General features: G+C 32.8%; 10 protein-coding genes, 1 non-coding gene and 3 pseudogenes across 16 annotated transcripts; 8 read left to right on the forward strand and 6 right to left on the reverse strand.

The window, feature by feature from the left end:
• Positions 1 to 5,506: 5,506 nt before the first annotated feature.
• LOC123920748 (protein TAPETUM DETERMINANT 1-like) lies at positions 5,507 to 6,699 on the forward strand. The gene is made up of 2 exons (XM_045973054.1): positions 5,507 to 5,582; positions 6,374 to 6,699. The coding sequence occupies exons 1-2, from the start codon at positions 5,507 to 5,509 to the stop codon at positions 6,697 to 6,699; spliced, it is 402 nt and encodes a 133-aa protein (XP_045829010.1).
• A 3,906-nt stretch (positions 6,700 to 10,605) lies between these two features.
• On the forward strand, positions 10,606 to 10,677 carry TRNAG-UCC. The gene has a single exon. It is a non-coding gene; the product is annotated as a tRNA-Gly (tRNA).
• Positions 10,678 to 12,142: 1,465 nt separating this feature from the next.
• On the forward strand, positions 12,143 to 25,120 carry LOC123881855 (oligopeptide transporter 1-like). 3 transcript variants are annotated; one of them, XM_045930603.1, is made up of 12 exons: positions 12,143 to 12,407; positions 14,060 to 14,141; positions 14,568 to 14,626; positions 14,733 to 14,945; positions 15,621 to 15,642; positions 15,728 to 15,787; positions 21,142 to 21,502; positions 22,011 to 22,462; positions 22,584 to 22,681; positions 23,015 to 23,587; positions 23,688 to 23,955; positions 24,060 to 25,120. In XM_045930603.1, the coding sequence occupies exons 7-12, from the start codon at positions 21,430 to 21,432 to the stop codon at positions 24,861 to 24,863; spliced, it is 2,268 nt and encodes a 755-aa protein (XP_045786559.1). In that variant the 5' UTR covers positions 12,143 to 12,407; positions 14,060 to 14,141; positions 14,568 to 14,626; positions 14,733 to 14,945; positions 15,621 to 15,642; positions 15,728 to 15,787; positions 21,142 to 21,429; the 3' UTR covers positions 24,864 to 25,120. The 3 variants fall into 3 exon arrangements, with proteins under 3 accessions (XP_045786559.1, XP_045786556.1, XP_045786557.1); XM_045930600.1 differs by having other exon boundaries at positions 12,143 to 12,349; XM_045930601.1 differs by lacking the exons at positions 12,143 to 12,407; positions 14,060 to 14,141; positions 14,568 to 14,626; ... (1 more) ...; positions 15,621 to 15,642; positions 15,728 to 15,787 and having other exon boundaries at positions 20,706 to 21,502.
• Positions 25,121 to 29,507: 4,387 nt separating this feature from the next.
• On the forward strand, positions 29,508 to 33,493 carry LOC123881858 (oligopeptide transporter 1-like). Of its 2 annotated transcripts, none has more exons than XM_045930607.1 (6): positions 29,508 to 29,612; positions 30,512 to 30,963; positions 31,079 to 31,176; positions 31,410 to 31,982; positions 32,081 to 32,348; positions 32,450 to 33,493. In XM_045930607.1, exons 2-6 carry the CDS (start codon positions 30,586 to 30,588, stop codon positions 33,251 to 33,253), a joined length of 2,121 nt encoding a protein of 706 aa, XP_045786563.1. In that variant the 5' UTR covers positions 29,508 to 29,612; positions 30,512 to 30,585; the 3' UTR covers positions 33,254 to 33,493. The 2 variants fall into 2 exon arrangements, with proteins under 2 accessions (XP_045786563.1, XP_045786562.1); XM_045930606.1 differs by lacking the exon at positions 29,508 to 29,612 and adding an exon at positions 30,233 to 30,390.
• A 2,064-nt stretch (positions 33,494 to 35,557) lies between these two features.
• LOC123881857 (oligopeptide transporter 1-like) lies at positions 35,558 to 62,955 on the forward strand. Of its 2 annotated transcripts, none has more exons than XM_045930604.1 (6): positions 35,558 to 35,899; positions 38,025 to 38,476; positions 38,562 to 38,659; positions 39,232 to 39,804; positions 39,911 to 40,178; positions 40,301 to 41,380. In XM_045930604.1, the coding sequence occupies exons 1-6, from the start codon at positions 35,863 to 35,865 to the stop codon at positions 41,102 to 41,104; spliced, it is 2,232 nt and encodes a 743-aa protein (XP_045786560.1). In that variant the 5' UTR covers positions 35,558 to 35,862; the 3' UTR covers positions 41,105 to 41,380. The 2 variants fall into 2 exon arrangements, with proteins under 2 accessions (XP_045786560.1, XP_045786561.1); XM_045930605.1 differs by lacking the exons at positions 35,558 to 35,899; positions 38,025 to 38,476; positions 38,562 to 38,659; ... (1 more) ...; positions 39,911 to 40,178; positions 40,301 to 41,380 and adding exons at positions 59,252 to 59,324; positions 60,090 to 60,541; positions 60,656 to 60,753; ... (1 more) ...; positions 61,707 to 61,974; positions 62,087 to 62,955.
• Positions 51,423 to 55,423, forward strand: LOC123881856 (annotated as a pseudogene).
• Positions 62,956 to 68,276: 5,321 nt separating the features above from the next.
• LOC123920752 (oligopeptide transporter 1-like) lies at positions 68,277 to 71,992 on the forward strand. The gene is made up of 6 exons (XM_045973059.1): positions 68,277 to 68,352; positions 69,131 to 69,582; positions 69,686 to 69,783; positions 70,161 to 70,733; positions 70,832 to 71,099; positions 71,186 to 71,992. The coding sequence occupies exons 1-6, from the start codon at positions 68,277 to 68,279 to the stop codon at positions 71,990 to 71,992; spliced, it is 2,274 nt and encodes a 757-aa protein (XP_045829015.1).
• A 1,435-nt stretch (positions 71,993 to 73,427) lies between these two features.
• Positions 73,428 to 75,866, reverse strand: LOC123881859 (ER membrane protein complex subunit 8/9 homolog). 2 transcript variants are annotated; one of them, XM_045930608.1, is made up of 5 exons: positions 75,495 to 75,866; positions 75,071 to 75,217; positions 74,923 to 74,982; positions 73,928 to 74,094; positions 73,428 to 73,838 (listed from the first exon to the last, which is right to left on the reverse strand). In XM_045930608.1, the coding sequence occupies exons 1-5, from the start codon at positions 75,696 to 75,698 to the stop codon at positions 73,808 to 73,810; spliced, it is 609 nt and encodes a 202-aa protein (XP_045786564.1). In that variant the 5' UTR covers positions 75,699 to 75,866; the 3' UTR covers positions 73,428 to 73,807. The 2 variants fall into 2 exon arrangements, with proteins under 2 accessions (XP_045786564.1, XP_045786565.1); XM_045930609.1 differs by lacking the exon at positions 73,428 to 73,838 and having other exon boundaries at positions 73,934 to 74,083; positions 75,495 to 75,826.
• Positions 75,867 to 80,880: 5,014 nt separating this feature from the next.
• LOC123921377 (GBF-interacting protein 1-like) lies at positions 80,881 to 88,373 on the forward strand. The gene is made up of 9 exons (XM_045973893.1): positions 80,881 to 81,921; positions 82,798 to 82,841; positions 83,471 to 83,570; positions 83,972 to 84,101; positions 84,463 to 85,043; positions 85,552 to 85,801; positions 86,549 to 86,846; positions 86,974 to 87,414; positions 87,644 to 88,373. Exons 1-9 carry the CDS (start codon positions 81,750 to 81,752, stop codon positions 87,932 to 87,934), a joined length of 2,307 nt encoding a protein of 768 aa, XP_045829849.1. The 5' UTR covers positions 80,881 to 81,749; the 3' UTR covers positions 87,935 to 88,373.
• Positions 88,374 to 89,075: 702 nt separating this feature from the next.
• On the reverse strand, positions 89,076 to 91,720 carry LOC123921378 (nucleotide-sugar uncharacterized transporter 2). The gene is made up of 6 exons (XM_045973894.1): positions 91,346 to 91,720; positions 90,449 to 90,809; positions 90,272 to 90,365; positions 89,979 to 90,145; positions 89,722 to 89,892; positions 89,076 to 89,578 (listed from the first exon to the last, which is right to left on the reverse strand). The coding sequence occupies exons 1-6, from the start codon at positions 91,419 to 91,421 to the stop codon at positions 89,263 to 89,265; spliced, it is 1,185 nt and encodes a 394-aa protein (XP_045829850.1). The 5' UTR covers positions 91,422 to 91,720; the 3' UTR covers positions 89,076 to 89,262.
• A 410-nt stretch (positions 91,721 to 92,130) lies between these two features.
• On the reverse strand, positions 92,131 to 95,360 carry LOC123921374 (annotated as a pseudogene).
• Positions 95,361 to 105,728: 10,368 nt separating this feature from the next.
• Positions 105,729 to 122,063, reverse strand: LOC123921373 (receptor like protein 22-like). The gene is made up of 2 exons (XM_045973889.1): positions 119,570 to 122,063; positions 105,729 to 106,623 (listed from the first exon to the last, which is right to left on the reverse strand). Exons 1-2 carry the CDS (start codon positions 121,979 to 121,981, stop codon positions 105,877 to 105,879), a joined length of 3,159 nt encoding a protein of 1,052 aa, XP_045829845.1. The 5' UTR covers positions 121,982 to 122,063; the 3' UTR covers positions 105,729 to 105,876.
• On the reverse strand, positions 117,170 to 117,723 carry LOC123921379 (annotated as a pseudogene).
• Positions 122,064 to 131,288: 9,225 nt separating the features above from the next.
• On the reverse strand, positions 131,289 to 134,577 carry LOC123921376 (receptor-like protein 7). Its single transcript, XM_045973892.1, has one exon. It carries the CDS (start codon positions 134,538 to 134,540, stop codon positions 131,496 to 131,498), a length of 3,045 nt encoding a protein of 1,014 aa, XP_045829848.1. The 5' UTR covers positions 134,541 to 134,577; the 3' UTR covers positions 131,289 to 131,495.
• Between the last annotated feature and the right edge of the window lie 4,377 nt (positions 134,578 to 138,954).

Raw genomic sequence — 138,954 nt, forward strand, 5'->3', positions numbered from 1 at the left:
TAAGTTTTAGTTATGCCAAAGTCACAGAAACACAACTCTTTTAAAGTGCAAACTTTTATTTACAAAATTACAATTCCAAATAAACTTACATTTTAAACAGTAAAATACTCTTTGATGGCATCCAGAATCTGTTTTGCTGCTTCTGGACCAAACAACCTTGGAAAGCTTGAACCAAGATCAACCTCAATAGTCTTGTTTCTAATAACACCATCTCTTTTTCTCAGATAAGCTTTATCTTCCTCTCCTACATCTCTCTCGGCAAAGGTGCAATCATCCGACCATATCACCAACACTTGCTTTGAAATCGGATTAATATGGTCTTTGATGATCTCATCTATCCGCTCACCTCCATTTTCGGTCTGAATGCGAACAAATATAGCGGGTGGAGATGCATAACATAGTCTAAGTGTATCAAATACAAACTCTTGATTTTTCGAGTTAACTTTGGGTCTTAAAGTGAATTTTGGAAGAGTTGCTTGATAGGTGTTAATGTACCACCTCTCTTTATGAATATGGCTTGCAATTTTCTCAATTGTAAGCAAGGTTTGGTTCCTTTCTCTTACTTAGGCCTTCCGGTGGGGGTGAATCCTCGTAGAAGTTCCATTTGGGTTCCTTTGCTTGACCAACTTAGAAGAAGATTTTGCTCGTGGAGACACCGTTATGTGAGTCTTGGAGGACGGATTGTGTTAATTATCCGATTACAAAGAGAATTTTTGTGCGGAGGTGTGAAAGGGGGGAGGAAGATAAGTCGGGTGTCTTGGAAGGAGGTGTGTAGGCCAAGAAGCCAAGGAGGATTAGGGGTGAGGGACATTGGTTTGGCAAATCTTAGTCTCCTCATCAAATGGAGATGGCGACTTCTACACAAGGAGAATGCTTTTTGGAAAGCGGTTTTGGTTGCAAAATATGGCCAAAATGTGCGTTATATGGTGCATTGGATTGGTCATGGGCTGCCTAGCCGAGCTTCCATATGGTGGAAAGATTTGTGTGGTTTAGATATAAAGGAAGCGATTAGTTGGTTTGCAACAAATTAAATTCACTATTTTAACTACCATATTTTGAAAATTTTAAAATTTAAAATGTGTAGAAGATCTTGACCAAAAAATAAATGTAGAGAAGAAGATCAATGACATGTGAGAGTAGAAACATAGAGTGAATAAGAATAGGTATTGGCATAAACAAAAGTAAGAACTTTCCCAAAAAGTGATTGTAGTCATATTGTCTATTATTTTCGAACTTTCGTAAATTCAAAACGTATAAAACATGAAGGATCTCATTTACAAACTACCATCGCGTTAGAAACAGAGAGCTGATAAGGAAATGTATTAGCATACTTAAAGGAAATAACAGCTCCTCCAGATAAAGGTTGTCCATTATTAACTAGACAATCATTGTATTCGAGACGCTTAAACGTTGTTGGGTTGATAAGTATCGCAGAACTGAACTTGCCACATGCAACATGAATATTAGAGATGACACAATCACTCACACATGTATTTGCAATCACAACGCTGTGTTCTGGAATACCACCAATTAGGCCAGTCATATTTTGGCTTATTTCAATACTTAACTTGCTGCACTTGTCACCAACAACATTTACTGAAAAGATATGTAGGAAAATGTTTATGAGTAAGTTTAATCAAATTATATCAACAAATATTTAAATGAAAAAACATTGCATTAGAGTAGGAAAATTAGAAATGAAAAAAATATGAAATTCATCTCTATCTTTGTACCCAATTTTAGAGACACAAACTTTGATTATTATTTTTTTCGTCTCTAAATATTGAACGTTATTTATTTCTATTAAAATATATCAATATCTCTCTATATTTAGTATATTCATATTTGTATTTTTTTACTTATATATTCATATTTGTATAGGAAACACAATTATGTGTATTGATTAGTTTCCTAATATATGTATAAACAATTTTTTTTGTTTACCATGAACTGAGAATCAAACTCAAGACCTACGGCGTATTACCCGAATCCCTCGTCATCGGAACAAACAACAAATAATATCAATGAAAATGCAAGAGATTGAATTCTTACATGGGAGAAAATATGTATTAAAAATGAAATCAATTTTTTTGTTAGGTAGCTTAGTGTCTAAAAATTCCACTATTAAGATGGATAAATAGAGTATATGAGGTTCAAACTCCGATCCCTACCTATAAAATATTGTGATATTGCTATTTTATAGTTATATACGACTAAAGTTCAACTATCTTATTTTATTTCGTATATATAATGTATAATACTATATTTTTTGCCATTAAAAAAATGAGTAAAGTTAAGAGAGCTAATTAAATTAGAATATACACCTTGCCAAAATTTAAATTAGATTAGAATATATATATACAATAAGATAATATATGCAAACAGACCTGTTTTATCAGATATTGAAGAGGTCTCATGCAAATTCATTGATGCTACTCCGTTTGTGGAGATCAAAACAACCATGGCCAAGAGGCCCAAGACCACTAAGTTCATGTCAAAAACCATTTTTCTCTCAATTAATCTCAAATGATAGTTAAATGGAGTACAAGTTTTGTGATGACAGAAATATATAAAATTACCGATGGTGGTTAACTTTATATATAAGATTGAAAGATGAGGAGTCGATATACATACTTACCATAAAAAGTGAGTATTATTTTTGACTTTTTTAATCTCATTAATTTTGATTGACTATGTAAAACGGAATAATTCAAAATATACAATTTTATTCTATTTTTATCAATTTTTCGGTTCCCTCATGTTTTTTATAACAATTTTATACCATAATGTTTTTATTAATAAAATCCTTAATTAATAATTATTTTTATTGCACTAGTTAGAAAGACATATTCATACATATTTAATTGAATAATTGAACAATGTTTTATTTTAGGCTCTATTCGGATTGATCAAATATAATAAGATGAAGTAGAGCGGAATAGAGCAAAATGAAATTGAGTGGAATGGAATAATTCTTCAATTTTATTGTTTGGATATTTTAGAATAGAGATGAACAAATTTTGCATTCCATCCCTTACCTCCGAAATTTGAGGGAACAAAATTGAAGATAAGTAGTGGTATGTGATGGCAATTTATTCCATTCGATGTTGTGGGTAGTAAAAGTTATATTTTTTGCTTACCCAGAGATTTGTCGTGGGTACTAAAAAGTACATTTGGCGCCCAACAATTCTTTGCGTGGGAACTATGTTTTCATGAAAAAAATTGAGAGGGAAGCAATAATTTCCTTATTTTTACTTTACCCGTGGCTTAGCGATGGGTATTGTACCGGGCCATGAACCAGGGGGTGATTTATTAAGGCCCAATACGAAAAAGCCCAATGGGAGCATCTAAAGGAGAAGCGTGAAAACAATCATGAAAAACACATGATAGGCATGATCCACCATGACTTGGAGAAGAAGGAAGAAACTTGGAGAAGAAGGAAGAAGCTTGGAGAAGAAGGAAAAGTAACCGCCCACTACCCATGAATTCCTCTCCAAGCAAGGCGGTTATCAAGCAACAAGAAGAAGATATTTTGTCTATAAATAGGATCTTCTTCAAGAGAATAAAAGGACTCTCATTCTAAAAAACCACCATTCTTTCATTATTGTAAAGTTTATCAATTTCTTCTCTAAGGAGAGCTTTGTATTTCTATCATTATCAAATAATACAAACCCCCTTGAATGTTCACCAGAACAGGTATTACCCATGAAAAAAAGCCCTCGGAAAAGTGCCATGGGCATGGACAACTTTTCTTGTAGTGAAAGAAGATACATCAATTAACATAATTAAATTATTGCATGATTGAACTCACAACCTCTTTTTGTTTCGAACCGTAGAGTGTATATAGACGAAGTGCCAAATACTATTATAGCTCATATACATAACCAAGAAGTTCTAATTTCAAATTGGATGAAGATGTCAAACTTAACTATATAACCACATTATCAATTTATGACTTATGGAACATCTTTATTTTATTAAAAAAAATAATTCTAAACAACAGTATTTTCGGTGCACTTGTTAAGCATACAAAAAAAGAAAAATAAAGATAAAATAATAATTTTTTTATACTTTTAATGTATTTTGAATGCACAAATTTTAAGGTAAAATTTTCTTACAAATATGTTTAACTAGTGCTAGTGAGTTATTGTTTAGCATTTCTAAAAAAAATAAAAAATATTCTAACCCATAAGAGCATTGTGTTGAGGAGTCTGAAAAATTTAAGGAAAAATATTTCAGGACCATAAGAGAGAGGCGTGAGTTATTATGCATAGGGAATAAACTTATGCATGGTGCATAAACAAATCTCCACCATCAAATTGAATCTAACAAATCTCCAAACGCACAATTTCACACCCCCAAATCAACAACAGCAACCCCTAAACGTCATCAGATTACTTCGTAGTTTGTTTTAAACTAAAATCATGCCAAAATCATTTTTGTTGTGGAATGGTTTCACATTAGATGTACTTAATCATGCCAAAACAATTTTTACTGTGGATTGGTTTCACAGGGTTGTAATCCAAAACCATTTTTTGTTGAATGATTTTGTGTGTTATTTATGCATGATGCATAAGGAATTTACATATGCACCATAACCGCTCTCCAAGAGAGACGCTACATCTCCACTTAAAATATTAAAATATTAGTTAAATGAATCACCTTTTTTATAAATTTAACATTTTTTCCCTTATTGGACCTTATTAGAGCTGTCAATTAAAATGAATCATTTAAAATGTTAATAATCAATGTAAATGTGAGATTTAATCGCTCATAATTAAAATTCAACCGACAAGTACAATGATTTATGTACTGGGATTTATTAGAGTTGTCAAATGAGCCGACTCAGCCCGGTCTAGCCCGGTGGGCCAAACTAATATATGGGTCAGATTGCCCTGGCCCAATTATTATTGGGTACACATTAACGGGTCCGACCCTACCCAATATGGCCATGGGCTAATGGGCCAACCCATCACATTTTAATTATTATTTTTTGTTTATTCAATTTTTTATGTCACTTTGATGTATTATTTTCTCATAATTATAAATTTTATTAAGATATAATTGTATGAAAGTATAAATAATTTTTACATCAACACTAATTATTAAACTTAAACATTTAACTATATTTTTTTATAAGAATTTCTACATTTTAATAGTAGCGTAACAGTATCAGTATCAGGCTATAAACTACGTAAAAAAATCTACATCAGTAGAATTGATAAAAATAGAATAAAATTGTATATTTTGAATTATACCCTTTTACATAGTCAATCAAAATTAATGAGATTAAAAAAGTCCAAAATAATACTCACTTTTTATGGTAAGTATGTATATAGTTCTATCGACTCCTCATCTTTCATTCTTATATATAAAGTTCACCACCATCGGTAATTTTATATATTTCTGTCATCACAAAACTTGTACTCCATTTAACTATCATTTGAGATTAATTGAGAGAAAAATGGTTTTTAACATGAACTTAGTGGTCTTGGGCCTCTTGGCCATGGTTGTTTTGATCTCCACAAACGGAGTAGCATCAATGAATTTGCATGAGACCTCTTCAATATCTGATAAAACAGGTCTGTTTGCATATATTATCTTATTGTATATATTCTAATCTAATTTAAATTTTGGTAAGGTGTATATTCTAATTTAATTAGCTCTCTTAACTTTAGTCATTTTTTTAATGGCAAAAAATATAGTATTACACATTATATATACGAAATAAAATAAGATAGTTGAACTTTAGTCATATATAACTATAAAATAGGGATATCACAATATTTTATAGGTAGAGATCGGAGTTCGAACCTCAGATACTCTGCTTATCCACCTTAGTAGTGAAATTTCTAGCCACTAAGCTACCTAACAAAAAAATTGATTACATTTATAATACATATTCTGATACCATGTAAGAATTCAATGTCTTGCATTTTCATTGATATTATTTGTTGTTTGTTCCGATGACGAGGGATTCGGGTAATACGCCGTAGGTCATGAGTTTGATTCTCAGCTCATTGTAAACAAAAAAAAATTTTGTTTATATATATATTAGGAAACTAATCAATACACAAAATTGTGTTTCCTATACAAATATGAATATATAAGTAAAAAAATACAAATATGAATATACTAAATATAGAGAGATATTGATATATTTTAATAGAAATAAATAACGTTCAATATTTAGAGACGAAAAAAATAATAATCAAAGTTTGTGTCTCTAAAATTCGGTACAAAGATAGAGATTAATTTCATATTTTTTTCATTTCAAATTTTCCTACTCTAATGCAATGTTTTTTCATTTAAATATTTGTTGATATAATTTGATTAAACTTACTCATAAACATTTTCCTACATATCTTTTCAGTAAATGTTGTTGGTGACAAGTGCAGCAAGTTAAGTATTGAAATAAGCCAAAATATGACTGGCCTAATTGGTGGTATTCCAGAACACAGCGTTGTGATTGCAAATACATGTGTGAGTGATTGTGTCATCTCTAATATTCATGTTGCATGTGGCAAGTTCAGTTCTGCGATACTTATCAACCCAACAACGTTTAAGCGTCTCGAATACAATGATTGTCTTGTTAATAATGGACAACCTTTATCTGGAGGAGCTGTTATTTCCTTTAAGTATGCTAATACATTTCCTTATGAGCTCTCTGTTTCTAACGCAATGGTAGTTTGTAAATGAGATATATCCTTCATGTTTAATACGTTTTGAATTTACGAAAGTTCGAAAATAATAGACAATATGACTACAATCACTTTTTGGGAAAGTTCTTACTTTTGTTTATGCCAATACCTATTCTTATTCACTCTATGTTTCTACTCTCACATGTCATTCATCTTCTCTACATTTATTTTTTGGTCAAGATCTTCTCCACGTTTTAAATTTTAAAATTTTCAATTTATGGTAGTTAAAATATTGAATTTAATTTATTGGTGTGGTGAACTAAAGTTCAAATTTTAGCTCAAAGATGTGTTCACATTTAATATTGAATTTTCTTTTAGATAGAATTATATTATTTTCTCCATGTAAAAAATTTACAAGTAACAAAGAATAAAAATGCACGATTATTCTTGTATAACAAAAAATTAACAATTACATACTATATATGATAACAAACATGAGGGCCGATCTAACATATTAGGAGGAGGTTTTTTAAAGTTTATAAACGTATTTTTTTAAAATGATTATTGTGAGCTTAGTTTAGTTGGTGATAATATCGCTTCGCACTATATATGAAGAGAGAATTATCTCATTTCTCTATTTCCAAAGCCTCCAAATAGCAGCGTGCCAAATCAACGCGAACCCTTTTCGAATTTGCTTATTGGTTGCAGCCCCTGTTAAACAATCAAACAACAAAAAATGTTTGGAGGAATAACAATCACCAAGCCGAGCCAACAGAAAATAGCGTTCCAAATCTGACTCGCAAAATCGCAAAAAAGGAACAAATGGAGCCCAGACTCCTCTTTCCCATTACCGTGCACACAATCGAGTGACCCTCCATCAGATTGAATACCTCAAATAGCCAAATTACATTTCGTCTGCACTCGATTACGCAGCAGCTTCCACGAAAAAGCAATAACTTTAGACGGTGCCAGACTTTTCCAAATATTCTTAAACACCCGTAGCTCTTGAACATTGAACTCCGGTACCGAAGAATAAGCCATCCCAAGGTACTCATAAATCGAGCTAACTGAAAACAGCCCGTCATCTTCTAATCGCCAGCGCCACACATCATCCGAGTCCGAGAACTCCGTAACCAACGGAAGCTCTTCCTTTAAACTAAGAAGGAGCTCTTCCTCCCACACAAACAATCTCCGCCTCATCTCAACTCCAGCGCCAACTCTACGCCTCTCTCCACCCATACATCACTTACCAAGTTACCATCGAATCTTGTTGCGTGAAAATAGAAAACCGCGTCGAGTTCCCATTACCCAATCTTCTACTCAAATTTGTTGCAAACCAACTAACCGCTTCCTTTATATCTAAACCACACAAATCTTTCCACCATATGGAAGCTCGGCTAGGCAGCCCCTGACCAATCCAATGCACCATATAACGCACATTTTGGCCATATTTTGCAACCAAAACCTCTTTCCAAAAAGCATTCTCCTTGTGTAGAAGTCTCCATCTCTATTTGATGAGGAGACTAAGATTTGCCAAACCAATGTCCCTCACCCCTAATCCTCCTTGGCTTCTTGGCCTACACACCTCCTTCCAAGACACCCAACTTCCTTCCCCCTTTCACACCTCCCCACAAGAATTCTCTTTGCAATCGGATAATTAACACAATCCGTCCTCCAAGACTCACATAACGGTGTCTCCACAAGTGAAATTTTCTTCTAAGTTGGTCAAGCAAAGGAACCCAAGTGGAGCTTCTACGAGAATTCGCCCCCACCGGAAGGCCTAAGTAAGAGAAAGGAACCACACCTTGCTTACAATTGAGAAAATTGCAACCCATATTCATAAAGAGAGGTGGTACATTAACACCTATCAAGCAACTCTTCCAAAAATTCACTTTAAGACCCGAAGTTAACTCAAACCCTCTCAACAAAGCTTTTAACGTCCATAAGTTTTCCATAGAAGCCTCCCCAATGCACTGCGGAGCTAGCCTAAAATGTTGGGGCGGGCCGCAACGGTGTTTGGAAAAAAAAATCTATGGAAAGCTAAAGATGCATAAATAGTTTTTTTTTGAACAAGCCAAAATGAGATGTATATATATAAAAATAGTCTTTTAGCACAAGACGTACCAATAAGACTAACCAAGGTTACAAATACAGTCAAAAATACATGAACCAAAAGAAACTATATAAGGCCCAAACAAAGCAAAGGACTAGATGCATAAATAGTTAATTTTGGTGAGTTTCGATAACATATACTCCCCCCGTCTCAAAAAGATTGTCTTTTAAGATTGTTTCACACATATTATGAAATGTAATTATGTTGTTAGAAGAAATAATATTTTTACTAAATTTCGAAATGCGTGCATTCAATGCCTCAAAAATACAAAAAGTTGTTTTTTCAATATAAATTTTATTTTTTATTTCCTTTTTAGGTATTTAACAAGTGCACCGGGGACACTGTTTAGCATGACCTTTATCTTTATTAGTTATAAGTTTGTTTCCTTGGTAATAATGAATATAGTAATTATTATTGGTACAATTGAAAAATTTTACATTAAAAAGTGAGAATGTGACAATTATTTTGTGACAATATCTCTTATTCATAAAATGACAATTATTTTAGGACGGATGAAATATCAAATAAAGAAGAAACTAAAACAAGATAGTCTTTTAAGTTCACACATTTATTCAAAATCAAAAGAAACTCAACAAATTATAAAGATAAGTTTTTGGGGTGGTTTCTTCTCTGTTTACATCTTTTTCTCTTTCAATTTCCATCATTTTCTTCTTCTTCTTTCAATTTTATGTCATGATGATGAGAGCTCTGCTTTGCTTCAGTTCAAGTCCTCCTTCACTATAGTTACTTACTCTTATTATTGCGATAAACCTGCTTCAAATTATTGTCATGATTTTCCTTTGAAAACAGCAACTTGGAAAAATGGGAGTGACTGTTGTTCATGGAATCGTGTCACATGTGACACCATCTCTGGTCACGTCATTGGTCTCAACCTTGGCTGTGAAGGCCTTGCAGGTGAATTACATTCAAACAGTACCCTTAACAACTTGACTGGTCTAGTTGATTTTCAAAACTTTTCCAAACTTCAAAATCTGGTTTCCCTATCCCTTTCATATAATAGCCCATTATCACTCAAATTTGAATCCAATGTCAATTACAATTTTTCTCAACTAAAGGTATTAGATTTGTCTTCTTTGAGTTTGACTGAATTTCCTTAGATTATCAGGAAACCTTTCAAGTTTGGATTTTCTTGATTTGTCCAATAACAAACTTAGTGGAAGTGTGCCCAATTGGTTACTTGAAACAGTGGATTCATTAACTTTTTTGAACCTCTCTCAAAACTTGTTCACGTCGATAAACCAATTCTCAAGGAATAAATACAAGCTTTGTGTTCTTGATCTTAGTTTTAACCTATTGGAAGGTGACCTCCCTGTGTCAATTTGCAATATGATTTCACTTCAAGTACTCAAGCTGAGTACTGCAATATGTTTGTAGTTAGATAATGTTTGTATGTAGCTTGAATTCACTTTTTATCCTAAACAGACAACTCATTTAAAGTGCAAACTTTTATTTACAATTCCAAATAAACTTCACATTTCAAACAGTAAAATACTCTTTGATAGCTTCCAGAATCTGTTTTGATGCTTCAGGACCAAGCAACCTTGGAAAGCTTGAACCAAGATCAACATCAATAGTCTTGTTTCTAATAACACCATCTCTTTTTCTCAGATAAGCTTTATCTTCCTCTCCTACATCTCTCTCAGCAAAGGTGCAATCATCCGACCATATCACTAACACTTGAAATCGGATCGATATGGTCTCTGATGATCTCATCTATCCGCTCACCTCCATTTTCGGTCTGGATGCGAACAAATATAGCGGGTGGAGATGCATAACACAGTCTAAGTGTATCAAATACAAACTCTTGATTTTGTTAACATTTGCTAGCAAGCGTTTGTAGTCCAACGGTTAGGATAATTGCCTTCCAAGCAATAGACCCGGGTTCGACTCCCGGCAAACGCAATTAATTGTCATTATAAAAATATAAATTTAATTTTGGAAAAATATTTTATTATAAAGAACATTAAAATAATCTTATGATGACTATAATTTTTTAGGGAAGACCATTTTTAGTCCTTAAAAATATTAGCCCGAATTCAGTCCTCACAAAAATAAAGTTCATGTTAGTCTTCTGCATTTTAAAATTAGGGAGAAATTAGTTTCTCTATTGTAACGAGTTAGAGACTAATTTGTCCTCGGTATAGAAGTGTCAGAAACTAGTTCGTAGGTGGTCTCTCTACAACAACTCCAACGGAATCTTTCTAAAAACCCCGTTTAAACTCTGGGAACAATCCTCATCCTCCGCCACCACCGTCGCCGGCGATTATACCGTTGGAAAACTCATTTCCTTCAACCCCTTTTAGTTTCATAAATAATTTCAGGCACAATATGTCTCATGGTTCTTCTATAGAATTAACAAAAGAGAAAATGGACAATAAGAAAACTCATTTCCTTCAACCCCTCCTAGCTAGTTGCATCTATTGCCCAGTAAAATCTGTGTTGTGGGTTTGGGGGTTGGTTGATTTTGATTTCTTGATTGATTTTATGGGTTTAGGTGATGCAGAAGAGTAAGTTTCTTTCTTTGGGTAATGGAGGAAGAATTAAAAGAAGATGAATATTTCGTTCTCTAACTTTGTGGAAGTTTATGTTGTTTCTGGGATGAAGGTTTGATGGTTGTTCATGGTGGACATTCATTGTACCATCTATATTTTTTTTATATAAAAAATTTAATTTATTTAAAATCAAAATGATGAATCAAATAAATTTTTTTGGATTTAGTCCTCGCATGACAACATGACACTTGGCCATCACTCGAAACATCACAATGTTCCATGTGTACCTCTGTTTGACACGTCATTTTTTTTAACGGACATTGACGCTAGAGACCAAAATCAACACGATTTGCATATTCGAGAACTTTTTAAAACAAAAAATGATACAGGACTAAAATCAAAAACTCGCGTACATACAAGGACGAATGTGTTATTTAAGCCCTTTTCTGCATTTTTTTTTTACGGTCAATATTATTTTTCTAAAGTGATAATGCATAGAGCTATAAAAACTCAGTCGGACTAATTGGCTCGCCTATTAGCTTACGAATTTGGATGGATTGTGCCTTAACCCAATTACAATTGGATCTTTCCCTTAAAATTTTCCGGTAACAAATGTAAACTGTAACAGTTGGAAAAGTGTTCTGAAAAATCAATAACATTTAATATAATTAAATTTGATAACTTTTACTTGTAAAAAAATTTGTTGGATTTTGATTATAAAATACGCCGCTACAGCACATTTGAACTTTTGCAACACTTTGTCAAAAAAAAAAAAACTTTTGCAACACTTTATCGGTTTTGGAAAAATGTTACAAATATCGGTAAAAAAAAATTTGATTTTCACTCTCTCTCTCTCTCTCTCTCTCGACTTCATCGACTCTCCGCCACCAATCTCTCTCCGTCACCGATATCTCTCCGTAACTGATATATCTCCGTTATCGATCAGCGTTTGATTCACAAGAGCTGAAATGGCGATTCCTGAACGAAGAAGAGTCGGAAGGTGGGCGCATTTGTATTCTCAAGAGCGCAATTGGAGATTCCTATTTCTCTTCCTTTTGTCCCTAAAGTCGCAGAAACCCTAGGTCTCTGAACTGTTCTCCTTCACCCTATATCCTCTAAGGTTTTCATCGATAATTGCTGGTCTTCGTCAAAGCACCCTAATATTTTGTTGAATGAGTTGATTTCATCGACGAATTAGAGTATATTTGTGGAAACTGAAAACACACTATGTGTTTTTATAATTTCTTCTTTAGTTTTTATAGTTTTGATTATTGTTTTCAGTGATTTTGGTTTCATAAATGTAATTGATTATTGTTTTCAGTGATTTTGGTTTCATATATGAAATGCATATATATCTAGTGATTTCATCTTCCATTAGTAGTTGATCGATTGAGTGACATGTTTTAATTTTTCCCTAATTGTATTGTATTTGATGATTATTATTGGAAAATTGAATTTTCTTCAATTGTTATTTGTTTTCACTTTTCAGTTGATAAGAACAGAGTTCTTAATTTGAGATAAGATTATAGACCTACAACACTGAGGTATATAAAGAAGGCCTATAGATCAATGTAGAAATGGATTTGTCACAAGAAACTTAGAAATTAATTTATCGTAGAGTTGGTGACATAGTTATGAAGAACTATGCAATTTCAGGCCTCTTTAGGTAGTGCTAGATTGCTAGTTTATTAGCATTATGTTGTTATTTAGGGAATGTTGCTTTAGCAATGACAAGGTCAGAGCTGGTGACTGATTTAGAGAATTTTTTGTTGATAGGGTTCTTCCATGTGAAGAGCTTGATGCAGAGAAAAACCCTAGAAATAGGAAGAAGACAGAGTAAAAGAGGAATTTTCTGGAGGCAGAGCATAAGAAGTTATAAATGAAAAGTTACAATGAGAAGATAATACTTGGTGGCTTAAGAAATGTTACTAGAATCAATGTAAAATGAGAAGAATCAGTAACATTTTTAAAGGGGTGTTGCATTCTAAATGTTACTGAAAGGTATATGTGTAGTAGTGTGAGAAAATGTTGCTAGTCACTTGCAAGTTGCAGGTATATGATTTGTACGTATGAATAGCTTAGGTGATACTATACCTCAAAAGTTCCTGACTGATATATTTAGAGATTGTATAATAGGAAACTAGTGTCATCTTTTGAAACTGTCATAGGTGAGAATGATATATGAACAAGTACATAAGTAGTTTTTTTGGCTGTTGCAGCAAGTAGGATTGAACAAGTACATAAGTATTGGTGAGAATGATATATGATGTACATACATAGTTTTTTGGCTGTTGCAGCAAGTACTTGTAATGATTGAACATTTTGTCATGAGTTGATTAAACAAATTCAATGAGGTTTTGATTGATTTCTCTGTTTTTATCTTAAACTATATTATGGCATTTAGATTAGGTTATAATCAATTTTGTTCAATTAATTTGTTTAGATTAGGGATTTCAATTCCATAATGTAATGAGATAACTTCAATTGTAGATAGAGTCTCATGCACGACTTATTTGATTTTTGAATGTGAAGCATGAATGAATCTTTGTCTGATTTGTAAAAATCTGTGGTCGATTCTAGATTCATTTGTCCCTGATGAGCAAGGGAAGCTCTTTTCTACCAAAAAAGTAGTCATAGATGCAAACCATTTTTTACCAAGAAATGGTTGTTTAGTTTCAGGGTCTCTTCAATAAGAACCTTGACTTCCTAGTTTAATTTTCTTTTTATAATTGCGAATTACCAGTATTATCGTAAAAATTCTTGTATCTTGACCATCAAAATTGGATTTACAGAACACCTGACATGTCTGCCATGCATCATGACTCATCTGCCGATCTCAATGTGGTCAAAAGCAAACTGAAGGACATTTTGGAGGTACATGAAATTGTATATTTTGTTTGAATCAATATTTTCCAAAAAGGCTTTATATAGTGTCTTTATAATGACATTGAATAGAGGTTATGTGCTAATAATTAGAGTCCACAGATTTCAAACATCTTCAATATTTTAGTTCTATCTATAAATTAGAGTCCTAAGACCTAACTACACAGATTTTAAACACGGAAACTATTTGGTAACTATTTGAGTAATCTTGAGACGATATGTGCTTTTTTCATCGTTAGCTTACCAAGTGCTAGAACTATAGAAGTGACGGTGTTTGCATATAGGTCTCTTTAGCAACGTAGACAGTATTTTAAAGATAGAGGAGTACCAAATATTCAGATTTTTGCTCAAATTTCACATATTTCATGCTTTGAAATTGATATAATTGATTTTTGCATGGATTTTTGCTTTGTTCAGGTAGATTGTATGTTTGAAACATCAATTGACTAATGGAGATAGCATCACTCATGTATCAAGTAGGTTTGTAGGTGTATCAACTAGCTCAATTTATGTTTATTAAATTTCTACATTTTGATTTGAGTGATTAATTTTGTGTCTTACCTCAATTATCTTAATGGACAGATCAAATGTAAGACATTTTTGCATAAGGAATTGCGTTTTAAGTGAAGCAGAGTGTCTGATCGGCGCTGGTAACTTCTTATTACCTGCTTTGTAAATTTTTCTCTCACTGTGTGGTTTTGATCACAAACTAAAACTTATATGTAAGATTCGATGAAAGGTACTGAAATGATTCAGTTGGAAATTCCAGAGCTTATGGAAGATGATGTTCAACTTGTAAGTGGCATTGTAAATTATCATATGTTACCTATTTAGTTATCCAGTATTTAATTGGCTTGCACATATGAATGATCCTATAGTTACCTATTTGTAGATGATGATGTGATAATTTCTTGTGATAGTTTCTTATAGTGAGGTTTTGCAAATCTAATATTTTCCTTTTTTGGTTGGATTCAGCCATGGAATTAAGTTTTGTCTTTGTAGAAATTAGTAAATGAGAAACTTCTGAATTTTCATATTGTAATTCCCTCGTCTCTATTTTTGGGCATAATTATTTTCTTAAGAAATGATACACTGCGTAAATAATTGTGTACGCGATAAAATCTATTGTCCGATGTGTGAGGAGGAATTCATGCTGATGTGAGTGAGCATGGTGTTTGTTTTAGTGATGTACTGTTGTTATAATCTTTGATACTGTGTAGGAGGTGATGAATTAGTTTCTGGTATGTGAAATCATATGTTGCATGTGTGTTGACTTTTGAGAGCTTTGACTTATTATTGATTAGGGATTCTAAAACTGAATGACTATTTCTTTAAATTAAAGAATTTTAAAACTGAATGACCATTTGTTTATGTCCTTACATATACAACAAAATTACTATGTTCCATGTTCTGTATGTTAAAATTAAGCCAATCATTAGAATTTACTAACCTGTTTCGTATGCGCTGCAGCTTCACATTGAGCACACTCTAGGTGAATTACTTTCAGCTCTGTCTATGCCTTTATTTTATATCATTTTGAATTATTTCTCAGTAACATCCTTCTTGTGAAAATACAGTTTACCACCTCATGAACTTGCTGTTGAAAGAATGGAAGGGCTGTGATTCATTTATGACAGGTATGTTCTTTGGTGATAAGTAAATTCTAGATCATTTTAATATGGTGCTTCTTATATTATATCTTTTGTAACATTTGATGACATACAACACTTTTTTTTTTTGGTAACATTTGATGACAACACTTTTTTATAGAGCTAACTATAGTTTAGATTGGCTACTCTTTCTATTTCATCTAGTAAGGTGCACTGATGCATGGGTGTCTAGCTACTCATTCTGCAACACCCATCCTGCAACACCTTCTTAATCCAAGTTAACTATGAATTAGCTAGGAAAATATTTCATAGCCAATTTGTCCCTTAATCGATAAATAACTCTTAGCTAAACTTATTTGCTATGAATTAGCTACGATTAGCTACTAAGTAGGTAACATTTTTTGAATGTTACTAATGATACTCTAAGATGTTTACTAAAACCCTTCAGTAACATAGGCTTTATGTAAACTTTTTTAAAATGTTACTAATCTAAATAGTAACATTTTTTTGGTTGTAGTGAGCCTAACAACATTAATAGAAAACTTACGTAAAAAAAAAAATAGAAAATTACCAATTGTTAGTTGGTTCAATGATGATTGATGCTGATCAGAATTTGTTAGGAGGATCACGGTTCGATTCTTCACAACTGCAATCGGGAGGGGGGAACCACTTGATGACAAAACTGACCCCGAACCAAATTAAACTGATAGTGAAAGCAAAAGAAGTTGAATTTCGAACGGGAAAATCCGCTTAACAAAAAATCTACATGATTTAAAAAGACACATCATAAAACTATACCAAAAATATTGGTAATTAAATACTCCCTCTGATCCTATATATAAGAGAAAATTTATTTTTTAGATTCATTAAGAATTTAATGTATCTGATCCATAATATGGTCTAGATACATTAAATTGATACATTAAATTCTTAATGAATCTAAAAAGTAAACTGTCTCTTATATATAGGACCGAAGGAAGTATCTACTATGGTTTAGAGTCTGGACTTATAAGATTCGGAGAAATGTCTTGCCCTAAAAGATATATAATATAGGTAAATTTTAATATGAACCACTTCATCAATTGGTTCATGATAGATCAGTCATGAATAACATAACGAATACAAATTTTACAAAATTTACAGTTTGATCGAAACTTTATATCATATAGATCATCCATAGAAAAATTTAGAAAAATTAAAAATCATTTGATATGTTATTGAGACTCATATATAAACTTTCAATCTAACGGTAAATTTTGTAAAATTCGTATTTGATAGATCACTTGTCCACGATGAACCAGTTGTGAAGGTTGTCCACATTAGCGTATAATATAATATAACTCCATAAACAATCACAGAATACTGATTTTTAAAAGAAGTATTTTGAACGTGATACAGGGTCCACACAATAAAACAATGTACATATACTAATAAGTCAATAGTCATGCATATTGGCTTAATTCTTCTGTACTAAAAAAATTTGGTTAGAATAAAGATTAGTCACCGGTTATGAAAAATTAATTTGTAACAAAAATATTTGTAATTTACCGATGGTTAGTTGATTCAGTGATAATTGACGTTAGATTTGGTAAGGAGTACCGCAGTTCGATTCCCACAACTACGATCGAAGTGGTTGAAACCACTTGATCGCAGAATTGACCCCAAAATCAGATTAGGCGATTCAGTAGGCTGAATATCAGTGGTGAAACAAAGAATTATTTGTAATTCATATCAAGGCCCAAATTTCACTTAGAAAAAGATAAAATTCAAGGGCCAATAAAGGCCAAGTTCTTTGTGCTAGCTGATGAATCAAAGGATGCATTTGGATCTTAGTCCTACTATGATACTATATGCATTTTTTTATTTTTAAAAAAAAATCAGAGCATCTTGCACCTAGCAAGTGGGTAAATAGAATGTGAGGTATGAATGTGGTTATGAATGACAAACATGTCTCCTATACTTTAATTAAGAGGTATGAATATGATCTCTGACTCTTCTATACTAAGTTTATTTTGGTTGGGAGGATGCACATGCAGTTTTTAATGCTATCGCAAGAGGACCTACTAGTGGAATTTATAATCCAGTTTATCTATCTGTCATGCTTCCTTGACTTTGATAGTTTTTTTATTTAGTAAATTTTTTAAAATCCTTCAAGTTATCAATATTAACTTAACGGTGATAAAATAGACCGAGTCCGGTGGGCCGACGCGTTTAATCTTTCATTTTTGGTAGGTCGAACCGAAGTTTTTGACTCGGTACATTAAATTGGCCGACCCCACCTAACTCGCTTTAAAAAGGGACGGAGTGAGTGTTAACTCATTGACATACATAAGTTATTTAACATTCACTCAATATGAGATATATAACTCATATTTGATACGACAACGGTTTTTAATTTGTTTGTAAGTTTCACAAAATGTTTTCTTCACTTTGTTTGCATAAAAAAATACGTTACGAAAATAATTAGTCCCCCTACCTTTTATTTTTTTAGTAGTATAGTGGTCGGAATTACAAACGCGTACCCTAAAAAATTAGAGATTCAAATTTCAACCTCTCCAATAATTTCTTAGTAAACAACCAAGTTACAAAATTTCATCCCCAAACCTTTATCAAATAAAAAGAGAATCTTAACATCTACACTTTCACACATGGTTAGGGCCACATCAAGGATTCATTTTCTATAATAGATGATCAAATGAGAAATCCACAAGCATACACACTCACTCAAATCCACTAGGCCAACCGTATTATACCCGGTGGGTGCAATTCTCTCTTGGTTATTTTCCAAAGTCAATATTGGCAACAAAACGTTACAAATTAAAAACAATATTAGTGGTACTCCTTTGCTCCAAGAAAAAAACGAGGAGAAATTAATGCATGTGTCAACTGAAATGTGACAAGTCTTAGAAATGTGGGGGTTTCCAAATGGGAGGGATAGGACCATGTTTGTATGGGTATGGGTATGAAATGAGAGAAGTGCAGAAATTCAAACGACAAAGAAATGCAATGATGATAATCACAATGATAATGATGATAATAATGATAATTATATTGATCAACAACTCAAGCCTGTCTATGTTTGGGACATAGAAATTTGGTTTGTCGGAGTGCGAATTCAAACTCAAATTTTTTTTCTTCCTTTCATTAATGTCTAATGGTATTTTTCTAGGAAAAAAGATCAAAAATCTTAGCTCCTAATAATTTAGCTCAACATACATATAATGTATATCTAAAAATTAGGTTAAAAAATACTTTCAACCTTTAATTTTAATTAACTTATAAGTTCAAGTCTCACATCAATATATATTTAAAGCCTATAAATTTGTTGGACCGGCTCAACAATAACTACGTCTATGAGGAATCACAAAAGTTGAAAATAGTAGTGAAAGATGTCATTCTCAAAGCTCCGACACTATATCATTAGTTTTGTCGCATAGTAAAAACAACTCGAAAAAGTTACTGTGTCTAACTAAATAACTCTATAATATCATGCATGATGTACTGTACATAACTATATTTATATCTAATAGACTAGATTAGATTAGATTTGACATTGTAAACATCCTCAACTACTTGATACAAATCAAGTTCAAATATGACATTATATAAGTAGATATGAAGCAAATTTCAAACATTATATTCAACATTTTGGACATTCAAATGATACAAATCCGTTCTAACCATGACAAAAACAAGTTGAAAGGTGTGGCTTCAATTCCCATTTCAATTCCCAAGTTGAAAGGTGTGGCTTCATCAACATTTATACTTTTGTGAACACTTGCCAAAAAAAATGAGCAAGTCCATAACTCTTATGATGACACTTCCACCAAATTCTTATCACAATTGAGTCGTCAAAATTTATAATAATTAAAAAAAATATTTTTTATTGTGGAATTGACTATTAATTAATTTATTTTAATTGTCAAAAAAATTTATTTTAATTGAATAAAAATTAATGATAATAACCACTTCAATGAATGAAAGGTTAAAAACTTAATGTTTTTTCTACCTACAATACCTACAATTGGATTGTGAATGAATATATAAAAGTTAAAAACCGTAAGTAACGTGCAGTATAACACAAGAACAATCAATTATAACACCTATATATGTTGCAGTTTTTTATACTACTACTTTGATAGTAACAACTAACAACAGAGGAAAAAAAAACCGAAATATAGAAAGAATATACGATAGAGAAAAAACCGGAAGAAAAAAAATGAAGAGAGAAAAGGTAACACAAACAGTAGTATGTGAGATTATTTTTTGATAATAGTAGTAACTAGTACTAGATTTATTTAAGATCGAATCAATTTATCAATGTAGTTTGAGGTGTGAGGTTCGATTCTCTCTGGTGCCAATTTGGGAGGACTAATTTAGCTTCTTCAAAAAAAAAATATTAATGTAGTTGGTTAGAGAGAGTTTTTTTTTTCTTTACCGACAATAAATTGGTCAAAGTAGTAAAAATCTTGGTCCCCTTAAGCATGTGGTCAGGAGTTCGATTTATGATTTATGCTTATGGAGAAAATTTGTTTGGAATGAGAGAACTCACCTCATGTGTCCCACAAGTTTCTCGACAAAAATTGGAAATTAAAAATGAGAGTTTTTTTTTGTGTGAATATGACATGTCACCTATTTATTATTATTTTAAGGAATTGTGTGTGAAGCATTAGAACAAATCTCAGTATGTATTTTTTCTATGCTATAATATCTATTTTTAATATGATAGCTGGAATGTTATATGTGTGCATTTAGGTATCGAGTTGAGATGATATCCATTTTCTATTCTTTTCATTTCTAAGGTATATAAATACCTCCGTAAGAAAAAAGGTATATAAATTGGAATTCTAAGGGATCATGTTAACAGTTTTCATATGTTACTTTCAACACAAAAAGTCAATAACTAGATTTAACCCTTCCATAATCACATGCAGCAAAGAATCTTAAATTCGTCACTATAATCATAATTATTCGCTCCGGTCTCTAATATAAGAAAAAATTCTTTTTTTAGTTACATTAAAAAATTGATCTATCTAGACAATATCATAGATTAGATATATCAATCTTTCATTGCATTTAAAAAGTTAACTCTTTTTTATATTTTTTTTTTTGGCTTTCACCACCAGTTGAATCTGGTTCGGGGGTCAGTTCTGGCATCAAGTGGTTTCAGCCCCCTCCCGATCGCAGTTGCGGGGATCGAACTGCGGTCCTCCCTACCAAGTTCAGCACCAATCACCACTGAACCAACTAACTATTGGTTCTTTTTTATATTTAGGACTAGAGAGACTATTAACAAGTTTTTCTTAAATATAGTTTTGTTACCTTAAAAATAGCCAGGATTTCATTGCCTCTTACTTATCTCTTACTTCTCACATTGCCAGGATTTCATGTCACATTCAACGTTACTTAAAAATCAAAGTGAATGCTCTTGGTGTGTTTGTAACAAAAAAAACACACTCTTGGTGTGTAAAAGTGACGTATTGCTCTTATCTCTATAAAAGGTTGAGACAAACAACCAAGTTGTCTTACTATAATAACACTGAAAGTCATAGTACCTTAACCTCTTGGAGTAATGACAATGAACCTCCACTTCAAAATAAATTAGAAAGAACTTTGCAAACTACCTTTAATTTGGTTTGAGTTTCTCCAAAGACATCTCTGACTCTATAATGGCAGGGGTTGTCCAAGATACATTCCATATTCAAACTAAGGAGGACCATGAATCTAAACTTGCCATTGCAGGTAACCTTTTTCTTTTTTCATTAGTTAATTCTTGTAAAGATACATTCCATATTCAAACTAAGGAGGACCATGGAATATGTGTTCATGTTTTATGCTTTGCAGGTGTATTTTATTAATAAAATCTTTTTGCTGTCTTAAAAAAGAAAAAAAGTGAAGCAGCTATAATTTCATTATTACTTTATCAATCGTGTGAAATTGTTAATGATTAGATATTTGAATGTACAATAAGTTTGACAAAATTATGGCTCTAAAATGTAGTTTTTGTTGTGATTGCGCCTATTTCACTGCAATTCGAATGTAAGTATGTGGTCAGATTTTTTATATCACTTATTATCACCTCTGCCCCCTGCATCCATCCCTCAAATAGATATGGTATCTCGAGAGATTAGTCTCTACATATTATTCAATTTTTTCAAATTATTATCGGTTTCAAGTTTTGTCTGATGCTAATATTTGTGTTATTGCTTCATAATTGTTTTTTGACATAGCTAGAGGTTGTTTGATGCAGAGGAGGACGACAAAGAAGTGGATGATTCTCCTATAGAGCAAGTCAGACTAACAGTGCCAATAACAGACGATCCTACACAACCGGTACTGACGTTTAGGACATGGACTATTGGTTTGGGATGTTGCATTATCCTTTCCTTTGTGAACCAATTCTTTGGGTTCAGAACAAACCCTCTGTCTATCTCTTCTATTGCAGCACAAATCGTTTCTCTCCCACTTGGGAAAGTAATGGCTGCAACACTTCCAACCACAATATATAAAGTCCCTTTAACTCCTTGGTCTTTCACATTGAATCCTGGACCATTCAATTTGAAGGAACATGCCCTTATAACCATCTTTGCTAGTGCTGGATCTAGTAGTGTTTATGCCATTAACATAATCACTATTGTTAAGGCTTTCTACCACAGGAGTATCAATCCAACTGCTGCTTTTTTGTTAGCACTGTCAACCCAGGTGAACAATTGTTTCCTTAAATGTTAAACATTTGCATTTGTATTTATTCATTTTAGTATAACAAACCAAAAGAAATGATAGTAAAAAATGTGACTTTTTTTTTTGTCGTTGAATATTTTAGATGCTTGGTTATGGATGGGCTGGTATATTCAGAAAGGTCCTTGTGGACTCACCCTACATGTGGTGGCCTTCAAATCTTGTTCAAGTGTCTCTATTCAGGTATTTTATTATCATTATTTTTGTGTGTGCAAATTCTTTCACATGAATAGCAGCTAATTAACTACTATTTAGTTCCTATGACTCTCGATCTTGAAATTTTTTGGGTCCCTTTTCATAAGATTTCCTTCAAATTTACACCTCACTGTTCTGACACCGATCCATGTGGTTACATTTCAATATAAATTTCTTCAGTTATTAGTTATTATGAGTTTCAATGTGTCAGTGTTTATGCAGAATGTATATGTGTTAGTGTTTCACATATTTACTATTTAGGATTATGATGTTCATTTTTCTTTTCTTTTCTCATTGGTAAATGAATCTTGAATGACACAGGGCGTTTCATGAAAAAGAAAAGAGGCCTAAAGGAGGAAACACTAGGTTGCAATTCTTTTTTCTGGTCTTTGTGGCTAGCTTTGCTTATTACATTATTCCAGGCTACCTTTTCCAAGCAATATCAACCATCTCTGTTGTTTGCTTAATATGGAAAAACTCTGTCACTGCTCAACAAATTGGTTCAGGAATGAGGGGTCTTGGTATTGGTTCAGTTACCCTCGATTGGAACACTGTTGCTGGTTTCTTAGGAAGTCCTATGGCTTATCCTGGTTTTGCCATTATCAACATATTGGCTGGATTTGTGTTATTTATCTATGTTGTGATTCCAGTTTCCTATTGGAGCAATATTTATGATGCCAAAAAGTTTCCCCTCATCAGTTCTCACACATTTGATTCCACTGGTAAAACATATAATGTTTCTAGGATTCTTAATGACGCAACATTTGACATTGATATGGATGCTTATAACAATTACAGTAAGCTCTATCTTAGTATCACATTTGCATTTGATTATGGATTGAGCTTCGCAACTCTCACTGCCACCGTCTCACATGTTTTCCTCTTCCATGGAAAGTATGTTCTTTTGATTCCACAATATTTAATTTTATATTATTGATGCATTTTTTTTTGTAAACGATCTAACTATATATTCTGGTGAATGTGAATTTGAAAGAACGATTAATCAGATGTGGAGAAAGACAACAGCTGCGCTAAAAGAACAGGCTGGAGACGTGCATACAAGAATCATGAAGAGAAACTATAAACAAGTTCCGGAGTGGTGGTTCGTAAGCATATTATTTCTTATGACTATTATGGCCTTGCTATGTTGCGAAGGCTTTGGCAAGCAGCTCCAACTTCCATGGTGGGGAGTCTTGCTTTCTCTAACAATTGCGTTGGTTTTCACTTTGCCAATTGGTGTCATTCAAGCAACAACAAACCAGGTAATATTTTGATTGTCCAACACAGGTAGGGAAAAAAAAAACTAAAACATGTTGTGCCTTGTGATGTTGTGTATCATGACATAAAGTTACTGCTTGTTTTGCAGCAAGCTGGACTAAATGTGATCACAGAGTTGATTATTGGTTACCTTTATCCTGGAAAGCCTCTTGCTAATGTAGCCTTCAAGACTTATGGATACATTAGTATGGCACAAGCACTTAGTTTCCTCCAAGACTTCAAATTAGGCCACTACATGAAAATTCCTCCGAAATCTATGTTCCTAGTACAGTTGGTGGGAACTTTGGTTGCTTCAAGTGTACAGTTTATCACAGCATGGTGGCTTCTAACAACTATTCCAAACATATGTGATGAATCAATGTTGCCAGAGGGTAGTCCATGGACTTGTCCTGGAGATGATGTGTTTTACAATGCTTCAATTATATGGGGAATAGTAGGACCAAAACGGATGTTCACAAAGGATGGAATTTACCCCGGAATGAATTGGTTTTTCCTCATTGGTCTACTTGCGCCTGTTCCAGTATGGCTGCTAGCTCGCAAATATCCGAATCACAAATGGATTGAACTCATCAACATGCCACTTATAATTGCAGGTGCCAATGGAATACCACCCGTTAGATCAATAAATTTTATTTCATGGGGAGTTGTTGGAATCTTCTTCAATTTCTATGTTTACAAACATTTCAAGTCATGGTGGGCTCGACACACTTACATTCTCTCGGCAGCTTTGGATTCTGGCATTGCTTTCATGGGTGTGTTGCTCTATTTTTCACTTCAAACATATAATATCTTTGGTCCAACATGGTGGGGTCTTGAAGGAGATGATCACTGTCCCTTGGCTAAATGCCCTACAGCTCCTGGTATTGTTACCAAGGGATGTCCTGTCTTTTGAACTCCATATTTGCATTCTATCATATCCTCATTGGTCATGAAAAGATACACAAAATCTGATGATTATTTAAAGTCTGCTACGCTACAATGCTATAACTTCACTATAGCATTTGCTTGACAACACTTTGTATTAAATAGTGTATCGTTGAATATAGTTATATTCGTCATTTGACAACATTGTAATTAACAAGGTTTCTACTTTGTACTTTTTATATATTTGCCAATTGTATAAACTGTTATGAAGTATAAAACTGTACAGATTGCAGAACTTTTTCCAGTATACCATTTCTATGATTCTATCTAATCCATTGAAATTTGCAACCATTCTTTTTAGTGCAGCAAATGAAATCCAATAAAAAAAAGTTTTTTGTTCAAAATATGAAATCCAAGGTTATGCAACTTTGCACAAAACCAAGTGAAGTGTTACTTTCCAAAATTACACTATAGTAGAAATTCTAATTGAAATTCTTGCTCCCAAAATGGTGGCTTGTCTCACTTTACCTTACCCTTATGCTGTTTTTTATATTGCCATAGCCAAGAAAGTGAGAATAGGGTGTATAGAGTTTCATTAGTTTGTGAAAATGGAGATAAAGTGGAAGCTATGGCGGTTTGTCACTTGGATACCTAATCATGTTTCATGTCAAGTTCTTGGGGTTAGGAAGCTCTTATGTGTGCCACTTTTTCCCAGCTGATAATTTCATCTGAGCCCCTAAATTCAAATCACAAGCTTCTGACATTTTGGTGTTATTTCAGTGATAAAGTTTTGTCTTTAAATCTCAAGATGTCGAGTTTGAATCCTGTCAGAGACAATTGTATAGTAATTATCATTAGGATGACTTGAATTAATAAAAAAAATCACAAGCTTTTTCTAACATGATTTTTTTTCTAGCAGCGAGACAAGTAAATTTTGGTCAAAAAATTGTTTTATCCAGAAATCGAACTCGGGTTCTAAAGAATGAACCCTTTGTTTTTGACAAAACAAGACTTTGTTGCATTTTATTTATAATAATGTGTTCAATATAAAAGACTACGTCAATAACTACGACTATGCACAAAGTTAAAAATAGTAGTGAAAAATGTCATTCTCAAATCCCTGACACTAGTAAAAACAACTCGAAAAAGTTACCGTAGTCTGTGTATAACGCAATAACTCTATTTTATTTTATTTTTTGAAAATTTGGTTTCCGAATCTAGGACCGACTAATTTAAGGGACCAATCCCACCGTCTACTTGCGGAGATGAATAACTCTATATAATCATGCATGACGTACATAACTACAGAGTATATTTATATCTATTAGATTAAATTAGATTTGACACTGTATATTTTTTGTGTGTGTGAATATGAAATGTCACCTAATTATTATTATTTTAAGGAGTTGTGTGTGATGTATTAGAACAAATCTTAGTATGAAGTCATTACATTTGGTCTAGTGGTAAGGAGTTTGAGTAGTATATTATAAGTCATGTCCTGATTCGATTCCCAGCTTATTGGAAACAAAAAAAAGAACAAATCTTAGTATGTATATTTTCTATGATATAATACCTATTTTTAATATGATAGTTGGAATGTTATGTGTGCATTTAGGTATCAAGGTATATAATTAAATAGGAATTTTATATTTTTTTTACCAAAATAAAAATTTTATATTAAATAAAATAATACAAAAAAATGTTTAAAAAGAAGAAAACATAAATTTTTAAGAGAATTGAGAGTTTTCTTCTTCTTGTTTCAAAAATGGGTAGTTTTGAGTGGTTCTTTGACCCGGAATAATCTCTGTGCATTTGTTTTCCTCTGCTTTAATCTAAATAAGTGGTTTTCACACAGATTAGAGTTTTCTTGTTTTATTTTGTGATTTCTTTGCCTTAGTGCGTCCCGTTTTCGTGTAGTGTTTGTTTGCTTTCTTGTTTTTTACGGTGTTCGTTTGGTTCAGATTGACAGATCTACTTTGATCAACTACAGATTCAATCAATGACAAAGTCATCAACGATGAAGATCCGAATACATGAATATTTCGGTAACTTTTTTTTGTCACATTATTTGTAGGCTTGAGTATGCCGTTTTACGCTATTAACTTGGATATTGTGTGTGTTTGTTCGCAAATTTATTCTTTTCGTTTTTAGCGCTATTGAATTTGTGCTTGTATCTGATGTATCTATCTATTTGAATGAATGTTATGTGTTACTAGTGTTAGTAAAAAAAAAAAAAGAATTATACTATATTTGACTTTTTAAAAAAAAAAAAATGCACTCTATAAAGGTTGTTAAAATAAAATGTATTCTAACGGGTCATGTTAACGGTTTTCATAAGTTACTTTCAACACAAAAAGTCAATAACTAGATTTAACCCCTCCCTAATCACATGCAGCAGCAAAGAATCTTAAATTCGTAATTAATCAATACAAGTCATATATATACATAATCATAATCATAATTATTAACAAGTTTTTCTTAAATATAGTTGTTACCTTAAAAATCGCCTTACTTCTCACATTGCTTTACTTATCTCTCTCACATTGTCAGGATTTTGTGTCACATTCAACGTTACTTAAAAAACAAAGTGAATGCTTGACCAAAAAAACAAACTGAATATCCATTTTTATCGTTTTCAATTTTCTATGATTTAATTCAGTTATTAATAAAAATAAAATTCAATTTTTTTTTTTACTAAAATAAAAGTTTTTGCTAAAATAAAAGATACTCATTATTTATTGAAATTTGTAGAGTACATCGTGTTCAAATACAAATTCAATATCGCTAAAAACAAAAAAGATGGTGTGAGTTTGTCAAAAAAAAAATGGTGTGAGTGTAACAAAAAAATAAATGATGTGTGAGTTTGTTCGCAGATTCAAATTATTTTTCTCAGATATTATTATAACAAATTAAGACTAATTTGTCTCGACTCGAATATAAAATACTAGTGATTAATTTGAATTTTATTTTGTCGGATTAAATTGACTGTTATATGAGCGCGAGAGTGCCTAAACTAACTAGTTAAAAACACTCTCTTTTTCAACAAACTTTCCACAATTGATGTGATTTTTCACTTTAAAAATATGTCCCACAGATATATATAAATTTCACCAAATTTTAGCAACTCTGGTGTGTTTGTAACAAAAAAAAAATCACTCTTGGTGTGTTAAAGTGACGCACTGCTCTTATATCTCTATAAAAGGTTGACACAAATAACCAAATTGTCTTACTATAATAACACTTGAAACCTAGAGTCACATTAACTTATAAGATTAGAAAGAACACTTTGCAAAATACCTTAATTTAGTTTCAGTTTCTTTAAAGACATCGATCGGTCTCTCTATAATGGCAGGGGTTGTCAATGATACATTGCATATTCAAATTAATGAGAATCATGAATCTAAACTAGTCATTGCAGGTAACTTTTTTTTTTTCTCTCATTAACCCTTTTCTTCTCTCATTAATTAATTCAAGTAAAGTTTTGTTTTTGTTGTCATTCTATATGGAATATGATTAATAAATGTATTTTTATATCATATGTTCAATTGCTCATATATTGATCTTATAATTTTTTAAGGATTAAATGAAATTTAATTAACGCTAATATGTAAGATATTATATGTTATGTATTGTCTAAAAAGGTCACAAATAGTCTCAAATATGATAGTTGAGTTATCGATATTTCTTAGATTTGGTGTGTCTCGGATGTGTTGGGGACGACATAATATTAATACTGACGTATATAATTATATTATTTTTAAAAATTATTATCAGGATCGATGTGTGTCTTCTATCATGCTTCATAGTTGTTAGGTGGTCTAGATATTGATATATATTTTTTTTTTTTTTACGATAATTGATATTTTTGTATCTTAGTGGTTGTATTGGTTGGGAAGCTGATATTCTGCAGAGTTTTTGGTTGTATATCTTGTACTTGAAAGTATGTTTTATGTTTTGCTTTTTCAAAAAAGAAAAAAGTGAAGCAACATTCATTTTATTACTTTTATCAATGGTGTGAAATTGTGCATATTTCACTGCCATTAAAATATAAGTTTGTGGTCAGATTATTTATTTATTTATTTTTGGATAAAGTAGTTAATTTTTTTGTATCAGTCATTATAGTTAGTTTGGTTCAACAAGAAAGGGAAGAGGGGATATATTTTAATAGATGAGAGGAAAAGGTTACGGAAAGAGGGGAAAGATTTTAGGCTTAAAAATAGTTTGATTTTGGGCTCCTCAAATTTTAAAATTGTTTGATTTTAGCCTTCAATATTTCATTTGTTTGATTTTGCCACCAAGTTTACTCCATTTTCCATTTGTTAATCTCTGTTGAGTTTTTGAGTAAAAATTGTTTATGTAGCATTTTAAAGTAAAATAAAGTATTTTTAAAAAATAAAAACATTTTTTTTAAACAGTAGTTTTTTATTTTATAAACAATTTTTTTTTCGAACAAAAAAAACAATTTTTAGTCGAAAATTCAACATGGATTAACGAACGCATAAGGGGAGTAAACTTTACACTTCGCCATAAAAAATCAGCAATTAAATAGGGTCTATTGGATCAAGATTTCAAAGGATTTTAAAATACTTTTTATGATAAAACAATCTTGTGATATTCAATTAAGACTTTGTCAAAATCTTAACCATCACATCTTTCTTCCCCTTTGTTTCCCACCGAATCCCTCCAATTTGAGGAAGCAAAAAATGGGTCTAAGAAGAATTGTACTCCCATCCTTCCCCCTTCCTAAGAATTGAACCAAACATATATATTATTAAAAGTATTCTTTCCTCTTCCTAAGAATTGAACCAAACATATATATTATTAAAAGCAAGGTTATCAAAACCGGACCGAACCGGCTGGTCGAACCGGTCGGACAGTGAACCGGTCATGAAAACGGTTCGGTTTTGAGCAAAAAACGGATAGGAAACCGACCGGCAAAAAAACGCGTGAACCGGGGTTGGACCGGGTCGAACCGGCGAATCGGCCGAGCGGTTCAAGCGGTTTTGCAGTTTTTTTAAAAAATAAAAAATAAAATAGGGCAAAACGACGTCGTTTTAATTTAAAAAAAATAAAATAAAATCTGAAACAAAACAACGACGTCGTAAGAATAGGAAATAATTTTGTTTTTCATCTATTTTTCATTTGGTTTGAATTATAAATTTTATTTTATTTTGACTTGTGATATTTTATCTTTTTAATATGTGAAATTATGAAATATTGAGCAATTATTCATATATATATTTATTTATATATTAATTAAAATATATATTTAATTAAAAATGGTTTGACCCCGATTGAACCCGGTCCGACCAATTGAACCAGGTCCGACCAATTGAACCTTGAACCGGTGAGCTTGCCGGTTCGATGACCGGTCCGGTTCTGACAACCTTGATTAAAAGTAATCTCTGACCTTTCCTCACCTTCATCGATCTCTCAAACAGATATAAGTATCTCGAGAGATTAGTCTCTACATGTTATCAACCTAGATATCTAAATTCACCTAACAATGAACACTTCAGATTAAAGATATATTCGGTATCCAGACGCCACATATGGTTGCACTTAATTATTCAATTTTCTCAAATTATTATTGGTTTCAAGATTTGTTTGATGTTTATATTTGTGTCATTGCTTCATAGTTGTTTTTTTGACATAGCTAGAGGTTGTTTGATGCAGATAAGGATGACAAAGAAGTGGATGATTCTCCTATAGAGCAAGTCAGACTAACAGTGCCAATAACAGATGATCCTATGCAACCAGCACTGACATTTAGGACATGGACTATTGGTTTGGGATGTTGCATTATCCTTTCCTTTGTGAACGAATTCTTTGGGTTCAGAACAAACCCTCTATCTATCTCTTCTATTGCAGCACAAATAGTTTCTCTCCCACTTGGGAAAGTAATGGCTGCAACACTTCCGACCACAATATATAAAGTCCCCTTCACTCCTTGGTCTTTCACATTGAATCCGGGACCATTCAATTTGAAGGAACATGCCCTAATAACCATCTTTGCTAGTGCTGGAGCTAGTGGTGTTTATGCCATTAACATAATTACTATTGTTAAGGCTTTCTACCACAGAAATATCAATCCAACTGCTGCTTTTTTACTAGCACTGTCAACCCAGGTGAACAATTTTGTTTTCTTAAATGTTAAACATTTTGCATTTATTCATTTTAATACAACCAACCAAAAGAAATGATAGTTAAAAATGTGACTTTTTTTGTCCTTGAATATTTTAGATGCTTGGTTATGGATGGGCTGGTATATTCAGAAAGGTCCTTGTGGACTCACCCTACATGTGGTGGCCTTCAAATCTTGTCCAGGTGTCTCTATTCAGGTATTTCTTTCTTTTCTTTTACATGAATAGAATGAATGTAGAAGAACCTACACTTCAGATTGAATGTGTGGCAATCCGTCACTGTTCTGACACCGACCCATGTGATTACATTCAATATAAACTTTCTTGAGTTATTACGAGTTTCAATTTGTTAGTGCTTCACATGTTTACTATTTAGGATTATGATGTTCATTTTTATTTTCCCATTAGTAAATGAATCTTGAATGACACAGGGCATTTCATGAAAAAGAAAAGAGGCCTAAAGGAGGAAACACAAGGTTGCAATTCTTTTTCCTGGTCTTTGTGGCTAGCTTTGCTTATTACATTATTCCAGGCTACTTTTTCCAAGCAATATCAACCATCTCTGTTGTTTGCTTAATATGGAAAAACTCTGTCACTGCTCAACAGATTGGTTCAGGAATGAGGGGTCTTGGTATTGGTTCATTTACCCTCGATTGGAACACTGTTGCTGGTTTCTTAGGAAGTCCTATGGCTTATCCTGGTTTTGCCATCATCAACACATTGGCTGGATTTGTGTTATTCATCTATGTTGTGATTCCAGTTTCCTATTGGAGCAATATTTACGATGCCAAAAAATTTCCCCTCATCAGTTCTCACACATTTGATTCCACTGGTTCAATATATAATGTTTCTAGGATTCTTAATGACACAACATTTGACATTGATATGGATGCTTATAACAATTACAGTAAACTCTATCTTAGTATCACATTTGCATTGGATTATGGATTGAGCTTCGCAACTCTAACTGCCACCATCTCACATGTTTTCCTCTTCCATGGAAAGTATGTTCTTTTGATTCCACAATATTTAATTTTATATTATTGATGCATTTTTTTATAAACGTTCTAACTATATATTCTGGTGATTGTGAATTTGAAAGAACGATTAATCAGATGTGGAGAAAGACAACAACTGCGCTAAAAGAACAGGCCGGAGACGTGCATACAAGAATCATGAAGAGAAACTATGAACAAGTTCCAGAGTGGTGGTTCGTAAGCATATTGTTTCTTATGACTATTATGGCCTTGCTATGTTGCGAAGGCTTTGGCAAGCAGCTCCAACTTCCATGGTGGGGAGTCTTGCTTTCTCTAACAATTGCATTGGTTTTCACTTTGCCAATTGGTGTCATTCAAGCAACAACAAACCAGGTAATATTTTGACAGTCCAACACAAGTAGTTAAAAAAACAAAAACATGTTGTACCTTGTGATGTTGTGTACCATAACATAAATTTACTGCTTGTTTTGCAGCAAGCTGGACTCAATGTGATCACAGAGTTGATTATTGGTTACCTTTATCCCGGAAAGCCTCTTGCTAATGTAACCTTCAAGACTTATGGATACATCAGCATGTCACAAGCACTTGGTTTCCTTCAAGACTTCAAATTAGGCCACTACATGAAAATTCCTCCTAAATCTATGTTCATAGTACAATTGGTAGGAACTTTGGTTTCTTCAAGTGTATGCTTCATCACAGCATGGTGGCTTCTAACAACTATTCCAAACATATGTGATGAATCAATGTTACCAGAGGGTAGTCCATGGACTTGTCCTGGAGATGATGTGTTTTACAATGCTTCAATTATATGGGGAATAGTAGGACCAAAACGGATGTTCACGAAGGATGGAATTTACCCCGGAATGAATTGGTTTTTCCTTATTGGTCTACTCGCACCTGTTCCAGTGTGGCTGCTAGCTCGCAAATATCCGAATCACAAATGGATTGAACTCATCAACATGCCACTTATAATTGCAGGTGCCAATGGAATACCACCGGTTAGATCAATAAATTATATTTCATGGGGAGTTGTTGGAATCTTCTTCAATTTCTATGTTTACAAACGTTTCAAGTCATGGTGGGCTAGACACACTTACATTCTCTCGGCAGCTTTGGATTCTGGCATTGCTTTCATGGGTGTGTTGCTCTATTTTTCACTTCAAACTTATAATATCTTTGGTCCAACTTGGTGGGGTCTTGAAGGAGATGATCACTGTCCCTTGGCTAAATGCCCTACAGCTCCTGGCATTGTTACCAAGGGATGTCCTGTCTTTTGAACTCCATATTTGCATTCTATCATATCCTCATTGGTCATGAAAAGATACACAAAATGTGATGATTATTCAAAGTTTGCTACGCTACAATGCTATAACGTCACTGCAGAAGTTGCTTGACAACACTTTGTATTAAATAGTGTATCGTTGAATATGGTTATATTCGTCATTTGACAACATTGTAATTAACATGGTTTCTTTATTGAACATGCAATTAACATGGTTTCTTTTTTGAACATGCAATTAACATGGTTTCTACTTTGTCCTTTTTATATCTTTGTCAATTGTATATACTGTTATCAAGTATAAAACTGTACAGATTGCAGAATTTTTTCCAGTATACCATTTCTTTGATTCTAGTGCAGCATGCATTCTGTTTGAACCAATTCACAATGGCCACAAGCATAATGGGTGGAAGCTGAAAATAGTGAATGGCACATTCTCATAAAATTCAAAGAGTTGTCGATTCTTACACAAATCTATCTGTCATGATTTTTCCTAAGAGAGACCTATCAACATAATGGTCCAAAGAAAGAGCTGAATCACTTCCTTTAGAGAATGTGAGAGTAAACCCATCAAAGGAGAAGTCAAGTTCTGTGTTACATCATTAGAACCTATGTTTGAGTCTAATTCAAACAATCAAACACCAATGAACCCAATTGGCGTACCCAAATTAGCGGTGATAATAAACCAAAGCTTAACCAATATGAATTGCTCAATTAGGTGCAAACGACTCTGTTTTTTGCAAGAACAAAATTATCATTCTCATCTCTAATACATATTCCATTTTTCGTTCTATTACTATGAGGCAAAAAAGAGGCGTCAATGTTACGAACCTAAGGTCTTAAAGAGGAGCACACTCCCAGGTTCCAAGCCAATACCACCAGATCAACCCTAGTGGGTTTCAATTACCTTTTATCTCAATCTCTCTCAACAATAAACCATAGCCATTATGTTTGATCTAGTTTTTTTGAAGCAAATGTTTAATCTAGTTGAGGAAAATAAAAACACAACTATTATAAAAAAGCACCGTAACAAAATACTCAAAAATTAGTCTCTTTTGTTACAAATTACAATAAGTTAGAGATTGGATACGTCCCTTTGTGAAAATGTCATGACTAAATTAGTGTCTCTGCCAACTTGATGTATTTTTGCTTCATTTTCGTTTTAACTATTATTTAGATCTTATGTTTCATATATTTTTATTTATTTAAATAAGCGATATTCATTGAAATTGATAGAGTATGTATATAATATAATACAAATTTAAAATCGCTAAAAACAAAAATGATGAATCTGCGAACAAACTAACAATATCCATTTTAATAGCATAAAACAACAAATTTTCTTGTGAATTACTTGTTGTATAGGACGTAGCATGGATTGAGTGGCAAATTTTCTAGCAAATTATTTCCTAGCTAATTTGCAACTAATATAAAGTTAATCCTATCTAGTTCCCATTTAATACCTAGTTAAATTTTTTTAAGAACAAAATCGTCATTCTCATATCTAATACATACTTTCAAATTTCCATTCTATTGTTATGAGGCAAAAAGTGGAGTCAATGTTACATTTAATTAAAAGTATCCACCTTAAATTTTTTTTACCTTAACTGTATCGTAGAATCGACTATTAACTTATTTTAATATAATAAAAATTAGAATCATGCTAACATGTGCCTTAAGGACAATGTTAAAAAGTTACTTCAAGTAGTAATTTTGTTTTGGAAAAATAAATCTTTGAACTCTAAATTTATAAAGTACACAAGTTTCAATACAAAATTTCTATTAATAGTACACACTAACAAGTGCTCGAAGAGCGGATGTTAGCTTTTTCCTAAAAATTAATGATAATAACCACTTCAATGAATGAAAAGTTAAAAACTTATTGTTTTTTCTACATACAAATTGGATTGTGAATGAATATATAAAAGTAAAATACTACTGTCAAAAAATATATATATATAAAAGTAAAATACTGTAATAAAAATTAAAACATTACAACAACAAAAATAAAGAAGATTTAAAATTAAAACATTAAATGAAAGCTTTGATAATAATGTTTGATTATTATCATTACCTACATTAAGTTTTTAACTTTTCATTCATTGAAGTGGTTATTATCATTAATTTTTATTATATTAAAATAAGTTAATAGTCAATTCTACAATAAAATATATATTTTCTAATTATTATAAATTTTGACGTCTCAATTGTGATAAGAATTCGGTGGAAGTGACATCGATCATAATAATTTTTTTTGAAGGAGCACACTCTCATTTAACCATAATTATTATCAAGTTATTCTTAAATATAGTTCTTAAGTATAGCTATGAAGATATGTTCGACATAAAATAGTGAGACCTAGATAAATTTCACCAAAAAATTACTAAAGTTTTAGTAACGCCCTTGGTGTGTTTGTAACAAAAAAGCAAACACTTGGTGTGTAAAAGTAAAAGTGACGTATTGCTCTTATCTCTATAAAGGTTGAAACCAAATTGTTTGACTATAATAACACTGAAAGCCAGAGTCATAGTAAAAAAAATTATACAGAACTTTGCAAAATACCTTTAATTTGGTTTCAATATCTTCAAAGACATTCCTGTCTTTGTAATGACAGGGGTTGTCAGTGATACATTCCATATTGAAGGTAACCCTTTTCTTCTCTCATTAGTTAATTCTTGTAAAGTTTTGTTTTGTTGTCATACTATATAGAATATGATTCATTAATGTATTATGATATCATATATATGTTCAATTGTTCATACATTGTCTTATTATTTTTTGAAGGATTAAATGAAAGTTAATGCTATTATGTAAGATATTATATATTATGTAAAAAAAAATTATCTCTTGATATCTAGATGCTCTAAATTTATAAAAAAGAAAAATGTTATGTAAAAAATTGTCTTTAAGAGGTCACAAGGAAGACAGTTTAAGACATTGATAGGTGAGATATTGATATTTGTGGGGCTGGGAGTAGTGTTAGGGATATGAAGCCCATACAATATACTACTGCTTTTAGATTAGGCATCTCGTTAAATATGTGTTGGACATCGACACAATATTGACATATATTTTTTTATTTTTACCACTAATATCCGGTCCATTTGACCTTCTAATTTTGTTTGGAGTCAATTATGTGTGGGGATTGAACTATGGTTCTCCCAGCGTCAATCACCACTAGACTAACTAACAATTGATTACAATATTAATATATATGATTATATTTTTTTTTTTTAATTATTATCTGTATGAATGTGTGTCTGGTATCTATGCTTCATTTTTCTTTTTTTTGACTAAAGGTATGTATCTATGCTTCATAGGTATTGATATTTGTAAATTTTTTACAGTAATTTATTTGTATCCTGCGGTTGTATCAGTTGTGACTTGTGAGGCTAATATTCTGCAAGATAGAGTTTTTGGTTGTGTATCTTGTACCTTCAAAGCATGTTTTTTTGCTTTGCAGGTGTATGTTATTAGTAAAATCTTTTTGCTTTTTCAAAAAAGAAAAAGTGAAAAAAGAATACTTTATCAATGGTGTGAAATTGTTGATGATTAGATATTTGAATGGACATGTAAGTTTAACAAAATTACGGTTCTAAAATGTAGTTTTTGTTGTGATTGTGCCTATTTCACTGCAATTCAAATATAAGTATGTGGTCAAATTTTTTATATATGTGATTATTGTCTTTTTGGTTCATCAAGGAAGAGAAGAGGGAAAGAATTTTAATAGAGAGGAGAATGGATAATAAAATTTAATTTTATATACATATACATACATACATATATATATATATATATATATATATATATATATATATATAGAGAGAGAGAGAGAGAGAGAGAGGAAGAAAGATATTTGAATTACACATATATATTTTGTTCACGAGAGGATGAAGCATTTTATAACTATTGTTTTACAATAATTTATATTTTTTTTTTGATAATACAATAATTTATATTTTCATTCTTATAATTTTATTTTATATATTTGTTTTAAAAACATTTTTTATTTATTTTTAAAACAGTTAAAAAGATTTACAAACATTTTATTTTATTATAAATTGTCCCATAAAATTTTTCAAGTCAATAATTCAACAGAGATCAAAAAATCCATAAGGGGGTAAGTAAACTTAAAGACAAAAATCGAGTAATTGAAATTTAAAGGGTCAAAATTGAACAATTGTGAAACATAAGAGTTACAATCGAGCAATTAAAATTTAGTGGATCAAAATCAAACAAATTATAAAATTTAGATGATCAAAATTGTATATAAGTCTAATTTTGTGAATAGGAAGCTTGACTAGGCCGCAAATAAAAGAGAAGCAAAGACAATTTGACAAAGATAATTTTAATTTTAAAACAAAGTTGAGGTTCATTGGGTGAATATAATAAAATCTTCAAATACAGAACTTTATATTCCCCTATGTTTCCCTCCCAATTTGGTAGAACCAAAAAATGGGTCTATAAAAAATTTTGCTCACATCTTCCTCTTAATTAAAAATACTCTTTCACCTCCTCTTCCTTCCATCTATCGCTCAAATAGATATTAGTATATCGAGATATTAGTCTCTACATATTATCGTCCTAGAAACCTAAATTCACCTAACAATGAACCCTTCAGATTAAAGACATGTTTGGGATCTGAACGCCGCACATGGTTGCACTCACTTTTCCTAAATTATTATCGGTTTAAAGTTTTGTCTGATATATGTATTTGTGTCATTTCTTCATAGTTGTTTCTTGACATAGCTAAAGGTTGTTTGATGCAGATGACAACGATAAAGAAGTGGATGATTCTCCTATAGAGCAAGTCCGACTTACAGTGCCAATAACAGACGATCCTACACAACCAGCACTGACATTTAGGACATGGACTATTGGTTTGGGATGTTGCATTATCCTTTCCTTTGTGAACCAATTCTTTGGGTTCAGAACCAACCCTTTATTTATCTCTTCCATCGCAGCACAAATAGTTTCTCTCCCACTTGGGAAACTAATGGCTGCAACACTTCCAACCACAATATATAAAGTCTCTTTCACTCATTGGTCTTTCACATTGAATCCTGGACCATTCAATTTGAAGGAACATGCCCTTATAACTATTTTTGCTAGTGCTGGAGCTAGTGGTGTCTATGCCATTAACATAATCACTATTGTTAAGGCTTTCTACCACAGGAATATCAATCCAACTGCTGCTTTTTTGCTAGCACTGTCAACCCAGGTGAACAATTTTGTTTTCTTAATATAACCAACCAAAATAAATGATTGTTAAAAATGTGACTTTTTTGTCCTTGAATATATTTTAGATGCTTGGTTATGGATGGGCTGGTATATTCAGAAAGGTCCTTGTGGACTCACCCTACATGTGGTGGCCTGCAAATCTTGTTCAGGTGTCCCTATTCAGGTATTTCATTATTTTATTATCATGGTTTTTGTGTGTGCAAAATCTTTCTTTTCTTTCGCATGAATATAGCAGCTAATTAACTACTATATATTTTGTTTGTATGACTCAATCTTGAATGTTTCCGGTGTCCCTTTTTATAAGATTTTAATCAAATTTCCACGTGTATTAATTATTTATTTACCAATGCTAAGAAGTCCAAAATCATTGCATTAATATATGTTTATAAGTAAGGACAATCCTCACCTTACAAGCAGATTTTGTAGGGTCTGGTTAAGCCAAACTCTCAATTTTAAAAACCAATTATGAAAAGAAATTTCTAATTGAGAATGAACGAATGTTTTTTATGTGTAGAACATACACTTCAGATTGAATGTGTGGCGACACGTCACTATTCTGACTTCGACCCATGTGATTATATTCAATATAAACTTTCTTGAGTTTTTTCGAGTTTCATTGTGTTAGTGTTAATGCAGAATGTAATTGTGTTAGTGCATCACATATTTACTATTTAGGATTATGATGTTCATTTTTCTTTTCTTTTCTCATTGGTAAATGAATCTTGAATGACACAGGGCATTTCATGAAAAAGAAAAGAGGCCTAAAGGAGGAAACACAAGGTTGCAATTCTTTTTCCTGGTCTTTGTAGCTAGCTTTGCTTATTACATTATTCCAGGCTACTTTTTCCAAGCAATATCAACCATCTCTGTTGTTTGCTTAATATGGAAAAACTCTGTCACGGCTCAACAGATTGGTTCAGGAATGAGGGGTCTTGGTATTGGTTCATTTACACTCGATTGGAACACTGTTGCTGGTTTCTTAGGAAGTCCTTTGGCTTATCCTGGTTTTGCCATCATCAACATGTTGGTTGGATTTGTGTTGTATATCTATGTTGTGATTCCCATTTCCTATTGGAGCAATTTTTATGACGCCAAAAAGTTTCCCCTCATCAGTTCTCACACATTTGATTCCACTGGTACACCATATAATGTTTCTAGGATTCTTAATGATGCAACCTTTGACATTGATATGGATGCTTATAACAATTACAGTAAGCTCTATCTTAGTATCACATTTGCATTTGATTATGGATTGTGCTTCGCAACTCTCACAGCCACCATCTCTCATGTTTTCCTCTTCCACGGAAAGTATGTTTTTGTTGATCCTACAATCGTATATTATGTATTATTGACGCATTTTTTTATGATAAACCATCTAACTATATATATACTCTGGTGACTGTGAATTTGAAAGAACGATTAATCAGATGTGGAGAAAGACAACAGATGCACTAAAAGAACAAGCTGGAGACGTACATACAAGAATCATGAAGAGAAACTATGAACAAGTCCCTGTGTGGTGGTCCATAACCATTTTGTTTCTTATGACTATTATGGCCTTGATATGTTGCGAAGGCTTTGACAAGCAGCTCCAGCTTCCATGGTGGGGGGTCTTGCTTTCTCTAACAATTGCATTGGTTTTCACTTTGCCAATTGGTGTCATTCAAGCAACAACAAACCAGGTAATATTTCATCTTAACCCTACGTTTCCTAGGGGGGAGGGCCTCTACTAACCAGAAGGTTTTGATTGTCCAACACAAGTAGAAAAAAAAAATCTAAAACATGTTGTGCCTTTGTTTTGCAGCAAGCTGGACTGAATGTGATCACAGAGTTGATTATTGGGTACCTGTATCCTGGAAAGCCCCTTGCTAATGTAGCCTTCAAGACTTATGGATACATCAGCATGTCACAAGCACTTGGTTTCCTTCAAGACTTCAAATTAGGTCACTACATGAAAATTCCTCCTAAATCTATGTTCATAGTACAATTGGTAGCAACTTTGGTTTCTTCAAGTGTATACTTCATGACAGCATGGTGGCTTCTAACAACTATTCCAAACATATGTGATGAATCAATGTTGCCAGAGGGTAGTCCATGGACTTGTCCTGGTGATGATGTGTTTTACAATGCTTCAATTATATGGGGAATAGTAGGTCCAAAACGGATGTTCACCGAGGATGGAATTTACCCCGGAATGAATTGGTTTTTCCTCATAGGTCTACTTGCGCCTGTTCCAGTGTGGCTGCTAGCTCGCAAATATCCCAATCACAAATGGATTGAACTCATCAACATGCCACTTATAATTGCTGCTGCCAGTGGAATACCACCGGTTAGATCAATAAATTATATTTCATGGGGAGTTGTTGGAATCTTCTTCAATTTCTATGTTTACAAACGTTTCAAGTCATGGTGGGCTAGACACACTTACATTCTCTCGGCAGCTTTGGATTCTGGCATTGCTTTCATGGGTGTGTTGCTCTATTTTTCACTTCAAACTTATAATATCTTTGGTCCAACATGGTGGGGTCTTGAAGGAGATGATCACTGTCCCTTGGCTAAATGCCCTACAGCTCCTGGTATTGTTACCAAGGGATGTCCTATCTTTTGAACTCCATATTTGCACTCATTGGTCATGAAAATATACACAAATCTGATGATGATTCTAAGTCTGCTACGATGCAATGCTATAACATCACTATAGCAGTTGCTTGACAACACTTTGTATTAAATAGTGTATCGTTGAATATCCGTCATTTGACAACATTGTAATTAACATGTTTTCTACTTTGTACTTTCCATATCTTTGCCAATTGTATAAACTGTTACGAAGTATAAAACTGTACAGATTGCAGAATTGTTTCAGTATACCATTTCTTTGATTCTATCTAATCCATTGAAATTTGCAACCATTTGCAATCTGTTTGAACCAATTCACAATGGCCACAAGCATAATGGTTGGAAGTTGAAAATAGTGAATGACACATTCTCATAACTTCAAAGAGTTGTTGATTCTTACCCAAATCTATGTAAAAATTATATTCAAGGTACTGAATAGCAACTAGCAAGGATCTACTACTGGAAATTATCATCAGTGTGTATCTATCTGTCATGATTTTTCCAAGGTTATACAACTTTGCACAAAACCAATAGAAGTGTTACTTTCCAAAATTACGCTATAGTAGAAATTCTAATTGAAATTCTTGCTCCCAAAATGGTGGCTTGTCACACTTTACCTTACACTTATGCTGTTTTTTGTTGTCATAGCCAAGAAAGTGAGAATAGGGTGTATATAGAGTTTCATTAGTTTGTGAAAATGGATATAAAGTGGAAGCTATGGCGGTTTGTCACTTGGATACATCACAATGGGCACCTAGTCATGTTTCATTTCAAGTTCTTGGGGTTACACCAAGAAGCTCTTTTGTGTGCCACTTTTTCCCAGCTGATAATTTCATTTGGGTCCCTTAAATTCAAATTCTGAGTTCTGTCACTTGAGGTGTTAGTTCAGTGATAAAGTTTTCTCTTAAAATCTTAAGATGTCGAGTTTGAATCATGTTATAGAGATAGTTGTAAAATTGTCGTTAGTATCACTTGAATTAATAAAAAAAATAAATCACAAGTTTTTTCTAGGATGTGACTTGTAGTAGTATATTACTAATGTGCTTGTAATTTGTGTTTATGTGCCTTCATGCTGTTCAAAAGAAGTAATTGTGTTGTAATGTGAAATAAATTTCTTATCGGTATATATGTAAGTCTCTGCTTTTATAATTTTGTTTGAATCCTGATGTTATGCTTGTTAATGTGTAATTCAAATGGCTTATGTTTGTTACAGTAGTTAGTTAGTTAGTTTACAAGTAGTAACTATAGTTAGTTAGTTTACAGTTTGTTAGCTATAGTTAGTTGGGCTTGATGCACTTACTTGTTATCCAAGTAACAAGTATATAAGTCTCGTAAAAACAAAATTTTATCAATTGAATGCATTTACTTTTTTCTTCTATCTTCATTCTTTGATTTCACAATCCTAATTTCACAAATCATCTCCAACAAATTGGTATCCAGAGCAATCTGGTTTGATCTTGCTGCGTGTGGTGTTGATTAGTTCATGATGAATACGAACATTCAAACACAGTTACCAGAATTGAAGGGTGATAATTGGGATCGATGGACTATTTAGATGCAAGCAATCTTTGGTTTTCAAGAAGTGTTAGATGTGATTCAGAATGGCTATGCAGTCATTGGTAATGAAGGAACTGAAGCACAAAGAACAACATATAGAGCTAACTAGAAGAAAGATTGCAAGGCGATTTATTTCATTCATCAAGGTGTTGATGAGATAAATTTTGACAATATTTCAACCTGTACAACTGCAAAAGAGGCTTGGGACACATTAGAGAGGTGTCCCACGGGTGGACAAAAAGTGAAGAAAGTGAAGCTTCAAGCCTTAAGAAGACGATATGAGCATGTGGAGATGGAAGATCAAAAGAAAATTGAAGAGTTCTTCAACAGAGTTAGAGTGATTACAAATTCTATGGCACAAAATGGTGAGGTAATTTATGACCAACAATTCTGTGAAAATATTCTAAGATCTTTGCCCCCGAGATTTGATTACATAGTTTGCACAGTAGAAGAGACAAAAGATATAGCAACTATGACACCTTGAACAATAGGGCGGAGTGGGGCGGGGATGAGTTTTGTTACTTTTTTATTAAAAAATGAGGTAAGAGTCGAAAATTATTTTGTTTCGACAATATGATTTTTTAACAAACGCGCATAAGAACCAAAACAGAGCTTCAGAGCTTCAGAACTTATATCAGCTTCAGAAGTTGTGAGGTTCAGAGGTTATATTGCTTCAGAGGCTGAAGCGCTGGTTCAGAGGTTATATTTTTCAGACTAAATATTCAAATTAGTTCTCGATAATTTCAGCTCGACTTACTTTTATACTAACAAATACAATACTCAAATTAGTTCATGAGAATTATATAATGGTTGTGATGCAGGTTTAACAATATGTTGGGAGAATGGTTACAAAAAGATTATTTCTTTATCAGATTCGTTTCAGGTAGTTAATCTAATCTACAGTGGGGTTTCTCCTCATCACTGCTTTGTTAGTGAGATTTTGAGCATTCGACAGCTTATCACTCGTGACTGGAAGGTGGTTCTCTCTCATACCCTTCGGGAAGGAAATTCGTGTGCGGATGAGCTAGCTAAAATGGAGGTTGTTGTGAATACTCCATTGGTTATGACTTCAACGCCTCCAAGAACTTTGGCTAAGCAACTTTTTGAAGATGCTAATTGTGTAATTTTTATTGGGGAGTAGTCTCTCGTGGTGTTTTTTCTTTTTTCCTTTTCTGTTTCTCTTCATGTAATCAAAATAAAAAATTGATAAACATAGAATAAAATTATATATTGAAAATTATTACCTTTTCCATAGTCATGGTAAAAATTAATGAGATTAAAAAAAGTCAAAAATAATAATTATTTTCTTTAAAAAAAATAATGCTCATACTACTTTTTATGTTAAGGTAGTGTTTGGCCTGACTTATTTTCAACTTTTTTCCCTACAAAAGTAGAAGTAGGGCCAAACACATTTTTATAAAAGCCCTTAATATAAAAAGTAGCTTAAATTTTGTTCACAAAAACTATAAACAAGTCACTTCTATAGTTACTTTCATCAACTTTTGTGGCAACGCGTAGCTTCTAGTCACAGTGCTCCTTTCGAATCTTGTCCACAACAAAATATATCACTTTTATTTTTATTTTTATTTTTTCTTTGCTTGCCCATTTTTCTTTTTACTGGAAAAACTATCCCATTATATTATTTATTTATGCCGTAATGATATTCAAATTAATTTTTGTATACAAAGTACAAACTTCGTTTCTTACATTGAAATATTTACTTCATATATTTTTTTTACTATAATATTTTCTGATCAATTTATTTTATATGTAAATAATTTATTTATTTTATAAAAAAATCATATAATTTATTCTCATAAAAAATAACAATATAATTTAATTTGAGCTCTTGACCTCTACATACTATAATGTTTCTACCAGTTAAGTCGAACTCAGAGTGATGAACATGCGTCAATTCTATTATATTAAAAATTAATTTGATACTAGTATTAATATTTTATTGATCAATTATTGATCTGACTTTCCTGACATCCTAATAAAACTTCAAATTACCAACATTCCCTTTTCTAAGAACTGAGAATTAATACCAAAAAAATAATTTATTTTTCTTATCTACAATTCTTTTAACGTTTCGTAAATATTAAAAAAATAAAAAACTTTTTTTAAACAAAAAAAAAATATAAAAAAAATTAAAAATAACTTTATATCTCACTTATTGTATGTATTGTATATAAACACTTTAATAAAATAATAGTTTTTTAGAAATATTTTGTCAAAGTCAAACAATTGTTTTGAAAGTAACTTTTATGTTACAAATTTTTTTAGAAATCCAAACAACTTTAACTTTATCTTTAAAGTTCCATTTTGTAACTTTAAATTGAAAGTAACTTATAAGTAGAAAAAAAGTCTTGCCAAATGCAACCTAAGTATTTAATATAGTTCTATCCATCCTCATCTTTCAATCTTATATATAAAGTTCACCACCATCGGTAATTTTATATCTTTTATCATCACAAAAGTTTGTAGTTAACTATCATTTGAGATTAATTGAGGGAAAAATTGTTTTTAACATGAACTTAGTGGTCTTGGGCCTCTTGGCCATGGTTGTTTTGATCTCCACAAATGGGGTAGCAGCAATGAACTTGCATGAGATCTCTTCAATAAATGATACAACAGGTCTGTTTGCATATATTATCTTATTGTATGTATAATGTATATTCTAATTTAATGAGCTCTCTTAACTTTATTTGATTGAACATAGTTATAAAATTTGTATTTATATTCTACCAAAAAAAAAAATATTTATAGACTAGTTACGTTCTCTCCGATCTTTTTATAAAAAAAATTCAATTTTTTAAGTTAATTGCATATTTAATTATCTGATAATTTTGTTTTTCTTTTCCAGGAATTGTTGATGACAAGTGTAGCAGGTTAAGTATTCAAATAAATCAATCTCCATCTCAGCCTCTTCCAAGTGGTATTCCAACATACACAGTTGAGATTGCGAATACATGTGTTAGTGGTTGCAACATCTATAACATTCGTGTTGCATGTGGCATGTTTAGTTCTGCATTATTTATCGACCATAGAAAGTTTAGGCGTCTCGGACGTAGTACTACTTGTCTAGTTAATGAAGGAAAAACTTTTCCTAATGGAGCTGTTATTTCATTTAGATATGCTAATAAATTTTCTTATCCACTCTCTGTTTCCCATGTAATGTGCGGTTGATTATCCATATTTTGATTAAATGTTACCAGTATGAATTTACAAAATCTATATGGATTTATTCGTCCACAAATTTTAGCTCAATTCACAGGAATATGGATTTGTCAATAATTTGTCTGTGTGAGTTTTCTATAACTTGTCATTTCGTCGGTTAAAAAAAATATATGAAAAGTACAATTTGGCCCAACCTTTTTTAGGTATAGAAGCTAATTTTTTTTTTTTGTTTTCATCCTCCGGTTCTTAGGGAAAGGGGGCCCTAGTAGTCTAGAGTTCGGGGCGAGTTATGGCATCAAGTGATTCCAGTCCCTTCCCAAATGTAGTTGCGGGGGATCGAACCGTGATCCTCCCTACCAAGTTCAGCATCAATCACCACTGAACCAATTAACATTTGGTGGTGTAGAAGTTATTTTAATCATAAAGCTGGAAGTAAAATTTTTGTTTTTATAAGAAAAAAATTTAAGGATTATTAAATATATTTTTTTTTTTGCTTTCACCACCAGTTTAATTTGGTTCGGGATCAGTTCTGGCATGAAGTAGTTTCAGCCCGCTCCCGATCGCAGTTGTGGGGGATCGAACCGTGATCCTCCCTACCAAGTTCAGCGTCAATCACCACTGAACCAACTTTTTTTACGGCTGCAAGACAAGTAAAATTTGATTAAAAAATTATTTCATCTAAAAATCGAACTCGAGTTCTCCCAAATGAACCCTTTATTTTTTGACGAAAAAGAGTTTATAGCATTTTATTTATAATAATATGTTCAATATAAATGAGTATGTCAATCATCATACTGAAAACTAGTTTGAGATATGGTGTTTTAAAAAATTCTAAACAATGTAAATTGTTTGTCTCCAAGCAAACTTAACACAGATTTATAAAAACAGGGGGAAAATACATACAACTATGGATTATAATCTCTTAATTCATTAACATTTTTACGTACTGATTGACCCAACTTTTTTTATGTGTATAAGTTCATAAAGCTAGAAATAATAGTTTTTTAATTAAAAATTAAAATTGTTTGGTAAATTATTATTTTTATAAAAAAAGTTAAAAGTTGTTTTTTTTTTATTATAATAGGGTTAAAATATATGTTTGATAAAAGTGTTTTTTTATTATAAAAAAAATGTTGATTTTTTATGAGTAATCAAAGTGTTTTTTTACTGTAGCTTTTAAAAATTGTTATTTGGTCTAGCTTCTTATTTTTAAGGAATATTTTTAAAGAATAAAAGAGAAAAAAAAGTTAGGTCAAACGGTACTAAAGTAACGGAACAGAAACATCAACAACAAGTTTTGAGTCCAATTCAAACACCACCAAGCCCAATTGGCGTACCGACTACCTAGTTAGCGCCTATAATAAACCAAAGCTTCACAAATATGAATTGTTCAATTAAGTACAAACGACTCTGTTTTTTTTCAAGAACAAAATTGTCATTCTCATCTCTAATACACATTCCATTTTTTGGTCTATTACTATGAGGCAAAAAGAAGGCGCCAATGTTACATTTAAAAGTTTCCCTCAAGTTTTTTCCACCTTAACTCTGTAGTTCCACACGAGTACACAACTCACGAGAAGCTGATGTTCGGTTTTTTATGAAATTGGATCTTTCAATTACTTCATCCGTCCCACAATGAGTGACCCATTTTAAAAATGTAAATTATTCATATATTTTGGTTTGACTATATTTTTTTACTAATAAATAAAAATAAATATTAATACATAAGATGTTGTTGGATTCTTCTCGATGAGTATTTTCAAAATATCAAATTTTTATAATTTTTATTATTATACAATTAAAATATTAATCGTCAAAATTATGCATCGACATACGTAAAAGTCTAGTTTTCCTCGTTGGATCTTGCAATGACATCCTTTGTGTTGTAGGCGAAGGTGTAGACTTTGTTCTCATTCAATTGTGGAACCCTTCCATTAGAAAATTTAAAGAATTGCCCACTATTAGTCATCCAGAAAATTACCATGTGTGGTTCTATGGATTACAAGGTAGTCATCCAAAGAATTGCTAACATATATAAGGGATATGAGACCGGAGCATATTACTTACAATCATAAAAATGACACTTCAAAGTTTATTAAGTTCGATAACACCGCAAAAGTCTGCGTTGAGAGTTTGATATCACCTTGTTTTTAATTCTAGGATGTAGATGCGGTGTTATGTCACTTTAGCATTAGATTTAAAATAAAACCTATATGGTTGATTTCTGTTTATGATATTTATTTTGCACTTATTCTTTTGATTATTGGTTACTTCATAAATCACTCTTAATTATTGATCATTTGAATATGCAGCGTGAAAAATTATAGTTATTTTCATTTATTTATTTGTTTGAAGTTTTTATTTTATAGTCATGCATTTCATTTTATATAGTTTACAGTCATACAGTCATGTGTTCCTTTAGATTGTTTGAGGTTAGAATTGATAAGATCACAAATAAGACTTAGATGTTATACCAAGTGATCACTTTGTTTGTTGAAATGTATGCTTTGAACTTTACGAATTTTGTAATGTATACTTCAGATCTTAAACAATACATTATGAAGTGAACAAATCAAATGTCATCATGCCCCTGGTTCTTTGAGAAGGTTACGAGAGCAAAAGAATCACTCAAGGCAGGTACAGACTTTTTCTGCTTAAGTTTTGCTTCCATTGATATGAATGTTTTAAACCTTAAAATGGTATGTTGCAAATGTTTCAAATGAAGGTTCATGCTTTGGGTGCCGATTCATGGAAAAGCATTTCGGTGTTTCCTTTTGCTGGTGGTGTCTATGTTCAGCCATCAGGGCAATATGTGAGTGGCGCAATTAATTGGTTGGTTTTTACGGATACCGTGCAAAGTCAAAGTTTTATCGCTTCTTTTGATTTGGGCAATGAGTTTTATCAAGAGGTTTTGCTACCCGATGATTTTTGTGAGGCAGATTCAAAAACATTTTTGAGTGTTTGCAGGGATTGCTTGTGCATGATTTCTGGTGAAGATGTTTGGATTATGAAGGAATATGGAAATAAAGAGTCTTGGACCATTATCCTCAATAAAACATTAACAACAATTGTGCCCTTAAGGCACATGTTAAGGAAGCAAAAATAGAAATTATTAAATGCTAATTTGTATATTTTGACTTTTGAATCATTAAATTTCTTGTATCATTAAATGTTGAATTTCTATTTTGGTATATCTTAACATGTGCCCTTAGGGCACATGTTAACAAGACCCTATAAATTAAGCTAACAACAACTTAAATTAAGTTCTTAAGAAAACAAATTAAATTAAGTGTGCAGTTAATTGTAGTTAATATATTAGAGGATGCTCTTTTCATTTTTTTTTTTTTGCAAACCAATGATTTTTTTTGTTGAAACATCATTTTTTTTTGTTACATAAGAGAAAAAATAAAGAAAAAGTCAACAAGGATCACTCCCTAATAAACTCTACATCCCAAACATCATCTCAGAGTGGCTTAACCAGATCTTTACGAGGAGTAGGAACATTCACCAATGGCGAGTCAAAATTAGCACCTAATTTAGCCAACACATCAGCACACGCATTTCCCTCACGAAGAGTATGCGTAAGAATCACTTCCATCATGATACTATTATTTATTTATTTTTGAACATCTACACTTTTATCAAATAAAAAGAGAATCTCAACATCTACACTTTCACAAATGGGTAAGGCCACAGCAAGGATTCATTTTCTATAATAAGGTCAAATGAGAGGAGTGCAGCTTTGCTCCTTTTCCATAGGGTCCTTTTATTCCTTTCCCTTGCATAGATGATTGACATGTGGCACATAAATATTCAATGGTTGTGATTAAAAACCTCACAACAGTGTTATGCTGGTATCCAACTTACGCTGGTAAAAAAAAAAACTATCCCTGTTGAACCGACGCTCCCACCACCGTCATGTCCACCGCTCCGGCACAGTGCCTCCAGCACAACTGCGTTCTTGTTCAGTTGTTCTCCTCTCTCTCTCTCTCTCTCAAGGAACAGATCGAAAAAGACAAGATTTTCAGGACTACAATATTTGTTCTTAGTCCTCTTCTTTGTTCTTGATTTAATTTTCTTCCAATCCTTTTTGAAGAACTTTGAAATGATTATTTGAAAATTTAATTTGAGAACGGCTTCCCAATTTTAGTTAGTCACGCAGACACACACAATCGTACAATACCAAACAATACACTCTACTCCACAAATCTATTTTGTATGAAAAAGAACAACATAAACACCACTTCAATTCACTAATGTTAAATTCCATGACCAGATTTTTTATTCTGCATCCTTCAACAATTGATTACATCTACCATATGTTGAGTCCTACAATTGAAAAAGAGGGGCGCGAGATGAAGAGAGACGAAGGTTGAGAGAGAGCAATACGATTTTCAGAGATTAATTTTGTCTCGCGTAATTTGTAGATGACGGCGAGACACGGCGGTGACGAGAATCTGCGACGAAGATACGCTACGACGGCGGCCGGTGCATCGAGAGAAAGTGGAGAGGCGTCGAGGAGAAAGAAGAAGATGGAGCGTGTTTTTGCCCAGTTCCCAATTTCTGTAGTTTTGCTTTTCTGTAGTTTTGATTCTTGTTATCTTTTGATCTCAGCCATTTGATATATTTTTGCCATATGTCAATGATCTGCGTAGTGAAAAGGAATAAAAGGAGCTTCAAGAAAAGGAGCAAAGCTGCACTCCTCACTGACATTACTAGGCCAACCTCAACAACTATCTTCCAAAGTCAATAGGCAACATAGACGTCATGTCACTGTTCTGAAGTAACCGTGTGGAAAAGTGGCCCAGTCCGCCTCATTTAGGTCTGACCTGTTTAAACCCGCCAAAAAATAGGGTGGGACAGGCCAACTTAGATATCCGAACTCAAAATTCAAATCTGCCCTATTTATTAGCAGGTTGGCGGACCGACCCTTCAAACACTTTTTTTTTTATTATTTTTACAGATTGATTTATTACATAATTTACAAAATTATTAATCTTGCTAAAATCAAATATTTTGATTTTTCTGATATTCTATATTAAGGTACAAATACTTTACATTTTTTAAAAATATAGTTTTACATACCGGTATCTACACAGTACCAAATACTGAACTCCTACATATATATCTTAATATAAAAAAGAGTTAACTTTTAAATATATTCAATAATTAATACTATATTTGCTATATTAAAGACCAAAGAAAATACTTTCTTCGGTCCTCTATATAAAAAGAAGTTTATTTTCTATATTCATTGTAAAGTTGATGTATTTGGACTATAATATTGTCTAGATACATCAAGTTTACAAAGAATCTAAAAAACAAATTTTTTTATATATATATATATATATATATATATATATATATATATATATATATATATATATATATATATATAATCGGAGAGAGTATTAAAAAAGAGTCGTGCCTCATAGGAATTAATCAGCATTTTCCATGGAAAATAAATTTTGTGGTACAAGTTTGCGCCAAGATAAAAACGAGCAGAAATTAATGCATGTGGGACAACTGACATGTGACAAGTCTTAGAAATGTTTGGATTTTCCAAATGGGAAGGATAGAAAAATGTTTGTACTATTGTAGAGCAATGCTACAGTGAGTCACTCTGACATTAACATTATCTCTATAAAAGGTTGAAATTAAGGAGACAGCATTCTCATGAGAGAAATTATAGAGGGAAGAGAAATATCTAACACACATTTGGTCTGAGTTTCTTCAAGGACATCCCTGTCTCTGCAATGGCAGCGGTTATCCAAGATACATTCCATATTCTAACTAAGGAGGACTATGAATCCAAACTTGCCATTGCATGTAAGCCTTTTCTTCTCTCATTAATTTAGTTAATTCTTGTAAAGTTTTGTTTTGTTTTCAAGTAGTCTAGTGGCTAGAAATTTCATCCTTAAAAGTGAATAAATGGAATATTCGGGGTTCGAATTTTGGTTGCATATAAAATGTGGACCAATTGAGCTAAGTTCACGAGGACAATAAAGTTTTGTTTTTATCAATGGTATGAAATTGTAGATGATTAGATGTTTGAATGGGCGGTGAGTTTAGTAAAATCACAGTACCAAGTGTGTAGCTTTTGTCAAAATCGCATTCTCTTGTAACTGTGTTTATTTCACCACAAATACAAACATAAGTATGTGGTTAGATTATCTATACCAGCCATTAGTTTGTAAGAACACATCAGATTAAAGACATGTTTGCTATCGAAGCGGCACATATGATTGAGTTCAATTATTCGAATTAATATTATCAATTTTAAGTCTTGTCTGGTGTGTGTGTGTGCGCGTCTATGTATATGTCAATGCTTCGTAGTTGTTATTGTTATATGTGTATGAATCTAAAGCTAGAGATTCTTTGATGAAGATGATGACGACAAAGAAGTGGATGATTCTCCTATAGAGCAAGTCAGACTAACAGTACCAATAACAGATGATCCTACACAACCAGCACTTACATTTAGGACATGGACTATTGGTTTGGGATGTTGCGTTATCCTTTCCTTTGTGAACCAATTCTTCGGGTTCAGAACAAACCCTCTATCTATCTCTTCTATCGCAGCACAGATAGTTTCTCTCCCACTCGGCAAACTAATGGCTGCAACACTTCCAACAACAATATATAAAGTCCCTTTCACTCCTTGGTCTTTCACATTGAATTCTGGACCATTCAATTTGAAGGAACATGCTCTGATAACCATCTTTGCTAGTGCTGGATCTAGTGGTGTTTATGCCATTGACATTGTCACTATTGTTAAGGCTTTCTACCGCAGGAGTATCAATCCAATTGCTGCTTTTTTGCTAGCATTGTCAACTCAGGTGAACAATTTTAACCATTTGCATTTATTCAGTTTAATATATCCAACAAAAGAAAAATATTAGTTAAAAATGTGATTGCTTTTTGTCATATTGAATTTTTTAGATGCTCGGTTATGGATGGGCCGGTATATTCAGAAAGGTTCTCGTGGACTCTCCCTACATGTGGTGGCCTTCAAATCTTGTCCAGGTGTCTCTATTCAGGTATTTCTTTATTTTTTCAATCATAGTTTTTATGTGTGCAAATTCTTGTTTTTCTTTTATGTGAATGGAAAATGTGTAAGGTTAATTAACTACAACTTCATGGCTAAATATATGACTCTCGAGTTTTTTCTTTGTTCCTTTTTATAATAACATAAATTTCAAAGGAAGAGTGAATGAAGGTTTTATTTATAGAACATACATTTCAGATATTGAAAGTGTGTGACAAAGAACCGATACAAACACATGTGGTACATTCAATATCATTTTTCTTGAGTTATTACTAGTTTCAAGCCGGTGTTTGCATGAACTGTATCTGTGTCGGTGCTTCATATATTTACTATTTAGGGTTATGATGTTGATTTTTTTCTTCATTGGTAAATGAATCTTGAATGACACAGAGCATTTCATGAAAAAGAAAAGAGGCCTAAAGGAGGAAACACTAGGCTGCAATTCTTTTTCCTGGTCTTTGTGGCTAGCTTTGCTTATTACATTATTCCAGGCTACTTTTTCCAAGCAATATCAACAATCTCTGTTGTTTGCTTAATATGGAAAAACTCCATCACTGCTCAACAGATTGGTTCAGGAATGAAGGGTCTTGGTATTGGTTCATTTGCCCTCGATTGGAACACTGTTGCTGGTTTCTTAGGAAGTCCTTTGGCTTATCCTGGTTTTGCCATCATCAACATGTTGGTTGGATTTGTGTTGTATATCTATGTTGTGATTCCCATTTCCTATTGGAGCAATTTTTATGACGCCAAAAAGTTTCCCCTCATCAGTCCTCACACATTTGATTTCACTGGTGCACCATATAATGTTTCTAGGATTCTTAATCAGGCAACATTTGACATTGATATGGATGCTTATAACAATTACAGCAAGCTTCATATTAGTATCATATTTGCATTCGATTATGGATTGAGCTTCGCAATTCTCACTGCCACCGTCTCACATGTTTTCCTCTTCCATGGAAAGTATGTTTCCTTAGATTCCACAATCTTATATTATGTATTTTTTATGCAATTTTCATGATAAACTATCTAGGATCTAACTATATATTTTGGTGACTATGAATTTGAAAGAACGATTAATCAGATGTGGAGGAAGACAACAGTTGCGCTAAAAGAACAAGCTGGAGACGTGCATACCAGAATCATGAAGAGAAACTATGAACAAGTCCCCGAGTGGTGGTTCATGAGCATTTTGTTTCTTATGGCTATTATGGCCTTGATATGTTGTGAAGGTTTTGGCAAGCAGCTCCAACTTCCATGGTGGGGAGTATTGTTTTCTCTAACAATTGCGTTGGTTTTCACTTTGCCAATTGGTGTAATTCAAGCAACAACAAATCAGGTTAACTTTTTTGCCTAAACCCTCCGTTTGTGAGGTTGTATATCATAACAAAAAGTTACTTCTTGTTGTGCAGCAAACTGGACTCAATGTGATCACAGAGCTAATCATTGGGTACCTTTATCCTGGGAAGCCCCTTGCTAATGTAGCCTTCAAGACTTATGGATACACCAGCATGTCACAAGCACTTAGTTTCCTCGAAGACTTCAAATTAGGCCACTACATGAAAATTCCTCCAAAATCTATGTTCATAGTACAGTTGGTAGGAACTTTGGTTTCTTCAAGTGTATACTTCATCACAGCATGGTGGCTTCTAACAACTATTCCACACATATGTGATCCATCAAATTTGCCAGAGGGTAGTCCCTGGACTTGTCCTGGTGATGATGTGTTTTACAATGCTTCAATCATATGGGGAATAGTAGGACCACAAAGGATGGAATTTACCCTGGATTGAATTGGTTTTTCCTCATTGGTCTACTTGCGCCTGTTCCGGTGTGGCTGCTTGCTCGCAAATACCCGAACCACGGGTGGATTAAACTCATCAATGTGCCACTTATCATTGGTGGCGCCAGTGGAATGCCGCCGGTTAGATCAATAAATTATATTTCGTGGGGAGTTGTTGGAATCTTCTTCAATTTCTATGTTTACAAACATTTCAAGTCATGGTGGGCTAGACACACTTACATTCTCTCGGCTGCTTTGGATTCTGGCGTTGCTTTCATGGGTGTGTTGCTCTATTTTTCACTTCAAACTTATGATATCTTTGGTCCAAAATGGTGGGGTCTTGAGGCAGATGATCACTGTCCCTTGGCTAAATGCCCTACAGCTCCTGGTGTTGTTACCAAGGGATGTCCTGTCTTTTGAACTCCTCCATAATTGCATTCTATCATATCCACATTTCAAGTCTGCTATGCTACAATGCTATAGCGCCGCTGTGGCAATTGCTTGACAACACTTTATAGTAAATAGTGTATCGTAGAATAATAGTGATTATTGTTTAAATTTCACTACACTATAGCATTACATATAGCCGCTATTTAATAGCATTGTAATTAACATGGTTTCTACTTTTAAATTTTCTATACCTTTGCCAATTGTATAAATATTTATCCAGTAGAAAGCTGTACAGATTGCAGAATTGTTTCTATTTAATCCAATGAATTAAAATTTGCAACCATTTGTTCTAATGCAGCAAGCAATCTGTATGAAATATGAACCAGTTCACAATAGCCACAAGCATAATGGTTAGAAGTTGAAAATATTCAAATCATGTGCACACCTTTGTTTCCTTTTGTTCAATATGATGTTTCTGTCTAGAAGTTTGAGAAGGATGGAGCTTATTTATTCAAAATGCTTCTACTGAACAAACATCAGATTGCAGGCAGTTGGAGAATCATTAGGAAAGCTAAAATCCCACCAAAAGTAAGAAAAATTGTGTAGCGTGTTGGTCTTAACTGCATCCCCGCTTGAGTTAAGCTTAGTATGCGAGGTGTTCAATGTCCAACGAATTGTGCTATTTGTAACGAAGATGGTGAAGGCAACCTGCATTTTTTTTTCTGTGTCAGAAAAGCACTCAATGCTAACAGCACATAGGACTGTGGACAGTGATCCTTGATGTGTTGCATGCTACCTCTTCTATTACTCATAACTTGTATTCTATTTTGCAGAAACTAAATACAAGTCAACAAGAAATATTTACTTTTATGCTTTCGAGTCTTTGGAACCAAAGAAACAACAAAATTTGGAATAATACTATTCAAACGATCAAGTGATGTGTTATAGAGCTAGCGTGTTACTCTCGAGTTGTGGAAGAGTAAATGCAGAGGAGCAGATTGAAGTATATATAGATAATTGAAAACACTGAGATTATCGATATACTATACTATCTAATAATGGTATCGATGAACATAGCCTAAAAGGAATAGACAAGATAGATAAAATGAAATGGAGAGAATGAAAAGATGATTCTCATTATTGAAGAAGTTATAGTTACAAGGCCTTATATACAATTGTTAAAGAAACTAACAAAGCAACTAACAAGATGGTTACAACTAACGTCTAACATGCTAGACTAGTTACTTGTATTACAAGTTACAAGTTATAACTAACAAAATAGAACTATATGTCATGGACTTAATTTTGAATGTCTTTCTCTGTGGCCTTTATAATATGTATCATTTTAACCATATTAGACAGGTTTTTTTAGATATAATCTTCTAACTATACATACAGTTTTCTTTGTGTGCATAAACAATCTCTAGCAAATACTATATTCTAAAGGTTTGTACACAATTTCATATCAGTTTTGCCATTGGCAGGTCATTATTTTCCACAATTCTGTTTGCAAAATTTAATTTGAAGTATTGATTCAATTATGAGTTATTTGGAATGGTTGATACATTGATAGATGATTATATAAGTTTGACTCACTAGGCGACGAGATTCAATGGACAACTTAGAAGACAATTGTGAGTTGTGGAAGGTAAAGTTAAGCCTTTTCAGTTTAAATTTACAACTAAGAGGAGGAGTTAATTTGTAAAAGCACAATGATTGGTCTTAAAATGAGTTTTTCCTTCACATTAAATAAGTTCTTAAACTGCATATCCTCTTTTAGAAAATTCTTACCAATTGAATTTGATCTCAATGAAAAATTGTTATTCAAGTTTTCTTCAACTGTGTATTTAAATATGATCTGATTCAAACCTTCCAACATTCATGAGGCATGCCTAATATTCTTATGTTTGGGTTCGATTGTCTGTATTTTTAAATCTTACCGTCATGTTCATTTTCATTACATGTCATGTTGATTTTCAAGTAGTATTAGTTTTTACTATATTGATATGGATATATTTTGAAGGGGAAAAATTGTTGCACTCATATAGCACAGTTTTAGGAAGGGATCTAATTCTTTTTTTTATAGCTATATCTGTTATAAACTTGAAAATGAGAACAAGGTGGCTCATGCATGATATTATTTTCCTTGAATTGGAAACTACATGGCTGTGAATCTCTTTTATGCTAGACACTATCAATCGAGGAAATTCCCTTTATATAACATGGATTTGATTGTTTGAGACAATTAAGTTCGCATAAAATTAACAACTCCATTACTAGAAAATAGGTTTGCACCTAGATCTAGCTTCAAATTTTCTGCATTGGTTTTCAATTGTTTTGCTTGTGCCTTATAATCAGCTATTAAACAATAAAATTGAAATGTGACAATGAAACAAAAGGCAACAATTGAAGGAGAGGACATCAAATTTATAAATAAGGATAAGGATGTATTTATAGAAGAAGAGGCAAAACATGAAATTTGAGTGGTCAGTGATTGCAAAGATGAAGTTAAATAAATAGAACAAACATCATGAATAGAAATGTTAGCATAAGGTACTGCTACATAACTTCTTTTTTTTTTGTCAAGACATTTTAACTATTGTTACTAGACACAATCTTTGAAGAAAAAATATATACATAAATAGGTAGAATAGAGGGGTGCATTAAGATAAACATATATACTAAAACAATTACAAAATTAGTTGATGATGGAGAAAATTCTTTGAATTATGGAAGCATATTTTTGTTGTGCATTCTTCAATTGTCTTTTGGAATTTTTTTGTCATGTGAACATAGTTTCAACTTGGCTATTTTGTTCTTTTCTCTTAAAGATATTGGCCGGCCTAGCCAAAATTTGAACATTAACATAACAAGAATAATAACATTAACGATTGAAAAAAACTTTGAATTGGCTCGCCACTTTATCTGAATTACCTCTAGGTTGAATTTTGAATTAACGAATTTCATTCCTTTGAAAATTAAAGGGTTTTTTATTTAAATGAAATAAACAAAAAAGGAAAAAAATCTTAGAATGTGTCTTTACCTTTTTCCTGATAAAATCATATTAGTTTTTAAATTCATTAAATAATTAATGTATTTTTTTGAATAAATTAATTAATGTATTTGGTCTATAATATAAATTAAATACATATAAAAAGTTTATATAATATAGACTAGATAAGAATGAGATAGAATTTCTATCCATTAGGCTATATGACAAAAAATAAAATAAAAATTGAATGTTTTGTACCATATATTATATACTACTCTCTCTAGTCTTATGTATAAGAAAAAATCTGTTTTTAATATTCATTGTAGGATTTATGTATTTAGATTAAAATATAGTCTAGGTTCATCAACTTTACGATGAATCTAAAAAGTAAATTTTTTCATATACTTCTTCCGTCCTAAAATATAAGCAAAAATGAGTCAAAGAAATTTGATGCATATTTGGTTAAAAATTTAGACCAAATACCATAACTTTTTCCTTATATTTTGGGACGATATACATGATCGAAGGAACTTTTTTGTATTAACCATCTCCTTTCTGACAGAGGGGTTCGATAATTCAGCCTGAGTACCAAAAATTATTTTTACAAAAATTAAGTCGAACGATTCGTCTTAGTGAAGATTCCAAGGAAACGAATTAACTATACAGTCAGGTGTCGTTATCACTTCTAAACCGTCTGATTGAACGGCATGACTACATGCATTTTGGATTATACCGAATCTGGATCCGAGATTCTGGATCCGAGATTCCAACATGCTTTCCTTTATAGCAAAATCAAAATTAATTTCTGCTTACGTGACTTCAACAAAATGTCAACAATTATATTTATCCCATTCACGGTTACAGCAAAGAATATTAAATTCGTAGTCAATATGAGTCACCATATGAACGTAATGTTAATCAAATCAAGCCTTTTCAAAAATATAAAGATCTTACCTTAAATAAAATTCATCTTACTACTCACATTGCCATGATTCGGGTCACATTCATTCAATATTACTTTAAGAAAAAATAAAAAATGAATAAATTAACACCATAATTATGTTCATTTGCAACAACATTTGTGTTTAAAAAGGTTGAAACATAGAAGAAAGAAGACATTTTTTATATCAAAAAAAAAAAAAAAGACACTCTTGTGAGAGAACATTACAGAAATCTCTTTGTCTCTTCAATGGCAGGAGTTGTTGAAGATACTTCCTCTGTTCGTACTAAGGACCATGATGAATCCAAACTTGCAATTGATGGTAACTCTTTTCTTCTCTCATAAGTTAATTATTGTAAAGTTTTGATTTTGTTGTCGTTCTATATGTAATATGATTAAAAGTTATATTATTATATCATATGTTCAATTGTTCATACATTGTCTTATTATATTTGAAGGATTAGGTGAAAGTTCATGCTAATATTATATAATATACTATAAGTTTAATTGATATGTTTGGTTAGTGTAAATTAATTAGTTTTACACTGGCATCTATTAGAAATCAAGCATTTTTTCATGCCATATAATTGAAGCGGGGGTGTAGTAGGGTGATTTGGCAGAATACACGCAGTTGTTATGTGAAGCAACATATAGTTCATTAGAGTCTTTATCATGGTGTGAAATTGTAGATAATAGATTTTTGCATGGACGACCAGTTTTTGCAAAATCACAATTCTGAAGTATAACTTTTTTCAAAATCGCATAGTCTCATAGTGATTGTGGTGAGATGTTTGATATCAGAGTAGTGTGTATAAGTAAGAACATTTGATTGAATATATTAACCTCTTAATTAGATCTTAGTATCCCGAGAGATTACTCTCTGCATTTCGGCCTAGATATTTGAACTCGCCTAACAATGAACACTTTCGATTAGAGGCATGTCTAATATCCCAACGGCACATATAGTTGCATTCAATTTTCTCAAGTTGTTATTACTGGTTTCGGGGCGTGTCTGGTGTCTATGTCATGTTGTTTTATTATTGTTATATGTGTGTGTGAATCTAAAGTTAGTAACTGTTTGATGCAGATGATGACAACAAAGAAGTGGATGATTCTCCTATAGAGCAAGTCAGACTAACGGTGCCAATAACAGATGATCCTACACAACCAGTATTGACATTTAGGACATGGACTATTGGTTTGGGATGTTGCATTATCCTTTCCTTTGTGAACATATTCTTTGGGTTCAGAACAAACCCTCTATCTATCTCTTTTATTGCAGCACAAATAGTTTCTCTCCCACTTGGGAAATTAATGGCTGCAACACTTCCAACCACAATATATAAAGTCCCCTTCACTCCTTGGTCTTTCACATTGAATCCTGGACCATTCAATTTGAAGGAACATGCCCTCATAACCATCTTTGCTAATTGTGGAGCTAATACTGCTTATGCCATTAGCATTATCACTATTGTTAAAGTTTTCTACCACAGGAGTATCAATCCATTTGCTGCTTTTTTGCTAGCACAAACAACTCAGGTGAACAATTTGTTTTGTTAAATATTAAACATTTGCAATTTTTTCAATTTAATATAACCAATTAAAGAAATGACAATTAAAAATGGAATTATTTTTTGTTCTTGAATTTTTTAGATGCTTGGTTATGGATGGGCCGGTATATTCAGAAAGTTCCTTGTGGACTCTCCCTACATGTGGTGGCCTTCAAATCTTGTCCAGGTGTCTCTATTTAGGTATTTCTTCTTTTTTTTCTGTAATGGTTTTTGCATGTGAATAAATGTTGTCTGTGTAGAATATAGTCATATACACTTTCTAACGCTTATCTGATACCAATACATATGGTTACATTCAATAAATCATTTTTCTCGAGTTATTACCAATTTCAATGTGTTTGTGTTTGTATAGACTGTATTTTTGTAAGAGCTTCTATATTTACTATTTAGAATTATGATGTTGATTTTTTCTATTCATTTCTCATTGATTAATGAATCTTGAATGACACAGGGCATTTCATGAAAAAGAAAAGAGGCCTAAAGGAGGAAACACTAGGTTGCAATTCTTTTTCCTGATCTTTGTGGCTAGCTTTGCTTATTACATTGTTCCAGGCTACTTTTTCCAATCAATATCAACAATCTCTGTAGTTTGTTTAATATGGAAAAACTCTGTCACTGCACAGCAGATTGGTTCAGGAATGAAGGGTCTTGGTATTGGTTCATTTACCCTCGATTGGAACACTGTTGCCGGTTTCTTAGGAAGTCCTTTGGCTTTTCCTGGTTTTGCCATCATTAACATGTTGGTTGGATTTGTGTTGTATGTCTATGTTGTGATTCCCATTGCCTATTGGAAAAATTTCTATGAGGCCAAAAAGTTTCCCATCATCAATTCTCACACATTTGATTCCACTGGTGCAATATATAATGTTTCTAGGATTCTTAATGATGCAACCTTTGACATTGATATGAATGCTTATAACAATTACAGCAAGCTCTATCTTAGTATCACATTTGCATTTGCTTATGGATTGAGTTTTGCAATTCTCTCCGCCACCATCTCACATGTTTTTCTCTTCCATGGAAAGTATGTTTCCTTTGATTAATTCCACAATCATTAATTATGTATTTTTTTATGCAATTTTTATGATAAACCATCTAACTATATATATTTCTGGTGATTGTGAATCTCAAAGAACGATTTTTCAGTCTTGGAGGAAGACAACAGCCACACTAACAGAACAAGCCGGAGACGTGCATACAAGAACCATGAAGAGAAACTATGAACAAGTCCCTCAGTGGTGGTTCATGAGCATTTTAGTTCTTATGACTATTTTAGCCTTGATATGTTGTGAAGGCTTTGGAAAGCAGCTCCAACTTCCATGGTGGGGAGTGTTACTTTCTCTAACAATTGCATTGGTTTTTACTTTGCCAATTGGTGTCATTCAAGCAACGACAAATCAGGTAATTTTTTTTGTCTTAACCCTCTGTTTCCTAGGAGAAGGATCTAGATTTTCTAACACAAAAAGGAATTAAAAAACTAATCATAATAGAATAATTTTTGCTCTTTGTACAGCAAGTTGGACTTAATGTGATCACGGAGTTGATCATCGGTTACCTTTATCCTGGAAAGCCCCTTGCTAATGTAGCCTTCAAGACTTATGGATACATCAGCATGTCACAAGCACTTGGTTTCCTTCAAGACTTCAAATTAGGCCACTACATGAAAATTCCGCCAAAATCTATGTTCCTAGTACAGTTGGTAGGAACTTTGGTTGCTTCAAGTGTACAGTTTTTCACAGCTTGGTGGCTTCTAACAAGTATACCACACATATGTGATGAATCAATGTTGCCAGAGGGTAGTCCATGGACTTGTCCTGGTGATACTGTTTTTTACAATGCTTCAATCATATGGGGAATAGTAGGACCACAAAGGATGTTCACCAAGGATGGAATTTACCCTGGATTGAATTGGTTTTTCCTCATTGGTCTACTTGCGCCTGTTCCAGTGTGGCTACTAGCTCGCAAATATCCGAATCACAAGTGGATTGAACTCATCAATATGCCACTTATCATTGCAGGCCCCCATGGAATACCACCAGTTAGATCAATAAATTATATTTCTTGGGGAGTCGTCGGAATCTTCTTCAATTTCTATATTTACAAACATTTTAAGTCATGGTGGGCTAGACACACTTACATTCTATCAGCTGGTTTGGATGCTGGCATTGCTTTCATGGGTGTGCTGCTATATTTTTCACTTCAATCTCATGATATCAATGGTCCAGCATGGTGGGGTCTTGAAGGAGATGATCATTGTCCCTTGGCTGTATGCCCTACAGCTCCTGGTGTTGTTACCAAGGGATGTCCGGTCTTTTGAACTCCATGTTTGCATTTTAGGAATAACAAACTAGGAAATTTAATATTTTCCAACCGTATAAATATTTATCCAGTAGAAAGTTGTATAGATTGAAGAATTGTGTTTCTAATTCAATAGACCATTTCTTTGATTCTATATAATCCAATGAAATTTGCAACCATTTGTTCTAGTGTAGCAAGCAATGTATTTGATTTTGAACCAATTCACAATAGCCAAATTCACAATGGTTGGAAGTTGAAAATGTCGGAGAAATTAGACATAGAATTATTATCGAATAAACAAATAAGAGAAATTATTATTATAGATAAATAGATTTATAATAAAATAAAATATAGAATGAGAAGAACTTATCGAATTTGAAAGTCGTGCAAATGCACTGGACTTAAGAATATTTTGTCATCGCAGGTAAGTTACCCGATGCAATTGGTCTCATAGCTAATACCCTCCATGATACAACAGCCACTTCTTGCTAGCATCGCACGTGAATTAGCAAGATCTCAAGAAACTACTTTTAAATGCTCATGAAAATTTAGTATTATGTTACTCATCTTATTATTCTCGATATCTCACTGTTTCTACTCACCCACAAATATATAGGAATATGTACATACTTGCTAAGAACAAGTGTAACCGCCCCTTTTGTAAAATGAGACTACAAAAATAACATTTTAATATTAAAATTTTCAAAATTCTCAAATAAAAAGAATGGAAATTTATAAACATAAAAAAAAAAAAAAAAAAATCCCGTATTAGTAAAAAAATAAAACATAGGATATCGTATTAATATATGAATATAAATATAAATCATGTGTAAATCTCAATGTAAAAATATAGACTCGTGTGTAAACTTTTAAAAAAAAAAAATCCAAACAAAAAAAAAGTTAAATATGTTGCATGGGTACTCCATTTTAGACCGAGTACCGGTACCAAGTACCGGTACGCGTATGGTACTCCCCGGTACGCACCGACGCCGTACCTATATTTTTTTTTTTGTTTTTTGCAATGGGTACACGTAGAGCTGTAAAAAGGGCCTTAAGGGGCCGGCCCTTTAAGGGGCGGACCCACTTATTCCTGATTATTAATTTTATTTAAATTTTAAACAATTTTTCTAGTGTCGTGAACTTATTCTCGTTTTCTTCAATCAACACTGTCCACGATCGGCACCCTAAAAAAACTGTGTTTAAAATTTAAATAAAATTAATAATCAGGAATAAGTGGGTCCGCCCCTTAAAGGGCCGGCCCCTTAAGGCCCTTTTTACAGCTCTAGGTACACGCGTGGTACACCAATCCAAAAAAACACGGTTTTTTTTTCTCCTTTTTCTTTTATTATTAGTTTTTTTTATAGGAAGATTTATGTTTTTTATTTGTTCATAATATAAAGTAGCAACTATTGCTAAAAAAACATAACAAAATAGCCGCCGGAATTATTCACTTATTCATTGAAAAGGAATAGACTAAATTCAAAGGGAAATAATTGACTCTTTTTGAGCTAATTGGTTTTTAATTTCATATTTTGATATTTCGAACAATTTAAATTACATTTAAAGTGTGGTGTGATCTTTTTTATGTTTAATTATTTGTTTTAACAATATAACTATATTATTTGATATATATAATTGTTTACGTGGAAATTAAAAAAAAAATTATAGGGACGTACCCGTACCTTAGTTTTTCAAAAAATGACGTACCGTACCCGCACCCAGGCAACATAAATTTGATAGTAAAATAAATATGAAACAAAAATATCCTAAAAAAATTATCATAATATATCTTATATTAGTTAATTTTCACATCAATACTTCTTAAAAAAAAAAAAAAATTCTGCTACAAATAAGTTACAAAATAACTTTAAGATTACAAAATAACTGCTAGAAATTATGATTGTGATTAACATAAATGTCACAAAATGAATGAATAGAAAACGTGCACCATGCATTTAGCAATATGCACAACTTGGTCAAAAGGAATTTAATTAATATAATATTATAATTTTAAGATAAATTAATAATAAAACTTTTTCAAAAAAAAAATTAATAAAATCCAACAGAAAATATTCAACAACACATTCTCATAATTTCAAAGTGTTGTTGAATTGGTTCACAATTCATGTGCATAATCAATGGAACAATTTGGAAACCTTTCAAATTGTTCTCTCGATTATGCATATAATAGGTTTTTCGGCTTTTGTATTGAAACACTTTATTGTCATTGATAATCTAGAAAATTAAATTTTTTTTTTTTTTTTGAATCATAGAAAATTAAATCATATATACCCATTTATGAAAGTAGTTAATTTTTTTTTGGTTGACAGTTAATATTTTCTTTTATATAGAGTGAATTGATTATTTATTTTCTTCATTAATGTAGTTGATTTGAGAGATTTGTTTTGAACGGTCCAGGAAATTAAATCATATCCCCAAATTAAATGTTTTGAACGGTCCAAAAGAACATATGATGATATGAGAATATGATATTGCATTCATAAATATAACAAAAAATAGATTTTAAAAATTCATATTTTAAACCAAAGATTCTGTCAAAAAAAAAATTCAAATTTTAAACCAAAGATTCTGTCAAAAAAAAATTTCAAATTTTAAACCAAAGATATTAATTTTTATTGAATATCCTGCATTTATAATAGAAAATATTAGTATTTAAAATTGAATTGATATTTTTGCGTCAAAAAAAAATTGAATCAAAGCCACTAAGTTAGTCTAATAGTGACGGGTTTTGATAGTATGTACTATGTAGAGATCATATGTTCGATTATCAGTTCTATTGCAAAAAATAATAATAATAAATAAATAAATAAAAACATCGCATCGATTATTAGTAAAACAAAATAAAAATACATTGAATAGATTTATTAATGTTTTTTTTTAAGGAAAATATATTTATTAATGTTGTTGATGAGAAAGTTTTACTTTGTATTCATTAGCTACGTAATTTCGCACAAACAATATAAAATTATTTCACAATGATAATTTTGTCAATACTTATTTTTTTAATGTTATGTTAAAAAAAATAACGTTATTTTTTTTTTACACCATGATAATTGTGTCAAAAAAAATGTTAATATCAAACAAACATAAAGAAAAATAAAATCTTAATATGTATTTTTTTTCTTTTCTTCCGTAAAAGAAAGTATGTATTTTTTATTTTTTTTGTGATAAATCATATTATTTTTAAAATTTATTAAATAATTGATGTATTTGGTCCGTAATATAGACCAGATACGTATAAAAAGATTAGATAATATAGACTAGATAAGAATGAGAGGGATTTTTTTTTAATGAGTTTTTTCATTTAGTTTACAATGGAGCTGAGGATTGAACTCAGGACCTTTAATATATTATCCAAACTCCTCAACCTAGTGGCTTTTTTGAATGATTTTGATAACATATACTAACGGGTCAGGCAAGCGCGTTCCGCGTCTGCATGTGTCTAACTTATGTCAAAAAAAAAAGTCTTATATTATGGTGAGTTTGTTAATAAAAGATTTTTGCTGCTAAAAAAATGTGTCTTATGTTTTGGTAAGTTTTTGAGATACATATTAACGGTTTGTGTCTTATGTTATTGAGATACATCAAAATTAACGGTTTGTGTCTTTTTTTATATGTCGTTAACTTTTATGTGTCTCAATAGCATATCAAATGATTTAGGATTTGTCTGAAATTTTACACAAATGATCTATATGATATAAACTTTCAATCGAACGGTGAATTTTATAAAATATATCGGTTAAAACGTTATTGAAAGGTGTAACATTTGGTGTCAAAATAGTTTGTGTCATTTGATTCTGACCCTATATATAGTATAGATATATATTACATACAATATAATTTCTTTTTTTATTAACCTTTTGGTTTCAGACAAAGGGGTCTCATAATCCAACCTGACCAACAATTGTTTTAATCGAAATTTAACTCAGATTCAGCCAAACAATTCATTTTATCGAAGATTCCAATTAAACGGATTAAGAGCACCACATGACTACATGAGTTTTCGCCTATATACCGAATCTGGATCTGAGATTCCAACCTGCTTTCCTTATATACTATGTACTTTTAATAGCAAATCAGTACTCCCTCTAGTCCTATATATAAGAAAATGTTGACTTTTTAGATACATTGTAGAATTGATGTATCTAGACTATAATATTGTCTAGATACGTTGATTTTACAACGAATCTAAAATGCAAACTTTTTGTTATATATATATAAGACCGGAGAAAATAATCAATTTTGGGTTACTTCAACAACATGCTGGAAGTAGATTGAGTGCAGTAAAGTGAGATGCAGTGCGTAAGAGTCATCTTATCAAAATCAGATGAAAGCATGTATCTTTTCTTTTTTGTTATAAATCATATTACTTTTAAAATTTATTAAATAATTGATGTGTTTGGTAATTAATATAGACCAAACACATATAAAAAGATTAGATAACATAGACTAGATAAGAATGAGAGAAATTTTTTTCAATGAGTTTTTTCTTTTAGTTTACAATGGACCTAAGTATTGAACTCAAGACCTGTAACATATTATCCAAATCTCTCACGATTAGACTAAACTTAGTGACTTTTTTAATGAATTTTATACCATACTAGCGGGCTAGGCAATGTGTCTAACTTATGTCCAAAAAAAAGACTTATATTATGGTGAGTTTATTAATAAAAAAAATTTGCTGCTAAAAAAAATGTCTTATGTTATGATGAGTTTGTTAAAAAAAGATTTTTGTTGCTACTAAAAAAATCAAATGTATTGTTGGTATTATAAAAAATTCATACCAAAACTCATCGATCTATGCTCTTTATATATAGTGTAGATACCGTAGACTTATAAAATTTATTTAATTTTATATTAACCTTGTGGTTTCAGATAAAGAGATCTGATAAAATAATCCAGTTTGGCCAACAATTGTTTTAACCGAAATTTAATTCAGATTATTTCGAATAATTCGTTTTAATGAAGATTCCAATTAAACGGATTAAGAGCACCACATGACTGCATGAGTTTTTGCCTATACCAAATCCGAATCCGAGATTCCAACTTGCTTTCCTTATATAATATGTACTTTCAATAGCATATCAAAATTAATTTTGGCTTACGTAACTTCAACAAAATGCCAGCAACAATATTTAACCCATTAACGGTTACAGCAAAGAATATTAAATACGTAGTCAATATGAGTCATATAGTAGTAATCAAAGTTTTTTCAAAAATATCAAGATTAGAAGATCTTACCTTAAAAATCATAGAAGAAAGATGACACTCTTGATATAAAAAAAAAAAACAGAGACACTCTTGTGAGAGAACATTATAAAGGGAAGGAAAAATCCAACACACATTTGGTTTCAGTTTCTTCAAAGAAATCTCTTGTCTCTTCAATGGCAGGAATTGTTGAAGATACAGCTTCCTCTGTTCATACTAAGGACCATGATGAATCCAAACTTGCCATTGATGGTAACCCTTTTCTTCTCTCATTAGTTGTCATTTTATATGTAATATATAGTATATGATGATTAAATAATATATTATTATATCATATGTTCAATTGTTCACACATTGTCTTTATTATTTTTTAAGGATTAAGCGAAAGTTTATGCTAATATAATATACTATAAATTTAATGGATATGTTCGGTTAGTGTAAATTAGTTTTACACTGACATCTATTAGAATTGAAGCATTTTTTTCATGTCATATATAATTGAAGTGGAGGTGTAGTAGGATGATTTGACGAGATATATGAAGTTGTTATTAGATGAGAGTGCGGATCATTTTTTTTCATATATTATATGTGATGTGAAGCAATATATAGTTCATTACTGTCTTTATCATGGTTGTGAAATTTAGATAATAGATTTTTGCATGGAAGATGAGTTTTGCAAAATCGCGATTTTAACATGTATAACTTTTGTCATAGCGATCGTGCCTATCTCACTGCAAACATAAGTAAGAACATTTGTTCGAAAACATTAACCCCTCAATTAGATCTTCGTATCTTGAGAGACTATTCTCTACATTTCGGCCTAGATATCTGAACTCGCCTAACAATGAACACTTCATATTAGAGACCCATGTCTAATATCCGAATGGCACATATTGTTACATTCAATTTTTTCAAGTTATTATAATTGGTTGAGTCGTGTCTAGTATCTGTGTTTATGTCAATGTTTCATTGTTGTTGTTTGTTATTGTTATATATGTGTGAATCTAAAGCTAGTGATTGTTTAATGCAGATGATGACGACAAAGAAGTGAATGATTCTCCTATAGAGCAAGTCAGACTAACAGTACCAATAACAGATGATCCTACACAACCAGCACTTACATTTAGGACATGGACTATTGGTTTGGGATGTTGCATTATCCTTTCCTTTGTGAACCAATTCTTTGTGTTCAGAACAAACCCTCTAACTATCTCTTCTATCACAGCACAAATAGTTTCTCTCCCACTTGGGAAATTAATGGCTGCAACACTTCCAACCACAATATATAGAGTCCCTTTCACTCCTTGGTCTTTCACATTGAATCCTGGACCATTCAATTTGAAGGAACATGCCCTTATAACCATTTTTGCTACTTCTGGAGCTAGTGGTGTCTATGCCATTGACATAATTACTATTGTTAAGGCTTTTTACCACAGGAGTATCAATCCAGTTGCTGCTTTTTTGCTAGCACTGTCAACCCAGGTGAACAATTGTGTTTTCTTAAATGTTAAACATTAGCATTTATTCATTTTAATATATTAGTTAGTTAAAAATGTGAATTTTTTGTTGTTCTTGAATATTTTAGATGCTTGGTTATGGATGGGCTGGTATATTCAGAAAGGTCCTTGTGGACTCACCCTATATGTGGTGGCCTGCAAATCTTGTCCAAGTGTCTCTATTCAGGTATTTCTTTATTTTATTTCACATGAATAGAAGCTAATTAACTACTATTTTGTCTTTAGATATATGACCCTCTTGAATTTTTCTGTTGTCCATTTTTATAAGATTTCTATCGAATTTCCACGTGCATTAATTATTTATTTATCAATTAAGAAAATGAATTTTCAAGTGAGAGTGAATAATGAATGTTGTATACGTAGAACATACACTTCAGATTGAATGTGTGGCGATATGTAATTGTGCTGACACCGACACATGTTTATGTGGAATGTATCTGTGTCAGTGCTTCACATGTTTACTATTTAGGATTATTTGAATATTACTATGTTGTTCAGTTCTCTTTTCATTTCTCATTGGTAAATGAATCTTGAATGACACAGGGCATTTCATGAGAAAGAAAAGAGGCCTAAAGGAGGAAACACTCGGTTGCAATTCTTTTTTCTAGTCTTTGTGGCAAGCTTTGCTTATTACATTGTTCCAGGCTACTTTTTCCAAGCAATATCAACCATCTCTGTTGTTTGCTTAATATGGAAAAACTCTGTCACTGCTCAACAGATTGGTTCAGGAATGAGGGGTCTTGGTATTGGTTCATTTACCCTCGATTGGAACACTGTTGCTGGTTTCTTAGGAAGTCCTTTGGCATATCCTGGTTTTGCCATCATCAACATATTGGTTGGATTTGTGTTGTATATCTATGTTGTGATTCCCATTGCCTATTGGAACAATTTTTATGATGCCAAAAAGTTTCCCCTCATCCATTCTCACACATTTGATTCCACCGGTGCAATATATAATGTTTCTAGGATTCTTAATGATGCAACATTTGACATTGATATGGATGCTTATAACAATTACAGTAAGCTCTATCTTAGTATCACATTTGCATTTGATTATGGATTGAGCTTCGCAGCTCTAACTGCAACCGTCTCGCATGTTTTCCTCTTCCATGGAAAGTATGTTTCTTTTGATTCTACAATCCTTTATATTTATTATTGATGCATTTTTTATGATAAACCATCTAACTATATATTCTGGTCACAAAATTTGAAAGAACGGTTAATCAGATGTGGCGAAAGACAACAGCCACGCTAAAAGAGCAAGCCGGAGACGTGCATACAAGAATCATGAAGAAAAACTATGAACAAGTCCCTGAGTGGTGGTTCATAAGCATTTTGGTTCTTATAACTATTATGGCCTTGATATGCTGTGAAGGCTTTGGCAAGCAGCTCCAACTTCCTTGGTGGGGAGTCTTGCTTTCTCTAACAATTGCATTGTTTTTTACTTTGCCAGTTGGTGTCATTCAAGCAACGACAAATCAGGTAATTTTTTGTCTTAACCCCTGTTTGTCGAACACAAGTAGGAAAAAAAATTAATCATAATAGAAAACTTTCTGCTTGTTTTGCAGCAAACTGGACTTAATGTGATCACAGAGTTGATCATTGGTTACATTTATCCTGGAAAGCCACTTGCTAATGTAGCCTTCAAGACTTATGGATATATCAGCATGTCACAAGCACTTGGTTTCCTTCAAGACTTCAAATTAGGCCACTACATGAAAATTCCACCAAAATCTATGTTCATAGTACAATTGGTAGGAACTTTGGTGGCTTCAAGTGTATACTTCGGCACAGCATGGTGGCTTCTAACAACTATTCCACACATATGTGATCCATCAAATTTGCCAGAGGGTAGTCCATGGACTTGTCCTGGTGATGATGTGTTTTACAATGCTTCAATCATATGGGGAATAGTAGGACCACAAAGGATGTTCACAAAGGATGGAATTTATCCTGGATTGAATTGGTTTTTCCTCATAGGTCTACTTGCGCCTGTTCCAGTGTGGCTGCTAGCTCGCAAATATCCGAATCACAAATGGATCGAACTGATCAACATGCCACTTATAATTGCAGGTGCAAGTCAAATACCACCGGTTAGATCAATAAATTTTATTTCATGGGGAGTTGTTGGAATCTTCTTCAATTTCTATATTTACAAACGTTTCAAGTCGTGGTGGGCTAGACACACTTACATTCTCTCGGCAGCTTTAGATTCTGGCATTGCTTTCATGGGTGTGTTGCTATATTTTTCACTTCAATCTTATGATATCAATGGCCCAGCATGGTGGGGGCTTGAAGGAGATGATCACTGTCCCTTGGCTATATGCCCTACAGCTCCTGGTGTTGTTACCGAGGGATGTCCTGCCTTCTTTTGAATTCTATAATTGTATTTTATCATATCTTCAGTGTTCATTTAAATGTACAAAGGGTTGATGAATAATTTATCAGTGTTGTCAATCTTAATAAATAGTTGATTGTTCTAGTGCAGTAAACAATCTGTTTGAACCAATTTGCAATAGTCACAACATGAATTTTCTGCAGTTAAAAATATTCAATGACATCAATATCAAAAAAAAAAAACTCAATGACACATTGTCATAGATTCTTGCACAAATTTACATTTTTGATTTTATGTAAAATTGTACTCAAGTTACTGAATTGCAAGGATTTGGAGATTGAGAGGTAAAAAAACATTTTGCACACAACCTATATTTTCTACTGCCAATAACGTTTATTTAAATGTGTTGAAATTATTGAGAAAACAACTAAGTCATTGTTCTACAATCTATATTTTCTGCATGAAGTGGAGAGTGCAAGTCTGCAACACACTATTTCTTTTAGCGTCCAATTAGTTTAACAGTTTGACATTCATCTCTTATATGGGGCGGGCGTTGTTCAACCTTATGTGCATTCGAATGACTCTTGTATGAAGATCATTTTACAGTCAATTTTGCTATGAACATCTTAAGCATTTTTAAGTATGAATTGTGGGAGATTATTGTAGCCAGTTGAAGTTCTAATCGAATAGAGGCATGTGTAATTGATGCACAAAATAACTTGACCTCAGATGCTGTGTTGCCTTGGTCAAATCCGCCAATAGTTGCCATAAAATGCGATATTGAAGTGGCCTTCTTAGCTCGCAGAATTATACATTGCTTTGTGTGTGTGTTTGAGAGATGATATGGATAGTTTGCCATCAACTAATACTTGCATCATCGCTCAATGCCTCCGTGTCGCTCTTGATCAAGCATGCACTCTTCTGTTTGGCCTGCATTGTTTGAGGCAGGACGAACAATTATTGAGAGGGATCACAAATATATGGGTGACCTTGCAAATTCTATAATATTACTATCATCAAGTTAGAAGTAACCAAAACCTTGAAGTGAGATTTATTAGACGACAAGCAAATCAAGTTACTACCATTTGGCGCAAGTAGCTACACTCATAGCTAGTCCCAAAAAAAATTATCAGTCTCCTCTTTGCAATGCCTCTTTGATTATTGATGAAATGGTTTGAGGTAGTTTCCTAAAAAAACATAAACTAGCCATTCTCATTCACTTGTATCCAATCAATCACAGTTTTTTATACAAATTTTACAAAAACTTTTTGTACATTAAGTATTTACCAACCCTACTAAAACTTGAATGGCTCATAATGTTCATAGACTTGTGAAAGTGACCTTGTTTAGGAATTTTTTATTTTTCATAATAGCCTCCATTTTAAAAAGAAAAATGCCTCAATTTTTTTACCTGTTGGGTATAACCTAGGTTTATTTTCTCTTACAAAAATATAAATTTTAAAGAGCACACATTACAACCAGAAAGCCTGGGCAAACCATTGGATGAACCAGATGGCATGACTATATTGTTTCTTTGAAATAACAATGTCTCAAACAAAGCACGAAAACTCGAATTTAATTAATATACCTACAGAAAGGCGAGAACAAAACAAAAAAAGGATCTGCAACCAAAACCTTTTGGGGAAGGAAAACTATGAAAATTGTTAATTGGATGATAAATAAATATCCTGCTTATACATCTGATAAAGTTTCTCATGAAACAATGTTCCTGAATGTCAAAATCTATTCCTGATTGTTCATCACGAGTATCCAACATATGCTCCATAATATGCTTGAACATCATCAACTTGCGAAGTAGATTGGATAAAAATGGAGACAACGAGGGCCAAGATCAGTTGAAGAGCCCTGGGTTTAGCCAATCTCTGAAAACAAAATTGAATAATATATTATGTAAAGACAAAGTCGATTATAAAAATTTAGGAAAAGAAAGGTGGCGGGATAAAGAACCTACTTGCTTATGTCATCAAGGTGATCATCGAAATCTACAATGTCTCTATATTTCTCAGATGAAATATAATCCAATAAGATGAGATTTGCTGATGGCTCTTTGAGAGAGAATCGGTTGTTTGCATCTGACTGGACCAACTTCCAGTTCTTAGATGCATCCCTAACATAAAGCTAAACCATAAGAAAAAGGCAAGCTATGTTAACACAACCAAGAAAAAGATGAATCTACATTATATGTTAAAAATCATAATTATATAATATGAAGTTAATAAGATTTTATTTTATCAGCAGCAAAAAAAGAAAGGAAAAAGTGCTCTCTGGATGCACCATGAATTTCATAACAAGAAACAAATGGCATGGAATATTTGTGGATTGAGATGAGATTGCCCTATATAATTAAGCGGAGTATGCAAATTACAAACATATTTAGTTAATTCTCCCACTCATCAAATTGGATAGATCAATCATCAATATACTGCGAGGTACTGTAAATCAAACAAGGAATATCCCCTCTTTTAACTTGTGCTGAAAAGAGGAGGGGGATTAAGAAAAGCATTCAGGCCTCATAAGTCGTGATTATAAGTCTTGCAATCAGATCTGAGTTACAACAAATAACACACACATTGTCAAATGCAAAAGGAGACTACAAAGATACACATTCTAATGGTCTGCACAGGTTAAGTCCTCAAGGATTTCTAAAATATTCGATGACTCAAAATAAAACTTAACCCCAAATTTGATTCTCATCCACCCCAAATGCTATATTACTGAGAATATAAATAGCTTCTCACCATGTATATCGAAACATAAGTTGTTGATTAAATTTAAGTGACATACATGATAAATGCTTCGTTAAGTTGGTTTCAAAATTATTCCCCTGATTAAACATTATCTAGAGAAGCACAAATAAAATTCATAAATCAACTTTGACATGAAAAATCATTAGAGACCTATATATGAATGCAGTTTTCAAATTCCAATACTAAAAACATTGCTAACCTGTGTTACAGCACCGCTACTCTTGCTCTTTTTCAAAGCTTCAAGCTTCTTGTTATCTAACTGCAACGAATCAAAAAGGAACAAGAAAAAAATGAAAAACAAAAACTACAGAATTCAAACCAAGATCAGCAAAATTCACATCACATACCAATAGAATAGCAGCTTGAGGAAAGTAACGACTGATATGATCACCAATATTCTTCGCAACACCACCAAGCTCAAATTCATCAGACCTCTCATTGGCATGAAAATAACCAACTATGTTCAACCCTTTAGCAGAAAAATATTCCTCTATCTACATCACAAAAAAACAATAGCAAATTACAAAAAAAAATCAGAATTTTTTTTTTAAAAAAAAAACAGAAAATTGTGAAGAATCTAAATTAAACAAAAACTAAATTAACTGATAAACCCAGAAGAAATAAAGATCAACCCAGTTGATTAAATTGCATAATAATTAAGAAAGTTTATGTCTTTAACTATTTTTTGATAAATAACAAATTGGGGTTAGAATGGATTCAATTGAATGATAAAAAATTTGTAAAACCCTAAGAGAGAGAGAGAGGAGTTACCAGAATGAGAGAGATCTCCAATTGAGGAAGAAGAGGGATTTGAGAATGGAAGAGAGGAACGGCATCGGTGATCTCGACGGTGTCGTTAGAGATGCGGCCGATCAAGACGCCGTTGACGGCGGATGTGGGGTGTTTGAGAGAGTGAAGAACAAGCTTGATGTATGCGTTTTGTGAAACCTCGTACTTCAAATCGTTGCTTCCCATGTTTTTGATGATAGTGATGAATGATGATGATTCACTACACACAACACAACCAGGTTGTTTGTTTGTTCAGTTTCTTATGTTGTTGTGTTGTGTTGTGATTGTGTGGACTTCGATGTTAGTGTTCTTTCTTTACTTGTGAACTTGTTTTAACGACGTCGTATTATCGTAAAGTCAATGTAGATCAACGCATGAGTCATGAGATTTGTTTTTTTTGGTATGGTTTTGGGTTACTATTTATTGGGCTGAAAGTCCAATATGACTATTACGGCCCACGTTTATAAACCAAGGGTGATATTATATCTATGATGCTCTAGCCACTAAAAATTTCATTTTATCAATAATGAATTGATTCAAGTGGTAAAGATTTTTGGTCTCCTGTTTCAAAAAAATAAAAAAAATTTTGGTCCCCTTGATTATATGGTCAGGGGTTCGATTTCTGCCTTATATGCATGGAGAAAATTTGATTGGGAAGGAATAACTCATTTTGTGTATCCCACGGATTCCTAGACAAAAATTAGTGATTACTAACTATAATGAATATCTTAATGCAAGTGTCACAAACTATGTTGAAGTCAGCGTCTAAACATGCAAAATTTGATGTTTTTTAGACATGTCTTATATTAGTTTAGGCCCGGTTTTGGGCCAGGGCAAGCAGGGCCCGAGCCCAGTGCCTCCAAATTTTGGGGGCTTCAATATTTTTTTCAGGCCCATCAAGTTAATAGTAGTCAAGTATTGGTTTTACGAATTTATAACACAAAATGAATGTTGTCCTAGTGGTTGGCGTGCGAGCTCGCTTTTGTTTACTTTTATTTTGTTGTCATCCATTTCTTTTGGGTACATTTATTGTAATCCATTTATAACGAACATTTCATTAACGATTTTTAAAATTGTTTCCTTTTTTAACATGGTTAGTTTTTTCTAAAAAAAAAAAATCACTCTATATAATTTATAAATAATTTCACTACTTTATTTTTTTAAAAAAAAAAACTACATTTTATTATTTCTTTGAAAATAAAGAATTAATTTATAAAATTAATTTGCAATTTTTATTGTGAAATGACCTTATCTTTATGTTAGTTACACAGATAAATGACTATTTTTTATGTTATTGATACTATTTATAATTTATAATTTAAATAAATATTTTTTTTCATTTTATTTTTTATTAGGAGTCCATTTTTATTATTTGTCCTGGGCCTCCAAAATCTCAGAACCGGCCCTGTATTAGTTATAGGAAGTGTCACCAGGGACGGATCTAGAAATCAATCACACGGGGGGCCGAATTTCTTTTTTAACAATAAATAATAGAATTAAATATATTTTTTATCTTTATAAAATAACGAGTTTTTATGTTTAGTCCTATTAAATTTTAACTTAAAATATCCTTTAAAATATTGCAGTTTGTTAAGAATATTCCCCATTTTAAAATATTCTTACAAAAAATTGATACTTTTAGTCCTCAAAATAGTCCTATAAAATACAAATATGGACTAAAAGTAAATTTTTTGAAGGACAAAACTTAAAAACTCATAATTTTATAAAGACTAAAAATATATTTAACTCAAAATTATTAAATAAAATCACAATAATTTATTTAAGAGGTGTCATTAGCAACTATATGTATGTGGGAGGGGGGTTGAAGCCCCTGCTTGCCCCCCTTCAGTCCGTCCCTGAGTGTCACTAAAGTTATGTGATATATTTAAGATGGTGGAGAAAGGATCAAGTGTGCATTTAAGGAGGTGAAACTATAATAAGGTTTAGAGATAAAAAGCCTTTTTTTTTAAGAGTAAGGAGTCTCCTTTTTAATAGAATTTGATATGAATTATTATTGAATAAAAAAAAATAGAATCGGATAGTGTCCCTAAAAAAAAATAGGATATGATAGTGAATCATAAAGGAACAGCAAAGCTCCTAGAGCATAAGATTATACCTTGTAAATGATAGAATAAGATAATAAATGTCTCTAGGAACTTTATTATATATGGAAGGATTTATATTTGAACTTTGAACACCTTATTTATTCGTTTTCAGAAATGAAATTTCTAACTAATATGTTATTTGACTAGAAAAAATGATAATGAGTAATATAGGGATGGACGAGCTCCTTGAGGAGAAGAAAAAGGTTTGTAAAAGATGTGGGAGATGCCTTGAAAACCATAAAAGATGTGGGAGAAACCGTTCACGTCTATGGCCCTCTAGAACTAGGCTAACCGTCATTGAACCCTTAAAGCTTGAAGGAAAAAACAAACTAATGTCAATAATTAGTTGTTAGTGTTAGTATTTATTCTTTACCGATACTTGAACTCGATCTTTCTACACCTTAATATCTTTAACTCTTAATTCAAATCAGTTGAACTACCCACGTACCCATCATCTTTGCATTGTTATCCATCATTGTTGTTTTATATTTTTAAGGAAAATGTTAAACAGTGCCCACGTGACACTCTTTATGCATCTTAAATAGTAAGTTGTTGTTAAAATTTTATGGAAATGAGTGAAGTCAACGCATTGAGAATTGAAATGTTTAACATTTTAGATAAATTATTTTTCTTTAAATAGAATGCTTAAAGAGTGCACTGGGAACACTATTTAGCAAACCCTATTTTTAAATAGACATTATTTAAATTTAAACCTTACAAAAATTTCACCTAGATTTGATCCCCCACCTACCTCAATACTTACAACATTGAAATTTTTAAATGAAGTGATGTGAAGATAACTAAATAATTTCATATTAACCAACACTAAATTGATCTAAGCGGTAAGAGTCTAAGATATTCAATCATCTATTAGTCCTTGATAAATGGTGGTGAAAATTATTTACAATTAACCTGTACGACTATATACATGAGCTTCTTTTTTAAGAACATTTGTCACTATCAAACGACAGTAAAATTGAATGTTCCACTTGACTCAACAATTAATCCCACAAAGGTAGAGCAAAATAAAATAAAGTTAAGCGAGTGTCTGGACACTTATTTAGAAACCACGACAAAAAGCATAACCCCGATGAAATATCACGTTTACGCCGAAGCTATAAATAGCAACGTCTAGTTTTCACGACGGAAAGACCTTCAATCATGCAACTGTGGCAAGCAACAGGGGGTTCTAGAGGGTGTTCGGGAGGTGCGGTCGGACAGGGCACCAAGCTTTAGGGGAACCAAAATTATTATTTTTTAGTGTATATATGTTAAAATAAAAATAATTGAATAATTAATATAAATAATTTTTTAGAATAAGCATAAACTCTAAAAAGAAAAGGCTTATACTAACATACAATACAAGGAATATAAACTGCTCACATATGACATGCGTATTTAATTAAAAAAATATATAATTAACATATTAAAACTATTTGTAACAAAAAATACAATGAGGATGATGCTCAAAGATTAATAGGTGGTGGTTGTAGTTAGTATGAGATGTTACTGACACACATTGTGATTATCCTATTGTAGTTTAGGTATTGTGTGAACTGTTCAATATTAATATAATCTTTTACTTTTCTCACAATTATATATATGACTTAGAAATCCATAAAACAATGAAACAATAACTTAAAAAAAATGAGACATCAAGTTCATGATTCGAGTAGGGCACCCAAAATCTTAGGGACATGCAAGCAAATACGTACATATCCAAAACATATGGTACGAAACAAAAAGTAACCTTGGCAAAACAAAAAGTAACCTTAATTAAAAAGAACATTCAATTAAACGAGTGTTTGGTTGCACTTTTATCCACATGAAAAAGCAAATCCACAATATCACGTACGTTAATATTTAACTAAGCAAACAAAAATCTAACTTAATATTTACAACATTGAAATTTTTAAATGAAGTGGTGTCAACATAACAACTATATAATTTTGTTTTAAACAACAATAAATTGATCTAATCGATCAGGGTTCAACCAAAGATTAGTCCTCACTAAATAGTAGTGGAAAAATTTTTTACGCTCAATTTTTTTTACACCACCGTTTAGCTATCAAGGTAACCAAAAATAATAATAAAGTTAATTTTTAGTTTTTAGTTTAAATAATGATATTAATTTGAAGGAAAAAAAAATGATAAATATCACTTTTGAAAATATGAAATAATCAAGTCGTAGGTAATACACAAGCGATTATTTTATTAGATTAGTCACTATCAAACGACAATAAAATTAAAAGTTTCACTTGACTTAACAATTAACCCCACAATGGTAAATTATGCCTGTTGTTTAGAAACCACAATAAAAAGCATAATCCCAACAAGAATATCACATCTACAAGTTACGGATAGTAGGGTTTGGTTTTCAGGTAGAAAGACCTTCAATCATGCTATTGTGGCAAGACAACACACATCCAAGCATACTTTATTGGCCACGGTCCTACCAATACATTGAGGTTGCTTGACACGTGTGATTTCGGAACACTTTGATTTTTTCGTCCCCGCGTCGTGCCACACGCTTAACGCGACAAGCGACGTAGGAAAAATATGTAACTTTAACCATTTAATCAAAACAACATAAAGTTAAATGCGTATTTAGATACGAGTTTAGCATCCGCAACAAAAAGCAAATCCACGACAAAATATCACATTTACGGTAAAATTAAACTACAAATAACATAGTTTAGTCTTCACGGGTGGAAAAGACTTTCAATTACACGACTGTGCCGCAGCGAGACAACTTTTATCCAAACACACTCTACCAATAAAAAAGCGCAACCCTAATAATTTCAATCAAAAAATATTAAACTATAATAATAACATAAAAAAAATAAATCCAAACATACTCTACTAATAAAAAAGTGTAACCCTAATTTCAATAAAAAAATATTATTAAACTATAACATAAAAAAAATAGACATAATTAGTTAAATGGTCCCTTAAAAACATTTTAGGTTTCACAATGGTCCCTTAAAGAAAAAAAGGTTCGGATTGGTCCCTTAAAGACATCTCTGTTAGCCAAATAGGTCCTTTCTGTTAAATTTTAACCCTAAATGTATAAGGTGAACTAACACTGTAAATGGTCCACCATAGACCTCATTAAATCTTTTAATTATAACCGTTTGATCTTTTCCTTAAAATCTACACCTTTGGATCTTACATATGTATGATATCTAATAATGAACCGCCAACACTTAATTTTTTTCTTCATCTTCTTCCCCGTTCTCCTTCTTCATCTCTATCACCATCTTCAATCTTCATGATGCTCATAAGAAACCCAGATTTTTTTTTTTCAAAACCCATAAAATAAAAAAAAAACTTCTTTCATCACTTCCCTCTTTCTTCTTCCACGCCCCCTCTTTCACTTTATTCTTCCAACAACACGTTCCTCTTTAAATCCACCACCACCATTTTTCTCATTTTTTGGGTTTAAAATTGAAGATCTAAAACCCAAATTTAACCCAGATCTAAAATCCACCCTCTACAAATCTTTTGGAAAGAAAGAGTGTAAAGGTTTGAGAGATCCAAAATCAGTTTGGTGTTGTTGAAATTCAATACTTTCAGTTGCAAATCATCTCATATTCTCAATCCCTTGTTGTTTTGTGTAGTGGTAGAAGAAGGGGTAGGGACGAATTGTTCCCTTTGTTGTTTTGTGTTTGTTTTTTTTAATTTTTTTTAAAAGTGAGACATGTGTCGTAATATGAGTGGTTAGATTAATCTGACGGATCAAAACAGTTGAAAGGTATGATGCAGTTCTTGAAAAAAGTAGAGGATCTCTTCCATTTGCCACATATGCATAAGTTAACAGTTTTTGCAAAAAAACTAACGGAAGGGACCAAACAGGAACTTATTTTATCTTTAAGGGACCAAACAGAAACTTATTTTCTTTAAGGGACCATTGTGAAACCTAAAATATCTTTAAGGGACCATTTAACTAATTAAGCCAAAAAAAATAATATGTTTTTGATGCATAAAAAAAGAAGAAAATGTTTTTATATTTGAGATTTATGATATGATTCAACGTGACTCTTTATTTTTTCTCTCTCTCTAAGAACACAAAGACAGTAGTGTTCCTCTCTCTCTCTCTCTCTCTCTCTCTCTCTCTCTCTCACAGAAAAGAATGAGCGGCGGTGGTGGCGGGTCTAGGGTTCCGATCCCCGACAATGTACGGAAAACCATTCAAGACATCAGAGAGATCACCGGAAAACAGCACACCGACGATGAAATCTACGCCGTCCTTAAAGAATGTTCAATGGATCCCAATGAAACTGCTCAAAAGCTTCTCTATTTAGGTTTATCTTCTTCTTCCAATACTCTTCAATTTATCATTTTTCAATTTCGGTGTGTGTTTTTGTTATTCAGTATTCACTTATAGAACTTGTATTGGTTTCAAGTTTGAAACTTGACTTCACTATCATTACTGTTATCAAAGCTAGTGATTTTTGTGGTTTTGTTGAGTTTAGTTGATTTTATTAATTTGGTTTAATTTAATTTTAAAGTTTACTGTTTTTTGATTTTTGACCTAGTTGATGAAGCTGTGTGTGGCTCTTTGGATAGTGAAAATTTGTTTTTTTTGTTTTTGGTTTAATTTTTTATTGTTTAATGCATGGAAACATGATTGGAGACAAGGAGATTGTAATATAAGTACTTTAATGAGATGTTAAAATCTAATAGAATGGGATTTAGTATCTTTTGTAGGGTTTAGTAATTATTGTTGCACAATATGAAGCACAGACACTTCTTGAATGAGGATTAGGCGTGTTCCGGTATCATACACACATCGGTGTCTGACACGGCACGATACCGACACATGATTACTTTGAAATATGTCAATTATCGGTGTCGACGTGTCCGTCGTTCGTCTATGTGTCCGTGTCGTGACGTTCATCCATGTGTCTGTGCTTCATAGGTTTCAAATTGAATTATGTTATTTTCTCAAATTATTACTGGTGTCGACGTGTCTGGCATGTGTCTGTGGCTCTGTGCTTCATAGGTTGCACATGTTTCTCAAGTAATGGCTGAATTGAAGCACTATATGGCAACATACTCTTACTCATTTGTGATATTTTGAAAAGAAATGGGTTTATGGGTTCTTTGAGAGATTGAGGTTTTATTTTCATGTTTGTTATGTTAATGGTTTTGTTGAATTATTTATTTTTTGTTTGCAGATACTTTTCATGAGGTTAGAAGGAGACGCGACAAGAAGAAGGAGGTAAGATTTTGTTTTGTTTGCCCTAATTTTAGTTCTTTCTTGGTATTTAGTTTACTTCGTTTCCCCTGTTGCTATGCAATATAATTCAGTTGGTGTGTATGTAGTAATTTTTTTAATTGCATTTGAAAGTTAGGTTGTTGAATCCAATTTATTTCTTACCTAAATAGGAAAATTCACATTTGCACTTCTTCTGTGTTAATGAGTAGATTGGTTAGAGTGGATGAATCTTTTATCAAAGTGTAATTTTTATTCATCGTTGTAACCTGATGGGTAACCTCTTATTGCATCACGAGCTCACTTGAGCTGCCATTGTGTCATGTTATGAACAAAGTGATTGGGAGAGTACATGTTTTAAGTTATATAAAATATAAAAATCCTCATTTTCCTTGACTGTCTGAATATGCATGTTTGCAATAGGTTTATGATTCCTACCATTTAGCTTGCAATGTGTAATCAAGCAGTATTACTTACTAACTTTAAAAGACCTGTTTTATGTTTTATAGTGGGTTGAATACAGTGTATTTAACATTTCATGTGTGTTTTTGTGACTGCACAAGTCTAGTTGTTACCTTAATTTTCTCTAACATTTATTAGCCTTGATTGATTTGTTTTTAACTTGACCATTTCAGGGATTGAGCAGCAGGGTTTCTGAGGAGTCTAGATCAAACCAACGTGGACAGGGGAGGGGGGCAAGAGGTGCTTCAGGGGGCTATTCCTCAAACTTTCTTGGTACAATTTTCATACTTACTAGAGGCTTGATAGTAGGATTTGTTTTTGTTTTCCTCTGTTTCGTTTATGAAGATCCTCTTCCACTTAAAGTCGCCTAGATTCTAGAATCCTTCAGTCTGTAAATTACTTTTGGAATGCAGCTACCAGTTAGTTTTGTGCGTGTATACTAAGCCCCCTGAATTATATTTCTATTTCATTTTGCATGAGCTCTATTATACCCCTTTTTTAATCAACCAGGATGCAATAAAGTAGCACTCTGCCCTCACTTTTATCCTTTGGTGCTATTGCAAATTGCAATTATCTTTTGCATAACACATAGATCTATCCTGTGCATCATAATATTTCCTGCTACTTTATTAGCTCATTAGTTGTTAAACTTTCTTGTAAACATCTTTTGTTAGATGGTGGTGGTGGGAGGAACCTTGCTATTCGAAGGGAAAATGGATTCCAACATACTGCAGAAAGAACTCGTGCTTCCTCTGCTCAGCCAGATTTACAGAAAAAAACTAATACAGGAGCTCAAGCCTTAAGGTTGTAATTTATTTTCTTAACTTTTTATCTAACCATATTAGCTCTGATGATAAGAAAATATAATAGTGTTTATTAATATCTTTGTTTATTGATGAAAAGAAAGGCTATACACAAAGAAGTAAACGAACAAAAGAAAAAAAAGTAATGTGATGATCGATATCCCTTTTGTATTTGTTTGCATCTAAAATTCTAACCAAATCCTCATTGATTCTGGTTCTGGTTAAAAACTTTTTATCAAGTTGATCATGCACGGTATTTCCCTTTTATTTTATTAAAACTCATTAGTGCTTTTTATTGTTTCACAACTTAATATATAATAACTGCAGTATTGAAGTATTATCTCACGATTCTTCAATTGCAGTGATTCAGCTGTTGCACCCCATAGTGCTGCAAATCAATCCAATGGGAAGTCTGGTCATGGTTCTTCTGGCAAATCTCTCTTAGGTGTCCCTAAAAGCAGTTCAGCTGCTAATGACACTGTCAATAAAGAAAATTTTCTACCTCAAGCAGTTGCTGTTGCAGCAACCACTTCCCCTACTCAAACCTTTGCCTCAATTACAAGAACTGATCAAGGAAAATCTCTGTCAAGTTCTGATCAACGTCAAATTTCTGTATCTGGTGTTTATTCCTCTTCAGATCCTGTGCTGGCACCATCTATCACCCAGAATCCTGGTGTTGGCAGTGCTATCAGTAGGGAAGTAGGGAGTGACCGGATATCTGCTGGGCCGAATCATGTTAAAGGAAACAAACTTGAAGAAGCTAGTGATTTATCAGCATCCGAGAATGAGAAGTCCGGGTCAATGAATTCAACAAGCAATCTGAATGACATACAGAAGACAAATGAAGTTGAAGGTAACCAGTTATCCGAGCCCTTGCAACTCTCTTCATCATTGAATAGTTCTTTGAGGCCATCTTCCAGTTGTGTTAGCCAACCACCTCAAGGTAAAGTTTTTATTCTATATTTGATAAATCTTAATATAAAAATTGTTTGACAAATTCTGTTTCCATCTACGCACTTTCTGGTGTAGGCTGTAGTCTTTAATTTTTTGATTCAAACAATTTTACTAGATGGACACGGTCATGGTTTTCCCTGGTATTGGAGGACATTATTAACCCTCAAAGAGAGTAACTGAACTGAAGTAATTCCCACAAGGTCTAGAAAAAGTATGTGAGAGAAACCCTTGAAACCTTTTCTGAAGATGTTTTAAAGGAAAATCAGCCTGATTGTGCCTGTATTATAATTCAAACATTATCCCTCCGTGTTTGGGTTTTGCCACTATCAGTTAACTCCCAGATTTAATGTGCTTAAATAATCCCACATTTGAAGGAATCATACACTGACAAAATCCAGAGGCACCTAAAATTATGTTAATTTTTATTTCGCTAATATACTTTTTGACTCTTCTTTAATTGTAAACTTTTATAATAATTCCTTTCTGTGTGTTTGCAGATGTTTCTGAAACAGCCGATGTCACCGAGGTCTCAACGTCAGAAGTTCATGTGCAATCAACTGAATTGAGACAACATGTTACTTTTCCAAACCATTTCCAAGTGCCCGAGTCTTTGAAAGGTGGTCTTACATTTGGAAGCTTTGATACTTTCGGTCCAAGTGGAACATCTAGTAGTGTAACTGGTTGTGATGATAGCACTTCTCCCACTCCTGAATCTTCTCCAGGGAAAGATGAAGCTGTTACTTTGAGGTTTGTAATTTATATGATTCTTATGTGTTTTTCTTTGCATAGCAAATTAGAGATTTATCATATTTTGTGCCCTCACGCCTTTTAAATGGTGTAAAAATGATGTATGGTTGGGTTTTTGTAGATTTATTATCTTATATCAAACCTCTTCATTAAGGGTTGTTGGAGAGTTGGGAGGAGAGGGGTTTGTTGGGAATAGGAAGGGGAAGGGAAAGGGAGTCAGTGTTTGTTTGTTTGAGAGAGTTTTTGGAGGAGAGTGGTGTGCACTTGTGACGAATGTTTTTTTGGTTTGTTTGAGACTATTATAAAAAAGGAAATTATTTGGTTTTTTAAGCTCTCCATAACCCTCCAAAGTCTCCCCCCCAATTCTTTTTTTTGAGTTACCTCAAATTAGGGGTTTTAATTCCACAGAGAAAAATAAATCCATGCAGGGTGAGACTATTCTCCCTTTCCCTTACCCTTCCATTTTCTCCCCTCGTTCCCCTCAAACCCTGCCCTCCCAATTCCTAAACAAACCCCAAGAATAACTACAATGGAAATGAACCTCAAAGTTGGTTCTAGAAAGGTGTATAGGTTCTCTTAGGTTGTAGTATTTTACCGCTTTCAAGTCTGAGTCAAGGTTATTGTACCTTTTATGAATTAATTTGATTGCATTAATCGATTGATCTTCCTATTACCAAAAAGGTATTAGTTGTGCCATTGTGTGCTATTGTAATCTATGTTTTGATGGTATTTATTGTTTTGATGTAGCAACCAAAGTGCGCCATTGACTGAACATGGAGGTCATCTTGATTATGCACATTCTTCATCTTTTCTAATTAATAAGACACTGGCTTCAGAAGGCATTTCTATAACTGGTAATGATTCAAAGATTGAGCAGCCAAAGCAGGAGGTACTGTTAACTCCCGAGGGCCATCCGATTCTGACTGTTCAAAGTGCTCAAAATTATGGTTTGAATTTCATGTCTACCATGTTAGGGACTCAGCAAGTTCAATTTGAGGGTAGTGAGCTTCAGGCGCAAGAAACATCACACTTTCCTTCCTTTGTTGTAAGTTCCTCCATCATGTATTTCTTAAGATTTTCATGATTTCATCTTTTTATATGTAGTTATGCATGCTTTATACACCCACACACAATTATTTTCCCTAATATCTGTCATTCTTTCAACATTGCAGACTGCAAGTTCTCAGACTGTGTCCCCGAGCCCAACTCCACCTCCACAGAGCTCTATACCTGTATCTCCACAGCCAGTTTCTTATTTTAGGCCACCATACCCAGCTAACTTCTTCCCATATGGCCCCTATTACCCCCCAATTTACGTGTCTCCGATGCATCAATTTTTAAGCCCCAATGGTTTCCCTCAACAGCCATCAACTGGCAACATATATCTACCAGCCGCGGCTGCAGCTGCTGGGATAAAATTCCCTCATCCGCAATTCAAGGCTGGAGCAAACACAGGAAATATGGCTCATATTGGAATTCCTTCTGGATCATATATCACTCCACCTGTTGGATATGCTCCTAATCCGACAGTGAATACTGGAAGCTCTGCCGGAACTGAAGATATTTCAGTGTCTCAGCTGAAGGAAAACCAAATTTATACAACTGGACAACTGGTTGGTTTACTTATTGCTGTGTCTTTTTTTCTTTTCCATCTGTGCATATTTCTTCAATGAATAAATGAATGTTACAGACTCAGTTCTATGGCGGCTTTGGCTTCAGCAGTATCAATATTTTTTGTTGTCGAGTTTAAATTTGATTCATCAATTTGTATTGAAATACTTGGATTACTAAACTTGCTGCTTTTCTTATGTTTTTATTTTTTTATTTACTTTTTTGCTGCAGAGTGAAGGCTCTGCTGTGTGGATACATGCACCAGGCCAAGATATATCCAGTTTGCAACTCAATTCTCTATATAACCTTACTCCTCAGGGCCAACATCTCAACTTCCCCCAGACCCAGGCTGCTCAAGGAGTATTTCCTGGTATCTATCAACCAGGGCAGACAGTAGCTTCACCTTCTACCCTTTTGCAGCAGTCTCAAGCTGTCGCTGGGTCTGTTGAAACTGTAGCCCCCCCTCCAGGATCTTATCAGCAGCCTGGACCTGCACAAATCAATTGGACTTCTAATTTTTAGGATGGAAAACATTTTCTTGATGCCGTATTTTTCAAATGCACCACATGATGCGCTCAAATCCATGAAGAATGAACAATGGCCTGATCTGAAGTGTACATAACAAATGCGGCCAAGAAATGAGAAAAGAAAACTAGTAACTGTTATTGGTGCTGAGATTTTGAGTGGTGCTAGTTGCAGGTTTTATTTTTACTTTTTATTTTTCGTGGCGTTTATTCATCCCTCACATGTTCTTTTGCCCCTTAGAAACATGGCGTTGTTGCTATAAGGACCTTAGTAATTCCTGACAATATTATACTAAGCCAAGAGTTCAATAGTGTTGGTGAGATTTATCAATTTTTCCGTTCTCAATTCTCACCTGTATACTACATTTTGATAGCTGAAGACATTGAATTATACCGTTCTATATGTTAAATGAGAATTGTAGCATCTATTCTTTTTTTTTTTTTTTTTTCAGCGACTCATTTCCAATCTCCCGACGATAAATGTAAACCAAGTATGGAGGTTTTTATGTGCTTTCCTTCATGTAGTAGGAGAGATTTCATTATCTAATGGAGGTGTGTGCTTGTGGATAAATTTATTTGTTTGGTTTATTTTCATCAGCATGTTCTAATTCCTTCATCATGATGAATCATGAACGACAGTTATCAGTCTATTTGAACAGATTACAGCTACTGGTGTTGTTGGGACACCGATATTGACAGAATTTTTGAAAGCTTGTATAGTTATTAAGGCCTTGGGTTCTTTATACCTACTATATAGGAATAATTCTTTAATCTCCATAGACATGCAATATTTTACACATAGCATTGAATTGTCTCTCAAATGAGTGACTTTAAAAATTGAACCTTGGTTTTTTTTAGGGAGAGTTAAGTTGTAAAGTCTCTTAACACCACATTCATTTATTTCAATTTCAATGGTTAGATCTATGTATGCTAATGCTTGGTTGGTTTGTGTTTGTCTACCTGGTTAGATCTCTTAACACCACATTCATTCATTCCGTTTTGCAAAATCTTATTAATGTTGTTTCTGGTAACCTAGTTGCTTCAACAATTTTCCAAATTTAAAATGTGTCCTAAAGCCCTTGAACATTCATGTGGCTGTCTAATTTCCGCTTTAACAAATTAAGAGACTGCATTGGAACTTTGAGAAAAATCCATCCAAAATAATCTATTATGAAATTTTCAATGACTGAATACTATGTTTGATCTGTCTATACAAAAAACCTTGTTGCAAAGTGGAATTGAACCTGAATTGCCTAACTAAAGGATGTAAAATGAGTGTTTGAAGAATTTGGTTGTGGTATTCATTTATGTCATAGGTTATATGACTCACACAACAATGTTATTGTGGGTAATATTTACACTCAAATCTTTGCTGTCTTCACTAGCTGGTTTTGGCTTTGGTGAAGGCATAGCTGGTTTTGGCTTTGGTGAAGGCAAACTATGCTTTGGAAGCTGCTTGTTTGCATTTTCTTGAGACTCTTGCAAGTTAAACGTTGTGTAAACCGACATTCCTGTGAGAGCAACGACCGCCCCGCCAATGCTGACAATCCCAGGATCAGATTTGAATAGCAGATAGCCTCCCAACAAAATGACACAGGTCTTAAACTGACCTAAAACAACATGAGTTGTAGCAGAAGTTGCCCTGCATCAATTGATAATAATATCTTAGCAAATCTTAACCTTACTCAAGCAAAACACAACATTATTAGAAGTTGAATTGTGTCAAAAAGGGTATATCACTATTTCTTTCTTTTGAAGCTTGGAAGAGGAAAGTAGCAGTCTTACCCCAATGCCAAGGCACCTGACCACTGTAACAGAAAACCAAGGAGAGCAGATATCAAAATTGCAGATGAATTGTTTACATCCCACTTGAAGGATAGGACTCCTGGTGGATCAATCCATGGCATCAATGCCCCTAGGAAGAAAATTGTGATAGGTGTAGTTTTCCACATCAATCTACAAAATGTTTTTTTTTTTCAAGTCTAGTCATTGACAACATAATTTTACAAAGCAGAAATTGGATAGTGTCTACAATTACTTACGCCAAAGCTGTCCAGTTTCCTTGCTGTTGTAAAGTAGACCATAAAATTTTATTTATGGCACTTGGGATTATCCATATAATTGCAACTATAGCACCAAATAAATTGAACTCTAAATCTGACACAGTTGCAACTGCTACACCAGCTGATACAGCAGCTAATGCCAAAACCTGCATCATTGCATAACAATGACATGATTAATGCATAAAGATAAGATAGCTAGAATAGTTCTTTTCCATATATTTTAAGAGAACCAAAAGAAATGGAAGAGGTTTTTTTTTATTTTTTATTATTACCTTTTTTGTAGAGATTGTTTTTCTAAAGAGTATGAACTCTGCCAGAACAATTGTTGGAGTAACAGCAATCTTGGCCATTTGGTAGAAACCAACACTGCAGGAACTAAACTGTTAGCAAACACGAAAGGAAGTTCCACATATTTTATCAAATAAACACGTTAGAGTGAGATCATGAACCTGTTATACTTGAGACTTGTGTTTGCAAGACCAGATGCAAAAGCCATAACAGCACCAAGTGCAAATATAGAAGAGAATGGAGTTGTTTTAGACGGAGGAGACACCGGTAGAACCGAGAGTGCCTTGAAAATTGCAAGGAGAATCCATGCCGTGATGTAGTGAACGAATGTGAGAAATATTGGGAAGTTGAAACCAACTCTCCCCATCACCAATTTGTTTGCCATGATGATACCGACTGCAACCATGAAGTTGAAAGATAATGCGACCGGTGGTCCGCAATATCTTTGTTGTTGACGCTTGGCTCCTTCTGAGGTTCGGAGCTCATTGTAAAGAGATGATCTTAGTTCTTCCAGTGCTTTACCTGATCATGTTAACCATGATGAAAACACTGCATTAGTCTTCAAAAAATCCTTATCTATGATCAGTATCATTATGTGATTCAATTATGACTAAAAAAATGCAATGTTACAAAAATACAAACTTATGATTTTAGACTGTGGAAACTGGTGTAGACTGAGCCAAATATGAAATATTCTATGGAGGTGAATATTTAATCTTTTATTGCTTATTCCTATTCAGAGTGTAACTTATAATTCAATCTGAATACATATTTAAATGTGTCCCTTATTCTTAGCAAAACAAACATGATCTAAAATTTGGAAAAAACAGAAAAACTAACATTCAAAATGACTCAACAAACTTCTAAAACTAATCATCCCTTTAAAATTGCTAATATTCAGGCACATTTTAAAACAGAATCTCATTTATTTTTTGATATATCAAGAATTTAACACATCAATTTTTTGATATATCAAAAATTTAACACATTAAATATCAAAAGCCAACAACAGAAAATGAATAATACATGAATATGATAAGAAAATCAGAAAAAAAAACCTGGTTCACCAGCATCACTGTCTTTTCTTTTGATAAACTTTCTTCCATTTCCCAACAGTGAGTCCAACCACCCCATAACAAAGAAAGTTATTCATGGACATGGATCACATACCTAATGTAAATGCTTATTTATTATACACAATTCTGTTCCGATTACACAAAACAGAATTGCAAAGGTAAAAGGTTCTTATAAATATGAATTATTAGGCCAGATTGCTTAAAATACAATCAATCAATGAATGAATCTTCAATGAGGTTTTGATATGCATGAAAGAAAAAGAAAAAGGGGAAAAAGGAAAAAGGGGAAGCTAAGTATATTTAATTTGGTTTGTGTTTTACTAAAAGAATATTATTACATTTGATGTGAACAAGTGTTTCTCAATCCAAAGTAGTAGAATTATTGTTGAGTGTATTAGTAACACTTGTTGTATGATTAAAAATTATGTAAATTTTGATTTACGGAGAAGTTAAGGTAACATCATCATTATGAAACAGTCAAGACACGTGTAACAACCACCTTGATTTACTTTTTTCAGTTGAGATTGCTTATCATAACTTAAGATATCATTTCATCACTAAACTTGATGCAAAAGTTTCATCTTATTTTATTATTAAAAATATAATTTCTCATTTGATTCTAACTAACTGAAATGCATATATTGGAGATAACATCACAACAACTGGTTGAGTAAATTAAGTAGAACTTATTCATTTAATTCCAATTTATTCATCAAAATCAAACAACACCAAGAAGAACAACAACATCTAAAACATCTCACCAATAGGAAGAAATCAACACACAAAACAGAAAATAACTATAAAAATGAAACTATGACATTGGCACCATCTGAGTAGAACCACTGGTTGTCCTCACTCTATTCCTTCTCCTGTTCACTCTTCTCTTAGGCTGACCACCAAATATTATCACAAGCCATCTTGGCTTTCCAATTAAAAACACAAAATAACCAAGGCCTATTCCAATCACAAATCCACATCCATATCCAATTGCCACTGGTCTCCATCCAAATTCAAATTTCTCTTCACTCCAAATGTTGTCGGTTGAAGGTGGAGAATGATGTTGTTCAGGTTCAGGTCCACATTTCTTTGTCAAGGGAAATCCACATAACCCCAAGTTTCCTTCATATGAATCATTTGTAAATGTATTGAACTGCCTTCCTCGAGGTATTTCTCCCGTAAGATGGTTATTGGAAAGATTCAAGACTTCAATACTATTCATATTGGTTAATTCTGCAGGAATGACACCGGTTAACATATTTGAGGAAAGATCCAAAGATTCCAAGTATGTCAAGTTTCCAATGGATAGGGGAATATGACCGACGAGTCTATTATGGGAAAGGTTAAGGCCTTTAAGTGCATGAAGCTCTCCAATAGCATTTGGAATCTCTCCTTCAAATTTGTTTCTTGACAAATCAATACTTACAAACAATTTTGGAATTCTCACCAGTGTCAATTTGTTCCCTTTTGTTGTCACAGTCACAGTCACAGAATTGCATCTACCTCCACGAAACGCTATTCCACACCAGACATCCATGTATATCAAACTGCTATCCCCACCCACTTGAGTAACATTCTTCATGGCTTCATAATTTTTGAAATAGGCTTTTGGTAGAAAACCACTAAAATTGTTGCCCGAGATATCAAAAATGACTAAACTTGGAAATAGATGTTTGATCTTTAAATTGGCAATGGGACCATGGAACCTGTTGTCTCTCAAAACCAACACTTTCAAATCTTGCAAAGTTTGAAGCCAGTCGGGAAATTTGTCTTCTAATCTGTTGCTTCCAAGATTTAAAATGTTCAGGTATTTGCAATGGGACAAAGATTTAGGCAAAAGGCCTTCTAATAGGTTTCCATTAAGATTTATAATGGTAATGTGCTCGGAAAAGTTACTTGGCAAAGTGCCATGAAATTTGTTCATCTGTAGATCCAAAAAGTGAAGGGATTGAAAATTTGAAAAACATTGTGGAATGATACCACTCAAATTGTTGTGTCCCAAGTTCAGAAATTCAAGTTCAGAAGTTATATTGCAAACTTCCAAAGGGATGTCACCATTGAGTGAATTAAAACTAAGATCGATATAAGACAGATATTCATTATTCACTGCCATTTCAATCAATTGATCTGTTGACGTGAACAAGTTTTGAGAGAGGTTTAAAAATTGCAAGTGACCTGTTTCAATTAAGCATTTGGGCATTCCATTAAGTTTGTTATTGGAAAGATCAAGAATATCCAAATTTGTGAAATTTCCTTGTAATTTGTGAAATTTGATCAGATTGACAGAAGCTAATTCTAATGAAAATAGCTGATTAAAACTATTGTAGACATTAGATTCAAAGTTTAGTGACAATTGACTATTCCATGAAAGGGATAATTCTGACAGATTTTGAAGTTTGGAGAAGATTTGAAAATTGATAAGACCACTCAAGTTGTTTGATTGTAGGCTCAAGTATTCTAGTTTTGAGAGGGTGAAAATGGACTCTGGAATATTTCCTTGTAACATATTGTTATCTAGATACAGATGCTGTAAGGAATTTGATGATAATGCATCATCGAAATGCCATGTTGTAAGTCGATTGTTTGATAGATCTACAAATGTCAAAGATGGCAAGGATAAACACCACAAAGGTAAGGGACCCTCTAATTTATTATGAGAGAAATCTAAATAATAAAGTTGAGTCAAATTAAATAATGAAGATGGAATTTGTCCTTGTAAATTGTTATCAGCTAGATAGAGGTATTGAAGTTCGGTCATCCTACCAAACACATCTGGGATTTGACCGGAAAATAAATTGGATGAAAGACCTAAGCCAGTAAGTTGTTGAAGGTTTGAAAGTGATGATGGTATCTCACCTCCAATTTTGTTGGAACTCAAGTATAGTTCTTGAAATCTATTTGACAGAGAAAATACATTTGGAATTTGACCACTAAGATCATTGTAAGAGAGATCCAGAGAAGTTAGATTTGGAAGAAGAGTTAAAAGTGAGGATGGGATTGAACCGTTAAGATTATTGGATGAAATATGTAGGGAAGTAAGGTGTGTGAAGTTAGAAAAAGACAGAGGAATTGGCCCATTGAATTGACATCCTGATAGATCCAAGATTCTAAGAAAAGTGCTGCAACTCAATTCTGGAAGTTGGCCTTCGACGTTGGCATTATGTGACATATCTAGCTGTTGAATATTTGGTAAACAAAAGACTCTTTTTCAATTTTCCACTTAATCCTGAATGTTGAAGATTAAGTGTAACCAAAGAGGAAGATTGATTGAAGATCAAATCTATAGAGTCTGGTCTTATTGAAGACATATCAGTTTGTTCCAAAAATAGTTCTTTTAAATTGGTTGCATTTTGTACAAGCCTCTTCAAGGTAGTCTCTTTCCAAACTAACTCATAATTCGAAGAGAGATGAAGTGATTCTAATTTGGAAAGATGTGAAATTTGAATAGGAACTTCACCTTTAAAGTAACAATACGTCAAGTCAAGATGTGTAAGACTTAGAAACCCACCAAACTTAAAATGAAAAGGAGAAGGATAGAAATCAATGTAAGAAAGATTGAGTTTTTGAAGGAGTGTAAGATGGTAAAGGGTACTGTTAGGATGTAACGTACCTTTAACACCTTCACGGCCAAGGTTTAGACCAATAACATGACCGGAGATGGTGTCACATGTGACACCATTCCAGGAACAACAATCACTCCCATTTTTCCATGTTGCTGTTTTCAGATGATAAGGTTCACCGTAATCAGTATAAGGATCACTCCCAAATATAGTGAAGGAAGACTTGAATTGAAGCAAAGCAGAGCTCTCATCATTATGACATAAAAAATTGAAAGAAGAAGAGAAAGATGGAAAATGGAAGATCAAAAGATGCATACAGAGAAGCAACCAACCCATGAATGATTGATATTGTTTCATCAATGCAATGAAGAATTTGTGGAAAGTGTAAATGGTTTGTTTAAATGAAAGTAAAGAAAGTGTGATTGTATGAAATGGTAAGGAATGTAACATTAATATTTATAGCCAAATTTAATATACAATAATTTGATACAAATTTTTATTTTTGCCAAATTTAGTTTTGGATATCTTTGTTTGGTGACCACACACCGGAAACTAAATTATGTGAAGGAACCAACACGATACAAGTGGTAGATACTTGAGTCTCTTAACTATTTGGTTCAAGGCTCGATCACCGGCCGGTGCGTATGGAGAAATATTTGTTGGGAGAGGTTAACCCCTTAAATAGATCTCAATTATCTCGAAGGAATTAATCTCTGCAGTTGCGCGCAGAGGATACATTTTGCTTACAAAAAAATTATGCGAAGGTGATTTGACAAATGAACTATATTAATTCCCTTATTTTCATGCAAAATAATTGTTGATATTTCTATTGGAATCTAAATTTAATGATCCTAACCTAAATTGAATAATTCCCTCATTTTCATTCTGTGAATTAAGGCTGGAAAATATATATATCCACATAAAATATTTTTTGACTGGTCGTAAATTCAATGAACTTGATCGTATAACATATACTTCAATTGAAAATTATAAATTTATCATTAACTTCATTGTCTTAATATACATAATTTATAATTAACCATAAAAAATTATAATCATTAAAACATTATTCTAGTTTTATATATCAGTATTTTACAGTATTTCTGTAGAAATAATGTACTTGTTTTCAAAATGCATATACATGAAATGAAAAACGTGAACCATTTACATGTGTCGAATTGATGTTTTTCAAGCTTATATGTGTATGGTGGTGCATGTATGAAAATGAGTTAATGGCTTCTATTAGATAGAAGTGTGTATGCTATTTTTTTAATGGCAAATATATTATATATAGATATACAAACGAAAAATATATAAGATGTACTAGAAATACACTCCAACAGAATCTTACAATCTTTAAGGTAAGATAGAAAAATAAACAGAGAAATAAACTACCAAGAATAGAAGTGTGTGTATGCTTATAGAAAGACATCACATAATTCTAGGTAAAAATCTTAACAGCCCCAATTTTGAGTGGGATATGCACCCTATTCTAGGTAAACGATATGCACCCTTCGTGAGGTCTGTTTGATTGGAGGTCTCTTGTGTATTTTCTCTTCGTGGTTGATCCTTGCCTCTTTCTAAGAGATTTTTTGGATCTTCTTGTGGTCGGAGGTTAGAGGTGTTTATTTTTGCTGCTGTTGTCCCCTTTACTTACATATGTTATAGTCTCTTAGATGTATTGTGGATTGTACTTTTGGTAACCTTTAAAATCTAAATATTCTATTATACTTTTGTCGTATTTTATATAATATTATTTTACCATTAAAAAAAAATAGACAACATAATCTCTGCGAGAAATACCACATAATCGCAATGCACACTTGCTTTTTATTTTATGCATCATGTATTGTATATCTTGGTCTTATTAGCCAAATTTGATAGTCTCAATGATAATGCTGAAAATAGCTCCACCGATGACATCAAATCATCAAGAGGTTGATTTTCATACTTATTTAGAATTTTAATTTTTTTTAATGGCAAATAGATAATTATATATAACCAATAAAATAATCAAAATACAAAGTAGGAGTACTAAGAGGTTTATATATATATATATATATATATATATATATATATATATATACTCGCTCCGTTTCAAAATATAAGCAAAAGTGAGTCAAATAAATTTGTTGTATTTGGTTAATAATTTGGACCGAATACATTCATTTTTATTGATCAACTTATCTAGAATTATAAAATAGTTATTGCGTTACTATTTGGTGATGTCATAAACTTTTATCGTTCATGTTCACGAATTCTTGTTTCTATTTAAGTAATTGTAGACTTTCAGTTTTTAGTTTGAATATCTTTACAATTATCTTTGTAATCTTTTAAAGATTCTATCTGACCTTGCGGTAAGAGGAGAGTCATTCAGAACCTTTAAAATTGATAATGTTACAGTGGCTACGAGCATTAAGTTCTTTTGTAGATTTTGTGAAAAGAAAGTGTGATTGTATGAAATGGTAAAGAATGTATGTAGCATAAATATTTATAGTCAAATTGAAGAAAGTGTGATTGTATGAAACGGTAAAGAATGTAAGGCAAAATTTAGTTTTCATTCAAAATAACGATATTTCTATTGGAATCTAAATTCAACGATCTTAAAATAGTTAATGGACCAAAATGAAACTAACAAATTAGTTAAAGGACCAAAGGAATAATTTAGCCTTAATTTAATTATTTTTACATTGTCTTTGTGAATTTTCTTAATTAATAAATTTTTATTTAAATATAGAGTTGATTGCAATATATGGCAGTAACTTTGTGTAACATATCCTTACCTCTTAAAATAAATCTTGGTTTAACCAATACAAATTTGTCATTCAAAGTGTCAACATTGATATTTTTCTTTACGGAACATTAATATTTGACTTTAATTAGGAGAATAGTCTCTTAAAGATACTTTTGGTTTCACATTAGTCCCTTAAAAAAAATCTAAATAGATCCCTTAAAGAAAAAATGTCCGAATAGGTCCCTTAAAGACATCTCCGTTAATCAGTTTGGTCCTTTCCGTCCATTTTTTCGAGGACCAAACTGATTAACGGAGATGTCTTTAAGGGACCAAAATGGTTAACGAAGATGTGTTTAAGGGACCTATTCGGTCATTTTTTTCTTTAAAGGACCAATGTGAAACCAAAAATATCTTTAAGGGACCATTTTACTAATTAAACCTTAATATTTTTATTGTTTCGGATGAATATTGTTTTTTCCCACTAAACCAAAATTTCGATGGTTAATTAGACGAATATTATTTTAATGACATTAATTTCAGTAATTAGATGTCAAAATTTAGAGTTTGTTTAGTTCGAAGTAGATAAAGAGGAGGGGAGGTGAGAAAATAATTTTAGTTTAAAAAACAACAACGTCATGCTGCTCTTTAAACCAAATTAGTTCATATATTTATTTTTCAAAGAAAATTTTAAAAAAACTCACAAAAAGGACCTGGCCCGGGTGAAGAGTCTGCAACAAAATCAATTGAATACAGAGAAATCCGTTAAGTGTATCGATTCAAGCAAGTCCGAATAGTTTAGACGTCGTCTTCCAGACTTACGATGAACGACTGCCGGGTGGTATGAACTCCACAATTATATTAGTCTCTCCTTCGATTGATCCAAATTAGTCTTTGTCTGCTTTTTTATTGACAAGTATAGTCTTATCTCTTACTATATCCTTTATTTGTAATTCTAATATGCACCATTCAATTTTTTTTTTTTACCAAATTATGCACCATTCTTTTTATCTAACTCAAAAAAGATCTCACATTAGTCTCTCCTTCAATTAGTCCTTGTCTTTTTCTCAGTCATTCTAATAAGCATCATTCATTTTCTAACACATTCATTACGTTATTATGATCGTTTGTGAATCTTTCTAACCCTTCAATTAGTCCTTGGCTTTTTAGGCCAAATTAATCTTCGTCTCTCTTTGTATTTTTGACAAGTAGTTGTTGTCTCTTGTTATATACCCTTTATTATATCATTCTAATAAACACCATTAATTTTCTAGACCATGCAATTACATTATCATGTTATGGAAATTTGGTTGATATCTGAAAGTGATATCTTTGTTCTATTTAAATTGACTTGGAAGTCTTCTCCAAAGATAGAACGTGTATGCTAAGCTGCATTAATTTTGTTTTTTCGTCCCATTAAGAACGCTGGTGGAGACTAATCAAAGGGAAAATAATTCCACAAGTCATTTTTTATATTAAAAAAAGAATTATATTCCACAAGTCATTACTGTATAATAATCGTTTCTATTTATTTCCCGCTGTAGCAAAATTTTTCCAATCAATTGACTTAATTAGTGGCTTGAACTTGTTCAAAAATTAGCGGCTTGAACAAAAATAGCTCAATGCGTGGTTATAATAAAATAGATTTGCATATCAATTTAAACACAAAAGCTAAAACTACCAAAATTGATAAAGAGACACAAAATTATTTATCCAGTTCGGTTAAAACCAACCTACTCTGGGGAGAGAGACTTTCCAATCCACTATCAAATTTCCTTCTTGATTACAAATATTCAATACAAAAGAGTTGCAAGATTTAGATTTTTCCTAAATCTACTATTTTTCCCGAATCTCTTCCCGTGACTAAGACATTTCAATGATAACTGATTACAAGGAGTTAGAAACACTTCCCCAACCCTTGAGATTACCCAAGAGAAACCCTCTAACACTCTAGCCTTGTTGTTGGAAGAAGAATCCTAAAAACCTACATTTTCCCTCTCTCTTGCGGCGGAAAACGCGATAGCAACATATATATACCAGCAGCCCACGCCCCGCGTGATGGCCAGATCCAAATCCTGTTATCTGCTCTTCACATCACTTCAATGGCAATTCCTAACAATCTCCACCTTGCCTTTAAATTGATGGTGGTGCCAACTTCCCACCAACCAACGTGATGCTCCACCCTGAACTACCGTCCAAGACACCAGATCAAATCCAAGTCTCGGTCGAATCTTGACCTTGACACTAACCTTCACTTGCTTCCAACAACCATTGCTAGACTCACAAGTTTCCCGGTTTGTATCTCCTCCCTTCATACCTCGGAATGCCTTCCGCCCTCATGAAGATCATGCCTCCCACTACCGTAGGATTTTTAGGTAGCTCTACAAGTTTACACCATTCCCTCTTCGAACCCCGAAATGTTCCTCTCCGTACTCCCGAAGAAAGGCTTGCTTCCAACTATCCATGGAATTTAGAATAATTCTACAAGCCTCACCACAGCTTCTCAATCCCCGGAATGCCTTCCGTACTCTTGAAGATTTTCTTGCCTCCAACCAACCTTGGAATTTTAGGTGGTTCCACAAGCTGCAACATCAAACTCTCCTTGCATTCAACTACCTCCAGCAGTCCTACAAGTTACGAAGTCTGATCACCGTTGCTTTCAATTGCCTCCCCCGAAGATCTTCCAAGTTTTGCACTTCTTCGGCCACAATCGAAACATAATTCACAAGGCCTCCATAGCCATACCACTTTGGTGCAACAATACCACTCTCCTCCCTATCTCCCATTAGATAGCCAATAGCTAATGTCGACTGTCTTCTTATAGTCCCACTAGTAAGAGACTCTACCTCAAACCGAGTTTCCTCCACCAAAGTCCCAAATCGGTATACCAGACAAACTAAAACCATACCTCGAACCTTGCAAGCTTTTCCGTCTCCAAGATGAATAAACTCCACTTTCAACTATCTCTAGGGGTTTCAAAGTACTTCTTCTTCAAAGCACATATGATCGGGGCATCCTAAGTCCATGACTTAAGCTCCACCGATTCTCAACTTCACCACACTAGCACTTTCGCATTCTCACGATAATAAAGTTGTTGTTTCAAACATAATCCCGAGTATTATTCCACCGCCTCTCCAGGCCGACCTTCATCGCAATCTCCATTAGCTTTTTACCTCCGAGGCACCGGATAACAACACGTCATGTTCTATCCGGAAAGTCCCTCGATAACCCATTTTGAACCCATGATACTTAATCCGTTTAACCCTTTTCCCCACGATGGACGCCAATTGTTGTGAATTCGAACCGAAAATCACACCATTAATACTTAGATGTGTGGGACAAATGAATTGTAGCAACCAAATCAAATTTAATGAGCAATTTAAATACAAAAGCTAAACTACCAATAGCGATAGAGACACGATATTGTTTACATAGTTCGGTTAAAACCAACCTACTCTGGGGGGAGAGAGACTCTCTAATCCACTATCAAACTTCCTTCTTGATTACAAAGATTCAATACAAAAGAGTTGCAAGATTTAGATTTTTCCTAAATCTACCATTTTTCCCAAATCTCTTCCCGTGACCAAGAGATTTCAATGATAAGTATTGAAGTTGCCAAAACAGAGAGATTGATTGAAGGATAACATACTGTATATTATTGTATCAATTGAGGAAAAGTTTGTTACATATATATAGCCGTTGTAACTATAAGGCAAAATATAATATTATTCACATATTGACCAAATCACATTAACTAATACTAATTACAATTAAATTAAATTAATTTGGTCAAGTAATATCAGTAGGTAAAACTCCCCACAAGTTGGACTACGGATTTCATGAAGGCCAAGCTTGGATATGAGAGTGAGGAATGAGGGGCCGTGTAAAGGTTTTGTAAGAACATCGGCTATTTGAGCAGTAGAAAGTATGGGAAAAAGCCGCAGCAAACCACTTTGAATCTTCTCTCTTATGATGTGGTAATCTATTTCAATGTGTTTAGTACGTTCATGGAAAGTGGGATTATGGACAAGGTAGATGGCTGATTTATTGTCTCAAAAACAGAAGCAGCGGAAGAGAAAGAGATGTGCAGATCTTTAAAGAGGTACATCAGCCATTGCATTTCACATGTAAGGCTTGCTAGTGCGCGATATTCAGCTTCAGTACTTGATTTGGAGACGGTAGACTGCTTTTTGGATTTCCATGAAATGAGAGAGGAGCCAAGAAACACACAATAACCCGTAACAGATTTCCTTGTTGTAGGACAAGTTGCCCGGTCATAATCTGCAAAACCAGAAAGTTTTAAATTAGAGTTTGCTGAATAAAATAATCCTTTGCCAAGTGATTACAAGGTGTTAGAAACACTTCCCAACCCTAAAGATTACCCAAGAGAAATTCTCTAACACTCTAGCCTTGTTGTTGGAAGAAGAACCCTAAAAACCTACATTTTTCCTCTCTCTTGCGGCTGAAAACGCAACAGCAGCATATGTATACCAGCAGCCCACTCCCCGCGTGCCCAGGGCCACGCCCCGCGTGGTGCACAGCTTATGAACCAATTTCCTGCTACAACAATTACTCCCTGCTTAGCCAGGGCCATGCCTCGCGTGATGGCCAAATCCAAATCCTGTTTTCTCCTCTTCACATCACTTCAAAGGCAATTCATAACAGGATCTCTGGATGGGTGAACTCTAGTTCATATTATTAAGAAGCTTTTAGTAGCTTTGAATTGGGAGGTGATTATTAATCATTCGTATCGTGAAGCTAATATTGTGGCAGATGCTTTAACAAAATAGGCATGAATAAGAATGTTGAGTTTTCAAAGAGATTTAACTTTTTACGTTTGAATAAGCATGAATAAGAATGAAAATATCAATGTTCTTCTAGGTATAATAAGAATTGGCAAAGAAAAGATCGTGTTTCAATAAAATGTATATGTTTCGCAGCAAAGATCTAAGTCATAATGCTCTCTGCCTATCAGTTTTCTTGTTTGTATTTACTTCATTTGTATGGATCATGAAGAATCTTCCAAAGTCCACTCTGTGTCACTAGCCTAAACCCTTTGCTAAAATTTAAACAGAATACAAGTTTAGATGTGAAACTCCTAAACCTAGTTTTAGGGTGGATTATACATTTTAGGCCATTAAAATTAAAGCCAAGATTGAGCTTATTTTTCATCTTAAATATGGCCCTTTAACGAGGTCTTCACATCGGCAGCATAATTCGAACTCACGTTCTGTGTGATTTAAATTAAATCTTTACCAACTAGGGTAATTTTCCTTCAAACATGCTTGATGATAGATAACAGGGTCCAAGACCATGAGGATTGAGAAAGCTTTGTCACATGACCATGTTGTGCGTATTAATTAACTATTTATATGTTATTAGTAAGTAATATGACATTAAAGAATGTTTTAGTACAGAAGCATAAAATAAATCTACATGATGTCATTCCTGTTTCATTCAAATCTCATAACTTCTCAAATTTTATCATTGTTAAAGAACTGTTCATTTTTTGAATGAGATGAGTCACATCTATCTTGTTATTTTCATAAATGTTCTGCCTCCAATATTTAGGCAAGTTATTGGTATGTATGATGCAGTTGACTCATTTCATCTAAACATTACTATTAGATCCTTAATTAGCCTCAACACCTTGGCTCTCATTATTATCATTGATTATGGAAAATTTGAGGGAGAATGAGATTGAGGACAATATTTCAATGTCACCTCCGTCTGTCGGTTCCATGCAGATTGCAGGAAGCAATGGCTTTGGTCACAGCATGGAGTTTATGTCTCAGGCATACCTTTTTAATAGAGGTACTCAGAGATTCATATCCAAGTTCAGGATTCTAGTTTCAACCAAGATCCCCCTCTTCCTATATATCTCAAGGTAGTGAAAAATCTGCACGAAGTAAATCAAAGTTGTTTTGTTCCTAATTGCTTCACTTGATACACATCATAGACAATTTCTCAATAATGTGCAGTTTGAAGATGCCGAGTTGAAAGTGAGAAATAGCCAAAAAGCTTCCAAAATCTCTTAATTAAGCATGCCATAAATATTCCTTACATTGATAAAAAAAAAACACTTGCATGATTCTAAAACCCCAAAATTTAACAATTTCAAAAGAGTAACTAGTCCAGCAACAAGCAAATGAGCATCAGACATAGGCTTTCGACAATGAAGGTGATGGTGTCATAGGCCAAAGTTGGGAATCACTTTTGCTCTTTGGAAATTTTTTATCCAAAGCTTCCATTTCTTTTCTAGATTCTCTTTTGGTATTCCCAAATCCATATAGCCTTCAAGCGAAGAGACTCGATCAACTTATCATATTCATCAACATTGGTGCAGAAGTAGAAGACACCAAAATCCTTCATCTGAGTCAATATCTCGAGAACCTCATCAAACTTTTGTAGCTTGAAATATCCAGAAATTAGTGTATGGTACAATAGAGGAAAGATTAAACATAGAATCATTCCTTTTGGCTTCTTCTGAGATCTTCCTAGCCACTTCGATACCAACTGAATGTGAAAACTGGTTTTGAAAGGCGCTATACCCTATAGCAGACTGTGTGCAATACTTTTAAAGATCAACTGCTTGGCTACATGAAATCTTTAAACCCACACAAGGCTCTACAACTTGCAGACAACACCGTTTAAGGGATATCAATATCTCCAAAATCCATATATGGTACTAATACATTATGTAACTGTGGCAAGCGACAAGTTTGAGTCCGTTCCTCATTTTCAGCCTGATAGAGAGCATAGTTCTTCTTCCAGTGCTTTACTTGATCATGTTAACCATGCATTAGTCTTAAAATATCCTTGTCTATGATCAGTATCATTATGTGATTCAATTATGATAGAACAAAAAGTAATAAACTAATGAAAGTAGGATAAAAAAATGTAATGTTACAAACTTATGATTTTAGACTGTGAAAACTGGTGTAGACCGAGACAAATATGAAATATTCTATGGAGGTGAATATTTAATCTTTTATTGCTTATTCCTATTCAGAGTGTAACTTATAATTCAATCTGAATACATATTTAAATGTGTCCCTTATTCTTAGCATAACAAACATGATCTAAAATTTGGAAAAAACAGAAAAACTAACATTCAAAAGACTCAACAAACTTGTGTAAAAAAATGACTCAACAAACTTCTAAAACTAATCATCCCTTTAAAATTGCTAATATTCAGGCACATTTTAAAACAGAATCTCATTTATTTTTTGATATATCAAGAATTTAACACATCAAATATCAAAAGCCAACAACAGAAAATGAATAATACATGAATATGATAAGAAAATCAGAAAAAAAAACCTGGTTCACCAGCATCACTGTCTTTTTCTTTTGATAAACTTTCTTCCATTTCCCAACAGTGAGTCCAACCACCCCATAACAAAGAAAGTTATTCATGGACATGGATCACATACCTAATGTAAATGCTTATTTATTATACACAATTCTGTTCCGATTACACAAAACAGAATTGCAAAGGTAAAAGGTTCTTATAAATATGAATCATTAGGCCAGATTGCTTAAAATACAATCAATCAATGAATGAATCTTCAATGAGGTTTTGATATGCATGAAAGAAAAAGAAAAAAGGGAAAAAGGAAAAAGGGGAAGCTAAGTATATTTAATTTGCTTTGTGTTTAACAAAAGAATATTATTACATTTGATGTGAACAAGTGTTTCTCAATCCAAAGTAGTAGAATTATTGTTGAGTGTATTAGTAACACTTGTTGTATGATTAAAAATTATGTAAATTTCGATTTACGGAGAAGTTAAGGTAACATCATCATTATGAAACAGTCAAGACACGTGTAACAACCACCTTGATTTACTTTTTTCAGTTGAGATTGCTTATCATAACTTAAGATATCATTTCATCACTAAACTTGATGCAAAAGTTTCATCTTATTTTATTATTAAAAATATAATTTCTCATTTGATTCTAACTAACTGAAATGCATATATTGGAGATAACATCACAACAACTGGTTGAGTAAATTAAGTAGAACTTATTCATTTAATTCCAATTTATTCATCAAAATCAAACAACACCAAGAAGAACAACAACATCTAAAACATCTCACCAATAGGAAGAAATCACATGAGTACATCAAATTCAATATGATCACATTACATTTAGAGTACAAACATACATTACAGAAAGTAAAAACCAACACAGAATACAGAAAATAACTACAAAAATGAAACTATGACATTGGCACCATCTGAGTAGAACCATTGGTTGTCCTCACTCTATTCCTTCTCCTGTTCACTCTTCTCTTAGGCTGACCATCAAATATAATCACAAGCCATCTTGGCTTTCCAATCAAAAACACCAAATAACCAAGGCCTATTCCAATCACAAATCCACATCCATATCCAATTGCCACTGGTCTCCATCCAAATTCAAATTTCTCTTCACTCCAAATGTTGTTGGTTGAAGGTGGAGATTGATGTTGTTCAGGTTCAGGTCCACATTTCTTTGTCAAGGGAAATCCACATAACCCCAAGTTTCCTTCATATGAATCATTTGTAAATGTATTGAACTGCCTTCCTTGAGGTATTTCTCCCGTAAGATGGTTATTGGAAAGATTCAAGACTTCAATGCTATTCATATTGGTTAATTCTGCAGGAATCACACCGGTTAACATATTTGAGGAAAGATCCAAAGATTCCAAATATGTCAAGTTTCCAATGGATTGGGGAATATGACCGATGAGTCTATTATGGGAAAGGTTAAGGCCTTTAAGTGCATGAAGATCTCCAATAGCATTTGGAATCTCTCCTTCAAATTTGTTTCTTGACAAATCGATACTTACAAAAAATTTTGGAATTCTCCCCAGTGTCAATTTGTTCCCTTTTGTTGTCACAGTCACAGAATCCGTGCATCTATCACCTATAGGAAACTCTCCACACGAGAATTCCATGTATATCAAACTGCTATCCCCACCAACTTCAGTAACAATCTTCATGGCTTCATAATTTTTGAAATAGGCTTTTGGTAGAAAACCACTAAAATTGTTGCCCGAGATATCAAAAATGACTAAACTTGGAAATAGATGTTTGATCTTTAAATTGGCAATGGGACCATGGAACCTGTTGTCTCTTAAAACCAACACTTCCAAATCTTGCATAGTTTGAAGCCAGTCGGGAAATTTGTCTTCTAATCTGTTGCTTCCAAGATTTAAAATGTTCAGGTATTTGCAATGGGACAAAGATTTAGGCAAAAGGCCTTCTAATAGGTTTCCATTAAGATTTAGAATGGAAATGTCCTTTGAAAAGTTACTTGGCAAAGTGCCATGAAATTTGTTCATCTGTAGATCCAAAAATTTAAGGGATTGAAAATTTGAAAAACATTGTGGAATGATACCACTCAAATTGTTGTGTCCCAAGTTCAGAAATTGAAGGTAACTTATATTGCAAACTGCCAAAGGGATGTCACCATTCAGTAAATTAAAACTAAGATCAAGTATATAGAGATATTCATTGTTCACTGCCATTTCAATCAATTGATCTGTTGACGTGAACAAATTTTGAGAGAGGTTTAAAACGGTCAAACTATTTGTTTCAATTAAGCATTTGGGCATTCCATTAAGTTTGTTATTGGAAAGATCAAGAATATCCAAATTTGTGAAATTTCCTTGTAATTTGTGAAATTTGATCAGATTGACAGAAGACAATTCTAATGAAAATAGCTGATTAAAACTATTGTAGACATTAGATTCAAAGTTTAGTGACAATTGACTATTCCATGAAAGGGATAATTCTGACAGATTTTGAAGTTTGGAGAAGATTTGAAAATTGATAAGACCACTCAAGTTGTTTGATTGTAGCCTCAAGTAGTTTAGTTTTGAGAGGGTGAAAATGGACTCTGGAATATTTCCTTGTAACAGATTGTTACTTAGATTTAGTTCCTCTAAGGAATTTGATGAGAATGCATCATCGACATGCCATGTTGTAAGTCGATTGTTTGATAGATCTACAAATGTCAAAGATGGCAAGGATAAACACCACAAAGGTAAGGGACCCTCTAATTTATTATGAGAGAAATCTAAATAATAAAGTTGAGTCAAATTAAATAATGAAGATGGAATTTGTCCTTGTAAATTGTTATCAGCTAGATAGAGGTATTGAAGTTCGGTCATCCTACCAAACACATCTGGGATTTGACCGGAAAATAAATTGGATGAAAGACCTAAGCCAGTAAGTTGTTGAAGGTTTGAAAGTGATGATGGTATCTCACCTCCAATTTTGTTGGAACTCAAGTATAGTTCTTGAAATCTATTTGACAGAGGAAATACATTTGGAATTTGACCACTAAGATCATTGGAAGAGAGAGACAAATAAGTTAGATTTGGAAGAGTTAAAAGTGAGGATGGGATTGAACCGTTAAGATTATTGGATGAAATATGTAGGGAAGTAAGGTGTGTGAAGTTAGAAAAAGACAGAGGAATTGGCCCATTGAATTGACATCCTGATAGATCCAAGATTCTAAGAAAAGTGCTGCAACTCAATTCTGGAAGTTGGCCTTCGACGTTGGCATTATGTGACATATCTAGCTGTTGAATATTTGGTAAACAAAAAAGACTCTTTTTCAATTTTCCACTTAATCCTGAATGTTGAAGATTAAGTGTAACCAAAGAGGAAGATTGATTGAAGATCAAATCTATAGAGTCTGGTCTTATTGAAGACATATCAGTTTGTTCCAAAAATAGTTCTTTTAAATTGGTTGCATTTTGTACAAGCCTCTTCAAGGTAGTCTCTTTCCAAACTAACTCATAATTCGAAGAGAGATGAAGTGATTCTAATTTGGAAAGATGTGAAATTTGAATAGGAACTTCACCTTTAAAGTAACAATACGTCAAGTCAAGATGTGTAAGACTTAGAAACCCACCAAACTTAAAATGAAAAGGAGAAGGATAGAAATCAATGTAAGAAAGATTGAGTTTTTGAAGGAGTGTAAGATGGTAAAGGGTACTGTTAGGATGTAACGTACCTTTAACACCTTCACGGCCAAGGTTTAGACCAATAACATGACCGGAGATGGTGTCACATGTGACACCATTCCAGGAACAACAATCACTCCCATTTTTCCATGCTGCTGTTTTCAGATGATAAGGTTCATCGTAAACAGAATAAGAGTAAGTAACTATAGTGAAGGAGGACTTGAACTGAAGCAAAGCAGAGCTCTCATCATCATGACATAAAAAATTGAAAGAAGAAGAGAAAGATGGAAAATGGAAGATCAAAAGATGCATACAGAGAAGCAACCAACCCATGAATGATTGATATTGTTTCATCAATGCAATGAAGAATTTGTGGAAAGTGTAAATGGTTTGTTTAAATGAAAGTAAAGAAAGTGTGATTGTATGAAATGGTAAGGAATGTAACATTAATATTTATAGCCAAATTTAACCGAGATGTCTTTAAGGGACCAAAATGGTTAACGAAGATGTGTTTAAGGGACCTATTCGGTCATTTTATTCTTTAAGAGACCAATGTGAAACCAAAAATATCTTTAAGGGACCATTTTACTAATTAAACCTTAATATTTTTATTGTTTCGGATGAATATTGTTTTTTCCCACTAAACCAAAATTTCGATGGTTAATTAGACGAATATTATTTTAATGACATTAATTTCAGTAATTAGATGTCAAAATTTAGAGTTTGTTTAGTTCGAAGTAGATAAAGAGGAGGATAGGTGAGGAAATAATTTTAGTTTAAAAAACAACAATGTCATGCTGCTCTTTAAACCAAATTAGTTCATATATTTATTTTTCAAAGAAATTTTTTAAAAAAACTCACAAAAAGGACCTGGGCCGGGTGAAGAGTCTGCAACAAAATCAATTGAATACAAAGAAATCCGTTAAGTGTATCGATTCAAGCAAGTCCGAATAGTTTAGACGTCGTTTTCCAGACTTACGATGAACTGCCGGGTGGTATGAACTCCACAATTATATTAGTCTCTCCTTCAATTGATCCAAATTAGTCTTTGTCTGCTTTTTTATTGACAAGTATAGTCTTATCTCTTACTATATCCTTTATTTGTAATTCTAATATGCACCATTCAAATTATTTTTTTTTACCAAATTATGCACCATTCTTTTTATCTAACTCAAAAAAGATCTCACATTAGTCTCTCCTTCAATTAGTCCTTGTCTTTTTCTCGGTCATTCTAATAAGCATCATTCATTTTCTAACACATTCATTACGTTATTATGATCGTTTGTGAATTTTTCTAACCCATAATAGTTTCATTGATTGGGAAGTCAATGTTCTTGCTTTTTAGGCCAAATTAGTCTTTATCTCTCTTTCGTATTTTTGACAAGTAATCGTTGTCTCTTGTTATATACCCTTTATTATATCATTCTAATAAACACCATTAATTTTCTAGACCATGCAATTACATTATCATGTTATGGAAATTTGGTTGATATCTGAAAGTGATATCTTTGTTCTATTTAAATTGATTTGGAAGTCTTCTCCAAAGATAGAACGTGTATGCTAAGCTGCATTAATTTTGTTTTTTCGTCCCATTAAGAACGCTGGTGGAGACTAATCAAAAGGAAAATAATTCCACAAGTCATTTTTTATATTAAAAAAAGAATTATATTCCACAAGTCATTACCGTATAATAATCGTTTCATATTTATTTCCCGCTGTAGCAAAAAATTTCCAATCAATTAACTTAATTAGTGGCTTGAACTTGTTCAAAAATTAGCGGCTTGAACAAAAATAGCTCAAGCGCGTGGTTATAATAAAATAGATTTGCGGTAGCAATTTAAACACAAAAGCTAAAACCACCAAAATCGATAAAGAGACACAAAATTGTTTATCCAGTTAGGTTAAAACCAACCTACTCTGGGGAGAGAGACTTTCCAATCCACTATCAAACTTCCTTCTTGATTACAAAGAATTCAATACAAAAGAGTTGCAAGATTTAGATTTTTCCTAAATCTACTCTTTTTCCTGAATCTCTTCCCGTGACTAAGAGATTTCAATGATAAGTAATTACAAGGTGTTAGAAACACTTCCCCAACCCTTGAGATTACCCAAGAGAAACCCTCTAACACTCTAGCCTTGTTGTTGGAAGAAGAACCCTACATTTTCCCTCTCTCTTGCAGCGGAAAGCGCGGCAGCAACATATATATACCAGCAGCCCACGCCCCGCGTGGTGGACAGCTGCTGAACCAATTTCCTGCTACAACAATTACGCCCCGCGTAGCCAGGGCCACGCCCCGTGATGGCCAGATCCAAATCCATGTTATCTGCTCCACATTACTTCAATGGCAATTCCTAACAATCTCCATCTTGCCTTTAAATTGATGGTGGTGCCAACTTCCCACCAACCAACGTGATGCTCCACCCTGAACTACCGTCCAAGACACCAGATCAAATCCAAGTCTCAGTCAAATCTTGACCTTGACACCAACCTTCACTTGCTTCCAACAACCATTGCTAGACTCACAAGTTTCCCGGTTTGTATCTCCTCCCTTCATACCTCGGAATGCCTTCCGCCCTCAAGAAGATCTTTCCTCCCACTACCGTAGGATTTTTATGTAGCTCTACAAGTTTACACCATTCCCTCTTCGAACCCCGAAATGTTCCTCTCCGTACTCCCGAAGAAATGCTTGCTTCCAACTATCCATGGAATTTAGAATAATTCTACAAGCCTCACCACACATTCTCAATCCCCGGAATGCCTTCCGTACTCTTGAAGATTTTCTTGCCTCCAACCAACCTTGGAATTTTAGGTGGTTCCACAAGCTGCAACATCAAACTCTCCTTGCATTCATCTACCTCCAGCAGTCCTACAAGTTACCAAGTCTGATCACCGTTGCTTTCAATTGCCTCCCCCGAAGATCTTCCAAGTTTTGCACTTCTTCGGCCACAATCGAAACATAACTCACAAGGTCTCCATAGCCATACCACTTTGGTGCAACAATACCACTCTCCTCCTTATCTCCCATTAGATAGCCAATAGCTAATGTCGACTGTCTTCTTCTAGTCCCAGTAGTAAGAGACTCTACCTCAAATCGAGTTTCCTCCACCAAAGTCTCAAATCGGTATATCCACCATGTCTTCCACCTTGTAGTCTCCAACACTTCCAATTTAGTTCCACTACCTGGTAAACTTTCTTTCACTAGTCCACCTAAATCCATGTCACTAACAAATACCAACCCAAGTCCCACAAATTTTAACCACATCATGAGAATTATAACCACTAGTAACTGATGCATTATCAATAATAGTAGAACCATCTAACAAATATTTAGCTACTATCTATGCATCCAGGTTCAAGAAAAATACCTCAAATCGTGTAGAAGAAACTACAGATTGTCAAACCAGACAAACTAAAACCATACCTCGAACCTTGCAAGCTTTTCCGTCTCCAAGATGAATAAACTCCACATTCAACTAGCTCTAGGGGTTTCAAAGTACTTCTTCTTCAAAGCACATATGATCTGGGCATCCTAAGTCCATGACTTAAGCTCCACCGATTCTCAACTTCACCACACTAGCACTTTCGCATTCTCACAATAATAAAGTTGCTGTTTCAAACATAATCCCGAGTATTATTCCACCGCCTCTCCAGGCCGACCTTCATCGCAATCTCCATTAGCTTTTTACCTCCGAGGCACCGGATAACAACACGTCATGTTCTATCCATCATCTTGAACCTTAAGATTGCTCTTGCTCCCATCTTCACTTTCTACAATTCCAAATTGTCTCCGGAAAGTCCCTCGATAACCCATTTTGAACCCATGATACTTAATCCGTTTAACCCTTTGCCCCACGGTGGACGCCAATTGTTGTGAATTCGAACCGAAAACCACACCATTAATACTTAGATGTGTGTGACAAATGAATTGAAGCAACCAAATCAAATTTAATGAGCAATTTAAATACAAAAGCTAAAACTACCAATAACGATAGAGACACGATATTGTTTACACAGTTCGGTTAAAACCAACCTACTCTGGGGGAGAGAGACTCTCTAATCCACTATCAAACTTCCTTCTTGATTACAAAGATTCAATACAAAAGAGTTGCAAGATTTAGATTTTTCCTAAATCTACCCTTTTTCCCAAATCTCATCCCGTGACCAGGAGATTTCAATAATAAGTATTGAAGTTGCCAAAACAGAGAGATTGATTGAAGGATAACATACCGTATATTATTGTATCAATTGAGGAAAAGTTTGTTACATATATATAGCCTAAGTAATAGAGCCGTTGTAACTATATAAGGCAAAATATAATATTATTCACATATTGACCAAATCACATTAACTAATACTAATTACAATTAAATTAAATTAATTTGGTCAAGTAATATCAGTAGGTAAAACTCCCCACAAGTTGGACTGTGGATTTCATGAAGGCCAAGCTTGGATATGAGAGTGAGGAATGAGGGGCCGTGTAAAGGTTTTGTAAGAATAGAAAGTATGGGAAAAAGTCGCAGCAAACCACTTTGAATCTTCTCTCTTATGATGTGGTAATATATTCCAATGTGTTTAGTACGTTCATGGAAAGTGGGATTATGGGCAAGGTAATTGCAATTCACATGTAAGGCTTGCTAGTGCGTGATATTCAGCTTCAGTACTTGATTTGGAGACGGTAGACTGCTTCCTTGTTGACTTCAATAACCCGTAACAGATTTCCTTGTTGTAGGACAAGTTGCCCGGTCAGAATCTGCAAAACCTGAAAGTTTTAAATTAGAGTTTGCTGAATAAAATAATCTTTTTCCAAGTGATTACAAGGTGTTAGAAACACTTCCCCAACCCTAAAGATTACCCAAGATAAATTCTCTAACACTCTAGCCTTGTTGTTGGAAGAAGAACCCTAAAAACTTACATTTTTCCTCTCTCTTGCGGCTGAAAACGCAACAGCAGCATATATATACCAGCAGCCCAAGCCCCGCGTGACCAGGGCCACGCCCCGCGTGGTGGACAGCTTATGAACCAATTTCCTGCTACAACAATTACTCCCTGCGTAGCCAGGGCCATGCCCCGCGTGATGGCCAGATCCAAATCCTGTTTTCTCCTCTTCACATCACTTCAAAGGCAATTCATAACAGGATCTCTGGATGGGTGAACTCTAGTTCATATTATTAAGAAGTTTTTACTAGCTTTGAATTGGGAGGTGATTATTAATCATTCATATCGTGAAGCTAATATTTTGGCCGATGCTTTAACAAAATTTGCATGAATAAGAATGTTGAGTTTTCAAAGAGATTTAACTTTTTTGCGTTTGAATAAGCATGAATAAGAATGAAAATATCAATGTTCTTCTAGGTATAATAAGAATTGGCAAAGAAAAGATCGTGTTTCTATAAAATGTATATGTTTCGCAGCAAAGATCTAAGTCATAATGCTCTCTGCCTATCAGTTTTCTTCTTTGTATTTACTTCATTTGTATGGATCATGAAGAATCTTCCAAAGTCCACTCTGTGTCACTAGCCTAAACCCTTTGCTAAAATTTAAACAGAACACAAGTTTAGATGTGAAACTCTTAAACCTAGTTTTAGGGTGGATTATACATTTTAGGCCATTAAAATTAAAGCCAAGATTGAGCTTATTTTTCATGTTAAATATTGCCCTTTAACGAGGTCTTCACATCGGCAGCATAATTCGAACTCACATTCTGTGGGATTTAAATTAAATCTTTACCAACTAAGGTAATTTTCCTTCAAACATGCTTGATGATAGATAACAAATGTGAATCATGTTACATTTACAGTTTCAGGGTCCAAGACCATGAGGATTGAGAAAGCTTTGTCACATGACCATGTTGTGCGTATTAATTAACTATTTATATGTTATTAGTAAGTAATATGACATTAAAGAATGTTTTAGTACAGAAGCATAAAATAAATCTACATGATGTCATTCCTGTTTCATTCAAATCTCATAACTTTTCAAATTTATCATTGTTAAAGAACTGTTCATTTTTTGAATGAGTTCATTGATTATCATTGATTATGGAAAATTTGAGGGAGAATGAGATTGAGGACAATATTTCAATATATAGGAGTCAAATCAACTTTCTTTATTCAGCTTTTCTATTAGTAATTAATAATTCGTTTTCCACGACAAAACTTATACGTATCGTTATGTTCTGCAGTTCTTCAAAAAACAGAAAAGGAAAAAAATATACTTAGAATGGAGGTTGTCAAATGATCTCCTATATTAAGGGTGAATTAGGAGGATGAGTTTTAACTCCTATATAATATATGTAATTGACAGTCTGCAATCATTTTAGATCCAAATAAGGCTCTGACAATTTGCAGACAAACACCTTTCTAAGGGATATTGATGTCTCCAACGCCAAATATGTACATTTTCCTTTTTTGAACATGGAGCACCTTGTAACATATAGAAGCGGCTTGCGGGAGCATATCATCGCTGCACCTTGTGTTAAAAATAGCTTGCAGTGTAAATGTATATCTATCTTGATTAGGCACAAATTTAAAAAGCTCATGTTTATGAAAGTTGATTTAGAATCCGTACGTGAAAAAGGATACTCTGAAAATGATTAATATGGTTAAGCAAGTGTAACAAACAAAATATGTCATTCTTCCTTAGTTTAAGAGGCAAAAAGACCACATTGGCATCTGTTCTGTATAATTATGCAGCAGAACTCCCATGACAGCACTATTCCATTTCTGATGCACTCGAATATCTTAACAGTGATGCAAACTTGGTTTAACAAATCTTTACATAAATTAAGTAGCACATATAGACATATAAATTAATAGTCAACACCAGAATATATTTAGTCAACAAAAGTGAATGTATTTGGTCCAAATTTTGAACCAAATAAATACATCAAGTTTGTTTGACTCATTTTTTTCTTATATTTTGGGACGGAGGGAGTATTTTATAGGTTTTGGATAAAAAGTAAATTCTAGCTACATACAGACACTATCTAAATACACACAATATATTGAGAGTACAAACTTACAACCCAAAATAAAATAGATCAAATAAGAGGCTCAAGATTGTCTACTCACATCAAGCTTATTTTAAACAGAATAAAAACTAACACACAAAACAGAACATTATGTAACCGTACCGACCATCCAGAAGCAAAATCTTTTGAAAAATAGAAGCGGCTTGCTGGAGTATATCATCGGCTCATCAGTTCACTATGTATTAAAAATAGCTTGTTTAAAATTGCAAACTCTCCTATAATATTTGGAATCTTGCCTTCAAACTTGTTTCTTGCCAAATCAATAGTTACAAAGTTTATTGGAATTTTCACCAATTTCATATTGATCCCTTTGTTCATCACAGTCACAGAATCATAGGACCCTTCTGAATCCATTATATATAGCCTACTGATATTCTGTCCTACTTGAGTAACAATCTTCATGGCTTTGAAATTTTTGAAATAGGCTTTCGGTAGCAGACCACTAAAGTTATTACCCGAGATATCAAAAATAACCAAACTGGGAAATGGATGCTTGATCTTTAAATTGCCAATGCCACCATGCAAATTATTATCTCGTAAAATTAGCACTTTCAAATTTGGCAAAGTTTGAAGCCAAGCAGGAAATCTATCTTCTATTTTGTTGCTGCCAAGGTTTAGAAACTCCAGCATTTTACATTGAGACAAAGATATAGGCAAATAACCTTCAATTTGGTTTCCATTGAGATTCAGAACATGAAGATCACAGTCCTTTGAAAAGTCACTTAGAAAAGTGCCATCAAATCTATTCATTTGTAGATCCAAAACTCGAAGGTATGATAAATTAGCAACACATTCTGGAATGTTACCGGTCAATTTGTTGTGTGCCAAGTTGAGTAATTGAAGTGATTTCATACTGCAAATTGACAAAGAGATGTCATTGTCACTTTCCAGTAAGTTAACACTAAGATCAAGGCTACTGAGCTGCACAATATTCAATGAGATTTGGTCTATTGAAGTGAAACAGTTTTGAGAGAGATTCAACGATCCTGATATTTTGAGCAACCAATTAGGCACCCTTCCATTAAGTTTGTTATTGGGATAGATCAAGATGATACAAACTTGGAAGTTTTCCTAACAAATTGGGAAATTGAGTCAAACTCAAAGAAGACAACTCCAATTTTAGTAGAGAAAAATTGGAATTGACATTGGATTCAAAGGTTAGTGATAATTGGGTATTATGTGAAAGGGAAAGAGAATTCAAATTTTGAAGTTTGGAAAAGTGTTGAAAATTGATAACACCACTGAAGTTGTTTGATGATAGACATAGTGTAGTTAGCTTTTCAAGGTTGAAAATTGATTCTGGAATATTTCCTTGTAGCTTGTTGCCGCATAGAGATAGCGTCTCTAACGAATATGATGAGATTGCACCGATATGGCCGGTAATATTATTGTTTGCTATATCTAAATTTACCAAAGAAGGCAAAGATAATAAAGAGGAAGGAATTGTTCCATTGAGCAAGTTATCATTTAATCTCAAATTAGTTAGTTTTTGGAACCCTGTAATGTTGTTGGGTAAGGGACCCTCTAATTTGTTGCATTTTGTATAAGCCTCTTCAAGGTAGTCTCTTTCCAAACTAACCAATAATTTTGAGAGAGATGAAGTGATTCTAATTTGGAAAGATGTGAGATTTGAAGAGGAATTTCACCTTCAAAGTTACACCAAGACAAGTCAAGATGTGTAAGACTGAGAAACCTACCAAACTTAAAATGAAAAGGAGAGCCAAAGAAATTATTTTGAGAAAGGTTGAGTTTTTGGAGGTGAGTAAGATGGAAAAGGTTACTGTTAGGATGTAATGTACCTACCTGCAAGGCCTTCACAGCCAAGGTTTAGACCAATCACATGACCAGAGCTGGTGTCACATATGACACCATGCCACGAGCATCAATCAGTCCCATTTTTCCATGTTTTTGTTTTCAGATGATTAGGTTCATCCCTAGTACAATCGAGATCAGAAGATAACGTGAAGGAGGACATGAACTGAATCAACGCAGAGCTCTCATCAAGATGACATAATAAATTGAAAGAAGAAGAAGAAGTGAAAAGGAAAAGATGCAAAAACAGAAGCAACCAACCCATGAATGATTGATTTTGTGGAAAGTGTTAATGCTTTGTTTACCTGAAACAAAGAAAACAAAAAGAAAAGAAAAGAAAGTATGTATATGGTAAGAATTACTAGTAGAAAAACTTAAAAGTAAATTGTTGAGTCTTTCTAAGTCTAACCCCCTACATTGACTTGGAAGTCATTGTTTTTTTTTAAATCTACCAAGAAATTGTATACATTGACTTGGAAGTAATTGTTACCGTGTTATAGGAGCAATGATTGGTTTGATTTATCTTCCACAAGCTAATGAATTTGATTTCTCATTTCACAACATTAATGCCTTTCATAGACTAAGAACTTGCCATGATCAATGTGGTTATAATTGCGAGAAATAGGTTCATATTTCTATTGGTCTGATGCGGGGTGGAGTGGCTAGCTCTTCCAATCAGAGACAGAACGGAGCAATGCACCTGCTGTACGACATGACAGTACAGTCATGATAAAGTGAAAGAAACCGTAGATATTTGGGGAGACTTCAAATGCAATATCGATGTTTCCATGTTTTAATCGCAAAGGAAATACGGTGTTGGTATGTGTTTGTGAAATGATAAAGGAGAATTCGTTCAAGCCAACACATTGTTCAAGTCTGCAATTTTGTCACCAAAAGAGGCTGAGGCTTTTGGTTACTGAAGGCTATTTCTTGGTTCCCAAGTTTTTGATCGGGATGTATTACTCACATTATTATGAATGAAATAAGTTTGTTATTGTCACAATTAAAAAAAGTAATAATTCTCATTAATTTGTACTATACTATGCTCATAAACACTTTTTAAATATGCACACTTCTTAAATATTGATTTCTTACAAAACACTTTTCTCTAGTGTACTATACTATGCTCATAAACATTCAGACAGTAAATAGCTACAAACATAAATATAAACTTGGAATTTTATTAAATAACACATGTTGCAACAGGCACATATAAAGCAGAACTAACTCAAGAATACAAACTTACAATTCAAAATCAAACTAGCTAGATGAAATAAGAGTGACAAGATTGTCACACTCACATCGAGCTTACTTTAAACATAAAGTATAAACAACACACAATACAGAAAATAAGCACAACAATGAAACTACGACATTTGCACCATCTGAGTAGAACCATTGGTCCTCCTCACTCTAGCCCTTCTCCTGTTCACTCTTCTCTTAGGCTGACCACCAAATAGCATCACAAGCCATCTAGGCTTTCCAATCAAAAACACAAAATATCCAATGCCTATTCCAATCACAAATCCACATCCATATCCAATTGCCTCTGGTTTCCATCCAAATCCAAATTTCTCTTCACTCCTAAAGTTGTTGGCTGGAGGTGGAGGTGGAGAATGAGGTTCAGGTCCACATTTCTTTGACAATGGAAATCCACATAGCCCCAAGTTTCCTTCATATGAATCATTTGTAAATGTATTGAATTGTGGTCCTTGAGGTATTTCTCCCATAAGATGGTTATTTGAAAGATTCAAGACTTCAAGAAAGCCCAAATTTGCTAATTCTGCAGGAATCACACCGGCTAACATATTTGAGGAAAGATCCAAAGACTCCAAGTTTGTCAAGTTTCCCATGGATTGGGGAATATGACCGACGAGTCTATTATGGGAGAGGTTAAGACCTTTGAGTGCATGAAGCTCTCCAATAGACTTTGGAATCTCTCCTTCAAATTTGTTTCTGGAGAAATCAATACTTACAAAGAATTTTGGAATTCTCACCAGTGTCATTTTGATCCCTTTTGTCGTCACAGTCACAGAATTCGTGCATGTTGCTCCTTGGTATCGCAAATCACACCAGACATCCATGTATATCAAACTGCTATCCCCACCCACTTGAGTAACATTCTTCATGGCTTCATAATTTTTGAAATAGGCTTTTGGTAGAAAACCACTAAAATTGTTGCCCGAGATATCAAAAATGACTAAACTTGGAAATAGATGTTTGATCTTTAAATTGGCAATGGGACCATGGAACCTGTTGTCTCTCAAAACCAGCACTTTCAAATGTTGCATAGTTTGAGGCCAGACGGGAAATTTGTCTTCTAATCTGTTGCTTCCAAGATTTAGAACTCTGAGGCTTTTGCAATGGGACAAAGATTTCGGCAAAAGGCCTTCTAATAGGTTTCCATTAAGGTTTATCATGGTAATGTACTCGGAAAAGTTACTTGGCAAAGTGCCATGAAATTTGTTCATCTGTAGATCCAAAAATTGAAGGGATTGAAAATTTGAAAAACATTGTGGAATGATACCACTCAAATTGTTGTGTCCCAAGTTGAGATATGCAAGCATAGAACTTATATTGCAAACTGCCAAAGGGATGTCACCATTCAGTAAATTAAAACTAAGATCAAGTATACTGAGATGTTCAGTATTCACTGCCATTTCAATCAATTGATCTGCAGACGTGAACATGTTTTGAGAGAGGTTCAAAAACCTTAATTGACCTGCAGTTTCAATTAAGCAATTGGGCATTCCATTAAGTTTGTTATTAAAAAGATCAAGAATAACCAAATTTGTGAAATTTCCTTGTAATTTGTGGAATTTGATCAGATTGACAGAAGCTAATTTTAATACTAGTAGTTGATTAAAACTATAAGAGACATTAGATTCAAAGTATAGTGACAATTGACTATTCTGTGAAATGGATAAATCTGACAGATTCTGAAGTTTGGAGAAGATTTGAAAATTGACAAGACCACTCAAGTTGTTTGAGTATAGCCACAAGAGTTTTAGATTTGCAAGTCTGAAAATGGATTCCGGAATATTTCCTTGTAACATGTTGTTATTTAGATACAGTGCCTCTAAGGAATTTGATGAGAATGCATCATCGACATGCCATGTAAGTCGATTGTTTGATAGATCTACTTCTCTTAAAGATGGCAAGGATAAACACCACAAAGGAATTGTTCCATTTAGTAAGTTGTCATTTAAATTTAACCCAGTTAGGTTTTGGAAACCTGAAATTTTGTTGGGTAAGGGACCCTCTAATTTATTATCAGAGAAATATAATTCAACTAGTTTATTCAAGTTAAATAATGAAGATGGAATTTGTCCTTCTAAATTGTTATCAGCTAGATTGAGGTATTGAAGTTCGGTCATCCTACCAAACACATTTGGGATTCGACCGGAAAATAAATTGGATGAAAGATATAAGTGAGTAAGTTGTTGAAGGTTTGAAAGTGATGATGGTATCTCACCTCCAATTTTGTTGTCACTCAAGTCTAATTCTTGAAATCTATTTGACTGAGGAAATACATTTGGGATTTGACCACTAAGAGCATTGTAAGAGGCATCCAAATAAGTTAGATGTGGAAGAGTTAAAAGTGAGGATGGGATTGAACCATTAAGATTATTTGCTGAAATACCTAGGGAAGTAAGATGTGTGGAGTTAGAAAAAGACAGAGGAATTGGCCCTTTTTTGAATGGACAATTTGAGAGATCCAAGATTCTGAGAGAAGTGCTGCAACTCAATTCTGGAAGTTGGCCTTCAAGGTTGTCATTATATGACATATCTAGCTCTTGAATATTTGGTAAACAAAAAAGACTCTTTTTCAATTTTCCACTTAATCTTGAGTTATGAAGATTAAGAGTAATCAAAGAGGAAGATTGATTGAAGATCAATTCCACGGAGTTTGGTCTTATTAAAGACATATCAGTTTCGTCCAGAAGCAACTCTTTTAAATTTGTTGCATTTTGTACAAGCCTCTTCAAGGTTGTCTCTTTCCAAACTAATTCTTCATTTACAGAGAGATGAAGTGATTCTAATTTGGAAAGATGTGAGATTTGAATAGGAACTTCACCTTTAAAGTTACATTTAGACAAGTCTAGATGTGTAAGACTTAGAAACCCACCAAACTTAAAATGAAAAGGAGAGCCAAAGAAATGAATGTAAGAAAGGTTAAGTGATTGGAGGTGAGGAAGATCGAAAAGGGTACTGTTTGGATGTAATTCACCTGCAATGCCTTCACAGCCAAGGTTGAGACCAATGACGTGACCAGAGATGGTGTCACATGTCACACCATTCCATGAACAACAATCACTGCCATTTTTCCATGTTGCTGTTTTCAGATGAGAAGGTTCACAATCTGGGTAAATATCTATAGTGAATGAAGATTTGAATTGAAGCAAAGCAAAGCTCTCATCATGATGACATAAGAAATTGAAAGAAGAAGAAGATGGAAAATGGAAGATCAAAAGATGCATACAGAGAAGCAACCAACCCATGAATGATTGATGTTGTTTCATGATTGCAATGAAGAATTTGTGGAAAGTGTAAATGGTTTGTTTAAATGAAAGTAAAGAAAGTGTGATTGTATGAAATGGTAAGGAATGTAACATTAATATTTATAGCCAAATTTAATATACAATAATTTGATACAAATTTTTGTTTTTGCCAAATTTAGTTTTGGATATCTTTGCTTGGTGACGGTAGGGGTGTGCAAAAAATCCAAGTAACCTTAACCAAATCATTAACCAAACCATATCCAAAATTAATAACCAAATCCATTTTAAAAAAAAACCAAACCAATCCAATACAAAAAAACCAATTCTAAACCCTATCCAATTTTTTATAATTGGTTTAAAATTGGTTTTTAAATTGAGGCCCAATAAGGAAAAAGCCCAATAGTTTTTTTTTAAAAAAAAAAAAATTTCCAAATTCAATTAATTATATAATTTAATAAATAAATAATTAATAAGGTGGTGGAGGAATTGGTCAACGCGGCGGTCAACGCCGGACCACCGGCGGCCGGCACGGCGGAGCTCCGGCGGCGGACGGTGGCGACCGGCGATTTTACGGCGGCGGCCGGCGGCCGGCACGGTGGTTGACGGCGGCGCTCCGGCGACCGGCGCGGTGGTTGGCGGCGGCGCTCCGGCGGCCGGCCACCGTCAACCACCCTTTAATATTTAATTATTTTTTATTTAACAAAATTTATTTATTTTAAAAATAATTATAAAAAACAGATTTTTGATGATTTTTTTTTTTTAAAAAAATCTATATTTTAATTATTTTGGGCTTAAAAAAATCTGTTTTTTTGGGCTTAGTTTGAAATTTGTTGGGCTTAGAAAAAAAACTCTTATGAATTCATTATAAACCAATAATTCATAAAATTAAAGAAAAATTATGTTTTTTTCTATAAACAATAATTATTAAATATGTTCTTTTAATCAATTAAACAAAAAAAAAATATTGGCTTAATTATTGTAAAAAAAAAATTTAAATATATAGGAATTAAAAGTTATAATAATGCATTTTTAAAAAAAAATAAAAAATAAAATAAAATTTAAGATGAATCGGTTATAAATAAGTAACCTATTTTTTATTATAAACCGGTTATAAATTGGTTCCGAACCAATTATAAACCATATCCAAATTAGTTTTGCAAAATAACCAATTTTTCATTAAAATGGTTTTGGATATAAACCAAAACCATAAATATGGTTTGGTGTGGTGTGGTTTTTAAACCATGCACACCCCTAGGTGACGGGAGAGAAAAAAAAAATTAAATCTTCAAAGCATGATGAATTGATGATAATAATTTGTTCAAAAATATTTTTTTTAATATTTTATATTAACGTATCCGTACCTTAAATTTTCTAAAAATAACGTATCGCGTACCAGTACCCGTACCGGATACCGGTACTGTGTCCGTACCTAGGCAACATAGTCTGCGGGAGATGATTGCCTCCCATTAATTTCTTCCGTGTGATCAAATCTTTTACTAGTAAAAGGAAGGTTGAATTGCTCATAGGCCTTCATTGTGATGATGTGGCATGCTTTAGAGAGCTTCTCATATCTATTTAAAATTTGTCCCACAATTTATTTTGTGTGTCCATTCATCCTCCAAAGTAATTATCTATATGTTACAATAATAATGACTCCCAATAATAATGAATGAAAGAAAAGAAAAAAAAAAGTCAAATTACAAAAAGAACAATGAGTAGATATATGCTCTTTCATATTTTACACTACCAAACATAAAATATAAATCATGCATGTGTAAATATGATTTGCAATTTGCAAAAATTTACTTTAAATAAATAAACCAAATAAAAAAATTATTCCTCAAAAAAATTTCATGCTTGACAAAATAAATTTTATGAAAAAAAAATACTTTAGTTGTTGAGTTGCTCACAAGCATGCATTGTGATGATGTGACACTCTATAAGAAAAGTTTACAATCTCTATTAAAACCTTTTCATATTTCATATAATAGAGTTATTCTAATAATAATAATATATTAAAATATATATTGTATGTTACAATTTCATATTAATGCAATTGAAAACAAATAATTCTTGGAGACACTAATATTGAATATGTAAATTTAGCTAATTATTAAACACAAGCTCTATATAAAGTTAACCCAAAAGCTAATTATCACCACCACCATATCAGGAAGTCTACCTTCTATGTTTTAACAAAATTTTAATTTATCTATCTCATGGCAAAAACTCTATGGTTTCTTTGTCTAACATCTCCATGAGAAAAAGTTATGCATCTTCACCTTCCATATGTTATAGTTACACATTATAGTGTCTTGAATTGATTTAAAAGTTATTGTGTGCATATATATAGTTACATCGTAAGTATATTGGTTTTTGTCCTTGGTAGGTGATGGTGTCTAACCTCTTAGAATATCAGGTATGTCTACATGTGATTGATTAAGAAATTGATATACATATATGTGATAGTTGCCTATTAATATGTTTGTTAGATAATAAAATAATAGTTTATGTTATTGGGCCTGTTAGTTTAGAGTCCATTAGGTTTTATTATATATTCTCTAGTAACCTTTTTGTAATGTTAAGCTATTGGTATTCTATTGAAACCCTAGTCGTCTTTCTCTTTTCCTATTTGTATCTCTGATTCTAACATGGTATCAGAGCATCGTTCGATCCACCTTGAACCACTCGTCACTTCCGCAGTTGAATTCCCAAAAGTTTGGGAATTATAGTTATATGTTTTTCGGGTCATGTGGTTCTGTTGAAATTGGTGAATATGGTTTTGGTCAATTCTATTTCGGTTTCAATTTGATTGGTATGGCACGGAATTAAATAAAATAAACTACCAAATAAAATAAACTTCTAACATCACCCCTCAAGCTAAAGCTTACTAAGCTTTAACTTGAGGGGTGATGTTAGAAGTTTATTTTATTTGGTAGTTTATTTTATTTAATTTGGTACGATTTGGATTGGTTGACTTTGAACCGGACTAGATTGGATGTTGGATTAATTTGATTTGTTTCTCCCTTCTTTGATGGTTTCTGTATTGACTGCGAATGACTGCTCTCAATTGATCATGATCTTAATTGGGTTGATTTGTTGTCAGGGCTAATTTGAAATTTTTCTATTACTCTGAGTTTGGAACATCTCTAATCATTTTTTATATTTCTTTTTTAGGTTGGATATTTTTTAAAATATCAACCGGTGTTTTGTTCGATGATTAATTAAACTTTGAGTTGAATCGATTAATATGAATATGACTATTTTTTCATGTGAAGGAGGAGAACGGGATAAAACATACTTCTATTTTTGTTTACGTTGCATCCTTGCTCCTTATAAAGCCTATGAAATGACACCTCATGTAAGGATGTGTATTTAACTCTAATGGCAGTTTGTAAACCATCATTTTTTTTAATTGATATAATGTTTGTAATTAGACAACTTTTCTTTTTCATTTATTATTTTATTAGTCTAATGTTTTAGCTTATTTGTTTCTTATTTTCTTTATCATTTATTATTTTATATAAGGTAAAAGATTTGTATAAAAAATTGTTGATTAATGGGAATATAATTAATTTTTTTCATGTAAATAAGTTGAAGAGGATAAAAGAGACTTCTTTTTATTGATTTTGAAGTGCCTTAAAATTTATATAGATCGAGGGTATATTGATGTTGGAGGCATTCAATTAAAAGAGGACAATCCAAATAATTTAGAAATATAAATATGTGTCTCATTTTTAAATACTATATTGTCTACAATGTGTAGGTGATCTACTTGATCTCGATCAAGAGAAATATAGAAACAAAAACAAAGTAGAAATTAAAATAAGTTTTTTTTTTGTAGTTGACACTCAAATCATACGGTTCTTATAATTGTAATACATGTAAGAAGTATATTGATTCAACTTGACTTAGAGGTTGTCCAAATATATAATCTTCATGCATTTATAGTATAACACTTGCCTAAATCTGGATGGTTCAATGTGAATATATATGAATTTTAATAGACGGTCCTATTTTAATCTACGTATGCCATCTTATTCTTACGGCCATAAAATGAATCAATGAAAAGAATTGTGCTAAAAACATGTTAGTTTAGAAATTGTGCTAAATACTTTTTCCTCCACTTAGAATTGTACTAAAAACTTTCTAAATTAAATTAAAAAAGACAAAAATTATTAAATAAAAATTGTTGATGCTCATTTGTCAAAATAAATTTTAGAAATTATTAAAACCGTAGATGTTAAAATATATTTACATACATTTAGAAAATATAATCACACATATATTTAAACATATTTACACACAACTAAAATTCACCAATAATTCAAAAATTATTAATTTAATTTATATAATAATATAACTTTTTGGATAAATTAAGTACATATTCTAAAAGAATGTTTACGTTACAGCTGAAAATAAAATAGTGGAAAATAAAAGAATAAGATGACATTTTTTTAAGAAAATAAGAAGATGACACATGTTAAATCTTAAATTCATCTTTAAGACTTTCTTTACCTTAACCAAATAACTAAACCTAAATTCAAATATATAAAATCTTCGTCCAAACTTATATATTGACAACAACAAATATTTAAGTTTATATAATATAATAAGAAAAATAAAATAAATGTTCAAGAAAATATTAAATAAGAGGGACAAAAACTAACAATAATTTTGAAGAGACACAAACCTCACAAAGAAAAAGAAAAACAAACCAAAAACAAAAGGACCAAGCAAAAAAAAATAAAAGTGAACCAAACAATAGACTAAAAAATTGGGACTAATAAAGTTGGAATAAAATTTCACCAAGTGAATAAGTGAGAATAAACTCCAAGACAGAGTAAGTAGATAAGTTATTTGGAACTTTAAATTGCATAGAACGTAGTAAGCAAATACGCTATTTGATACATAATTTTCAAAAAATGAGATCACGTGGAACAAATAGTCAAAGCCACCATATATGAATCATATTCTATAATCAAAACTTATTTTAACATTTCTCATGAGCAATATTGTCTACAAGTATAATTAGGTATACCTCCAACTCTTATTGAAAATAATAAAATAAGGGATACATCAAAAATAAAAAACAAAGTGACATTTGACGATAAAATTGCAACTCATATAAAGAAAACTAAAATCTTATATGATTACACTAATAAAATAAAAAAATGATACATCCTTTCAAACTTATGAAATATTATAAGAGATCTATTACATTAAAATATAAACAAACTACGATATAAATTAATAAAAAATCTAATATTTTTAAACAACTTTTTTTTTACTCATATACTAATATTAAATATAATCATATTTTAAAATAATATATATATTATTTAACTATATGTGATTATAGTTATCACAATTATTATTTTTTATTTATAAAATTATTTTAATTATATATTTTAATCAAACTCGTGCAACGCATGGGTTTACCCCTAGTAATAATGATAATTTGAACATAGACTTGGAAAGGTAAGATAACGTGTTTACTTTGATTGTCTCCTGGTCGTCTACATACTACATAGACTTGGAAGTCATTTCCACATTTTCTTCCACTTCATATATTTATGATAATTTTTTTTTTTTGAGCAAATAATGACCCTTTATTGATTTCCTTGAATTGAGATTTTATGACAGATTTTTTGCAAAAAAAATCTTGGTGATTTTATGAGATTTTGTTGGACTATATTGATTTTGTGAGATTTTAAAAAAAAAATTACAAGATTTTTTTACAATCAAGATTTTTAACACATGATTTGAATGGATTTTGAGGGGATTGGTTATTATACATAAGCTATCCTTATGCACCATGCATAAGTTACTTAGTGCACCCCCCAAATTACTTGTGCACCCCCCAAATTACTAGCACACCCCCAAATTTCTCATGCACCCCCCAAATTACTTGTGCACCCCCAAATTTCTCATGCACCCCCAAATTTCTCATGCACCCCCAAAATTTCTCGCACACCCCCAATATGACTTTTGCCCCCCAATTTTATTTTTTTGGTCCCCTCCACATTTCTAGTCTAAATCATTTTGTTGTGGGAATGGTTTCAGAGATATGCACTCCAAAACCATTAAGTGTATAAGATGGTTTTAGAGTACAACCCTATAATTAGAATACAAACAATAATTGTGATTTGAAACCATTTAACCAACATAATGGTTTCCAGAATTTTTAAAACCATATAAACACACATAAAACCATTTTACAATACAAATGGTTTCAGTGTATAACTATCTGAAACCATTTAACCAACATAATGGTTTCCAGAATTTTTAAAACCATAAAAACACACATAAAACCATTTTACAATACAAATGGTTTCAGTGTATAACTATCTGAAACCATTTAACCAGCATAATGGTTTCCAGAATTTTTGAAACCATAAAAACACACATAAAACCATTTTACAATACAAATGGTTTTAGTGTATAACTATCTGAAACCATTTAACTGGTTTTAAATAATGATTATAATTGTACCAAAAAAAAACAATTATGATTCTAATTATAGGTTGTACTTCAAAACCATCTTATGCACTTAATGGTTTTGGAGTGTATATTTTTGAAACCATTCCCACAGCAAAATGGTTTAGGCTTGAAATATGGGGGGTTAAAAAAAAATTGGGCGCACAAGTCATCTGGGGTGCGTGAAAAATTTTGGGGGGTGCGCTAGAAATTTGGGGGGTGCGCGAGAAATTGGGGGGTGCATGAGAAATTTGGGGGGTGCACGAGAAATTTGGGGGGTGCGCGAGTAATTTGGGGGGTACGTGAGAAATTTGGGGGGTGTGAGATTAGGTGTGAGTGTGTGAGTTGAGATTGGCTAGGATTATTACATGTGGATGCTCAATCTAATGGATGTTATTGACTTATGTACCATGCATAAGGATTACACTTATGTATAATAACTTCTCCCGATTTTGAGAGATTTTTTTCAAAAGATTTTTTACAATCAAGATTTCATAATACTTTATATATTAGAAAACTTTTGTATATTAGGAAAATTTAAAAAGAATCAATAAATTTTAATAAAAGAAATTATATATTTTTTTGGAATCCAAATATTTAAACAAAAAAAAACCGTACATTTTTTTTACTTATATGTTTCTAATCACAAATAAAAATCACTACCACCATTGATGGGAAAATAAGCAGATGAATGTAACGAACAATATTTTTGGTGTAAAAAGTTATAACGAATCAAAAGTTTGTAAAAAAGATGTAGAATTTCTTAAAATGTTTTTTTGCAAAAAAAACATATTTGATAGGTAAAGAAAAAGAAGAACGGATATAATGATGATGAAAGTAAAAAATCTTGGAAAGTTTGAAAAAGTCTAGTACTAAATCTCAATTGAATACGAACGGATTTTGTTGCCATGAAAAAAAAAATAGTGTTTATCTTAATTGAATACCACAAGATTTATTTAACTTTTGTAAAAGTCTCGATTGAATACCTCAAGATTTTTTTGTCATAAAAAAATCTTTTAAAATCTCATGAAATCTCAATCCAATACACCCCTTAGTGATTGGAATTTATCATTGCAATATTATTAAACTGAAAATAGAGGAGTCCCAGTTGGTCACTAAATGTAGTGCCAATTTATTAAGTTCCATTCAGTCGGTTGTTCTTTAGAATCCTACGAGACATCTAATGTAACAAAATTAGCTTATTCATCATGATTTTTTCAGATGATCATGTATTCCAATTCAGTAACATTAATTCATTGCTTCAAACTTTTTTAAATAGGCTTTTGGTAGAGGACCACTAAACTTATTGCCAGAGATATCAAAAATAATTAAGCTTGGAAATGGATGTCTGTTCTTTTGATTAGCAATGATACCATGCAAAAATTATCAAAAAGAATCTTATCTTATTAATATAATTAGAGTTAAAAGGGTCCCCATAGAAATCACAAACAAAAAAGTGTGTTCGTATTAATATATGACTAGAAATATAAGTATCTTTTTAAATTTAACAAAAAAAAAAAAAGACCACCATATTAATACATGTGTAAAAATATAAGTTCGCATAAAAATTACAAAGAAGATGGTCTCCCATACAAATTTTTTTAAAAAATAGTCTCCTGTATTAATATGAGTATAAATATTTTTTATTTACAAATATTTTAAAATAAAATAAAATTGGTGAAGAACAAATCTATAATTTAATACAGAACTAAGATAGTGGAACTAGTTAGCTACACATGTAGTCGTCTTAGCTAAACTATCAATACTAAAGTTATTATAAAAATGGAAAAAGAGACTTCAACAATTGGAAATTATCTCTCCGAATTTCGTATCATCATATTTGCCATCTATCCGGGCTCTCTTCTTTTTTGTCAAGAAGTTTAATGGTCAGAATTTCATCTCTTACGATGAGTAAATGGAGAATTCCGAGTTTAAATCTCAACCTCTACTAAGATACGCTCACATCGACACCTTATCATCTTATACTACCATTTATTTTTTATTCTTAAGAAAATTTATTCATTTTCTAGACCATCTATTACGTTGTTATAATTGTTTTAACTTTTAAGTCTTTTGACATTGCTTTGAAGATGAGTCGTTGTCCTACAGAGCATGATTGTCTCCCATTAATTTTTTTCCGTGTGATCTGGGCCCTACATTAGAAAATAGAAAGGTAAGATAATGTGTTTTACTTTATTGATTGTCTCCTGGTCGTCTACGTAGACTTGGAAGTCGTTGGTTTTATTTTTTATCTCCAAATAGTATTGTTCCTAATGATGGAGGTGCATTTGAACTCTCCCAATTTACGGCTTTTTTCACTTTATCGTGTTTGCGCTGTCATGTCGTCAGAACCGAGCAATGCACCTGATGTACGACATGACAGTGCAGACACTATAAATTGAAAGAAGCCACACATGGGGGGAGTTCAAATGCAATATCGATGTTTCCATGTTTCAATCGCAAAGTAAATACGGTCGATTTTATTTTAATACATGTTGCAATATCTGTTCTGCATATCTATGCAGTAGAATTTTCATGACTGCACAACTTCATTTTTTTTTTATGCGCCGTCCATTGGATAAAGAAAACTAATTTTAAGTGAAGCACGAGTTTTACTACCAATCAGTGATTGATATCCTCCCTATGTTGTACCCAGAGGCCAGAACACACTGAAAATACAAAAGAAAGGATCTGTTTTAAATATTTTAGAGCTTTTAACTGTAGCCTACTTGGTTGCTGATTGCTCAGAGCTCACCAAATATGCACACTTCTTAAATGTTGATTTCTTACAAACACTTTCTGTAGTGTACTACTAATAAAGATTCAGACAGTAAATTGCTACTAAACATAAATATAAACTCGGAATTTTATTAAATAACACATGTTGCGACAGGCACATATAAAGCAGCACTAACTCAAGAGTACAAACTTACAATTAAAAATCAAACTAGCTAGATAAAATAAGAGTGACAAGATTGTCACAGTCACATCGAGCTTATTTTAAACAGAAAGTTAAAACTAACACACAATAGAGAAAATAACCACAAAAATAAAACTATGACATTTGCACCATCTGATTCATGGTTAAACCATTGGTCCTCCTCACCCTTGTCCTCCTCCTGTTCACTCTTCTCTTAGGCTGACCGCCAAATATCATCACAAGCCATCTTGGCTTTCCAATCAAAAACACAAAATAACCAAGGCCTATTCCAATCACAAATCCACATCCATATCCAATTGCCACTGGTTTCCATCCAAATCCAAATTTCTCTTCATTCCAAAAGTTGTTGGCTGAAGATGGAGAATGTTGTTCAGGTTCACATTTCTTTGACAAGGGAAATCCACATAAGGCCAAGTTTCCTTCATATGAATCATTTGTAAATGTATTGAACTGCTTTCCTTGAGGTATTTCTCCCACAAGATGGTTATTTGAAAGATTCAAGACTTCAAGAAATTCCAAATTTGCTAATTCTGCAGGAATCACACCGGTTAACATATTTGAGGAAAGATCCAAAGACTCCAAGTTTGTCAAGTTTCCCATGGATTGGGGAATATGACCGACGAGTCTATTATGGGAGAAGTTAAGACCTTTGAGTGCATGAAGCTCTCCAATAGACTTTGGAATCTCTCCTTCAAATTTGTTTCTGGAGAAATCAATACTTACAAAGAATATTGGAATTCTCACCAGTGTCATTTTGATCCCTTTTGTCGTCACAGTCACAGAATTCGTGCATTTTGCTTCTTGGTATGGAATATCACACCAGACATCCATGTATATCAAACTGCTATCCCCACCCACTTGAGTAACATTCTTCATGGCTTCATAATTTTTGACATAGGCTTTTGGTAGAAAACCACTAAAATTGTTGCCCGAGATATCAAAAATGACTAAACTTGGAAATAGATGTTTGATCTTTAAATTGGAAATGGGACCATGGAACCTGTTGTCTCTCAAAACCAGCACTTTCAAATCTTGTAGAGTTTGAAGCCAGTCCGGAAATTTGTCTTCTAATCTGTTGCTTCCAAGATTTAAAACTTTGAGGCTTTTGCAATGGGACAAAGATTTAGGCAAAAGGCCTTGAAATTTGTTCATCTGTAGATCCAAAAATTGAAGGGATTGAAAATTTGAAAAACATTGTGGAATGATACCACTCAAATTGTTGTGTCCCAAGTTCAGAAATTGAAGTTCAGAATTTATATTGCAAACTGCCAAAGGGATGTCACCATTCAGTAAATTAAAACTAAGATCGATATCAGAGAGATATTTATTGTTCACTGCCATTTCAATCAATTGATCTGTTGACGTGAACAGATTTTGAGAGAGGTTAAAAAATTGCAAGTCACCTGTTTCAATTAAGCAATTGGGCATTCCATTAAGTTTGTTATTGGAAAGATCAAGAATATTCAAATTTGTGAAATTTCCTTGTAATTTGTGGAATTTGATCAGATTGACAGAAGCTAATTCTAATAAATATAGCTGATTAAAACTATTATAGACATTAGATTCAAAGTTTAGTGACAATTGACTATTCCATGAAAGGGATAAATATGACAGATTTTGAAGTTTGGAGAAGATTTGAAAATTGACAAGACCACTCAAGTTGTTTGAATGTAACCACAAGTCTCGTAGGCTTGCAAGGCTGAAAATGGACTTTGGAATCTCACCTTGTAACATGTTGTTATTTAGATACAGTGCCTCTAAGGAATTTGATGAGAATGCATCACTGATATGCCCTGTAAGTCGATTGTTTGATAGATCTACTTTTATCAAAGATGGCAAGGATAAACACCACAAAGGAATTGTTCCATTTAGTAAGTTGTCATTTAATCTCAAATTAGTTAGGTTTTGGAAACCTGTAATTTTGTTGGGTAAGGGACCCTCTAATTTATTATTATAGAAATCTAAATAATAAAGTTGAGTCAAATTAAATAATGAAGATGGAATTTGTCCTTGTAAATTGTTAGAATCTAGATTGAGGTATTGAAGTTCGGTCATCCTACCAAATACATCTGGGATTTGACCACTAAGATCATTGTAAGAGAGATCCAGAGAAGTTAGATGTGGAAGAGTTAAAAGTGAGGATGGGATTGAACCGTTAAGATTATTACTTGAAATATATAGGGACGTAAGGTGTGTTAGGTTAGAAAAAGACTGAGGAATTGGCCCTTTTTTGAATGGACATCTTGAGAGATCCAAGATTCTGAGAGAAGTGCTGCAACTCAATTCTGGAAGTTGGCCTTCAAGGTTGTCATTCCATGACATATCTAGCTGTTGAATATTTGGTAAACAAAGAATGCTCTTTTTGAATTTTCCACTTAAAAATGTATGTTTAAGATTAAGTGTAACCAAAGAGGAAGATTGATTGAAGATCAATTCCATGGAGTTTGGTCTTATTGAAGACATATTTGTTTCATCCAAAAAAAGGTCTGTTAAATTTGTTGCATTTTGTACAAGCCTCTTCAAGGTGATCTCTTCCCAAACTAACTCAGAATTTTTAGAGAGATGAAGTGATTCTAATTTGGAAAGATGTGAGATTTGAATAGGAACTTCACCTTTAAAGTAACAATAAGTCAAGTCAAGATGTGTAAGACTTAGAAACCCACCAAACTTAAAATGAAAAGGAGAGTCAAGGAAATGAATGTAAGAAAGATTGAGTTTTTGAAGGTGTGTAAGATGGAAAAGGGTACTGTTAGGATGTAACGTACCTTTAATTCTTTCACGGCCAAGGTTTAGACCAATAACGTGACCGGATATGGTGTCACATGTCACACCATTCCATGAACAACAATCACTGCCATTTTTCCATGTTGCTGTTTTCAGATGAAAAGGTTCACCGTAAGCAGAATAAGGGTTAGTATATATAGTGAAGGAAGACTTGAATTGAAGCAAAGCAGAGCTCTCATCATCATGACATAAAAAATTGAAAGAAGAGAAAGATGGAAAATGGAAGATCAAAAGATGCATACAGATAAGCAACCAACCCATGAATGATTGATATTGTTTCATCAATGCAATGAAGAATTTGTGGAAAGTGTAAATGGTTTGTTTAAATGAAAGTAAAGAAAGTGTGATTGTATGAAATGGTAAGGAATGTAACATTAATATTTATAGCCAAATTTAATATACAATAATTTGATACAAATTTTTATTTTTGCCAAATTTAGTTTTGGATATCTTTGCTTGGTGACCACACACCGGAAACTAAATTATGTGAAAGGTATAAGTGGTAGATACTTGAGTCTCTTAACTATTTGGTCCAGGGCTCGATCTCCGGCCAGTGCGTATGGAGAAATATTTGTTGGGAGAGGTCAACCCCTTATTATCTCGAAAGGATTAATCTCTTCAGTTGCGCGCAGAGGATACCTTTTGCTTACAAAAAAAATTATGTGAAAGTGATTTGACAAATGAACTATATTAATTCCCTCATTTTCATGCAAAATAATTGTTGATATTTCTATTAGAATCTTAAATTTAATGATCCTAACCTAAATTGAATAATTCCCTCATTTTCATTCTGTAAATTAAGGCTGGAAAATATATATATATATCCACATAAAATATTTTTTGACTGGTCGTAAATTCAATGAACTTGATCGTATAACATACTTCAATTGAAAATTATAAATTTATCATTAACTTCATTGTCTTAATATACATAATTTATAATTAACCATAAAAAATTATAATCATAAAAACATTATTCTAGTTTTATATATCAGTATTTTACAGTTTTTCTGTAGAAATAATGTACTTGTTTTCAAAATGCATATACATGAAATGAAAAACGTGAACCATTTACATGTGTTGAATTGATGTTTTTCAAGCTTATATGTGTATGGTGGTGCATGTATGAAAATGAGTTAATGGCTTCTATTAGATAGAAGTGTGTATGCTATTTTTTTTAATGGGAAATATATTATATATAGATATACAAACGAAAAATATATAAGATATATCAGAAATACACCCCAACAGAATCTAACAGTCTCTAAGGTAAGATAAAAAAATAAACAGACAAATAAACTACCAAGAAATGAAGTGTGTTTGGGAGTGGATTTTCCACTGCATTCCCTCAAGTCCTAAAAATTCAAAAAATGTAGTTATGTATTCAGACTATTGAAATTCAACGTTTTTTTTAAAAGTTTGTCTTACAAACGAAAAATATATAAGATGTACTAGAAATACACTCCAACAGAATCTAACAATCTTTAAGGTAAGATAGAAAAATAAACAGAGAAATAAACTACCAAGAATAGAAGTGTGTGTATGCTTATAGAAGGACATCATCTGCAAAAAATAAATGAGAAAATCTAGGTCCATTCTTAGAAATCTGAACGGGGCTCCAAGAATTCTTCTGCACAGCTTCAGAGATAGCAAGAGAAAGCTTCTCCATACAAATCACAAAAAGATAAGGGGAGAGAGGATCCCCTTGTCTCAAGCCTCTAGTCGGAGTGAAATTCGGTAGTCTTTTCCCATTCCAAATCAAGGATAAAGATGAAGAACTCACACAATGCATAATAAGTTTGATAATTGTCGGAGGAAAGCCAAAGTCTAGCAAGCAAGATCTCAAATAGTTCCAATTCACATTATCATAAGCTTTCTCAAGGTCAATTTTGAAGGCAACATCCCCTTTCTTCGATTTAGATTTATTCATATGATGAATAATTTCTTGGAGAATAATTGCATTGTCACAAGTTCCCCTACCAGGAAGAAAGCTGCTCTGAAAAGGGCCAATGATACTATCAAGCATAGGTCTCAATCTATTCACGAGGACCTTAGTAATGAGTTTATACAAAGTATTACAAAGGCTAATGGGTCTGAAGTCCTTGAAGTGCTTAGGACAATCAATTTTTGGAATTAAACAAATAAGAGTCTCTGCTAATGAGGGATTAAAATAACCTGTGTTAAAAGCTTGACTAACAAGGTTATAAATGTCCTCACCAATAATAAGCCAATAACGACGGAAGAAGACCCCTTGGAACCCATCCGGACCGGGAGCCTTGAGCGGATGCATTTGATTGAGAGCTGCAAGGACTTCTTCTTTAGAGATTTGTTGAAGTAAGGTCGAGGCTTGATCTTCATTCAGCTTGGGAACATGATCAATATCAAACACAATAGTTTGATTGTTAGATATAGGAGCAAACAAGTTCTTGAAAAAATTATTGGCCTCCTCCTGCAGAATAATATCATCTGTGCACCAAGCACCACAAGGTAAAGTGAGACCATGAATTTTATTTCTTTTCCTTCTAATGATCGTTTGAGCATGGAAAAATTTAGTGTTTTTATCCCCAAATTTAACCCATTTTTCTCTCGACTTTTGGTACCACAATAATTCCTCTTGATACAAAACCTGGTCTAGCTCTTCCTGAAGTTGATGCTCAAGCATAATAAGTCTGGCTGAATCCACCCTCTTGATACAAAGTCTGACTTTTAATATACAATAATTTGACACAAATTTTTATTTTTGCCAAATTTAGTTTTGGATATCTTTGCTTGGTGACCACACACCGGAAACTAAATTATGTGAGGTACCAACATAATATGGTACGAGTGGTAGATACTTGAGTCTCTTAACTATTTGGTCTAGGGCTTGATCTCCGGCCGATGCGTGTGGAGAAACATTTGTTGGGAGAGGTCAACCTCTTAATTAGATCCCAGTTATCTCGAAGGGATTAATCTCTCCAATTGCACGGGGAGGATACCTTTTGCTTAAAAAAAAAATTATGTGAAGGTGATTTGACAAATGAACTTTCATGCAAAATAATATCTGATATTTCTATTGGAATCTAAATTTAATGATCCTAACCTAAATTGAATAATTCCCTCATTTTAATTCTGTAAATTAAGGCTGGAAAATATATATATCCACATAAAATATTTTTTGACTGGTCGTAAATTCAATGAACTTGATCGTATAACATACTTCAATTGAAAATTATAAATTTATCATTAACTTCATTGTCTTAATATACATAATTTATAATTAACCATAAAAAAATATAATCATAAAAACATTATTCTAGTTTTATATATCAGTATTTTACAGTTTTTCTGTAGAAATAATGTACTTGTTTTCAAAATGCATATACATGAAATGAAAAACGTGAACCATTTACATCTGTCGAATTGATGTTTTTCAAGCTTATATATGTGTATGGTGCATGTATGAAAATGAGTTAATGGCTTCTATTAGATAGAAGTGTGTATGTTATTTTTTTAATGGCAAATATATTATATATAGATATACAAACGAAAAATATATAAGATGTACTAGAAATACATTCCAACAGAATCTAACAGTCTCTAAGATAAGATAGAAAAATAAACAGACAAATAAACTATCAAGAATAGAAGTGTGTATGCTTATAGAAAGACATCACATAATTCTAGGTAAAAATCCTAACAGCCCCAATTTTGAGTGGGATATGCACCCTATTCTAGGTAAACGATATGCACCCTTCGTGAGGTCTGTTTGATTGGAGGTCTCTTGTGTATTTTCTCTTCGTGGTTGATCCTTGCCTCTCTCTAAGGGATTTTTTTGGATCTTCTTATGGTCGAGGTTAGAGGTGTTTATTTTTGCTGTTGTTGTCACATTTATTACTTACATATGTTATAGTCTCTTAGGTGTATTGTGGATTGTACTTCTGGTAACCCTTAAAATCTAAATATTCTATTATACTTTTGTCGTTTTTTATATAATATTATTTTACCATTAAAAAAAAATAAGACAACATAATCTCTGCGAGAAATACCACATAATCGCAATGCACACTTGCTTTTTATTTTATGCATCATGTATTGTATATCTTGGTCTTATTAGCCAAATTTGATAGTCTCAATGATAATGCTGAAAATAGCTCCACGGATGACATCAAATCATCAAGAGGTTGATTTTCATACTTATTTAGAATTTTAACTTTTTTTTAATGGCAAATAGATAATTATATATAACCAATAAAATAATCAAAATACAAAGTAGAAGTACCAAGAGGTTCATATATATACTTTTGGTTTATATTATTTTTTATTATGGACATGAGCTTTGAATGGTTGAACTCAATCAAAAGTATTTTGGATTAGTTTTTTCATAATATTGTGGGCAAAGCGCGCTTTATATTTCTTCAAATTTTTAAATGAATTTTTTATTTAATCAAACAAATTAAAATGAATTTTCCTTTGCTTATTGGTAATCATAAAGTAAAAGTCAGTTGTGGATTTACCTACGGATTTTTTTAATGGATTGCAAACCTTTCCTGCAAATTTATCAGCGGAATTGGCTGTAGATTTTATCCGAAGATTTTCTTAATGGTTTTACCTTATGATACAACTAACCACAAAAATGTATTACCTAGGGGTTGGGGCCTATAGCCTAATAAAATTCTCTTTGCATATCTTTTGTCAGTGTCCTTTTCTGCTTATGCTAATACTTCTGGTACTCCTCTTTATTAATTTTATTTTTCCTCTTATACTTTGAAACTTCTTCTATTTTTATTATATATATATATATATATAT

The sequence above is a fragment of the Trifolium pratense genome, linkage group LG4 (genome assembly GCF_020283565.1).
Source record: "Trifolium pratense cultivar HEN17-A07 linkage group LG4, ARS_RC_1.1, whole genome shotgun sequence".
Taxonomy (NCBI): Eukaryota; Viridiplantae; Streptophyta; class Magnoliopsida; order Fabales; family Fabaceae; genus Trifolium; species Trifolium pratense.

What these genes read in the sequence shown, in the direction of transcription:
- LOC123920748 (XM_045973054.1), top strand. Translation starts at nt 5,507, where the DNA reads ATGGTTGTTTTGATCTCCACAAACGGAGTAGCATCAATGAATTTGCAT. An exon ending in TTCAATATCTGATAAAACAG is followed by an intron (nt 5,583 to 6,373) that starts GTCTGTTTGCAT and finishes ATATCTTTTCAG; the next exon opens with TAAATGTTGTTGGTGACAAG.
- LOC123881855 (XM_045930603.1), top strand. Translation starts at nt 21,430, where the DNA reads ATGGCAGGGGTTGTCCAAGATACATTCCATATTCAAACTAAGGAGGAC. An exon ending in TGTTAGCACTGTCAACCCAG is followed by an intron (nt 22,463 to 22,583) that starts GTGAACAATTGT and finishes TGAATATTTTAG; the next exon opens with ATGCTTGGTTATGGATGGGC. An exon ending in GTTTTCCTCTTCCATGGAAA is followed by an intron (nt 23,588 to 23,687) that starts GTATGTTCTTTT and finishes TGAATTTGAAAG; the next exon opens with AACGATTAATCAGATGTGGA.
- LOC123881858 (XM_045930607.1), top strand. Translation starts at nt 30,586, where the DNA reads ATGCAACCAGCACTGACATTTAGGACATGGACTATTGGTTTGGGATGT. An exon ending in TACTAGCACTGTCAACCCAG is followed by an intron (nt 30,964 to 31,078) that starts GTGAACAATTTT and finishes TGAATATTTTAG; the next exon opens with ATGCTTGGTTATGGATGGGC. An exon ending in GTCCAGGTGTCTCTATTCAG is followed by an intron (nt 31,177 to 31,409) that starts GTATTTCTTTCT and finishes TGAATGACACAG; the next exon opens with GGCATTTCATGAAAAAGAAA.
- LOC123881857 (XM_045930605.1), top strand. Translation starts at nt 59,252, where the DNA reads ATGGCAGGAGTTGTTGAAGATACTTCCTCTGTTCGTACTAAGGACCAT. An exon ending in ATCCAAACTTGCAATTGATG is followed by an intron (nt 59,325 to 60,089) that starts GTAACTCTTTTC and finishes TGTTTGATGCAG; the next exon opens with ATGATGACAACAAAGAAGTG. An exon ending in TTCAAGCAACGACAAATCAG is followed by an intron (nt 61,975 to 62,086) that starts GTAATTTTTTTT and finishes CTCTTTGTACAG; the next exon opens with CAAGTTGGACTTAATGTGAT.
- LOC123920752 (XM_045973059.1), top strand. Translation starts at nt 68,277, where the DNA reads ATGGCAGGAATTGTTGAAGATACAGCTTCCTCTGTTCATACTAAGGAC. An exon ending in GTTTTCCTCTTCCATGGAAA is followed by an intron (nt 70,734 to 70,831) that starts GTATGTTTCTTT and finishes AAAATTTGAAAG; the next exon opens with AACGGTTAATCAGATGTGGC. An exon ending in TTCAAGCAACGACAAATCAG is followed by an intron (nt 71,100 to 71,185) that starts GTAATTTTTTGT and finishes CTTGTTTTGCAG; the next exon opens with CAAACTGGACTTAATGTGAT.
- LOC123881859 (XM_045930608.1), bottom strand. Translation starts at nt 75,698, where the DNA reads ATGGGAAGCAACGATTTGAAGTACGAGGTTTCACAAAACGCATACATC. An exon ending in TGGAGATCTCTCTCATTCTG is followed by an intron (nt 75,218 to 75,494) that starts GTAACTCCTCTC and finishes TTTGTGATGTAG; the next exon opens with ATAGAGGAATATTTTTCTGC. An exon ending in CACCTTGATGACATAAGCAA is followed by an intron (nt 73,839 to 73,927) that starts GTAGGTTCTTTA and finishes TTTTGTTTTCAG; the next exon opens with AGATTGGCTAAACCCAGGGC.
- LOC123921377 (XM_045973893.1), top strand. Translation starts at nt 81,750, where the DNA reads ATGAGCGGCGGTGGTGGCGGGTCTAGGGTTCCGATCCCCGACAATGTA. An exon ending in TCAAAAGCTTCTCTATTTAG is followed by an intron (nt 81,922 to 82,797) that starts GTTTATCTTCTT and finishes TTTTGTTTGCAG; the next exon opens with ATACTTTTCATGAGGTTAGA. An exon ending in TTTATACAACTGGACAACTG is followed by an intron (nt 87,415 to 87,643) that starts GTTGGTTTACTT and finishes TTTTTGCTGCAG; the next exon opens with AGTGAAGGCTCTGCTGTGTG.
- LOC123921378 (XM_045973894.1), bottom strand. Translation starts at nt 91,421, where the DNA reads ATGGGGTGGTTGGACTCACTGTTGGGAAATGGAAGAAAGTTTATCAAA. An exon ending in CAGTGATGCTGGTGAACCAG is followed by an intron (nt 90,810 to 91,345) that starts GTTTTTTTTTCT and finishes TAACATGATCAG; the next exon opens with GTAAAGCACTGGAAGAACTA. An exon ending in TCAGGTGCCTTGGCATTGGG is followed by an intron (nt 89,579 to 89,721) that starts GTAAGACTGCTA and finishes CAATTGATGCAG; the next exon opens with GGCAACTTCTGCTACAACTC.
- LOC123921373 (XM_045973889.1), bottom strand. Translation starts at nt 121,981, where the DNA reads ATGAAACAACATCAATCATTCATGGGTTGGTTGCTTCTCTGTATGCAT. An exon ending in CCATGAAGAATGTTACTCAA is followed by an intron (nt 106,624 to 119,569) that starts GTGGGTGGGGAT and finishes ATTGTTACTGAA; the next exon opens with GTTGGTGGGGATAGCAGTTT.
- LOC123921376 (XM_045973892.1), bottom strand. Translation starts at nt 134,540, where the DNA reads ATGTTACATTCCTTACCATTTCATACAATCACACTTTCTTTACTTTCA.